At 35.1% G+C, this 144,179-nt stretch overlaps 1 protein-coding gene across 2 annotated transcripts; it reads right to left on the reverse strand.

Annotated features, from left to right (window-relative positions):
• Positions 1-27,379: 27,379 nt before the first annotated feature.
• LOC143223582 (uncharacterized) lies at positions 27,380-88,998 on the reverse strand. Of its 2 annotated transcripts, XM_076451710.1 has the most exons (6): positions 88,825-88,998; positions 79,507-79,729; positions 72,608-72,799; positions 60,893-61,819; positions 49,185-49,240; positions 27,380-32,624 (listed from the first exon to the last, which is right to left on the reverse strand). In XM_076451710.1, exons 3-5 carry the CDS (start codon positions 72,784-72,786, stop codon positions 49,225-49,227), a joined length of 1,122 nt encoding a protein of 373 aa, XP_076307825.1. In that variant the 5' UTR covers positions 72,787-72,799; positions 79,507-79,729; positions 88,825-88,998; the 3' UTR covers positions 27,380-32,624; positions 49,185-49,224. The 2 variants fall into 2 exon arrangements, with proteins under 2 accessions (XP_076307825.1, XP_076307824.1); XM_076451709.1 differs by lacking the exon at positions 79,507-79,729.
• Positions 88,999-144,179: the final 55,181 nt, after the last annotated feature.

Genomic DNA, 144,179 nt, shown 5'->3' on the forward strand with positions numbered 1-144,179 from the left:
ATTATAACGCCCCCACGGCTGGGAGCGCGAGCATGTTTGGCGCGACCGGGATGCGAACCCGCGACCCTCAGATTACGAGTCGCACGCCTTGACGCGCTTAGCCATGCCGGACCAGGTAAGATTAGAAAGAGTCAATTGTATCTTTTTAATGTGAGACTATTGCTTTCCGAAAATACTCGCTTCTTCTCTGGTTGCTCGTGTATTTGAATCAGGGTAAGTCAATATTCTGTTTCCCGAATCATCTGTGTTCATTGGATTTATTTTAATAGCTTAGAACCACTAATGAAGTGGACTTGTTAGTAACAACCTAGTCAAAGTTATACTTTGTCAAACTGGATTTAACGGGTTTGTGAACACCTGAAAAACAAACAGTATTTTAGCCTCGTTTGTATGACCTAACAACGTCCATGCACTATTCACATTTTGTAACATTAAGCTTGCGAATGCCTAACAATGCTGACGGCAAGTCTTTTATGTGTGAAATGATTTCGTATTTCCGGTATTGCAATGCTTTTGTACTTTTAGCGGTGGCCTACGTGTTTCCGGTATTGCGCTCGAGTATGTGTGGGTGCGTGTGTTTGAAATTAGTATGCTTTTCCGGCGTTGCAAATGTTTCATGTTTATAATGCGTTACGTAGTACGGCGTTGAAATATGCGTTTTTTAGGTTTCTAATATGTAACTATAGGGAGCAAAAAACAACAGATGTCACAGATCAGTGTTAGAGGATTTTTCCTTTAGCTCTGGATACCAGGGCATATGACAAGAAATCCTGGTATCTGTGTTTCGGACATGTTGCATCCGTCGACGGATTTGTTTGTTTGTTTTAACTATTTTGCAGAGCTAACTGTCCCTAATTTAGCAGTGTAAGATTAGAGGGAAGGCAGCTAGTCATCACTACCCACCGCCAACTCTTGGATTACTTTTTTACCAACGAATAATGGGATTGACCGTCGCATTATAACGCCACCATGGCTGAAAGGGCGAACATGTTTTGTGTGACGGGGAATCGAACCCGCGACCCTCAGATTACGAGTCGAACGCCTCAACCCACCTGGCCATGCCGGGCCTTTTGAGATAAATTATTTTATTCTGAGTTTGAAGTTAGGTTTACTGCTTGTAAATTTATGTGAGTCTTAACAACTTTTCAGAGCATGTAGAATAAAAAATACAGTTAATAGTGATAAATGATTTTATTTGTTTGAAGTTAAGCACAATGCTAGATTATTACCGATTTATTTTATGCCCACGTCGGTATCGAAACCCAGTCTTTGGCGTTGTAATTCAGCACATTACCGCTATGCTACTGTGGGGCATTCTGAGTTTGAAGCCAAGCTTGATGTGTTCTTCTTAACGACTTTCAAATATTGGGTAATGAGTAATTGCTGTAAAGATCTGAATGAATCGGAAATGGTTTAATCTTCTGGAAATCGTAAAACATAGGCTTTTAGCAAGGGTGTTCAATATGATGACAAAGCTTCAAAACAGCGCACTTATCGGAGTAGTCGTCTCATCAAACCCCGTTAATAAAGAGTAGTTTACGTAATGATAAAAAGTATTTGTATTTTTGAATTTCGCGCAAAGCTACTCGAGGGCTATCTGCGATAGCCGTCCCTAATTTAGCGGTGTAAGACTAGAGGGAAGGCAGCTAGTCATCATCACCCAACGCCGACTCTTGGGCTACTCTTTTACCAACGAATAGTTGGTAAATGGACGGCAGTACATTTTCTCATCTGCTTAAATCTCTAAAGACATTCGAGCAGAAATTGCAAGATTTAATTCTCGAATATGAGGTAAAGAGTGAACAACTGAGAGGATGCGAGACATATAAGGTTTAAAAAAGCAGAATATGTGACGGGACATACAGTCATGTGAAAAAGTTAGGACACCCTATGAAAGCCTGTGTATATTTGTAACATTTTTGGATATATAGATATTTAATCTCAATTTTAACAATACTGAGAGATCATAGGAATATAACTAAACAATTAAAACTGAAGAAAAGACTTTTCAAGATCTTCTGTAAATGTCATTCTACAAAAATGCATATTCGAACTGAGGAAAAAGTTAGGACACCCTACCCCCTAATGCTAGTGTTACCCCCTTTGGCTGAAATAACTGGAGTGAGACGCTTCTTGTAGCCATCTACCATTCTCTGACATCGGTCTGAAGAAAGTTTGCCCCACTCCTCAATGCAGAATTCTGTCAGCTGTGAGATGTTTCAGGGGTTTCTTGCATGTACAGCCCGTTTCAACTCACCCCACAGCATCTCAATTGGATTAAGATCTGGGCTTTGACTCAGCCATTACAGGACTCTCCAGTTCTTAGTTTTCAGCCAGTCCTTGGTGGATTTACTGGTATGTTTTGGGTCATTGTCATGTTGCAGGGTCCAGTTCCGCTTCAGCTTTAATTTTCTTACAGATGATTTCACATGATCCTCAAGCACCCCCTGATACACAGCAGAATTCATGGTGGATTCTCTGATTGTGAGCTGTCCAGGTCCTGCTGCAGCAAAGCATCCCCAAACCATGACACTTCCACCTCCATGCTTCACAGTTGGTATGAGGTTCTTTTCCTGGAATGCTGTATTTGGTTTACGCCAAACATGTCCTCTGTTCTGGCGTCCAAATAATTCAACTTTGGACTCATCTGTCCAAAGAACATTATTCCAGAAGTCCTGGTCTTTGTCTACATTCTCTCTGACAAACTTCAGTCTGGCCTTGATGTTTCTCTTAGAGAGCAAATGTTTCCTCCTTGCACACCTCCCATACAAGTTAAACTTGTGCAGTCTCTTTCTGATTGTAGAGGCATGCACTTTCACATCAACAGTAGCCAGAGCCTGCTGTAGGTCCCATGATGACATGTTAGGGCATTTGGAGACATCTTTTAGCATCTTGCGGTCTGTTCTCGGGGTGAACTTGCTTGGACGACCAGACCTGGGCATGTTGGCAGTTGTTTTGAAAGCCCTCCACTTGTTGACTATTTTCCGGACAGTGGAATGGCTGATTTCAAACTCTTTTGAGATCTTTTTAAATCCCTTACCAGACTCATAAGCTGCTACAATTTTCTTTCTGAAGGCCTCAGACAGCTCTTTTGCTCTCACCATGGTGCTCACTCTCAATTCAAAAGTCAGGAGCACACCAAACTAAATATCTGAGGTTTAAATAGGGCAAGCCTCATTCACAATGCTGAGTAACGATCTTCTAATCACGTGCACTTGGTGTGATACACCTGTGTGTGAGTTGAGACATTTTATGTGGGTATAAATGTGGGGGTGTCCTAATTTTTCCTCAGTTCGAATATGCATTTTTGTAGCATGACATTTACAGAAGATTTTGAAAAGTCTTTTCTTCAGTTTTAATTGTTTAGTTATATTCCTATAATCTCTCAATATTGTTAAAATTGAGATTAAATATCTATATATCCAAAAATGTTACAAATATACACAGGCTTTCATAGAGTGTCCTAACATTTTCACATGACTGTAGGAGATGCTGAGAACAGTGATTTTTTACTCTTTACTCAATATAAAATTCAAAACCTCAGCAAAACCTGAGTTGTGCATATCCTAGGGACTTCAAGAGTTACACAGAAGAATAGATTGTTCAAGCTTCTGCCCTCTGCAAGGGAAGGTTCTTAGAAAATCTCTCAGAAGACAAGAAACAAAGTATGCTAAGAATAATATGTGACCAATCCATGAAATCATCTTTCTCAAACGTCTTGATAATCTTAAGGATATGCCTGAGCCTCATGTGAAAAAACTCCTCTACAGAAAGACCATTCTTTGTACTAAAAAAGGACAAAGAACAAAGTTCCATCAGCAATGTGCCAAGACAGCTTAAATGTACTGGCACTTTTTTACATAGACAATGCCTTGTTAGAGCCGCTTGACACCAAAAAGATCATAAATGTCTTTACTACAGAAAGAGCCATGAAATGCAGATGACATGATCTGATACCAATGCTGGGAATACTCTGTGAGTTCCTGTGTGATCTATGTGTGTGTGTGTGTGAGTTAATCTGTTTGTGTGTGTGTGTGAGTTAATCTGTTTGTGTGCGTGTACATGAATTGAATTGTTTAGTTTATGTGCATGTGATTTCTATCTGTTTATGTAGTTTGTGGTCGAAATGCTAAATTTGTCTGTGTTAAAATTCCACTTTTCTTATTTGAAAAACATCTAATATGTTTAATTAATTTGTATACAAGTCTTACAAACGTATAGGGATTGTTTTCCCATTGTCTTCAAAAGTCAAACATCTGCAGATTTAGTTAGGTTTTTGTTGTTGCTTTGTCTTTAGTCACCATCATCACAAGCACGATAGAAAAATTTAGTCCCAGACCCGTCTAAACCCTTACTTCTGTCCCTGTTTCTCATAATAAGCTCTCCTGCTATACAGTTCTGGCAAGTAAACATTTCATGATATAATTTCCTCGGGCCCAGAAAAGGCCAGGTGGTTAATGCGCCCGACTCGTAATTTGAGGATCGCGAGTTTGAATCCCCGTCAAACCAAACATGTTCGCTCTTTCAGCGATGTGGAGGGTTGTAATGTGACGGTCAATCCCGCTAGTCGTTGGTAAAAGAGTAGCCCAAGAGTTGGCGGTGGGTGGTGATGGCTAGCTGCCTTCCCTCTAGTCTTACATTTTTAAATTAGGGACGGCTAGCGCAGATAACCCTTGTGTAGCTTTGTGTTTCATCGTGATAATTTATCCTGCTACACAGCTTTTGGCAATAAAATGTTTTACAACAAGAGTTACTCATGATTATTATCCTATCATAAAACTGCTTTCAAGAAAATATTTTACAACAAGAGTTACTCACGATTATTATCCTATCATAAACTGCTTTCAAGAAAATGTTTTACAACAAGAGTTACTCTTGATTATTATCGTATCATAAAACTGCTTTCAAGAAAATGTTTTACAACAAGAGTTACTCTTGATTATTATCCTATCATAAAACTGCTTTCAAGAAAATGTTTTACAACAAGAGTTACTCATGATTATTATCGTATCATAAAACTGCTTTCAAGAAAATGTTTTACAACAAGAGTTACTTATGATTATTATCGTATCATAAACTGCTTTCAAGAAAATGTTTTACAACAAGAGTTACTCATGATTATTATCCTATCATAAAACTGCTTTTAAGAAAATGTTTTACAACAAGAGTTACTCATGATTATTATCGTATCATAAAACTGCTTTCAAGAAAATGTTTTACAACAAGAGTTACTCATGATTATTATCCTATCATAAAACTTCTTACAATAAAATGTTTTACAATAAGAATCGCCAATCGACTTCCGTGTTAAGATAAATATTCCTAAAAGAAACCTACCAAGTTACGGACGTGAATAAAGACGCATACTTTTAATTCTATATTTGGAAACATTGGTATTAGGGACTTCTGGGTTCAACGTTTACCACCCATATTCGGAATATAACGAACCGTTCGTTGTTTTACAGAAAACAAAGGGCAGCTGTCAGTATTAAAATAAAGCGCTTCCTTGTAAACTATAGTTTGTGTCCAGTTTTACGTGATGGGTGTTGTGATTAAAACATTGCAACACCACTTCTGTGTCTTCTTTTTATTTTATCTAAATTACGATTTCTTTAGTTGTTAAGCACAAAGCTACCAGTTGACAATTCGTGTTCTGATCACCAGGGGTATCGAGCCTTATATCCTGCTATAGCCTGCAGACTTACTGCTGAACTATAGGGACATTATATTAAAAAACTGTTTCTTTGTTTAATGAAGTCGTTGCTATAAGTAGTTATTCAAAGAGTATTTTGTGAGTCGAAGTTCAATTTTCATTTAAATATTAATACCACAGAAGTACCGACATAAATGATTTAATTATACAACGTATGAATTAATTATACTATATTGCAATAATGTTTGCATTGATTATCATAATAGAACTAAAAATATATTACCATTTTCCGCCCACTTCCTTATTTAGACTCGAAACATGCTGCATTACAGATACTTTAGTTTATTCAAAGTATCAATGGTTTCGCTTCACTTGAACTTCAGGCAGAGTAGACTTAGCAGGTTTGAGAGTCATTAATGACCCGTAACTGTTTGTTGAAATAAAATACTTGACTTCTGTTCAGAGACTTCATGAAAGAAGCGGGCCCGGCATGGCCAAGTCTGTTAAGGCGTGCGACTCGTAATCTGAGGGTCTCATCTCCGTCGCGCCAAACATGCTCGCCCTTTCAGCCGTGGGAGCGATATAATGTTACGGTCAATCTCACTATTTGTTGGTAAAAGAGTAGCCCAAGAGTTGGCGGTGGGTGGTAATGACTAGCTGCCTTCCCTCTAGTCTTACACTGCTAAATTAGGGACGGCTAGCACAGATAGCCCTCGAGTAGCTTTGTGCGAATTTCAAAAAACAAAACAAACAGTAAAGAAGCCAAAAGTCGTCTTTTCTTTAGACAGAAAGTTGCAGTCCATTAATGTTCTCAAATTTACTGATTATGGTTTTTATTTACCTTCTTTTTCTACGCGAATTTCCCCGAAGATCAAATAAAATTGTGTAATAAACTAATCCAGTAAAGAAACAGTTGGTAATAAGCAGAATTGAATACATTTTGTAGTAACTGAAGCTGACAAAAAAAATATTACTTTATTTTATTATGTATTTAGCCACTGGAAATATATAAAATATTTTTCAAAAGTTGTCTGTTTTCCTGTAATGATAATGATACATCTTATTCATGCCAGTGAAATAATGTTGACGTCTTTTACTCAGGGCCAGGCATGATCAAGTGTGTTGAGGCGTTCAACTCGCGTTTCGCGGGTTCGAAGTGCGGTTGCACCAAACATGTTTTGTAATGAACTACTTGTCTTATGAAGTCTTACCAGGAAAAGGCTTCATAATTCCGTTATATTGTAACATAATGCTTTGTGACTTTAAACACACTTGAGTTGTTTTTTTTCTTCAGACTTATCGTCTGTGAATGGAGCAAGGGCTTGTATTATGGCTTTGTATCTCATTCTAAGGCTCGCATTGCCTATGAATGAATGCTCCATCTTTTGTTTGATAACTTCTTCATCATTTTGAACTCTGGTTTTTCAAATACATCCAAGCGTTTCCACAAACTAGAAGATGAGAAAGACGCATAAAACCTGTAAACAAAGGCAAAGAATAAACAAGCTTTAGTACGGCAGTCCACAGTGCTATCACTATGGTTTATATGTCAAGATATTTACTGTTCATATTGAATGGATTATTGTAATACTACCCATGGCAATCTTGAATTCTTATATTATTCTTTTCAAGGAAATTGCTAAGAACTCTAGCATCTAGAAGGTATACAGAGGTTGTTGTCAGTTGATTCGTGTGGGAGTTGTAGGGAGTAGAATCATTCTACTGAATTAAATTCTGAATTCTACTAAATTAAATTACTACTTTCTTTTATTTTTTTAATTTTAGTCTTTTCCATATCCCGTTGTGTTTGTGCATTGTTATAATAAGTAATAAAAAGATGAACACTTAATGAATGATATATGTATGTGTACGTGTAAGCGCACTCGTGTGTGTGTGTGTTTGAGTGTGAGAGAGAGACGAGCTATCCAATAGTTTCGTAACAAACGATCGCATATCATTTTTTCTACTTGACTCAAATATTACATATTCTATATTTGGATGATTTGTATTCTTTAATTAATTAAATTATTCCAATTAATGATGCTTGTGAAATTTTCTATAAAATTTTTACAGCTCCTAAGTGAGCCAATGTAGGTTCACAAGTAATTATGAATAATTTTAGGGAAAATAATTTGTAAATTACCTTAAATAAATACAAACAATAGACATAGTACAATATTGACCAACACGTTTGCATACAGCTCTATATGGATGTTACTGTCTGTATGCATGGTGTAGGTATTGAGTACATGCCCGAACAGTAACATAAGGGGTAGTATATGATGGGACAAATATGAATAAGTTGTTATTATTGTCTGAATAAGTCGTTTTGATCATTTGTTCGTCAAAACACACATGCACACCTCTTTTATATAAAAGGGCGTAATTTTGGTACGATATTATCCAAAACAGACGAACACTTTGTTCAGACAATTTTTCTGTGTTTGATGTAGACATGCCTCGTCACGTACCAGAAGTTATAGGGTGTCAAATTTTTCGAGTCCAGAAATGATGTGAAGCAAACAGGCATTGAAATAAGAAAAAGGTACCTCCAGTGTACTGTATTTGTACTTGCAACTCAAAGACATGTGCCCAGCAACGGTCAGTTGGAAAGTCTACGAGTCAACCTGAAGATGACATAAGAAGGTCGAATCGTTGTTCTCTATTTTATTTCAACTAATGACGCCAGTGTCTAGCCAACGACAGAAGTACTTTATATTATTAAATAATGTCCCCAAAGGTTGTGGTCAATGACCTTTATGGCTAGGTAATGTCATTAATGCCAAAGAATAGCGAGGAATAACAAAACCAACCAGATCTCGATCACTACTTGTAACGACTAGTTCGAATAGTTGATAGTTGTTATGCGCTTCCTACTAACTCATTCTCTGGTAACACTAAGTCTAAATGAGTAGTAATAGCAACACAAAGCAGACAGTGAAAATACTGTTGATACATAATTGGTGATAAACGTACTTCAAGTAAAATCACTATTACCACTTAAGCTTAATATGTTAAAACGCCGAATACTGGAACCTGAAAAACCCTAACACTGATTTTATCAAGAACGTAAAATTAAAACTCTACGAAACTCATTCATCGCTGTAACGTGGTAGGAACTCTATCAGGCATCCTTTATCTCGCAGCTGGGAGAAAAGTTTTGCTGTGGTATCACATAAATAAATGTTTCTTTAAATGACTAATAAGATGTCAAATTGCAATCTAGTTTTCTCACATAACAGTACATGTCTTAAAAACAATATCTGAAGGAGTACGACTACCTGTTACACCAATTATTACACTAAAAAAAGATGCAACTATGCCATACTATATATAGTACGTTTACCATCAATGTGTAGTTCAAAAAAGAAACAAAAATGGAAGTCCATATAATCACAATACAGAGTTTCTCGAATTGTCTCTCTGGTAGTATTTGAATGAATGCCTTAATAATAGGATAATTAAAAATAGGATTTTCCTCACATTAAAACGACTTCCTATATTTACTCCCACCAGCTTCTTTATCAGCAGACAACAAGTTACATCATGTGGCTCACTAATAAGAACTCATAAATCCACGATCCAAGTCAGTTGTGGATCTTTTGACGTATTTCATATTTACCAGCAAACACGTTCTATACAAGCAGGGAAGGTATTATACACCAAGTTACTCCATTCTCCGAAACTCTCTGTCCTCAAGGAATCCTTTGTAGTCCAAAATATTTCTTATATGTTTCAAAGAAGCTAAAACTGTCTGAGTCCAAGAAAGCATTGAGTAAATAAAACTTCCTATGTTCACCGGTAAAATCAAACCAAGGATTTAAGCAATTTAGGCTCAGGTGTATATCACCCACCCAATGAGGGAATACCACAAGTAAATATTTAACATAAAATATTATTTAGCCAAATCAAATTCTCACAAAGCTCCGACTGTACTACTAGACTTAACGTTATCTTGAAGCCCTACTGATAACAATAATAACAACCCCTCCCAATAAAACAAAAACGAACAATATATGAATCAACGAGATGCTGAACTGAATCTGGTATTCTCCTTGTATGTAACTTTCTCCTTTTAGCTTTTTCTCAGAGATTAAACCTTTTTACATTCTCACACTCCCAAGAGGCACAGCTAGAAAGCGAGTTTCGATATTCATGGTGGGCAGAACAAAACATGACACCGTGTGTAGGTTTGTGCTTAACTTCAAACAACAAGAATACAGATATTTTTGTTACTCACTATGGGATAATAGGAGCTGTTTAAGAATGAACCTGCGAGTGTTCAAAGTGTTTTATTACGCAGTAGAAGGTTGATCAGAACGAACAGGCCTAGCGTGGCCAAGTGGTTAGAACACTTAATCTATAAGGTTCATGAGTTCGAACCAAGTCATCGAACATATGGGGACGTTAGAATGTGAGGTTAATTCCATTATTCGTTGGTAAAAGAATAGCCTACGAGTTAACAGTGGGTGGTGGCAACTTGCTGTTTTTCCTTTAGTCTATCACTTTCAAAGTAGGGGTGGCTAGTGCTGATAGCCCTCGAGAAACTTTGCGCGAAATTAAAAAAAAACAAAACAAAAGACAGAATAAACATGTTTATACGCTGCCTTACAAGATCGAAACATACTCTTTTCTTTTCTTTTTTTACGCTGAGCCAGAAACATTCCTGAGAAGTTTCCTAAGGGAAGAAATATATGCTGAATTAAGCATGGTATGAGCACTTCTGAACGTTCAATGAGTGAGAAAAAGTTTGTCCCATATAAGCAGAAAGCTGCATTGTATTACATACAAATATTTGCAAAAAAGTGCTTAATTCTTGGCAACTCTCTGCAAATCTTACATCTTGAACCTATTTTAGATTGATAGGTATTTATTTAATATAAAGGCTACAACAGTATTATTAATTTCTAAGACTACCTCGGGTGATTCATGAATAGCTACTTGAGTGATATAATCAACTACGTTACTATCACTTCTACAACTCCACCTAAAATAATTACCTCTATAGCGTTTAAACTGTTATATTCCAAGATTATAAAAGGAGACGATACATTTAATATTCTATTTAAATATTATAGTCAAGGTTCATGCCAATAACTGTTATTCTTCTGTTTTCTGGTGTTTTTTTATTTATCATTCTTTTCTTATTTTCACCATGGATGTGGAATCTCATGTCCACCATTGTAACCTTTGTCATTTGGTCCACACCTTTCGCCATTGATTCTCGCCAGTTACAAGTGTTTCACTTTACACTAACTTCCACCATTAATTCTTTGTTTGTACCCCTTAGTTGTTAATTTTTGGCATTGTTTGCGTGTTTTCTACTTTTCTTCACACCATTTTCCACCATTGTTATTATTATTTTGTTTTCAAGCTCCTCCAGTTTTAATCTCACTCCAAACATGCTCGACCTTTCAGCCGAGAGCAAGTTATAATGTGTCAGTCAATTCCACTCTTCGTTGATAAAAGAGTAGCCTAAGAGTTGGTGGTTGGTGATGATGACTAGCTGCATTCCCTCTAGCTTTTCACTTTAAATTAGGGACAGCTAGCACAGATAGTCCTCACGTAGTTTTGCGCCAAACTCGAAACAAATATACAAACAAACAGTTAATCTTACCATAGAAGTTAATTACCCCAGCTCAACGGGAAAGATATTGTTTTCACTCCTATGTGTTTGTATGGACAGTATAACCAGAAGATATTTCATATAATTTCATTGAATTTGGTACAAAAGCTAAGTGTTCTACCAAAGGGTCAATTGATTAACTTTTCGTGAATGTTGAAGGTCACCCACACCCGTATAATGTTATTATATTGGAATTTTATGAAATGATTCAAAATCGGGAACAAACGGACATAGGAAGAAGGTCTTGGCATCTAGACATATAATTTTGAGCGTGAGGAACTGTTTGGGATAACTGTGTACGTTGGTTTGGTTACTGCAGAAGTCATAACATTGCAAGGTGGAGATCGCACTTTCTAAGTGTCTTTCTAATTAATTCCATACTTTCCTTTGTAAGATATTTTAGTGTTTAAACTCTTTCATGAAATTTATATTCCCCTAGTGGGCTGACAACACTAGAAACCAGGTTTCGATACCCGTGGTGGGCAGATCACGTATAGCCCATGATATAGCTTTGTGCTTGATTTTGAAACAACAGGCCCGGCATGGCCAAGCGTGTTAAGGCGTGCGACTCCTAATCCGAGGATCGCGGGTTCGCATCCCCATCGTGCCAAACATGCTCGCCCTTTCAGCCGTGGGGGCGTTATAATGTGACAGTCAATCCCACTATTCGTTGGTAAAAGAGTAGCCCAAGAGTTGGCGGTGGGTGGTGATGACTAGCTGCCTTCCCTTTAGTCTTACACTGCAAAATTAGGGACGGCTAGCACAGATAGCCCTCGAGTAGCTCTGCGCGAAATTCAAAAACAAACAATCAAAACAACAACAGGTTTACATTTTACATCATTATTACCGTGGCTTACGATTTTTTTTTAATGAATTGTCAATAATAATATTCATAGTTGTTACTATGTGTTATTTCTGTGCGGTATAATTTTATCGCTATTATTTGTGTTTTGTTATTTTCTCAGAACCAGTTTCAACAAATTTTAACGAGATAAACTTCCTACAGTTCTACCCCGACCTTTTTTACTGTTATTAGTTTTGGTTTCTACCACTAGTACTGTTGAATCCAGACTATTATAAGCCTATTAACGCAGCTTGCATTTCATTCAGTTGTAACTTCCAGTTCTAATTTTGTTAGTGCGTTTTCTTATTTCGATTAAATCTTCACTAATTGGTTATTTTAACATGGCACGAGCAGAATGCTGTGTCGAACAACCCTTCTTCCTTATAATAGCTTGGATTCAGCACGACGCAGACTCCACAAGGTGGTGTTTTTTTGTATCTTGTTTTTCCACAGACAGTTTTCAAAAGTTGGTTCCCAGATATTAGCAGAAAACTGCAGGGATCAATGCAGTGTTCAAGTTCATTCCAGAAATACTCCATCGGACTGAGATATTCTCTTTATGTCAGCCAAGAATAGTAAAGGGAAGCAGGTGGCAGGCACTTTAAACCTATTTTTGCTAGTAAGAGCTTGATGTATTCTTGTGTTATTATTCTGAAAGAGTTCTCTTTCATCAATATAGAAATACAGTTTAATAGCGTGTGCGCGATGTTTAATAACTTATGTTTACTTTTTATTTATTGTCATTTTTTTTTTGAAGAACCATAGCGCACACAAGAAGGGCCAACTATCTTGTTTGACGTTCCCTGCATAGTTTTACTGACAGTGGATCTTACACATCTCTGTAGTTATGATTAAGGGCTAGAATATATTCTCATGAGTACCACTTTCGAATATTGTTGATGAACTACGATAACAAATAATTTAATAAATGGTGCCTTTTCAAGACAGGGCATCTATTATCATGCTTCTTTAAAAGTCCAAGATATCTTTGCTTTTACCTCCTGGCTTGCTGTATTCATAGTGCTTAAGTACATGTAAAATAACAGGAAGGATCTTCGAAGGTGAATGCTTTAAGAGAAGGATGAGGTCATAACAGTGTTTCAAATGTGCTTCAGATATAATTATGATCTTAACCGCTGTTTATATTTCAGGATACATCTCAACGCACAGCACCTTAATTTTAAGTTGTATGCTGAATTTGAGAATAATTTCAAACTGTAATTTTATTACGTTCATTCATCATCATCTACCACTCGATTCCGTCAAGGAACATAGGACCGCACTCACTTGCGGTTTCATGAACACGTATTTAAGTGAGTAGGTTGTTAGTCCACTGCACCGAGCCATCCCTAATTTAGCAGTGTAAGACTAGAGGGAAGGCAGCTAGTCATCACCACCCACCGCCAACTAGGCCATCCCAGGCCCTTTTATTACGTTACAATTCAACAAAATGTTTCGGCTTGTGCTGTTTTCATAAACAGAAAGGTACAGATATTTATTATAGTTATAAAAGTTTCATGCCACAATCTTTTAAATAAATCCTTGTTAAGGTTGTAATACTCGAGCATCTAAAACTTACAGCAACTCAACTCACTTTAGATTTCAGTTATCAAATAATATTCAGGTTCTTGAAAAGAAGCCCCCCCCCAATGATTGGTGGCTCAGCTGTAAGTTCGAAGACTTATTACACTAAGAAATTTGGTTTCCATAGTTGTAGTTACACAGCGCAGATAACACATTGGGCTACAACAACAGAAGGAATAAAAAAAGTTTTACTGTTAAGTTTAATATTAAGTATTAAGTAAACTGAGTAATAATAATAACATTTGTCTTATTTACACAGCAGATAAACGCCCAATAACTGTTACACTCTTTTTATCTCTGCCCACTAGTGGCACAATGGTATGTCTGCGGACTTACAACTCTAGAAACTGGGTTTTGATACCCTTCTCTGGCAGAGCACAGATAGTCCCTTGTGTAGCTTTGTGTTTAATTACAACTATTCAGTCAAACTATATTATTGAGGTAGTAGATTCATGTCATAAAATTCAAACATTTGAAATTATTTAACAAGGCTTATCCTGAAGTCCTAAGGTCTGTGTATAGAAGGCCCTTTTGATAAAGAAACATTTCCACATTCAAGGACAAAATCAATAAAATAGAGCAATCCCTTGTGGTTTGTAAACGTAACTGTCCTCTCTCCTTGAAAGGCTACACTGGGTCCACCACCAGATGTCTCCGGCAAAGGATTGTGGGACATCATAATCCCATCTATAGCAATTCAGATATTTTATAGTCTGCCATGGAATGTGCCCCAACTATTAAATTTGAACACTTTGACCTTTCATTCAAGGCACCAGATGAAAGATTATTAAAGTTGAAAAGGTCTTGGGTCATTAAAAGCTTCCAACCGGAAACCAACGTCATGGGGAACTCATTTATCAGTCTAATGTTGTTGGTTGTTTTTTATTTTTGAATACAGGTTTTTCAAATGATCTCAAGTTGCATGTGATTAAAACTCACAGGAACATTTAATTTGAGATTATGTTTCAAACGTTCAGCTACTTATACTTCATAATAGTTTGTAATTCTATAAAATTATCATTTCATTTGAATTTGCGATATCTTAAAACTGCAAAACAAAAATGTGAAATCGCAACTGTGCATGTATCTTCGCATGGATCCCGAAAACCTGTTTGCCAAATTTGGGGGAAAATCTATCAATAGAGGGTGAAGTATTGGTAAAAGAACGAACAAAACGCATATAAAAACCTCAAATTTCAAAACTTTACTCTCGCACGAATTTGTTCAACCTCCATACCAAATTTGGTGCTTCCAGTCTGCGGACTTACAATGCCAGAAACCGGGTTTCGATACCCGTGGTGGACAGAACACAGATAACCTATTATGTAGATTTGTGTTTAACTTTAAACAAAAAAAAAACAATTTTGGTATAGATGTGCTAACAGAGAACGAAGAAATCTTAAAACTCGAAAACGCCAATAAAAAAACTCAAAATGCAAAATTCCAAACTTGTACGCACCCCCCCCCACCGCATACACCTAGGCCCGGCATGGCCAGGTGGGTTAAGGTGTTTGACTGGTAATCCGAGGGTTGCGGGTTCGAATTCCCATCGCGTCAAACATGCTTGCTCTTTCAGCCGTGGGAACGTTATAATGTGACAGTCAATCCCACTATTCGTTGGTAAAAAAGTAGCCCAAGAGTTGGTGGTGGGTAGTTTCTGTTTTAGTTTCTGTTTTGTTTGTTTGTTTTTGAATTTTGCGCAAAGCTGTCTGTGCTAACCGTCCCTAACTCAGCAATGTAAGGCTAGAAGGAAGGCACCTAGTCATCACTACTCACTGCCAACTCTTGGGCTACTCTTTTATCAATGAATAGTAGGATTGACCATCACATTATAACACCCTCACGGCTGAAAGGGCGGGCATGTTTGATGTGAGGTGGGATTCAAACACGCGACCCTCGGATTACGAGTCGAGTGTTTAACCACCTGGCCATGCAGGGCTTTTCTGTTTTGGAACCTTTTTTTATTAGTATGTTTTTATACATGTTTAAAATCAAACGTGTACAATGAAAAAGGAATCACATGTAATTGACATTAGTTTAACCAAAGTAGGCCTGACGAAAGTTAAATTAGTTAAAGAAAACGCTGTGGAACGATAAAATCAATAAGAGCAGTGGCTCGTCACGTGGATCGTTCATTCGTTCTTCTTTATTATTATTTAATACTGTTCTACATGGCAATAGCAAAACTGGTTGTGAGTATTGTAATAAACTATGGGCTGTATTATTAAATGCATCATTGCGCATTGACTAGTGTTCACCTTCATTTGATTAACTAGCAGCAGATGTACGACCGTTGACACCCAATCGTTTTAATGTATTATATAATTTAAATGGAACCTCATAATCTACTACGTGCATACGGATATATAGTTGTGTGCAGGACATAGGTGTAATTTAATGTTTGCATGACAGACATGACGCATATACCACCGCGATTATTAACCTATTGTTGCAATTGTATTTATGTTGTGTATTATTTGTTTAAGTACAAATTCTCGCTCTTTCGGATACAATATTAATGACAAGGTCACAGTTATTTGTTTGTTGTTTCACCGCTGCGCGATCGATTTCGGCTATGTTACACAACGTCTAAGCTGTCTTCCACAATAGAAATATTTAATCCATAACTTAAAATATATTATCAAGCTCAGATTCGAGCATCTGAGTAGTAGCCATAGTAATGGGTGATGGTAAGTGTCAAATTGTAGCCAATACTGCGTGATTGTGAATTTTATAGATACTGCAACAAGAGTAGCCATCCTTGAAGATGACCATAAGGAGTGGCAATAATTATGGAAACAGGAGATGAAGCAAGTAATAGCGATTCTAGGCTAAAGTAAAGTGGAAATTATGTAGCTTACTTATTTGTTTAGAAAATGTTTAGTCTATAATAAAGTATGCATCAGCGGTGGCCCACCAGAGTTTATGATCGTCAGTGTAAAAGCGTTAAGACCACAACTCTATCAGAAATGGAAGGGAGGGTGAGTTATATTAATATAATCAATTTATAATAGTTAACTTATAAGTTTTCGATCTTGTAGAATGTGCAGAATGTCACTAAGAGGAAATATGGTTCAACTGTAGTAAAACTGTGATCGGCCTTACTATGGCCAGTGGAGAGGAAGAAGAGGGGAAGTATAACAATTATCATAAACATTAAAGATGATTATTTATATATACATGTCATTAAATATATATATATGTATATATATATATATATACTTTCCAACATGAACTACATGTTCATGGATTTATAAAACTCATGCAGTTAGAAAATCCAGTACATTTCAGTAGTTCGTCCAATCCGGTATTTACAGACTCTCCATATAACTACAGGATATAAATATTGTAGTTATATATAACATATGGTATGTTGATCACCATACGTCATAGTGATCATACATATAGTATCACTATTAATTATAACATTGTAACAATGATATCAGGACCAATAGCCATCCAGTCAGCATGAAGCCAATACAAACGTTGTTATTGTTTCCTTCCCCAGAGAGCATCATACACTACTACGTATTTTACTGAACTAAACTTTCAAATAGGACAGTATTGCTATTACGCAAATATATGTCCATGATGAGCATTTAAAAAACACACACACTAAAGAAACAGGATTCGTAAAAGTTGTTAATTATAATCCAGACAATGTTTCAGGCAAACATTTCAATAACAATGACCATAACTTGAACCACTTTAGAATACTGGCCTTCCGCCATTCACCGACAGCCAAGAATGACAAACAACAATATGAAAATTAATTCATCTATTGGCTTGGTACCATTCACTTGAGAGGAATAAATGAAAGATTATCTTTTTTACAACTTTGTTACTGCGTGTGTGTGTGTGCGCGCGCACTCATATAAAGCTACTTACACATGGGCTCACGTGTAAAACGTTTTCCTCGCGCATATAAATACATTCATATACAGTACAATACTCCGTGAAGACGAGTAAAACCCACTCGTAGAGAAAATATATACGTAAAAACGGCTGGTATGGGTAGAGAAAGCACTATGTAGAGGGGCAAGTAACTCTTAGACCTTTATGAACCTGACGATGACCGAAACACTGTTCGCCCCTCTACATAGTGCTTTCTTTACCCATACCAGCCGTTTTTACGTATGTACAGTACAATACTGTTCAAAAATGTTAGAACAGAGTCAAAATTAGATTTCAGGTCACTTTTAAAGTACAATTGAAGGTAAGTCACAGGTGAAACCAACATTTTACTAATATTCATATTTATTACAACAGAAACGAAGTAGAAGCGTCTGAGTTCAGCAAAGAGTTAATATTGTGTGGATCTCTTTTGCTTTAATAACTGCAGACAGTTTTTTCAGGCATTTTTCTAACATATTTAATAAAAGTGTTCTTCGGAATGTTTCGCCAACTGTCTCTAATACACTCCCATAAAGTTTTACTGGAAGTAACTTTTGATTTGTAAAGTTTTTTTGATCTAGCATTTCGCAGATCTCCTGAAATGGGTTTAGATTGGGGTTTTATGGGGCCCATTGCATCATTTGAATGACTCCAGCAGGTTCTTTCTTAGCTAATTAATTTCTTCATAGGTTAGAAGAGCATTTGGGTTTATTATCGTCTTGTTAATAGAATCCTTTACCAATAATGCGCAAACCACTGTATGCATCAGTATTTTATGGTACTTGCACTGGTCCATTATTCATTCTAGTTTGCAAATATCTTCTGTTGCATCCACACAAAACCATAACACTGCCTCTCCTACGCTTCATAGTAGGTGCTATGCAATGAGGTAAGAATCTTTCGCCTTTCTTCCGCCGGATATACAACCTCTGCGTTGAACCAAATATCATCTGTCCATAACACCCTTTTACAATCACCAACAATTCAGGTTTTGTACTTTCAGCAAATTCCAATCTCTTAAGTATATTTGGACCTTAAAGTAAATGTTTTTAAATTGCTATACGACCAAATGTTCCATTCTCATTCAGTCTTGTTGGTACTGTAGATCTGGACACTTTACTGTCATTTGGTACCTGGTTGTTTATCTCATGCTTGAAGTCAGTGTCAGTCTTCCTTCTATACCGAAGGCTGTATAAACGAAGATACTTAACATCAGTATCATTGAATTTAGATTTTCTGTCTCTTCCTTCTTTCCTGTTCCAAATTTACATGTCTCGGTCTCACAATCTAGGGTGTACTTGACAGTGTTTGGAGCAATTTGTAAGTATGTACAACCCAAACCATGTAAAGTTTTAATGCGAACTCTCTGGTCCACTGACAATTCTGTAAGCTTTTCGAGCCGTGGCATGACAGCAAAACGTGATATATAATGTTAAACATTAATTTCATCAAGATTTATTTGTGGAGTGCTATTAAACCGATTTATTATTGCATATATCGGTACCGTATGTTAGGTTTTCTATATATAATTAAGACATTGCATAGGGCACCCTAACTTTGCTCAGTATCTTCATCCAAGCAGAACCCTTATGATGTGTCCTTGGTACAAGTATATGGGAATTCTAAAGAATGATAAGTATTCTTACCTGGCGCTTTCAATTGTGGACAGGGATCAGTGAAGCATTACCATAGTGTTAAAATTTACATTCTATAATGGAATGAAAGAATTAGCCCTATGAAATGAAAAGAATGAAAAAAATATTCTTTATTCCTAACACTTTTACACAATACTGTATATATCTTTCACCTTTATTTTTTATTTATATTACTATTTCTATTATTAGTCTATTTTTATTTTTTTGACCCTGAGCACTAGCTATTTTTCAAACTATCGGAACGTGGCAAGTTTCTCAGTTACCTCTTAATATGATTGATATTTTGTTAAATACGTTAAAATATAATTGAAGATTATTATTTTTTATTCTTATTTGTATTCTTATATTTCTTTATAATGAGATAAGTACAATGATTTTCCTTTTGTAAAAATATTGATTTTCCTGTGATTCACGTGCTAGTTTAAATCTGTTGCATTATGTTCATTTCGAAAGTTCTGTGTTTGATAATTCTTGTGGTATCCTTCTGTTCAATTAAAGTACAAAATTACCAGAGGAAGGGCGTCCCAGCATTAAAATGTATATTTAACGTTAGCCGTTTTACGTGGAATGTTTTCCACTTTTTTGTTTTCTAAGAAGAGTTAAGCCTACTTAGGGTTCGTTAACGCAATTTATGGTATGTTGTCGTCTGCAAACAACAAAACACAAGATTAAGTGGCAGGCACAGATTTAGCTTGAAGATTAAGATATATTATATACAGCCTATTAAGTTCTTAACAGGAATTAAAACCGGAAGTAATGTCTGAACAAAAAATAAATTAGGTCAGCAATAAATTAGATAAAAGCATGATCTGGTGATTTCTAAGAACTTTATTTTAATCATAAAAATTATAAAGTTATATTTTGTTTACCTATGTTAGATAATTTAGAATGATTACTTGGAATTACAATTTTAATCATTTTGAAAAGTTCAACATCAATTTTATTTTGTAAATAGGATTACTTGTTAATTGCAACATTTGTTATTAATTTAGGTTTTGAAAGGTATATATTTTTTTATTCATGGTATTTTTATGATGTCTTTACTCACTATGCGAAGCCTAGTTGTTTTTTGTTGTGTGTTTTTTTTTGCCCTTGTTTAGGGTTAATGATATGTGGTGTAATTCCCTGAAACCGGTATAACTAAGTTAGCAGTGATAAATCGAATGATGAATTGGGCCTTACATCTATTTTGTACAAATACATTTTTTTGTACATTATATAATACATTTTTTTCTCATTTTCTCAGTAGATGGCGATGTATTCAAACAGCTATTTCTTTATTGTATTGAGTAATTTAAATTGAGATGTTTTGCGGTTTAATAATATATTGTATTGAAACACATGAAGAAATGTCGTTATAATTTGAAATTTGTTCTTTGACATTTAAGACAAAACTATGTTAATTATAATTATAATTCACGATAGTTCTCCATAATTCGTACTGAATAAGTTCACCCTTTCAGCCGAGGATACTTCAAAGTATGACGGACAGTCTCACTATTCATTAGTAAAAGATAGCCCAGGGGTTGAGGGTGGGTGATGTAGAGCAGCTATCTTTTCTGTAATCTATCACTTCAAAATAGAGACCGCTAGCACAAGTATCTTTCGAGTACGTTTGTGCAGAAATTAAACCATAATTCATATTTTCATGCAAAAAAAATAACAACAGCGAAAAACAAAAACAAAAATCGGTTTTTACACTTTCGTTCAAAACCTGTTACTTAAGCAGGTACCATAATATTTGTAACTTTCCAGTCACATTTTTTAACTGCTATGAATCCCTTATTCCTTCTTAAACATCTCAATAATGAAAAGATTATTTATTAAGTGTCTTTCCCTCTTTAAGTTTCGTGGGCTTTTAATGCTAACAATTGGGTTTCAACTTACAACAAACAAACAATGTTTCTGTAAGTGTAATTCTAAAAGGCAAAACACTTCAAATATTTATTGTTACGTTCCAAGAAATTATTATAAGACATATGCATCTTTACATATATATTCTTAGAAGTCATGACAATGTTGTAAGATAATTATTGTTTCATTGCTGGTGTTTAAACAGCTTCAGTGTGTTTGTATGTGTGTTTTCTCACAGCAAAGCCTCATCAGGCTATCTGCTCAGTCCACCGAGGGGAATCGAACCCCTGATTTTAACATTGTAAATCTGAAGACTTACTGCTGTACCAGCGGAGGATAAACAGCTTCAAACGCAGTTTTGTTTGTTCGTTCGTAGTTAAGCACAAAGCTACGCGAAGGGCGATTTGTGCTCTGCCCACAACAGGTATCAAAACCAGGTTTCTAGCGATTTAAGTTCGCAGACATGCCGATTTGTCACTGGGAGACAAAACATTAGTTTTATTTGAAAACATTTTAAATTAATGATACTTTCTACTAAATAAGAATGAAGCTACAGTTATGTGGATAATATTATATAAATATATAAAGGAAAAGATGAGATGACTTTCTCTAGCTATTTTTCAAGCGCAATCACTTTACACTGACCTATAAGCCGTAATGCTCTGTACAGTGGCTCCATGTGGAGTTGGTTGAAACGAGTTGTAACAGTCGAACTTGAAATTTACCCTCGTGAAAGACTGCTGACCAGATAGTAATTATTAGTAATGAGGAAGCTAATAGGTATTTATTGACTTTTTTGTTTGTTTGAGCGCAAAGCGACGAAGTTAACTGTCTCCACAGTGTAGCCTTGGGAATCGAACCCCAATTTTTTATGTCTACTGCTGTTTATTTCCGATGATAGTCCGTTTTTGCGAATTATTAATTGGTATCAGTGACCTTATTGCTTGTCTGGGAGAAAGTATTTCATTTTGTCATGTAGGTAATTTAAATCGGGCGTCAGGGTGCTGAGTGCGAATGCATTAATTACGGGGTATGATATGTGTATTATATATATGTATGTATGTACATAATTAGTAAGCATGCATGTATATATCTAAGAATAGAATGAAACGCTAAGACTTCATTTATTCATTTGAATTCACGTGCTGCTGATGAGTTTAGGAAACGTATGCTAACAATTATTGAACCAATTGAAAGAGCAGTCAGTCTAATCAGGTCGTTGCCAGGGCAACGGTTGTTCCTGGCTGATCACATTTGCTCTGCATTCACGACGGGGCAAGTGAATAGATTGTTGTACTTCCTGTCTAGTTTTATTTGCACTAGCGGCCGCATTACAGGTCAAAAGCCGAACGTTAATTCAGTTGAACTAGGTAACTTTATAACATTCTCACATGGATCTAAACTATTTTAAAACCCAACTGTCTTGTCAAGTGTGAGCTCCAATACGAAACAAGACCTAAACCCATGATTTAAAATCGAAGAGTTACCAATCCTTGAATTTGAGAGTTGGAACATTTGTAACTGCTTTTCGCAAATAACACCCCTTACAACTCCCCAGATATATAAATTACTATTTAGGCTGCTTAGTCAGTATTTAATTCGAACTACAAATAAAATGTATTCTAGATAACTGACAATTTTATAAATTAATTATTTTTCGTATTCCGACTTTTCCAAATTTTGGTGTCACCTACTTCCTCGTTTAGACTGTACGTGTAGTACGAATAATAATATAGAAACGTATTGTACAAAGGGCAGTAATACACGATATGACATAATTCCTGCCAATCAATATTTCATGGAATAAGCGCAGCGAGAGAAATGTATCTTCGTGGGTTCACTCGTTCCGCTTTGTCACACACAGACTACATCCTGTACGCCACCTACAGGTCAATGAACCTACAGGCGAAGGAAGAAAGTAAGGAACGAAAGAGACTGTGGTAATTTAAACCACAGTGGAGTTTCCCTAATATTCAAAATGTGATTTTTAAATTACTTTAATAAAGTTAAAATAACGACACTTCATTTAGTTAATCTGGTTCACACTATAACAGTCGTTGTTTAAGAGAACTGGCGATATAGCGTCAAAACCGACCACTAACATACTTGTTGTATCCCAGCTGACCTGCTAGTCCTGGTATTAAGCGAAAGGCCCCTTCGGCATTGATTATGGTACATTTTTTATTTTTTTTGCATTGTAAATACTTAGAATTCATATATAGGTTTGGGCACTTTTTAACTTACTGTCACGAACCTAATAGGATATTACATTTTGTGCTTGTTCGTGCAAAATACACACGTGGTTGTGAGACTTGAAGTTCCATTCCGTTAGTAGGGTTATCATCGTGTGTGCAAACTCAACATTTCTTATTACTCTTTAGTTAAACCCTTTTACAGAGAAATAAATCACGGTCGTGAACATAGCTTTTCTAGTTTAATAATATTATTTTTAAAGCTCTTAATAACAACTGTTGTAACTTAATTAACAATAAGATTATTTCCGAATTTCCTCACAGCGAGATCCGTCTAACAGGCCCTCATCTGGGTATTCTCTGTGGTTTACCGAAAACGTACAAGGCAGATAAACTCATAAGACATGTTGTGTCCACCACCGGTACTTTTAATTACAAATGAAATAACTACTTGAACTATTCATTAAATAATTGTGCTTTTTCCGGATATACAGTTTTTTTTTTTTCATTTTAGTTTTTCCAAACAAACGAAGAACACCAGATTTTACAAATAATATTTTTATGACAAACTTTGGTGTTCAATCCTCATTTACAAATATTTCTTTGGAAGAAACTAGCGACAAATCTTTTACATTAAAATCACATTCTTATCCGATGTGTTTCAAAGGACATCTGATAGACGTTGGTAGAAAGGATCCCCACTTTATTTTTAATAAGGAAACTTACTATCAGCTAGTGAGCGTGGTCAAGGGATATTGCCTTGTCCCAACACTATGGCCCGGCATGGCCAGCTGGTTAAGGCATTCGACTCGTAAGTTGAGGGTCGTAGGTTTGAATCCCTGTCGCACCAAACATGCTCACCATTTCAGTCGTGGGGGCGTTATAATGTAATAGTCAATTACACTTTTCGTTGGTAATAGAGTAGCCCAAGAGTTGGCGGTGGGTGGTGATGACTAGTTGGCTTCCCTCTAGTCTTACACTGCAAAATTAGGGACGGCTAGCGCAGATAGCCCTCGTGTAGCTTTGCGTGAAATTCCAAACAAACCGAACCTAACACTACCAGACCCTTTCCTTTCTTACCATGGAAAACAATGGTTAAACGACTGGGCATATAAAATGAAACCTTTATAGTACGTGAGGTATGTTGATAACACTTTTGTGTTATTTCACAATAAGACTAACACTCGATATTACTTCAGGCGTTTTTGTCAATTGCTTTTATAAACAGACTTATGCAGATTTTTGTTGTAGCTATGAAAGTTTTATACCAGGATTCTCTAAACATTATGTTTTCAAGAATTTAACTATTCGAGCACGAAACGTTTCCCTATTCAAGGGCAAAATCAGTAAAGTACAGCAATTCCTTGTGGTTAATAAATGTAATTGTTTTCTCTCTTTGAAAGGTTTCACTAGGTCCACTTCCAGATGTCTCTAGCAAAGGATTGTGGGACATCATACTTCCATTTATAACAGTTTACATGTTTTACAGCTTGCCATGGAATGTGGCCGAACTATTAAATTTGAACATTGACCTTTAAAACCTTCCAACCGGAATTCAACATCATGGGAAATTATTTTAACCCATTAATAGAATTCAGTTACATCGACTTTCATAAGCAGAGATGTCGATAAAAATTATAGTCTGTATAACATTCTGTTTCGCACAACTTGTTGTCCATATATTAAAAGTGATACTGAGAGTATTGAAATTGAATATCAAAACCATTCTTTATTTCTGGATTGTAATGTAATTATTTTTAGGATGCAACATTAAAGTTCCTGTTGACTGGTTAAATATAAAACTTCATTTATTTGCATATTTGTACACTAGAGGACTTCAGCTTTCCGTTCTCCAACTGTGGAACTTTTTTCACAGCAGTCAGTTTAGGTAGCAGTATTACACCGCCCTTATTTCCGAACCACGAACCTCAGGGAGTCGAACTACTAGCAGTAACTACTTTTCCTTTTTACTTTATGAGTAAATCTAATTTAATGAATAATAAATGTATTTTTTTCATTGTGAGATACAACTTTACTTTATATATATGTATATAATTTATTCCCAATATAACATATAAGCTACAATTATTATATATAATTGTAACTTTATGCTTGTCAGTCACAGTTAGAAATATTTGTGCTGACGAAGCTACGACTTGTTTACGAATCTCACGTGATAAGCCTGACCGCATTGCCTTAAGTTATACATCACGCGCTTAAAAGTGAAATACAACAAATTTTGTAGTTTTTTTTTAACTTCATCTATTCCGGAGATGTGAAGTTCCACAAAACAGATCTGTGTTGTCAACGAACCAATGTACCTTCATTGAACCATTGTTGTACCTTCAAAACGAATTCAAAAGTTAATGATATTTGACGAAATTAAAATTTTCAATTTTGTAAACAACGTTTAAAAAATAACCGTAAAGTAACTAAACTTGTATAGCTCGCAGTTAATTTACATGTTTTTTTTTTTAGCTTTACTTCGACCTCGTGAATTGTTTTGTCAGGATCTAGAACTGTATACCGTTTTTTAAAAAATAAAATACATTTTATAATTTTAAGAAATAATCTTTTGGGAACGTTAGAAAAATCCTTTAAGTATTTCTGCCTTGTAAAGTATCTGCCCACCGCGAGGATTTAATCCTGAATTTTAACGCTATAAAGTGAACATTCAAGAGGTATTAGGTTTGTTTGTTTTTTTGAATTTCGCGCAAAGTTACACGAGAGCTATTTGCGCTAGCCGTCCCTAATTTAGCAGTGTAAGACTAGATGGAAGGCGGCTAGTCATCACCACCCACCGCCTACACTTGGGCTACTCTTTTATCAACGAATAATGGGATTGACTTTAACATTATAACGACTCACAGCTGTATGTTTAGTGCGACGGGGATTTGAACCCATGACCCTTAGATTACGAGTCGAACGCCTTAACCACCTTGCCATGCCGAGCCTAGGTATTAGGAAAGGAACTCAATTTGAAATTACATTTTAGCCCGAATATTAATTAAATTTTAAAAGTTTTTCTCTGTTTTTAGAAAACAAATTAAGCACAACATTTTCATTTAGAGGTTAGAATTTAACATTTATATTACAAAAGGGGTTTGATCCCTCGCGGTGTGCAGAGAGCAGATACCCATTGTGTAACTATCACCCACCCCAAACAAAAACTATAAAACTGGTACCACACAATAATATAATTGTACGTGTGGAATTAAAAAGTGATTTGCAAGCAGTCCGTTAGAAAATTAAAATTTCTACTTAATATAGATAAGCAGTAATGAAATATAGAGAAATGTAATTACGTGTAACATTTGAAGAAACATTTGACACACAAAACGTAAGGTTACCTTTTGATTATGCCAATAAGGTAGGCTATTTTAAAGAGTTCGACTGGTTAAGCAGAAAAGAACATTTTAAATGAGAAAAAATGCAGTGTAGAAATAACACTAAAACACATGTTCGACATTTTTGTTCTTAGGTAGTTAACTGATTCTTCCTGAACAACTAAATCATCTGATTGAAAAGTGCCAGATCGTATGTGTTCAAAAATATTATCAAGCTTTGTTACGTATTTAAAGTTAGTATTCACTGAACGAAAGTTTATTTAGTAATTATCCCTCCTAAAAAAAAAACAATAAAAAAACACCAGCTGTCACAGTCTTTGATGAACGTGCATTCTACGTGCTTCTCGAATTTATCAAAATAGTATCTTAAGATGCTCAATAGATGACGCTAGTAGAAACCGAAAGTTACGCAGTACATTAATTGTTATATTTTAACAGAAAACAGATTTTCCACCAGATGCACATACATGGTTCGTCTACTTTCCATTGCTGATTTAATTAACAGCTCTTGCTCGACATAAGAAGCTCTAATTTGTCAAACTTTAGCTGAACAATTTCCTAAGTACTTTATAACTAGTCAGTAAATAATTGGTTCAAAAATTGTTTGCGTAAGTTAACATATATCACGAAAAACATAAAGTAGTGCGTGTGAATAAAAAAGAAGAGAGATAAAAGATACAGCTGACGTAAATGATTTATTTACATCACTTTTAACATATAGATTCATGTAATTTCCACTTCTTGTAATAAACGTATACAATAGGAAGATAAGCAGCTAGTGTCGAATAAAGTTGGTGATCATTATCCAATGCACATACAGAGTAGGTTCATAAGACTAGATTTCTAATATAAAAATATTGATTTATCAAAGCTAAACACTATGCAGGGTTATTATAATAGTAATATGTTTTATATTCATCGAGAGGATAACTGATTTACGTCTTCATATCTTCTTAAGCTCAGGTTACAACCTAAAACGTTTAGTAGCCAAACACAGTACTCAAATAGAAGCGGGAAAAACGTTTATGTGAGGTCACGGTCTGTTTTCGTGCCTTAATTTCAGAAATATTTTTTGTTTTGAGTATGAAAAACAACACCAAGTAAAACGTATGTTTTATCTAAACGTTCTGATGAAAACAGATTAAATTTAAAATATATATTCAAAACTTTTCGGAAACTGTATCTCCGAACAGCTGGCATGGGTATTAACACTTTTGTTGATAAGGAGAGAACAACTTTTCGACTTTCCTTGGTCATCTCCAATTCTTACTCTGGTTTCTCGTCATCAAGAATTTTCGGGAATTGCATATAACTGGAGCATCTCCTCTGATGTTAGATCACTACTTAAACTGGCCCGGCATGGCCAAGCGTGTTAAGGCGTGCGACTCGTAATCTGAGGGTCGCGGGTTCGCATCCCGGTCGCGCCAAACATGCTTGTCCTTTCAGCCGTGGGGGCGTTATAATCCCACTATTCGTTGGTAAAAGAGTAGCCCAAGAGTTGGCGGTGGGTGGTGATGACTAGCTGCCTTCCCTCTTGTCTCACACTGCTAAATTAGGGACGGCTAGCACAGATAGCCCTCGAGTAGCTTTGTGCGAAATTCAAAAACAAACAAACAAAACATTACTTAACCTAGTTTCAAAGACTGGAAACTCAACATTCTTCTTTTGGATATCAGATTATTTTCGGACGTACTATTTTGGGAAAGTTCTTTGATTATGTCTTCTATATTTTGCAAACTACCCTTATCTGAGTCGTAATTACCACCAGTCTTTCTCTCTTTTCACTCATCGTAATTCAGTTTTGGCTCATTTGTTGCCATATAATGGTATTTGTGAACTTTGTATATATATGTACAGTTTTTGGTATATTACATAAGAATGTTTATTGTTCGCTCCACCTTGTATTATTTTAGCACTTTTATGTAACTATGCTCAAATACCTAGGTCTATCTGTTTTGTTATTTCACTCAGATATGTGGGTAGAACAGACATTAGTTATTTATAGATGTTCAAACTTAGCTGTTGGAAAATAGAAGATTCTGCTCCTAAAAGTTTCCGAACTCATTTAGAGAGAGAATCTAAGGAGCATGCGAAACAGTAAGTAGTAGCCGAATGCGATGTTGGATTTTTTATTTGATGTTTGGCACACCATAGATTGATAAATTCTGTTCTTGGTAGACGGTACTACTCACTACAAGAAAGTCTGGACACACAAGTTCTTATCGCGCCACTATTCACTAAGGGATGTTCACATGATATACACATAAAACTAATGTTAGATACGCAAAGTCCTGTATTGGTTCCTTTACTGTGTAACACGAAGTTCTGAAACGGCAATTTATGGAATAATTAATTTATTTCTGTACAGCGTTTTGTCTCTAACAGAGAGACGTGATCGCGTATAACATTTAAGGTAACGAGTGCTGTAAATGTCTCAGTATTAGAGACGAAACGCTGTACAAAAATAACTCTATTATTCCACAAACTGCCGTTTCAGAACTTAGTGTTGTTGGTAAGTTAAGCTGGCATCTCTTACGATGAAAATGAATGCATAATTGATAGATGAAACCGCCGGGTCTCCCGCTGGGACAACGGTAAGTCTACGGATTTACAACGCTAAAATCAGGGATTCGATTCCCCTCGGTGGACACAGCAGATAGCCTGAAGTGGCTTTGCTATAAAACACACACACATGAAACCATCGGTATTTGGTGAAACTCTATTATTACAGAATTGAGGAAAAACAAAGGTATCACCGGCGAAACCACCGTTGTTAATAAATGTAGTTTATATGAAACATACAGTCGTCTTTGTTTCTTTTCTCAAGATTACTAAATCAAAGACATGCTTAAAACACAATAACAACTAGAGTATAATTCATAGGTACTAGCCGATTACCCATGGCGCCAATGCATTAGTTCCGCGTATGACATAATATCTGCAGCCTGAGAATGGAAAAAATAAAGTTCTCCCAGATAGGAAACTAGGGCGAAACTGGAATATCGTGACCCCTATTGCAAGTTTACATGAACACAGGATAAACATTTCGCAAAGTTGGGGTTATACATCGCGTAATACAAAAGTTTTTCCAGTATCATTCAAGCAAGAGTTCTATTAAAGTATGATGATACTGTGAATCAGTATCGAAATGGTATTATATTTTACCTTCAAAACTACTTCGCAGTGCTAAAGCATGTTGTGGATCGTTGTTAAATTTTACTAAAAGTGTTTGTGTTTGTGTGTCACATTAAAATGTTGCAGTGATAAAGCATGTTTAGGTCGTTGTTAACTCTTATTAAAAGTTTATTGCACGTCACATTAGAAGGTTGCAGTGCTAAAGCATGTTGTACGTTTTTGTTAACTTTTATTTAAAGGGTATTATTGTTCGTCATGTTAAAGGATTGCGACGCTAAAACGTGTTTAAAGTGACTGTTCACGTTTTGTTAAAAATGCATCGTATGCCGTTGTTCGTGTAAAAATACATGTGCGTTTTAATTTTTGAAAGCGTACTTCAATAATACATGCGTGTTTTTATTGTTTTTTTTTAATAATGTAATATTTTGTTATTATTTATCGTGGATGATTTTAACACAGTACTTTTGATTATTCCACAACTGATTTCAAAGGACAGATACATAAAAAGCGTTTACAAATCTGCCATTTCTTTTATTCGCCCAGTACTGAGATGCGGAGATCGATTCCCCGTGGTGGACAGAGAGCAGATAGTCCATTATGTAGCTTTGCGATACAAAATCAATATATGTGATTATTTTTTGCACTAAAGAAAGATTTTTGAATAGTCGTTTTTCATCTTCTTCTAGTTTGAAATCAGCAACGGACAAGTTGAGAGGATTGTATTAAGATCAGCATGTCTTACTACACATATTAGTCCTAAAGAATGTTCTTGTTTCATCAGTTTTAGTTCATTTGATCTCAGTTTCACACTTTATTACGTTTAAAATACAATCAACATTACTGTTAGTAGTATGATGCTATGGTGTAATTAGAAATGTCAAGTAATTATAAAAACTCCCCAGTGGCACAGCAGTATGTCTCCGGACTTGCCACGACAGAAACTGGTTTTCGATACTCGTGGTGGGCAGTGCACAGATAGCCCTTTGTGGAACTTTATGCTTAACAACAAAGAACCAAAGATTATTTTTTAAAAACAAACACACACAAACAAAAAGAGCCTTGCATTCACAGTTCTTTTATCTCAAACACTATACCTCCGGCATTAAATTTATACATTTTATGGTACAAAGGAAAATTTATCATGATAATACTCAGATTTCGTCTGTAATGAAAATGCGCGCGCACTTCATTTCACCGGATGAAAATATGCTTTAACAGGCATTTTGTACAACAAATATTAAACGCTTACCAAACTTTCGAAAAAGATCTTACGTTAAGTTGTAGAATAACACTACGTTTGTTTAGTGATAGTATTAAGTAAGGTAAAGTTTAGTCAATTAAAGCAAAAAATACATACAAGTTAGTTCATCTTTTTTATGCAATATAGGCCTTACTTAATAAAGGCTTAATTAACTTTAGGCCTAAAATTTCGGTGCCCGAGTTAAACTTATTTTTCAATACAACCTATATCTAAAGAAGTACTGTTGTAATAAAATTACTAATTTGACGACAGACGTTTTGTGAAACTCTGCCAGTCGAGAACAACAGTTTTTTATTCGAGACATCTTGGACATGACATACGTTTAAAAATCTGTCACAGTATATCCTTGATCTTCGCAATGACTTACCTACTGACACGCATTTTTGTTGAATAATTTATCGCGTAGTCTTCAAGGAGAATTAAAAGCGAGAGTAGACTGCATGAAAACTGATTTAGGAATACAGGATAATTTGCTTTGGGAACATCCCATATTTTTATACTGCATTTCGTCACGTGGGTAAAAGTTTTAAGATCAGTAAATAACACTGACAACCTTTTGACCTTTTACAACTTTTTTTTTTATGAGAACGATCCAGGGTACTCGGTAAAACCACATTTATATACTTTTATGTTTTGTAGAGCCAGACGTTAGCTACGAACGTCGTTTAGACTTATGATTCTTAGCGTTCCTCCAGCAAAGTTTTATATTCCTAGGAATATAACTTTTTAAGACGTAACGGTGTTTAAAAATGGGATTTCTTTATAATTACACTATATCTGTTATTTACTAACAGGTCTATATTTTACATCGAAAAAGTGCATTATGATCATAAGCCAAAAAGTAAAAAATGAATCGTTAACAATAACCTGATAAATCAGGAGTTATTATTAATAAAGAACTATCTAAATATATATTTTAAGATTGTAAGTTTTAATTGGAAAATTATAAAACTGTTTTTGGAATATAACACTATTATAATAGAATGTGACAATATTAATAATGTCATTTTAAACCCTATACTTATGATACTTTTTTGCAAAACAATGATCCTCTCTTGGTAACAGGCTAACAAAACAAAAAAACATACTTTTTAAAAAGGACGCATTCCGAAATATGTTGTAAATTCAAAAATATACACATATATAAATATCGTTAATCGTTATTTTGAGTAAAAACATACTTTTTAGACTTAATCCGAAGCAGAATCAAGACTGGTACAAGACTGTTTGTATTTGTATTGGGTTTCCGTAGTGCTTTATTCTCTAGTTGGTTTATTTTAGGGTCCCCAATTGACTTATCTTAAAGTAAGAATGAGTGGAAATGAAAATGGAGATAACAGTGCTGACGATAGAAAAGTGAATTATCCTGCTCTTTCATTGGACGATCACATTCTGGACGCATGCGTAAAATATACTGAATATAAGACGAAAGTGAAGCTTAAAATAAGCCAGAAGTAACAATTCTCCTAGTGGCCATATTTTGAAATTACATCGAGTGCAAAATAAAACTGAAACGTAAGTTGTGCCGGAATTGAAATTGATAAGGAATTTGTAGTTGATGAGCTGTGTCAGCTGGAATCTAAATAAAAATATAAAAGAAAACTTATTAGGCTTTGAAATACACTAAAACTCTTCTTAACTCCATTAATACCACATGAGATAGGTATATCAAATATATGAAATACGGTTTTGTAGTAGCGTCTATATTACACACAATGTGGAAATATTTGAAAAACAGTTTTGTTATAATATTAAATATTTTTCGCTTTAATAACTACAAACGCTCTAACCAAAATATCTTCTTCTTCTAAACAGGAAAATACAGCATCAATAAAGTATTAGGAAATGTTTAACACATAAAGAATTATTTTACCCAGCCTTAAGTTAAGCCTAGTTATTCGACACTTGATTTAAATTTAGAAGATGAAAAAAAAAAGAACATTTTTCCAGCTTTCCGAAAGTCTTTGATATTTTAAGTAAACAGTTCCTATTGGTAAATTTATGTTATTTACGTTGATAAAAAATAGTGTACTTAACACATATGTGAAGCTTTCTAATTAAGTACAATGTTTTAACTTCTGTATTGTATCGTAGTAACTTATAACAGAAAATTGATCAGGTACTTATTAAACCACAAGTTCACAGTAGGATGTACTAAACATTTAATTATTTGTTGAAAAACGGGAAGAATACCTACAAATTAACTTTAACCAATGTGATTATATGCGTTGTATAAGGTACTTGTGATTTTGTACTTTCATTAAACTAAATAAGAGGTCCTGGTTATAAGGTTTCTTCTGTTTGATTATATCAAATTTTCAATCTCAACTGGTTTCTAAGCCTCATATAAATGGAGGATATTATAAATATTCAGGACTCAAAAACAATCTAAGAGAAACTTGTAAGACTGACGTACGTCTACAATAAAATATATTTTATGTTTATAAAGTCTACTTGTAAATACAACTGCTATAGAAGTTTTATACTGTTTATGAAATTAGTCACGAATGTTCAAAGTCTTTATATAGTTCACTGTAGGCCTGTGGGTAATTTATGAAAATTGTTAAGTCTTTAGAGGCGAGTTTAATCTTCATAACTAAAGACAAAAATTAATATTTTGTTTAGAATACTCTTTTGTACCTTTTATGTGCCCTAGCGATGAAGTTTGTAAACTGAGTAAAGGCAAACTCAGTTTGAGAAGTGCTCTTGGATATTTTCTGTTCTCTTTTTTTTTTTTTTGTGAGGGGATGTTGAACAGCTAAGATCGTATTACGCTTTTGAAATTTTTTATTCTTTATCTTGGACGATTTGTTTTTCTTTATCATGACCCAAACTGGAGAACATGTTAATATTTACAGATATACGTCAAATGCTAAGAATCTTAAGATAAAAATAACAGATTTAAAATTGGGAACTTTTTAAGCGTCAAAGGTACTTATTCTTATGTTTCAGGTATTCTAATGTGTGTAGGAAAGAAGTCTTACAAAATCGAATTTGATATTTGATGGACACTGAAATCTAGGCAAGAAAAACGTTAATATTATCGTTATTACTGGATTCTAGTTGCTATGGAACGTTTTTCTATGAAACAGGTGAAGAAGTTCTCACAGTCGAGCAAGATGATATAAAAAACCTTCCAGTTGAAATGACAGATCGGGCTTAAACTGCCAGAAGAGAAAAACTTAGCATAGATACGTAGGTTGATTTCTGTTGAATATTTAACAGTTTTAAACGTCAATCGAGATTCTCCAGATATTTTAACTTATTTTTTCGGTTGGTGTGAAGTCGACTTTCATTGGAAACTGAGAAATCGGATAAAATAGGTCATTTTAAATATATCTTGAGGACCTTGTATTCGTTTCATTCATTTTGAGACGTGTCTTTTAATATCATATGATACTATACTGCATATTCTATTTTCACAGGCCCCGGCATGGTCAGGTGGTTAAGGCACTCGATTTGTAAACTAAGGGCCGCTAGTTCGAATCCCTGTCACACCAAACATGTTCGCCCTTTCAGCCGTGGGAGCGCTATAATGTTACGGTCAATCCCAGTATTCGTTGGACAGTAGCCCAAGAATTAATGGTGGGTGGTAATGATTAGCTGCCTTCCCTCTAGTCTTACACTGCTAAATTAGGGAAGGCTAGCGCAGATAGCCCTCGTGTATCTTTGCGCGAAATTAAAAGACTAAACAAACAATTCACGTGGAATTTCAGATATTAGATGTGTTAGAAAAACGTGTGAAAACCTTTAATAAGATAAGTTTTCTTTAATTGTTTCGAATAGCTGAAAATGACTAAAAGTGGAGAACAAAAGTAAACAGAACATCTAAGATACTTGTGTTCAATCCCTCTCTCTTTCGAAATGTTAAACACCTAATTTTGATTGTGCATAAAAAAATCTGGTCATTCTGTGATTTCCATTATAGGAACTACATAATTTAAGTCTTTGTGCGTGTGTGTGGATGCAGATGGCGGTACAACATTTGGTTCGCGTAAACGACCAACAAACTCTGAAAAAGGTCATCCGAAAATGGATAAAAGACAACACTAGAAACCGCAAAGACTCTACAAATATATGCTTAAAGATCATGTTAAATGAATGCAATATAGATGAAAGTGCATATAAGGCCTCAGATCACACTAAGGGACGAACAATGTGAAATGAGGACCTTAAGATATTGACTGGCCGAGGTATCACTAATGCCTAAATAAATCGTCCTGAAAATAAATATGGAAGCTGTACCACTATTAGTGAACCTACAACAAACGTAGCAAGGATTTTCGTGCATAACTCTAAATCTCTTCCGACGTAAGATTCAATCACATCTCGTCACTCAGTTCTATATATATTTAAATGTTAATATCCAAAGAAAGTTGTCATCAAATAATAATAATAGGGACATCAGCTTCCAAGTTTGATTGTGATTCTGTGGCAGCGTTCCTCCATTTTTTCGATATCAGGAACTGGGTTGCTGTCTCCCTAAACTGGCGCGAACCGCTAAAATACAAATACAACGAAAAACTATTATTATTCACACATGCACATTTTGTCTGCCTTTATTCCACGGAATCTCTGGACCGGTGGCTAAAAGCACTGTTCTCTGGGATAAAATAGAATGTCTGTGTGTGTGTTTTCTTATAGCAAAGCCACATCTGGCTGTCTGCTGAGTCCACCGAGGGGAATCGAACCCCTTACTTTAACGTTGTAAATCCGAAGACTTAACGTTGTACCAGTGGGGGACGATAGAATAGAAGGGTTGTAATACAAGAAAATATTCCAAGAGTTGAAAGGGTCACTTGTCACTGACGCACGAGGTAGGTCCTCACTGTACTTGAGAGTGCCACAAATTCACAGTTGATAGTCTTGTAAAATAAGAATAGAAAACCATGATCGATGTGATATTGAAATGCCAAAAATCTCCGTATCTATGGTGGGTGTGAGTCCTGAATCTTTCAAGTACCTAGCGATACCTCAACTAAAAACACCCATTTTTTACAACAAATGTAACGAAATGAAATTAGATAACTGTATTGTCAACGCAGCCTTGTGTGGTAAGTCTACAAATTTATATTACTGAGGTCAGGAGTTCGATTCCCGTAAGTAGAAACAGCAGATAGCCAAATGTGGCTTTATTGTAAATAAACACACACGCCCTTCTAAATAAAGTGGTAATATGATTTAAAGAACCAAGTAGACAAAAGTGATGAAACGGTACAATGGAAGTCCTATGTCTACGAATTCTAAAGAAGCCTCGGGAACAGCTGGTGGAAGCATCTGCTTTATGTGGTATAGATTTGAATGAAAAAAAAAAAAAAACAGACGTAAAGCGATTCATATGTTGCAGAAAGAGAGGTTATATGAATCTCAGAGCAGTAAGATAGATGATGTTGACATGTAAGACAATGAAGAATTTCGAAATATTTCAAAGCATTCTATCTATAAAACAAAAATAAGCTTTTAAAACCACTGTTATGTTCCAACTGTATTTATTTAACTCGTTTCCAGGACATAAAACACGTTAGAGAACAAAATATATGTCGCTCAATTATTAAAAGGAAAAATATGCATTTGGTGAACTTCAATGTATCTAAATAAAAAATAATCCAGTAATAAAATGAATAAGATAAACTAGGTGGCTATGTTCTAAAAATTAAAAGATAAAGATACATAATAGAACAATATATGCATATTTAAGTATCAGATACGAGCTTACATCTATAGACAAAACGAAATAAATGTATTACCATAATTAAGAATTTACTTAAATATATGATGTGAAATGAAAAAATGAAGTATGAATAAAAACAAAATATCGGGAAGTACTATATGTTTGAAATTGTATTTAGAATACTATAGAGATTAGTTTGTTACGCAGAGGTGAAAAAACAACAACAAACAAACTAGCATAAGAAATCTATAGTAAAAGGTAGACTAAAGTAAACTCATGTTTTAAATCGTGTCTTACTATGCATTCCTGTTTATAGTTTCTATACTGTTTTAGAAGAAATGCAACTTGCTATTAAAAACTTAAATGTATAAACAATGTCTATAGTTAGAAATGTGAAATAGATAAAATATCGATAGCTAGAAATGTAACAATAGTGTAAGTGTCGATAGTTAGAAATGTGACAATAGTGTAAGTGTCGATATTTAGAAATGTGACAATAATATTAATATCGATAGTTAGAAATGTAACAATAGTATAAATATCGAGAGCTAGAAATGTGAGAATAATATAAATATCAAGAGCTAGAAATGTGAGAATAATATAAATATCGATAACTAGAAATGTGACAATAATATAAATATCGAGAGCTAGAAATGTAACAATAGTGTAAGTGTCGATAGTTAGAAATGTGACAATAATATAAATATCGATAGCTAGAAATGTGACAATAATATAAATATCGAGAGCTAGAAATGTAACAATAGTGTAAATGTCGATAGTTAGAAATGTGACAATAATATAAATATCGATAGCTAGAAATGTGACAATAATATAAATATCGATAGTTAGAAATGTGACAATATTATAAATATCGATAGTTAGAAATGTAACAATAGTGTAAGTGTCGATAGTTAGAAATGTGACAATAATATAAATATCGATAGTTAGAAATGTAACAATAGTGTAAGTGTCGATAACTAGAAATGTGACAATAATATAAATATCGATAGTTAGAAATGTAACAATAGTGTAAGTGTCGATAGTTAGAAATGTGACAATAATATAAATATCGATAGTTAGAAATGTAACAATAGTGTAAGTGTCGATAGTTAGAAATGTGACTATATAAATATCGATAGTTAGAAATGTAACAATAGTGTAAGTGTCGATAGTTAGAAATGTGACAATAATATAAATATCGATAGTTAGAAATGTAACAATAATATAAAAATAGATAGCTAGAAATGTAACAATAGTTTAAGTGTCGATAGTTATAGATTTGACAATATTATAAATATCGATAGTTAGAAATGTAACAATAGTGTTAGTGTGGATAGTTAGAAATGTGACAATAATATAAACATCGATAGCTAGAAATAAGAAATAATATAAATATCGAAATGTAAGAATAGTATAAATGTCTATAGTTAGAAACTTAACAATGTAAAACGCTTCTCTTTGTCTAAATTGAGGCCTCTGGATAAACTAAACTTCATAAAGACCAGTTGTTAAGGGATTATTTTTACTAAATTTCAGAGGTCGGCCATATTAAATACAATATGTATTACCACATTGGTTGTCGAACGCCTTTTTTACACTGCAGCCTTTGGTCAAGTTTGATCCGATAAAAAGAAAACCCACAAGTTGTGGTAAATATTCCCTTTTCTTTAAAATTCGATCTTTGGTCAAATTAGGCCTAGTAGTGATCCAACTGGTTGAAATGTTTCATTTCTACACTAACCTCTGAAGGAGGTTAATAAAGGTCTGGAGATACAGCGATACGGTACGAGTGTCGTATCGTAAAGCAGTGACACGACTGTATCGATACATAATTCTATAAAATACGGTTTATGTACCTTCAAGCCGTCAGTAAACATTATAAGTGTTTTATACAGGAAAATAAGGATATTTGTTTTGGAATTTCGCACAAAGCTACTCGAGGGCTATCTGTGCTAGCCGTCCCTAATTTAGCAGTGTAAGACTAGAAGGAAGGCAGAGCTAATCATCACCACCCACCGCCAACTCTTGGGCTACTCTTTTACCAACGAATAGTGGGATTGACCGTACCATTATAACGCCCCCACGGCTGAAAGGGCGAGCATGTTTGGCGCGACGGGGATGCAAACCCGCGACCCTCAAATTACGAGTCGCACACCCTAACACGCTTGGCCGTGCCGGGCCTTCAGGATATCTAATAAAGTATTATTGCTAAAAGGTAATGATTTAAAATGAGTATTGAATAACACATGTTGTCTTCGTTTATTTTATTAAAAGCATTACATGTAAAGTAACACAACAAATGAGAAAATAGACACATGTTAACTTTATTTTTTATTTTACATCTCTTGTCAGCTGCCATTTAGTTTATCAAACCTGTAATTTGAAAATTCATTGTACAGTGTGAAGTACTTAAATAAGACAGTGTTAGTAATATAGATAATAAATTACAAATAAGACTGTCAAACTTTGTAGCAATTCGTTGGTAAAACATTTGTATCTAGATAGGTATCGTATCGACTAATATGATGAGATAGGCACCCCTGGTGAATAGTAAGTAATCCCTTATGAATTGAGTGATCGAAGCTTTTCATTTATATGACGAACAAATATTACACTAGAGAACTGTTAAGTGGTCTTCCTTTAATTGCTGGGAATTTCTCTTTGCGTACAAAAGAAAAAAAAAATCTGACCACTTATGCTAGCTTTACCTTCCCCCACGAGTGTTTCTGTGTTGGGCAAACAAATTCGCCTGTGAATTGGCAGGCAGCTTTCATCTAAGCTGCAATCGATTATGAAAGTCTTAACAGAAAGGTTAGCTTAGCTGGACTTAGTAAATATTTTCCTGTTGATGGCTTCTGATAAACGAGACAGTCACGTTCGTTACAAATAAGGATGAAAACGGTTCGATATGTATACTGTAAAATATTTACTCCAATACTATAACCACATTATGAATATTAAATATGTGAAGGTTAGGTCGAGCAAGAAAACAAACGTGATTAGTATGGAAACAAACGTGATTAATATGTAACAACAAATGTATTTGTAACTGACTGAAATATGAGTGGTGTTATCGTGTGTTATCAGACTGTTTCTATAAAAGAAAAACAGACATTGTGTGATGGATTCGGATTCTTGCCATAGGCTCTTACATTAAATATCCCTAATTTTGAGCTAGAAAGAAGGCGGCTAGTCAACAATGCCCGCCGCCAACTCGCATTTGATAGTCACTTTTATAATTCACACATCCATCGTGCGAAGGCCGCTTTTAAGGCATGAGGGCGCTACTTGCATTATCAGACACTTGTATTCGTAGTCCAGCATGATAGGGACTAGGTCTCGTACGTCCCTCACCCCTAAAAAAAAAATAAATTTTATTACGCAGTACGATTCTGTGCCTGTAGGTTTTTGAGAAAATTTATTCTACGTGACCTCAGTTTTGTCTGTATCTTCATCTCTATATTCGTTATATACCCACTAATTACATCTACTTATGTTTTTATAAGTTAGTTTCTTTAGAAGTTGAGCCACTATACCCTAATTTTATCATTGTTTTACTTGCAGAGTGCTAAGTGAAGAATCGCAGACGTAATAATCAGTACGACAACGACCACGTGATTTGAAGAGACAAATAACGAATTAACCCAGCATTTATATCTACAGCTTCATCGGCTGAACATAAAACATAAGCATTATTCCTGTCAGAGACCGATCGTGATTCAATGTTAGCGTGAAGGTTTGTTTGCTTGTTTGTTTTTGTAATTCGCGCAAAACTACACAAGGGCTATCTGTACTAGCCGTCCCTAATTTAGCAGTGTAAGACTAGAGGGAAGGCGCAGCTAGTCATCACCACCCACAGCCAACTCTTAGGCTACTCTTTTACCAACGAATAGTGGGATTGACCGTAACATTATAACGCCCCTACGGCTGGGAGGGCGAACATGTTTGGTGCGATGGGGATAAAATTAACTGTTGTTGTTGTTTTGAATTAAGCACAAAGCTACACGATGGGCTATCTGTGCCCTGCCCACTACGGGTATCAAAACCCGGTTTTTAGCGTTGTAAGTCCGCAGACATACCGCTGAGCCACTGGGGGAGAGTCTAAGGAAGAAGAGGTATCGACAGTAAGTTGTATATCCATAAATTTGTCTTTATGGTCAGAAGAAGAACTTTCTACTGCTTCAATACTTTCCTCTCTACAAATAGACGGATTGGGTGCTGCTATGTCTGACGAAACGATATTGTGTTGTTTATCAAAGTATAGGTTTCATTTTTGAGTCGAGATGATGCATTCAGTGTACTTTTGTAAAGTGTTTAGTAACAAGGGTTTCAGGACCAAATAAAGTAGTTAGAACAGATAAATAATGGTTTGATAACAGGTATATACTATCACTTACAAAGACATCCTTGGTTCGTGTTTTTAGGGCAAATTATGCAACCCGAGGGTTTGAGACTGTCAGGTTTAGATTCGTTTGATATTATGTTATAAATATTACTTTTTTCCGACGTCACAATAAAAGTTTTGACTTCAGTTTAACTTGTTTGTTTGGATTAATTTATTATTTCATCACAAAAAAATTCTTTGCTCTTCGTCTCAGTTTGCTTTGGTTGCGTTACTTTATGATTTAACAAAAAATAACTAATCTCCCCAAAAGCGATTCGACCGAACTTAAACCTCAAAAGGGACATATCCAAGTTATATGGATTCCCGAAGAAGCGACCAGTATTATTCGCTAAATTTGATGTAACATTTGTGAAGCTCCATATTAGGATATGAGAACGCTTAAAAGCTGTTTAAATCAAGCAGCAACTCGAGGAATAGGATACTATATTACTGAGGGAAATTTGGACATGAGCTCAAAATCCCTTGCAAACACTGAATATTTTGGACGAGAGGGATTTGGTAGGCATTTTGATGTTTTGTATATTGTCTGCATTTTGTGAAGGTAATTAATACAGTTAGGTCCAGAGTACGGATGTTTTTCGGTTCTAACTGCTCAACTTTGTATATCTGTAATTACATGTCTGCTATTTAATGAAATATTTCTAATGATACAGCAACTGGGTGTTTTTCAACAGTGTCACCCATTCAAGTACGAAAGGGATTTCGAAGTTCTTTACGAATTATTCTGTTTTTTTCATAACATTTTTAAAACTCTCAATTATTTTATTTATTCTAATTATTACAAACCCTCCTGAGTAAGTTTTTATGTTATTTATTCCAAATCTCATTATATATCTTTCTATTTAAACTATTTGCATTTCAAATTATGTTTTATGTAGTAATTTTATCCATTAATTCCACTATCCTAAAGCTCATTAAATATTTTTCAATAACACTTCTTCGGGTATATATATTATACACAACTATTTCACCATTATAAATTTCGTCAAATACTCTCGAATATTAAAGTTTTAAGTAAAATACCTTCATGACTTAAATATTTATCAAATAATTCTGTTTTATATTACTTTGGATTAGTTGGATAACTTTAAGTCCTCTTTGCATCCACTCGAATTAGTGATATACGTTGTGAAACATCAGTGATATTGTTTTATGATTTTTGTCTACGGCTCGGTATGGCCAAGTGGTTAGGTCGCTTGACTCCTACTCTGAGCTCACATCCCCATCACACCATACATGTTCGTCCTTTCAGCCATGGGAGAGTTATAAAATTACAATCTGTCACACTATTCATCGGTAAAAGAGTAGTCCACGAGTTGGCGATGGGAGATGATGACTAATTGTCTTAAGCTACAAAATTAAAGACGGCAAGAGCAAATATTCCTCGTGCTGCTTTGCGCGAGATTTAAAAAAATGCTTTCTCACAGTTTTGTTTTTTCTATTGTTTTGTACTTAAATGTTTTAGTTTTATGGCGTATACATTATTTTAACCTTTTAAAATTTGATTATTAATTATTTTTTCTTTTAAATAAAATCACAAAATATTTAACCAAGTGATTTAAAAAAACAACCAGAAAGGAATAAAAAATTAAGATAACCATACAATTTGATGCTGTACCCTGGTGTGAATACACTCAAATATCATTGTCAAACGTTCGTAGGTAAACACATCGATTAAGCCTAATAAAATACAAGATTTTCAACATCACAATTACAAACAATTTAATTGTTGAGCTCCACTTGTCTTTCTCTCACAGATGAATCCTAGTTTACTCTGCAACGTGAGAGTGTAAATAATGAGAGAACCGCTCACGAGAAGATACCAACAGCTTGGTTACGTGAAGTTAATGTTAGGAATAGCAGTGCCAACACTGTGTATAAAGAGGGCGTGAGAGTGTAAATAATGAGAGAACCGATCACGAGAAGATACCAACAGTTTGGTTACGTGAAGTTAATGTTAGGAATAGCAGTGCCAACACTGTGTATAAAGAGGGCGTGAGAGTGTAAATAATGAGAGAACCGATCACGAGAAGATACCAACAGCTTGGTTACGTGAAGTTAATGTTAGGAATAGCAGTGCCAACACTGTGTATAAAGAGGGCGTGAGAGTGTAAATAATGAGAGAACTGATCATGAGAAGATACCAACAACTTGGTTACGTGAAGTTAATGTTAGGAATAGCAGTGCCAACACTGTGTATAAAGAGGGCGTGAGAGTGTAAATAATGAGAGAACCCCTCATGAGAAGACACCAACAGTTTGGTTACGTGACAGTTAATGTTAGGAATAGCAGTGCCAACACTGTGTATAAAGAGGGCGTGAGAGTGTAAATAATGAGAGAACCGATCACGAGAAGATACCAACAACTTGGTTACGTGAAGTTAATGTTAGGAATAGCAGTGCCAACACTGTGTATAAAGAGGGCGTGAGTGTAAATAATGAGAGAACCGATCACGAGAAGATACCAACAACTTGGTTACGTGAAGTTAATGTTAGGAATAGCAGTGCCAACACTGTGTATAAAGAGGGCGTGAGAGTGTAAATAATGAGAGAACCGATCACGAGAAGATACCAACAACTTGGTTACGTGACAGTTAATGTTAGGTATAGCAGTGCCAACACTGTGTATAAAGAGGGCGTCAGAGTGTAAATAATGAGAGAACTGATCATGAGAAGACATCAACAGTTTGGTTACGTGAAGTTAATGTTAGGAATAGCAGCGCCAACACTGTGTATAAAGAGGGCGTGAGAGTGTAAATAATGAGAGAACTGATCATGAGAAGACATCAACAGTTTGGTTACGTGAAGTTAATGTTAGGAATAGCAGCGCCAACACTGTGTATAAAGAGGGCGTCAGAGTGTAAATAATGAGAGAACTGATCATGAGAAGACATCAACAGTTTGGTTACGTGAAGTTAATGTTAGGAATAGCAGCGCCAACACTGTGTATAAAGAGGGCGTGAGAGTGTAAATAATGAGAGAACTGATCATGAGAAGACATCAACAGTTTGGTTACGTGAAGTTAATGTTAGGAATAGCAGCGCCAACACTGTGTATAAAGAGGGCGTGAGAGTGTAAATAATGAGAGAACTGATCACGAGAAGATACCAACAACCTGGTTACGTGACAGTTAATGTTAGGTATAGCAGTGCCAACACTGTGTATAAAGAGGGCGTCAGAGTGTAAATAATGAGAGAACCGCTCATGAGAAGATACCAACAGCTTGGTTACGTGACAGTTAATGTTAGGAATAGCAGTGCCAACACTGTGTATAAAGAGGGCGTGAGAGTGTAAATAATGAGAGAACCGCTCACGAGAAGATACCAACAGCTTGGTTACGTGACAGTTAATGTTAGGTATAGCAGTGCCAACACTGTGTATAAAGAGGGCGTGAGAGTGTAAATAATGAGAGAACCGCTCACGAGAAGATACCAACAGCTTGGTTACGTGACAGTTAATGTTAGGAATAGCAGTGCCAACACTGTGTATAAAGAGGGCGTCAGAGTGTAAACAATGAGAGAACCGATCACGAGAAGATACCAACAGCTTGGTTACGTGAAGTTAATGTTAAGAATAGCAGCGCCAACACTGTGTATAAAGAGGGCGTCAGAGTGTAAACAATGAGAGAACCGATCACGAGAAGATACCAACAGCTTGGTTACGTGAAGTTAATGTTAGGAATAGCAGCGCCAACACTGTGTATAAAGACGGCGTGAGAGTGTAAATAATGAGAGAACCCCTCATGAGAAGACACCAACAGTTTGGTTACGTGACAGTTAATGTTAGAAATAGCAGTGCCAACACTGTGTATAAAGAGGGCGTCAGGGTGTAAATAATGAGAGAACTGCTCATAAGAAGACACCAACAGTTTGGTTACGTGACAGTTAATGGTAGGAATAGCAGTGCCAACACTGTGTATAAAGAGGGCGTCAGAGTGTAAACAATGAGAGAACCGATCACGAGAAGATACCAACAGTTTGGTTACGTGACAGTTAATGTTAGGAATAGCAGTGCCAACACTGTGTATAAAGAGGGCGTCAGAGTGTAAATGAGAGAACCGATAAGAGAACCGATCACGAGAAGATACCAGACCCCTCATGAGAAGATACCAACAGCTTGGCTACGTGAAGTTAATGTTAGGAATAGCAGCGCCAACACTGTGTATAAAGACGGCGTGAGAGTGTAAATAATGAGAGAACCGATCACGAGAAGATACCAACAGCTTGGTTACGTGACAGTTAATGTTAGGAATAGCAGCGCCAACACTGTGTATAAAGAGGGCGTCAGAGTGTAAATAATGAGAGAACCGCTCATGACCTATAGCTTATAAGTCGCAACAATAATTTCCAATACATCACTATACCAATCTCTCTCCCGAAATTGATTTTGTGTTAAAATAACAAGAAATGTCAATAGAACCTGATTTTCCCAACAAAGTTTTCGTGTGTTATAAGACATTTCAGTTCTCCGTGAAGTTCCTTTGTTTTCAGCTCCAATTTATGTTGGGCCCGGCATGGCCAGGTGGTTCAGACACTCGACTCCTAATCTGAGGGTCGCAGGTTTGAATCCCCGTCACACCAAACATGCTCGCCCTTTTAGCCGTGTGGGCGTTATAAAGTGACAGTCAAACATACTATTCTTTGGTAAAAGAGTAGCTCAAGAGTTGGCGGTGGGTGGTGATGACTAGCCGCCTTCCCTCTAGTCTTACACTACAAAATTATGGACGGCTAGCACAGATAGCCCTTTAATAGCTTTGCGCGAAATAAAAAGAACAAACAAACTAATCGATGTTCTTATTAGAGGATCCAGCCGAGGATTATTTTGGCGGTAAAAAATGAGCCAATATATTTCCTATGTTGAACCCTAAGCTCGTGTGGTTTACCACACGATTCAAATTAATATAAAATTGAAAAAGAACACATCTCAGCATTCAGAGGTTTTAATGCAGTGTTTAAAATGTAAAGTTATTTTCACTATACCTTCATTTTTCCTAAATCACGCCAGGATGAATTCGGCCTCCGTTTTTCTATATGTTATTGCATTCTGAGGTGAATTTTTTTCTGCCGTTGTATATTGTGTTACAATGTTTTAATATACAAGGTCCTTTTCTTGTATTGTAAAGTTTCACAGTCAATGATCCTTCAATCAAAACATTCTACAGAAAAATAGTTTGGTTGTGTTACAACAGTCTGGGCATTAGTGTATCGTGGTTTGAAATATACGAGAGTTTAAAGGAACTCCGATTCTTGTGTTAAATATTTGAAAGATAAACGACGTTCCACAAAAGGCAAACCTGTCGTAATCGCACATAATTAACAAGTTGTGGTGTTTATACTTTCCTAATTCACATGATTTCTTAAAGTAATTAAAATATTCTATGAATGACAATGTATTTTTCTCTGTGTTAGAAAGTTTATTACTAATTAAATCTATTTTTTGTTCTATACCACTCTTGAGCCAAACTGGTCTATGTTTATGTGTCCAGTATTTCAGGGTTAAATTGATGTACGTTTCTTTGTAACAAAATTCTAGCGTTAAATTGGTCAATGTTTCTGTGTTCCGATATTCTAGGGTCAAACAGGTCTATATTTGTCAATTACACATTACTGGACCAATCTGATTAATGTTTCATGTGATTTAATAATCTTCCAAAGTCAAATATATTTATATTTCTATCTTACAACATTTCCGAGTTAAATTGGTCTATTTCCCATGTTGCAATATTTCAGTTCATGGTTAAATTGGTCAATGTTTCTGTGTTTTAACATTCTAGAGTTAAACTGGTCTACGTTTCTGTGTTCCAACATTCCAAAGTTAGATTGGTCCATGTTTCTGTGTTCCAAAATTCCAAAGTTAGATTGGTCTATGTTCCTGTGTTTCAACATTCCAAAGTTAAGTTGGTCTATGTTTCTGTATTCAAACATTCCAAAGTTACATTGATCTATGTTTCTGTGTTTCAACATCCTAGGGTTAAATTGTTCTATGTTTCTGTATTCCAACATTTCAAAGTTAAGTTGGTCTATATTTCTGTATTCCAACATTCCAAAGTTAGGTTGCTATATGCTTCTGTATTCCAACACTCTAAAATTAGATTGTTCTATGTTCCTGTGTTGCAACATTCCAAAGTTAGATTGGTCCATGTTTCTGTGTTCCAAAATTCCAAAGTTAGATTGGTCTATGTTCCTGTGTTTCAACATTCCAAAGTTAAGTTGGTCAATGTTTCTGTGTTTTAACATTCTAGAGTTAAACTGGTCTACGTTTCTGTGTTCCAACATTCCAAAGTTAGATTGGTCCATGTTTCTGTGTTCCAAAATTCCAAAGTTAGATTGGTCTATGTTCCTGTGTTTCAACATTCCAAAGTTAAGTTGGTCTATGTTTCTGTATTCAAACATTCCAAAGTTACATTGATCTATGTTTCTGTGTTTCAACATCCTAGGGTTAAATTGTTCTATGTTTCTGTATTCCAACATTTCAAAGTTACATTGATCTATGTTTCTGTGTTTCAACATCCTAGGGTTAAATTGTTCTATGTTTCTGTATTCCAACATTTCAAAGTTACATTGATCTATGTTTCTGTGTTTCAACATCCTAGGGTTAAATTGTTCTATGTTTCTGTATTCCAACATTTCAAAGTTAAGTTGGTCTATATTTCTGTATTCCAACATTCCAAAGTTAGGTTGCTATATGCTTCTGTATTCCAACACTCTAAAATTAGATTGTTCTATGTTCCTGTGTTGCAACATTCCAAAGTTAGATTGGTGTATGTTTCTGTGTTCCAAAATTTCAGGGTTAAATTGTTCTGTGTTTTCACCATACGGCACTTCAAGGTCCTTCCATCTCAATGAACAACGTATTCCATTTATCGAAATTTCCTGAGTAAAGTTTAGCTTCAGTGCTATTATTTATTTGCTTGCATGATATCGTGTTCAGTGGCATCTTGTGTTGTGGGTTCTTCTATCATCTCTATCGTACCTCTACAATGACTGACAAAAAATATTAAACGATAAACGACGAATATGTTTTCAGGTACCAAAAGTATCCGTTTCATCATTAAATGGACGCACGAGTTGACAACCAGCCTACGCGTACTTGTAGGGTGTAAAAAAAATTTGATTGATACAACGTTGTTCTGATTAATAAAAAAACAAGTAGCTCAGTCTTTCACTGAACCTTTATCTGTTACCTGTTACAGGGATGGAGAGAAAAAGAAAACATTTAGGGTTCTTTTTTTACGTCCAAAGGGAAGCTATATTTTAACATTTTTATTTTCTGTAATTTGTAAAACAGGATACACTGTAACTCATCGTCAAAGTTGAGCCTAAAAGAACAAGCTGTTCAATAAGTGATCGAACTGATATTATCAGACAGATAAGATCTATCATCAGTGAAACTGTTCACGTGTATCATCACTGCCATGATTGATACACTCGATGGAAGTAAGTTCTTTCTTTTTAACGTTCACTGCTATATTTCAACTGATACAGTCAGTTTCGTATCGTTCCGTGTGGGAGTTTTAACAGTTCTCCCTTGCTTGCGTAATGCATGTAATTTATGAACTTTTACCAGTTTGGAGGAAAAAAAAAACTTTTTTTTTTTTTTTTTGTAACTGCTATTTCTTGAGCCAAAAATTCATGGGTAAAAATACAACATTTTCACGTGGATTTATTTTGCATTGAATATTTCATTATAAACAGTTAATAGTGACATAATATTCCACGCATACTTTTTTTTTAAATTATTGTAATATGCAAAAACATATACGTACTGTGTATACTTAACGCCGTGTTCCTGTGATCGTTAGGTTACGTTGGAAAATTAATTCGCTCCGAAGCAACATTTTCTTAAGGCAATTTAAACTTAACCCTATGTAGAAACGAAGTTATCTAACGTGGAGAAACTCGACAATTTAGTGGTGTCTTTCTGTCATGTGATTTATTACATATATTCAAGGTGATTATTAGAAGTATGTACAAGCAGATATATTGTAGCAATTCCCTTGTTATCCGTCTGAGAATAATAAATTATACCTTAGTCTAAATCACACACACATGCAGGAAGACCTACCTACATATAAAATGGTCTTGAAACGTTGACTCTCTCATAGTCATAAAGTTGTTTCCCTAAAAGAAAATAAGTACTGTTATTCATATGAATAAAACAAATGAACCAGGCGGCTTTAATAAATAAATGAAACTTTACTAATCAAGGGAAGTTTTAGATAAATGAAATCACAATATATATCTCTAAAATATATATTTATGAGCTCAATATTTCCCTTGTACAGTTTCGTCAGGAAATCTTCAGATCCTACAAGTTCACTAATTCAGTTGAGTCTAAACTTGAACAGTTATCAGTATATCGAACACTAATAGGTGTATTTAGAAAAATCAGATCATAGTAAAATAGTATGAAACGGTTTTCTTCTAGAAATGTTTCGTAATAAACTCAGTTTCCATTAAACAAAGATAAGAACAAGTGTTGAATAAAACTTTGCTGTTTGTTTTCAGTTTACGTTTTTCATTGTTTACAAGATATAATAGGAATCGAAGAAACCTTTGCCATGTAACCTTACTTAAATATGTTTATGTTCAATGACTGAAATCACTGTGATGTTACTCAACTGTTTGGAAACATATAAACACACAGTCAGTCACACTGTAAAAGTCTACGCGTGTTTGTTTTTTGGCTTTTTCGGTTCTACATCAGTTCCGGTATTATATATAAAGACATACAGTTGTTTTATCATTGTCCTACAGATGTACAGTAAGGTTTCCTAACCCCCTCCTCTTTAATAGAAAAGAATAACAGTTTGTTTGTTTTGGAGCAAATCCAATTTGAGTTATCTGTTGTGTCTATCGCGGGGAATCGAACCCGGATTTGAGCGTTGTAATTCCGTAAAATGATCGCCGTGTTACGGGAAGACGAGGACAATAGAATCTTAACACTTTATGATTGAAGCGAGAGTGCAGTGCAAACAATCTTAAGAATATCAGATAAGTATAGAAAAATTACTTTTCTTATAGATCTAAAGATGTAGTGTGTGATTGGACAATTCTGTAACTGAAGAGTTTAAAGTGTAAACATATTTATTTATTTTTATCCTTAAAACACGATGGAGCGAGTATTTCAATGATCCTATCTCACAGGAGTACAAAGTGGTTATATTGGTTCTTTTACGGGTATAACATTTCTCGTTTCGCAGGAGTAGCTTGAAAATGGATTCGTAGCTGTACTGATACGAGAAATTTATCTTTATGTTAAAAACAAAACAAAAAACACACACTCGGTTTCCTTGTGCTCTTTACTTGTTAATTTTACTTACTGATGGCGGATAGCTTATTCATGGAACATAGTCGCTACATGTGATTTAAGTGATTTTTAAAACAACTAACTGCAGCATTACAGACACTTGCTTCAAACTCGAAATTACGTTAACTGTTGCTGGAATGGAGGACTTTCAAATTTATATCCTCTGGACTACTGTATGTCTAGCAGCATTCTTTTACAACTGTTATTCCAGATTCATTAGCACATTTTTTTAAATGTACGAAAATGTATGTTATTTGTAGTAATCTATCTTAATCAACAACTTCAGTGAAGTAAATAAAACACAGTGCACAGTTACAGAACATGAACGGGTTAATTGAAATAGTGGGGTTTCCTTGACAGTATCAGCGGGTTACCTGAAACAGTGGGGTTTCCTTGACAATATCAGCGGGTTAACTGAAACAGTGGGGTTTCCTTGACAATATCAGCGGGTTAACTGAAACAGTGGGGTTTCCTTGACAGTATCAGCGGGTTAACTGAAACAGTGGGGTTTCCTTGACAATATCAGTGGGTTAACTGAAACAGTGGGGTTTCCTTAACAATATCAGTGGGTTAACTGAAATAGTAGGGTTTCCTTGACAATATCAGCGAGTTAACTGAAACAATGGAGCTCCCTTGACAACATCAGCGGGTTAATTGACACAGTGGAGTTTCCTTGACAATATCAGATGAGTAATTAAATGGGTTACCTTAACAATATCAGATGAGTAATTAAAGGGGTTTCCTTGGTAATATCAGATGAGTAACTAAAGGGGTTTCCTTGACAATATCAGATGAGTAATTAAAGGGGTTTCCTTGACAATATCATATGAGTTTTTAAAGGGGTTTAAAGGGGTTTCCTTGGTAATATCAGATGAGCAATTAAAGGGGTTTCCTTGACAATATCAGATGAGTAATTAAATGGGTTACCTTGATAAAATCAGCGGAGTAATAAAAACAGTATGAGGAGGTGAAACACAGTGGTTCCTTTAAGATTACCAGTAGAGTAACTAAAACATGGTAACTTCCTTGACAACATCGACAAAATATTTATAACACCACAGTTCACTTGAAAACATCAACGTAATTCTTAAAGTATGGTAACTGTGATTATGTCTGCTAGATGCTTTGTTGTTGTGTTTTATAAGTTTTTACTGCTTATAAGAAATTGTTTATTTTTGGAAATCAGTGTTTGATAATAGGAGAGCTGCAAGTTCCTACAACTAATATGGTAATTTAATTCGTAAATGTGTTATAGATCAGATCACTAATAACTTTCATTTCGATCCAGTGTTTTGTTTAGTTTATAACAGTCAAACATGCTCACCTTAACAGCCGTGGGGACGTTATAATGTGATGATCACTCCCACTATTCGTTGGAAAAAGAGTAGCTCAAGCGTTGGCGGGGGGTGGTGATGAGTAGTTGCCTTCCCTCTAGTTTTACGCTGTTAGATTATGGATGCCTAGCGCAGATAGTTGAAGAATATAATCCATTGTTATTCTAACGGAGCATTAATAACCTCGCTGACAAATTAATTATAAGAAAACATATTAAGTAATCTCTCCACTTCTTTCCGACGTTATATAAATATTAACTTGCTTGCGTTCATTCTCGAAGCACAAATAGGCCAAGTATAACAAGTTCTAGAGAAGTTTATTACAGCATATATTTTCATGTTATTTTAAATTCAATTTTAAAAACGATTTGTACGGTTTTAAAGTGGAGTGCGCCAGTGTAATTCAGTGTGAACGAACTTCTTCGTTTTCACTCTTACATTACTCTACAGAGTAAGTAAGATATAAAGAATTCTGATTCAAAAGTTAACGACAGAAAAGGTAAAACGAAAACAACACGTGGATCTTCGGTGCGGTTCAAGATTTTCGCAAATGGATGTTCCATTTTGAATATAAAGGGTTAAAAACTTATTTCAATAGAATTTCGGGTTAAATGAAAAGCAGCTTAGAAGGAGTTCTTACAAACGTACACCAAGATCTTTATTATTTAAATAAGGTCGAAAATGCGATGTATATGCAATTTCAAGGTAGAGATTTAGTGTTAAAGATTCACATTTTAGCACCATCTGGCACAAGTTCCACAAACTTCCCATAACTGTTCATCTCCTTCCCTTAGAGCAATTCGATTTACCCTACATAATGTGCGTAGACCATAAAGTGAATTTTTGTTTTGACTTATTTAAAGAAAACCGAAAAGATCATTCTTTTTCTTCGAAAATTAAGTTTCTTTTTTCTTTTTTTGGGTTTTGATAAAACGTACTCAATTGTGTCTTTACAATGTCTTTTATTGAATGTTGAAAGTGTTTCAGGAACTGCTGATCGTGTCTCACTGATACATAGAAGGACTATCTTAATTAGCATTCTTTTAACATTTCTTTAAGCCTCTAATAATTTCGATCGTTTTCAACGAAAGTTGTAAAGCAGATACGAAATTCTTTCATGATGTTGGAGTTTGTTAAAGAACTGGTAATCAAGTAAGCACAGAAGAGCTTAGTGTGTTGGAATGGGCTAAGAAATAAATGGCTGCCACATTTAGTCAATTACTTTCTGATGCTTACATATAACTGCTAAAGTTTAGTTACAGAGTTATTAGAACATCTGATTTCGCCATTATCACGTGCTTTACAGTTTCCATAGCTTCCAAGAAGACTGGAAAGTGTTACTAAAGTGGAGATCCGGGACGTAGTTATGGAGTTAGTGTTAAGTTTGTGAAGTTCTTGCAATGTCTTCAGTGCGATAAAAAGAGTTTTAAGAGCATTTGGGAGCAGGCTATCGGTAAGCACGTTAGTGCTGAGTATAAGGAACAAACAACAAGAAACAAACCATCTGGTGTAAGCAATGTTATCATTACCCTCTCAAGTTTGTTAGCTTTCTCACGGAAACCTCGTGTTTCTCTAAAACGCTTAAGTACAGGGTGAAGCAGGAATTACAAGCCAATAAAAGATGAACATTAAATGACTGTTACAAGTAGAATCAGGGCCGCATGACTTTAGTCAAGGAATGAAACATCAAAAACAAGTAATAAAAACACTTTGTGAAGATAAAATTATGCAAGGATAGCAGTGCGAAAAACGAATGTAAACTTTTCTTCTGTTATTTCTTTAATGTACATTTCTTAACATTAAGCTCCAATGAGTCAAGGTTATGACCAGTGATGATTAATAATCTATTGTAACTCATTGTATGATATGATATATGGGGCCATTCCAGAAGTGTAAATAGGAAACTGATATGATTTTAACATTTCTATATCATACTTAATGTTTGCAAATTTTTTATTACTTGTAGATACTTGAGTGATTTTTAACTTAGCTGAACGAATGTTTTGATCCCATACGTAAATAACTAATATGTATGATAATTATGGTTAACTGTATCTTATACGTTATAATTAGGTGACTTGTATCTAATATGCGCTATAATTACGGTTACCCGTATCTTATGTGTGTTATGATTGTGGTTAATTGTATGTCATATCTGTTGCAGTTGTGGTTATTTGTTTGTTTGAATTTCGGGCAAAGCTACACGAGGGCTATCTGCGCTAGCCGTACCTAATTTAACAGCGTAAGACTAGAGGGAAGGCAGCTAGTCATTACCACCCACCGCCAACTGTTGGGCTACTCTTTTACCAACGAATAGTGGGATTGATCGTCACATTATAACGTCCCCACGGCTGAAAGGGCGAGCATTTTTGGTGCGACCGGGATTCGAACCCGCGACCCTCAGATTACGAGTCAAAAACAAACAAACAACTGTCTGTTATATGTCTTACTTGATCTCGCATAATAAAATTCTGTATTCATTGTATAACAATATCTTTGTAATAAATAAATAAACATTTGTATTTATGAGACCTAGTAATAAGAGCTGTTTACTTATCACTAACATGCCACGTGACGTATCAACTAATATTCTCTAAACCAGGCTTCCGTATGACCTAAAATATTTAGCTGTCACAACTTCGACGAGCATTTACTATCAGTTACTAAGGATGAGCGATGGCAATCATCACAACCAAAAGCAGTACAGTTCAGGGTGATAGAAACAAACAAAACTATCTAACATTATAATATGAAATTGTGGTCGTAAAAGAGACAATAATTATTAGCAGTTTTAGGAAAACCTGACAAATCATTTTGTTCCACGTCCTTATTATGATTACATGTATATGTGTGTGTGTATCGTACATTACTAATGGCTACAATGCAAATGCATAATGTATTACATAAGTTATATACTGCCACGAACTGAACATTTTACTGACATTGAATATTATGGTGTATAACGTCTAAGACACTGATCAATATATCATCGGTCTTATTGTATGATATTCACCAAACTAAGATAAATGTTTCACGACACCTATCATCTAATTTTCAACAAATGTTTTCTGTATACCAGTACAAAGATAATTAAATAATACAGTAGTGTAGTCTTATGAATAATGAAGTATTTTCTATTACTTTTATAAAATCAAACTTTATCTTACAGGCGCTTTGAACAATGGCTTTTATGTTGCTTAGCAACAAAAATACAACCTGATATATTTGTTAGTCTATGTACTGAAAGTGTAAAAATGAAATGGACAGCCAGCGAAACTGGTAAAAAAAAATATTTATTTTGTTACAATACTAGCTGGAGTACCCGTCCATTGAACGGAAGATATATAGATTCATGATTAATGAAAGGTTATCTTAGGACATGAAAAGTGCTTCCATTATTTGTGATTGTTTTAACAAACGCAAAAACAAACACCATAAAGCCCGCAAAACATGTGAAACCGCAAATTTACATGTAGATATCTCCCCCTGATGGACTCAACAAACTTTCGTGCTAAATTTGACGGAGATCCATCAATATTGTACGAAGTAGTTGTAAAAAAAACCGCAAAAATGCTATAAAAACAACAAAATACTAAAGTGATTTTTTTTGTACCCCCATGTCGACCTAACGAACGTCCACACCAATTTTGGTGAAAATCCCTCCACACACCCTGTGAAGTAATTACGTAGACATACAACAGACAGTAATAAGATTTATATATATAGACATAAATTTGTTTATTTCTTAATTTTAGTGACTACACTTATTAAAAAAAGTTTGTCAGATATGCGATGCTAAAGCTTAGGATTAGTTGAACAGTAAATTTTAAAAATTATATGTTGGCCAATCATATACGTTTGTTGTTATTTAGCTTTCACTTGGCTATAGTTTACGTGATAACCAGCTTTGCCCGAACTGTCAAAAACTAATGGGTTTGGAATTTTGCAATAGTTATTAAATTACGCAACAGAAAATAGTTAACGTTAGATCGTAAAATAACATTTTCAGTTATTTATTCATAATATTAAATATCTTAAGGTTTAGTTCGAACTAAACTAGAGTGAAAAGAACTACACAAGTTGCACTAGGAATGTATCTTAGGCTTAACTAAAGGTAGGCCTAAGACAAGTAGAGATACATTTAGGTGTCTGCGATTGCAATTCTTTTGTATTATTTTGAAACCGATAGTTCTGACACATCAGCTTAACGTATGGAATTCGTTTGTTTCTTGTTAAATTAGTTAACTGTAAATACAAACGGTCATGATTTAGGCCTATAATCGTGTATTTAAACGAAGTAATGCAACAATGAAGTTTGATTGTATATGTTTAGTAGGTCTCAGCTGGTAAGGTATATTTGTGGATTAACTACTAAACAGATACAGCAACGACATAAATAATAGTATATTAGTGGTTTGCAAATATCTTTTTTTTTTTTCCATCGTGCCAGTGGATTTATATTTAATGATCGTATGTTGAACAAAACAATAAATACGTATTTCCATGGTTTTCAACACAAAAACGTTCATAACATGACTATAGCGTTTTGAATCCGTGTAACTTCTTCATATATAACCTAAATTAATTTAGATGTGTAAATAATGTTATGACATTTCGTCGACTTCATAATTAAGTATTATACAGCGTACCAACTTAACATATATATATACAAAAATAAACTTTTTGTAACCAATGTTTTCTATTCAATAATTTTTAATCAAACTAGAACAATAAATTGGACTTCGATTTTTTCCACTAAACAATTTTAAATTCGTTATTTAATTTCTGTAGTGCATATTGGTGTATAGAAAACATTTTAATACTGGACATAAATGACCTTATAACACCAAATTTTTATTTAATTAAACACTAAACGTTTCGCTATACAGATTCTTTAGGAGCGTCCCACTAAAACATAAACCGAAAGTGACAGTATGAAGCTTCAGATGTTTTAAATAAAAAAAAACTCCAGCCAAACCAAGGAATGCATTAGGCCAATTAATTTAGGTATTTTGTGGTGAAGGAATACAGACCCAAGACCCCATATATGTATTATAAACACTTTACTATTATAAGAAACTTAATACCCGGCATGGCCAGGTAACCAACCACCTTAAGGCATTCGACACGTAATCTGAGGGTCGCGGGATCGAAAACCCGTCACACCAAACATGCTGCCCTTTCCAGCCGTGGGGGCATTATAAGTATCGGTCAATTCCACTATTCCAAAACATCTTTCCACGGATGCAAGAATACTTTCACCTATCCTTGATGACGAGAAACCCACTTGAAATAAAAATGTATCTCAGAACAGCTGGTATGAGTATTAACACTTTTATTGATAAGGAGAGAACAACGTTTCGACCTTCCCAGGTCATCTTTCTTAACCTGGTCGAAACTTTGTTCTCTCCTTATCAATAAAATTATTAATGCCCATACCCGCCGTTCTGAGATACATACTTTCACTTACTTCCGTGGTATACCCAACATTTCTTTTTTGTAAATATAAAATAAATTGTGTTTAGCAAGGTGTCCTTAATATAAAAAAAAATAGTTACACGAAACTAGTTGTTATTTGTTTTTAAGCACAATGCTACACAAAGGTCTATCTGTGTTCTACCCACTACGGGTATCGAAACTCGGTATCTAGCAGTCTAAGTCCGTAGACATACCCGCTGTGTCACTAGGGGGCACGAAGCTGGATTCCATATCGACCGTACTAAATATCTGAATTTTTAAGTTCCTCCATTTTGTTTGGTGTCTGCAAGACATGCATGTTCATGAGTTGCACGTTGGCATGACATAAAGTGTTGTCAACAGGAGGTCTTATGGGATGGATCAGAAGTGATTTTTTTGTCTTTATTATTGGTCACGAAGTTTCAAGGTACTCCTTTTCAGAGTTTGAATAACTAAACGTTTAACATTTATTTTCTATGTTTATTTTACTGTCAAAGACTGAAGTAATAAAGCAACAAATTACCGCTTGTGTCATTGGTCTGTTTACGTGACACCATAATACGATACTCTCCAGAGCAACAAAGCACATACAAAGAAATAAGCCAACTTTACCCCTGCTCCGAGAACATGATGTAAAATAAATAAGCATAGGTATCCTACAGTGTTTATATCGAGAATTCCTTAGGGTAATAAGACTACACTTTGAATCCATGAAAACTTAAGGCACAGTATATGGTTTGAAGCTGATACAATAATCGTCGCAAGAGCTTCAGTATTGGTCATCCTTCTAGTGGAAACGTACAGGTGTACAAATATAATCGCCTGCTTTATTGAGTACCAATACAGAGAACAAGACTTAAGACACTACCCTTAATCTGTATTATCAAGGAGTCCATTATTGCAAGACATATTTTGGTTACAAATTGTACGAAGATTAAAAAGAGTGAAAAGCTCTGCCCTTAATGGCGTGTTGCATGTTCATTGACTGTAGTATATACAACTCCTTTCTTACAAATACAAAATTCACTTTCATATATCCATCGCGTATTATTTATTCTGAATCATGAGCTTGTGCACATGCTTGGTCATACATTACCGGTCCCCCGTTAGTACAGCGGTATGTCTCCGGATTTACAACGCTACAATCAAGGGTTCGATTCCCCTGGGTAGGCTTGGCAGATAGCCCGATGTGGCTTTGTTATAAGAAAACACACACACACACTATACATTATCCCTTTTCATAAATACAAAAATAATTTACTGAAATCAGATATTAATAAATATCTGTACCTGTAACCCTCTAACGATACCCCCCCCTTCCAGTACTCCCTCGGATAGAATGAAACGATGGTTACATTCTTGTTGTTGTTTACTGATCCAAGCTGTGCTGATGAGCTTTAAATAGGCAAAACTGCAGTTCACAGTAGAGGGTAAGCCAATGAAAGAACACATTAGGCCTTTACGTCACATTTTGGTTTTTCTAATTTCACCTTTGGTGATTGTTTTGTTTTGAATTTCGCGCAAAGCTACACAAGGGTTATCTGTGCTAGCCGTCCCTACTTTTGCAGTGTAAGACTAGAGGGAAGGCAACCTGTCATTACCGCCCACCGCCAACTCTTGGGCTACTCTTTTGCCAACGAATAGTGAGATTAACCGTCATACTATAACGCCCCCCACGGCTGAAAGGGCGAGCATGTTTGGTGTGACGGGGATTCGAACCCACGACCTTCAGATTTCCAGTCGAACACCCTAAGCATCTGGCCATGTCGGGCGATCTCTGATGAAGAATAAAAGAAATCTATAACATACACATACAATCATTAAATACTTGGTTCACTTTCACCAGTTGGAAACTGTTTCGGGTTTGTACCAATCTGATATAGTTTTATGGAATTATTGAGACTATTTTTCTTGGAGAATGCACTGGTCGAAATGTTGTGAAAGATACTACTAGACACAATAAAGACGATAATAATACCATTTGCAATTCTAACACCCCGTCCCAACAATTGCTCACAACTTGGTCCGTCGTATATTATCGAATAACAAATTCAACGAAACGTGCTAGCATTATTCAAAAAACTGAATTAACTTGAATGAAACGGGCTGAAAATCCCATATTCAATAATAATACCTTCCCAACTCCCAGAAACTATCAGACAGTTCTCTCTAAAATATAGAAGCATCTTACAATTGTACGTTATCAATATCTGCTTTAGAAAACGAAAAATAATTTGTACCCGACGAAAAAAAGAGAGAGAGAGAAAAGATTAATAGAAAGACAAACCCAAACAATAGTTGGCAAATGTTATTAACCTGTTTATACGCTTCGGATCAAAGCCCTTCCTAAACAGTGTTGTATAACAACGATTTGTAAATAGCATTGCTTAAAGAAGGAAGTCAAAATCAAAACAGAAATCATATACCAAAGATTCTGGGACTCCATATTCTTCACTGTATTACCTTGTGATTATACGGGTTTTATTTTCTAAAGTGATAAAATGGATAAAATCATATTTTCTAAAGTGATAAAACGGATAAAATCATATGTTCCTCGGCTCAAAAGAACAAACAAACAACCTTCTACCAATAGCAGGTTGTCTGGTATATCTACCACTGATTTGTTCCATCTTCTTTCTCAACCATTACAACCATCACTCACATAACCACATTTATATCCACCCAACATTCTTCCTATAAGTACAATTATAGTTTGCATATACCTGTATGTAAACCTAACAGTCCTTTCTGGTACGTACCCCGCTGGGACAGAAATAAGTCTTCGAATTTACAATGCTAAAATCAGGGGTTCGATTCCATTCAGTGGGCACAGCATATAGCCCGATGTGGCTTTACTATATAAGAAAACACACAAACACCCTTTCTGCTACAATAAAAGGTATTTAGATTTATCTGTTGTCTTTATATAGACATCTCTCCCTCCAGTTATAAAAATAACTTGTATATACTTGTCCACTGCCAAAAATTCTTCCCTGCAACGAAAACAAATTTATTTACATATCTTTAGCGTATTCAGATCTCCGCTTTCAATACCACGACTATTTGTATATGCTAATGGACAATTCAACAGTCATTCATACCAAATACATTATTTATTTACACAAATTAAATCTACCCAACTTCTTCCTCCACCATTACAAGAATAAAAGTCTTCTATCAGTTATCTTTCTCTTGGATAGAAAATAACAAGATTATTACCTTAAAATACAAATAAAAATTCCATATAATCATTTTCTATTTGATGTTACTCTTGGACAAATGAACTTACAAATCAACTCACTAACTACTGTTATACATTGTTCTCGTGTTACAGCCAACAGTATATATACATATACTAACTTGTGACAAGCTGAGAAACGTTATTTACCAACCTCAGCTACTAATACAACAACTTACGTGCACCCACGATCTACTCACAAACACTACTTACTTATAAAGCAACAACTTACGTGCACCCACGATCTACTCACAAACACTACTTACTTATAAAGCAACAACTTACACGTATCCGGGATCTACTCACAAACTCCAGATAATACTACTACAACTTAATGTACCTGCGATCCACTCACCAATCTTAGCTACTACAACAACTTAAATGTGCCATTGATCTACTCACAAACACTACATACTAATCAAGCAACAACTTACATGTACCCATGGTTCAGATGTAGGGATGTTGCTCGGTAGTGGGGAATACTATTTTCACTGACAAGGCAACACCGACAACACAGTAGATCTGATGCAGCTTGGCGCAATTCTCTGTTTAACATCAACAGCAAGGTTGGGTTTACAAACGCATGCACAAAAGCTACGTGTAAGCTGACTTGGTACGTTAAAGAGGCCGTGTCCATTCCTGGCTGGGCGAGTGTAATAGCGAAGAGAGGACCCCAGAAGATAACGTAAGCCACGAGGAGGACAACAAACATCTTCACACGATGGAGTCCTTCACGTTCCAGCCTATGTATATAGTTCTGTATGTGTTCGTGCTCTCCCGTCTCACGCTCTGACTGCACTGAGATCATAGTGGTCACCAGACTTGCTACTCTGATGGCCTCGAGATTTGACTTGGTTAAGTCCCGATGCATCTTCCGCAGGTGCACAGCGGTCAGTAAGATACATAGCATGTTGACAGACACCCATAGTACGTTCAGGACATAGTGGCGAACGGGTCCATACACCATGGGACAAACATCTCCTTGTCCTGACTCTCGGCCACCTGAAAGGGCGCCACTGAGGAATGTGGGGCCGAGGTTAATAGTGATACTGGCAAACCAGATGATGAAAAATCCAAAAGCTATACATTGGCGACTATCTAGAGGAATTCCACGAGATTCTACATTGTTTTGATTGTTCTCCAACAATGGTTGGCTTAGATCAGGAACCAAGGGTGCGTCATTGATGACAGAAGTTAAGAGGTTGACAGTAGATACAGTGACCAACAGTAAAAAGGCTGTCTCTAACACTGAACATTTAGCTAAACTTTGGCACATCATAACGCTGACAGCTAAAGGGACCAGGAGGCTTGCCCGGGCACAGTCTACCAGACCCTGGTGGAACAACAGCCCTTGGGACCATCTGGAAAGACAAGTGTAAATGTTTATACATTACTGTTCTATTTTACATTCAGCTTCAATAAATAATGTGGAAGCTTTTATACTACTGAATAATTATTTCAGTTATCAATGATTTATTTTTACCAAACGAAAATCGGGCGGAATTCTAAGTTTTGAATACAAACAATTATTTATACTGGTTTACCTGGAATTGTTTGTTTTAATTTCGCGCAAAGTTACACGAGGGTTAGCTGCGCTAGCCGTCCTTAATTTAGCAGTGTAAGACTAGAGGGAAGGCAGCTAGTCGTCACCACCCACCGTCAACTCTTGGGCTTCTCTTTTACCGACGAATAGTGGGAGTGACTGTCACATTATAACGCCCACACGGTTGAAATGGCGAGCATGTTTGGTGCGACGGGGATTCTAACCTACGACCTTCAGATTATTGGTAGAACATCCTAACCACCTGGCCATGCCGGACTTTTTACTTGGAGTAAATTTCAAAACTGTAGGGTATGAATTTGTTACGGATCTGTTTCTGCTTTGGTTCATTGGGCAAAAATATATTTAAACACTTTGAATAAAAAGACAATTAAAAGTAATATAACAATTTTACCCAACATTACGATATTCTTGATTGATCAGAAATTTACTAGTTGTGTCATTGTTAATTGTTAGTCAGGTAATTGTGGGTTTAGAACAAAAGTTAAAAAGTATAAAGAAACAGAAAACAAGTGAAACATTAATAACATTTCAGAACTATACACTTACATTCTTGAAAGGTATAATCAAGGTAGATTATAATATTTTTTTCCGAATCTGAGAGAAATAAAGAAGTTTAATGAAACATTGAAATGCTTGGGAATTGGGGCTTTATGAAAAATTCTATCTCAAAAAAAATTGATTTGTTTGTTTGAAGTTAAGCACAAAACTACACAATGGGCTCTCTGTGCTCTGCCCACCACGGGTAACGAAACCTGGCTTGTAGCATTGTAGATCCACTGGGGGGCAAAAGGAGTTGGACATTCTAATATAATTTCTCCGATTTAATTAAAATGTAACCTTGCACTAAAAATTTATAAGATGCGAACATTTAATTAATTATTTATTATAACATTTAGGCCCAGCATAGCCAGGTGGGTTAAGGTGTTCGGCTACCTGTTACATGCTCGCCCTTTCAGGCGTGAAAACATTATAATGTAACGACCAATCCCACTATTCGTTGGTAAAAGAGTAGCCCAAGAGTTGGCGGTGGGTGGTGATGACTAGCTGCCTTCCCTTTAGTCTTACACTTTTAAATTAGGGACGGCTAGCGCAGATAGCCCTCGAACAGCTTTGCGCGAATATCAAAACAAGCAAAAATTATAACATTAAATCTAAATAATTAAATAAAAAGATAATTAGTAAATACTTTGTTTCAGAATTCTTTCAAATATTTACATATTCGTACTTTTGTTTTATATAATATAATAAATAAAAATATATTTTTGTTCTCAACTATAACTTATGATTAACTAATGCAAATATTCTGATATAACATGAACAGACATTTCAATAACTACAAAAATATTCAAAGACAGACTTCGTGAAAAAGTTATACAAACCATATTTTATTCTTTGCACCAGTGCTGATCTTTTTCGCTATGTTTGTCCCCATATTTATTTTAATCATATATATTACTTTAATATTTCACGGTGTCACTTTTATTTTCTACAAAACGTAACAATGACAATTTAAGTCTACGTTATCGTTTTTTCAATATAAAAAGCTTCTTTTAAAACTCAGAAATTAAGTTTTAAAGTGATTGGATTCACCCTCCCAAAGGATACATCACGATTCGAATTCGGGCTAATTGCTTGTGTTACGTAATTAACGAAAAAGCTTTTAAAATGCATAGCGAGCGATACATTAATTAGAATAGTGCTTCCTCCTGTAGGAAACAGGATAAGGACACGGTGAAAATGAATTAATAGGATTAATGACAATTATATATGGAAAATGAATATTTTTATCAAAACTATTAATAAAATGATTAACTATTATTGAATTTATGGCTTACTTTTTATTGATTTAGATTACACTTAGTTGATCAAGTGATTAGCGTCTCGTCTGGGGTCCAAGGTTCGAGTCTCCACATACCTGTGAACACGCTCCACTCTTTCAGTAGTAACAGCGTTATCATTGTGACAGTTAATCCCACTATTTTCTAAAGAGTAGCCGTGCAGCGAGAACTGCTACTTGGCTGTCTTCCGTCTTGTCAGCTGTTTTTAATTATAATAATTTAATATGGTTGGTGTATCGTATAACGTACCGTTCAGATCGAAAATACCAAATGCATTAGCCAAGCTAATGTACAACGAAGTTCGAAATAAGCCCGCCATAGACAGATGATTAAGGCCATCGACTCGCAATTGGAGGGTCGCGGGTTCGAATCCCCGTCCCACTAAATATGTCAACACTTTCAGCCATGGTGGCGTTATAATGCCAAGGTCAATCCCACTATTCTTTGATTAAAGAGTCGCTCAAGAATTTGTGGCGAGTGGTGATTACTAGCTACCTTCCCTCTAGTCTTTCTCTGCTAAATTAGGGAGGTCTAGAGCAGATATCCTTCGTGTAACTTTGCGCGAAATTCAAAATAAGTTCGAAATAATATATTAATATAAACGTTGAGCCATCAGAGGATTTACAATTTATATGTTTTAATCACACCAGCTACAGCTAATTTATTATCCATCTCATATTTCCAAGTGGTAAAAAAAATGTTTTATATTTTCTTGTACAATACGTGTTATTTATTTTACCAAGAAATTTAGTAGCTTATTACCAATTAACCAATACGGGAGCAGATCTGGAATTTTCAAAAAGAGAGATGTATCCAAATAAGTAGATATTAGAGAGCGAGAGAGAGGGAGCTTATTCCCAATAAGAACACAAAACATTTTAAAATTTAAAATCTTTCTAAATCTACTTCTTGACCCTTTCCATTGATTTTTTGCTGGTCACTCTCACTGGCAAATTAGCAGTGAGAAATAAAATGGTCAATATTTTAAGAGTTGCTTGCTGATGGAATGGAGACAAAGATGAAATGTTCGGCAATCATACTGAGGAAAATACTTGTGGCGGGTCTTAAATAGGTCGTAATGTTTTTGAAGAGAAATTCTTTAAGGCCTATCTTCGACATTTTACAGAGGATCCACACTAGCATTCACCTTTCGATTCGGCACTACGACAATAACTGATCCCAGGAAACAATTAAATATATTTATAACACTTTCATCTCTATTCTTCTCGTTATCTATATTTAATTATTTATTTTTATTATATTTCTTGCATTTGGAAATGTTAGGAGTTTTTTGCCACCTTAAGATCTTTTCCCCTGGAACAGTTTCAGCTATAAAGTTAACTAGCTTGTTGGATTTTTATGTAATTGACTGCGTATGTTATGGGGAAATAATCGATATAAAACATTTTTTTTTTAATATTCGAAGAAATGTTTTTATTTTAAAGCGAAAATTTTCCACGGGCTCGGCAGTATGTCTGCGAACTTATAACACGAAAAACAGGGTTTCGATACTCGTGGTTGATACAGCACAAATAGTCCCTGTTGTAGCTTTGTGCTTAACACTAAACAAACTAAAGCGAAAAATACGAGACAAGTGGTGGAAAACAAGATAGAAGTACATAGTACACTCATATTTGTCTTTACTAGATGAAGTAATCTTCTTATCTTTTATTGAAACCTGTTTTTCTTATTCGGTCGTATAATTTCTGGGTTAAATCATTATAACTTCTAATTAAATCGTTTTGCAATTAATCTAGAATTTTGTAATCGTTCATAATTTGGCAGTAACATAAGGAAAACATGTTTGATGATAATTTCTTTAACATTTTCAAGGTTAAATATTCAAAGATATACTTCATTTAACAGGTAGGCTTATCCTCTTTAGGAGGTTTTTTATGTGTTTTTTGAAATTCGGGGAAACCTACACGAGGGCTATCTGCGCTAGCTGTCCCAAATTTAGCAAAGGGAAGGCAGCTAGTCATCAATACACACCGCCAGTTCTTGGGCTACTCTTTTACCAACGAATAGTGGGATTGACCTAACTTTATAACACCCCCGTGGTTGAAAGGGCGAACATGTTTGGTGTTGCGGGAACTTGAACCCGCGACCCTCGGATTGCCTTAACCCACCTGGCCATGCCGAGGCCACTTTAGCAGGAAGAAAGCATTATTTTTGTTTGTAATTAAATATAAAGCTACACAAAGGGCGATCTGTGCTCTGCCCATGAGGGCTATCGAAACCCGGTTTTAAACGTTGTAAGTCCCCAGACATATCGCTTGCCACTATTTAAAACGTATAACTCTAAACTTTATTAGTTTTAAATTAAAGAAACACACACGTGAGAAAATAAATATTTCTTTGTAAAATAATTTTCTTGTATTTTTAACCCTGAATCCACCTCTTAACCATGTTAAAATCCATAAAATACGATGTTAAGGTACACATCCCCTTATTTGTACTAATGTTTCATTTACGACTGTTTATTGTTTAGAGTAACATCTAAAGAATACAAAGGATGACGGAAAACTGAGTGTTGTTTTGTTTCTTTGAAACTAAGCTCAAAGATACACAATAGGCTACGTGTTCTGCTTGGTTTCTGTGTGTGTTTCTTATAGCAAGGCCACATCGGGCTGTCTGATGAATCCACCGAGGAGAATCGAACCCCTGATTTTAGTGTTGTTAGTCCGAAGACTTACCGCTGTCTAAGCGGTAGACTGCTGGGTTTCTAACGTTGTAAGTCCACAGATGTGATACTACCGTGCCACTGAGAAAACTGATTTTGGTGTATCGTCAAACTGATTGACGCGTTTACCAATTTTGATGAGATTCGATTCTATTTTCGGTGTAAATATGAGCAGAAACTTAGATATTTCAATGAAAACAATAATCAGAAGCATGGAAATAAGAAAAGAAAGAGATCGCCTTTGCAAAATGTTTCAGTAACGGGAAAAAATGAATGAGTTTCGAGACGAGCTTTATTAAAATTCGGATCAAGAGCTAACACCTTCAGCGAATTAGGCACTGCTTTAAGCACATCAGCGAGACCATATATACTATACTATAGCTGCATATTGGACACTTATTGCATCTTGACCACTAATTCGAGCACGTCAACTCGACCTTAAGTAACCCGGTAATATTCTAAGCACGCTAGGCTCTAATGCATCTTGACCATTGTTGGAAGCATCGCATCTCTACTTGAAACATACTGAGTTAAAGAAGATTGTACGTATCACAAATATTTACTACCATAGCGAAAACATGGTAGTAATAAATAAAATATTAGTAAAACTATAGTTCTCTTCAATTCTGTAATCATAAGGTTTTACCAAGCACTGACTGCTTCGACTATGAGTCTTGAGTACAATTCTAGAGGATGCAACGATTTTTCTTTTCAGTATTTAACAATAGCGAGTTTTACGAGTTTTGCTATTGATCGCAGTGTCTCTAATAGTTTTTATCGTCCATCATGTGTAGTACATATCTCTGTTGATTAATGGCGTCCAATTAACCACAAACAGAACTCGTCGTGTTTTCAGTGGGCGGTCTGCTGATGTAATTATCTTCCAAGGTGGATTACATTTCTCGACTTCAGTCATCTCAGAACTTTAGGTTGACTACCGACCATCTACAAACGAATAACATCCTACTCATTTCGTAAAGTCGATATCTGTACAACCACTGATCTGTGCTGATTCAGAAAGAAAGCTTTCAACTTGTGGGCGCGCGCGTGTATGGAACGTGAAGGAGATTATTACTCTTCAAACTCACTCTCTGGGGTTTATCCATAAAAATCTCGCTTTCATTAACCTGTCTTAATATTTTTAACACTGATCTCGTTCCACGTGTTGCGACTCAGTAATGTAAAAGACTACAACTCAACTTGCCCATCACTGAAAACCTTTCATATTCCTTTCTCCTGACGCTTATTTTTCACGAAAGAAATTAGAAAACCTTATTAAAAGTCGGCTCATGCTGCTGGCATTGTTTCCACATTTCATTTTAAATTAACACAAAGAAACACGCGCTTCTTGAAGTTGCAGTGTGCAGTGTGAACCAAAATGTCTAACTGCGCCATCTATCATTTTCTCTGTCATACATAAATAAACGTAACATTCAAGAAAGTTAGAAAAACACTCCATACTGACTTGTTATTTGATAGCTGATTCATATACAAACGTTGATACTGCTAGTATCTGCATCTGGAATCCGAATATTGCGACCTCTACCGCACAATCAAAGAAGCTTATCATCATTCAGAGCTAACATTCTGCTGGAATGTTCTCTGTTTCTTTGTAAACAACAATAGAAAAACCATTCCACATGACTGATTACATGTTAGGTCACTGTGAACATGAGGATTTATGTTTGTTCCTGTTCCAATAAATGTCAGATATCCGGAAGTAATTTCCTTGTTGTTGTTGTTTTCAATTGTATTTTCCAGTTGGTACGTAGCTGTCTGTTCATTAGAAAACAACAATGAAAATCCCTTTATTTCTAGCCAATTCACACAACTAGTTCCTACTCAAATATTACTCTCTGGATTTTGTGTTTGTTCATATTCCGACAAGCGTCAGATATCCAGAAGTGTTTTTAAATCGCAATTTCTGTTTGATTCATGTGTGTCTGTTTGCTATTTATCGTTATATATTTTGTGTTTATGAACCTTCGATTCATTAACACACATTTTATCTTTCCGTGCATTCGCCATTTTGTATTTACTTTCGCTTCTCCAGTAAATGAGTACCGTGTGCGGTACTAACTTCGCGTGCTATTATTTGCTATTTACCAGCCTTCTGTTTTATTCATAAGACTCTAAAAGAGAGGAGTTCTATGGGCGCCATGGACATTTCTTTAAAAAATTATTGTAATTTCGCTTCCTATAGAAAAATTTGATCTTCAAATGACCAACCTTGGAACGCGTTTCGTAAAATGCCACAAATTACATTAAACAGAGAACACTTTTTGGAAACATCTTATTTTTTTAACCCGCTTGCTAATTTCCCGCTGTCTTTCTATTTTCACCAGTAGAAGAAAGCGTTATTTTTACTAAATTTCTATCCATTTAGATATTTGATAAATATTTATGAGATATTCGTTGTTTAATGAACTTATTATGCAAATATGTTAATCAGAAACGAAACGTCTTGGTGCTTGGTTTTGACGAGATACATCTGAAAATAAAGAGTTGTATATGATTAAGGCTTATGTTTATTTTATATACATCATAACAAATTACTTTCAAAAATTAGTCCCAAACTACAAAAAGGAAAAAAATGTTTCACTTTTTGATCGAGGTAACTCACAGAAGTTTCATATCTCTTCCAAACAGATCAATTAAAATTAATAAAATTACTAAGTTATTAGTTTTAATTAAGATTTCATTTCAAACTTACATTCTTTGACAATTTACATGTCATTATATAAATGTATGTAAATGAATGTATTACTATTAAACTATAAACCCAAATTCTTGATCTAATTTCATGAACGTTACTTTTAAGTATGTTATTTCTTATATATAGTAATGGAAATAATTATGGTGACGTACAAGTGGTGAATTGATACACATACAGAAGGCATAAACAATAAAAATAATTAAGTGCTGAATGTATTAACAGCACAAACATTATTACAGAAAATACAAGGCAAAAAACATTAGTACGAGGCACTAGTATTTTTAGACCTGAGATTAACTTCATGCTCTTCAGTAAAGTCTAAAGGCTTATAATGCTAAAAATGGGGTTTCGATACCCGCAATAGACACAGCATATTGTTCATTGTATAGATTTGTACTTAACAATAAAACAAACAAATCTCTGTTGTAAGTTTTGTTTCCTGCAACCGTAAAGTTTATCAATGTACGATTGTGGAATATTGTTATATAGATGACCTGTATAAATCTCTACAATTCAAACAAGTGTGTTGTCGCCCTTTGACCTTCTGGGGATTTATATAAGTCCATACAGCTTTTTTAGTAATGTGCAGACTTGAACTTTGTGCAGGACAAACCAGAAAATTCTATCGGCCTCGTCAAAATGTCGTTTCACCCTAGGTACTGTGTGCTTGGGATCATTGTTATTCTGGAACATAAATCCTCGCCAGGTGAGTCGTGTTGCTGAGGAAGTGGCATGGTGGATCGAAATCTGCCTGCACTTATCAGCAGTCAGGTTGCCAACGATGCTTCACTCTAAACGTTGTACATTGATACTTTTCACTTCTTCACCGTCGAACATATTGTCGTTAGTTGTTACCAAAGACTTCGAAACCGGTTTTCACTGTAAAATGTTTATGGTTCTCTGTTAATTTCAGCCTCAGTTACTTCCTTTTCCTAACGAATTTCCGGCAGTCTATTAAGACTACTTTACGTTAATGTGTATCTTGTTGCTCTCTAGGTAACATTCACACCTGTATTCATTTAGAGCAAAAGAGCTGGAAAAATATTTACTAGACTGTCGTATGTGTAGTAAAGAACATACCCAGAAACACTTGTTTTCAATACCCTTTTGTTTTACCGTTTTCATAAGTGTACCAGATACTGTGCTCTATTCAAATTTCAGATTCCTGTTTAACATTTCTTTATTGAATGTAATTCGAGAAATCTCATGAACAAGGTCTTTTGAACACTTTTTATTTATTTCAGTTAATCAGATGTAATGATTTCTAGTATTAACTTCGGAAACATTTTGCTCCGAAACAGAATGACTTACATTTTATAATATCTAACTACTTGCTCAAAATTATTTATTTCGAAGAAAATGAATGTTTTACTTGCGTACAAACTTCTTGTATTCTAGTAACCTTTTCAGGATGCAAAATTTGTTAGAAGCTTAAAAACAATAGCGGCGACAACAGTGGATTCGTAGAACAGTTAAGCCTAAAATACACAGCTATAGTTTTGAGTTCATGTACATAAAAAAGCACAGTTAACGTTTCTTGCGTTTGTACCTTATATTATATAGTGCCTTCCTATGGCACGGCACTAAGTCTGACGGCTTACAACGCTAAAACCTGGGTCTCGATATCCGTGGTTGACACAGCACAGATAGCCCATTGTGTTTAACAACAAATAAACATACTTATTATAAATGTATAGAAGTTACTTGTAATACTTAGGCAGATGAATACTCTCGCTATTATCAGCGTTTTCGGGCGTAATCCAACAATAACTGACGCGTACATTCAGAAGGCTCACCGTTTTCTGATGACTGATGTTAAAAAAAAAAGATATGAAATGTCTATGTTTTCAGGTAATTAAATAAATACAATGACTTAAATAAGTCTCATGAGCAAACGCCATCTATTTTTTCAAAATCGAAGAAAGAATAGCTTATTAACAAGGTAAATTTGTAAAACATTCAGCTGCAACATTTACCAATAAAACACACTTCGTTATTCTTCTTGTGGGTCATTTCCTGAATAACAGACAAAATTTTATTTGTTTTTTTTAATTTCGCGGAAAGCTACACGAGGGATATCTGCGCTAGGCGTCCCTGATTTAGCAGTGTAAGACTAGAGGGAAAGCAGTTAGTCATTACTACCCATAACCAGCTCTTGTACTACTCTTTTACCAAAGAATAGCCGGATTGGCAGGCCACATTTTAACGCCCCCACGGCTGAAATGGCGAACATGTTTGCTGTAATGAGATTCGAACCTGCGAACTTCCTATTACGAGTCGATCGTCCTAACCACCTCGTCGTGGTGGCCCGACAAAATTTGGTAAACAGTTGTCGAATTCGTTACCAGGGAAGCCTTTTTTCCGACGTTGCTCAGAAAAGCAAGCAACGTTAGATTTTCAATCTAAGATTTTTTCTTTATATTTTTTTACTCGTGATTAAGTGGAGTCGGCTTTCTTGTAAGGAAAACATTTTTGTGTGCGTTTGGTGAAACAGAGGAAACCTTTCTAGACAAGCCCAAAAGATCAGATGTACAAAAGGAGATACACATTAGCTAACTTTGAACTGTACAAATAAGATAAACGGTAGAAAATAAAAGCTTTCTCTAAATCTGTTTTGTTTTCTGTTCGTGAGAAAGCCTTACTTAGTCATCAACCGATAACCTATAAAAGTCACATGTTCTGTTCCCTTCACACCACTTTATTCTCGCTACAAAAGTTATTCCGAAGGTATATCGCCGCTACTTTGTAATTTGAAAGTTCGTAGTATTATATACACACATCTTCTGTAATGTTTTTTAATGCGACTGTTAGCTCATTTAATATATTCATTATCATTTATAAGTTAGCGACCTGTCAAATTATATTGTTATTATGTGGACTTCCTGTAAATATTTTTATATGACTGTTAGTTCATTTAATATATTTATTATTATTGATAAATTAATGACCTGTAACATTATATTGTTATTACGTGGGCCTTCTAATAAATATATATTTTAAAATGAAATTTTAAATATTGTGAATGATTTACTAATATATGCTATTTAATTTTGTGCTAAAACTCCTCAGGTTGTTTGCTAGTTTTGAACTTTTGATCAGAGTGTTCCACCGTCCACTATCCACGCAAAGAGATTAACTGTCACTCTTATAATGCACTCACATCTTAAAGTCTGAAGAATAATTCGTGGCATCGGACTGATTGGAAACCGGTTATACCAAACAGTAAATCCATTAATGGTTCTATTTTTCTTCTGAATGATGCCGATATGTTAAAGGACTATTTTTAAGAACCGAGAAGCTACTTACAGAACAGGTAGGACTTATATAAACTCTTTAAAAGAAACTGACCTTCTTAGGGGTCGCTTAAACATTATTAGCATCATTAAGAAGGCGTTAGTCCCTACACCAAGCACGGCTATGATGAAAAGAGCTGTCGCCTCTGTGGTCTGAGCTGGATGACATGAACTCTGCTGACTAGTAGATGTGGCGTTACTGGTGGTACTGGTGCCGAATCTGACCACGTTCATTCTCACCAAAGAGCTGGAAGCCATACAATACAATAAAATTAGCGAGCTATAATACACACGAAACTAATGAAATATTACAAAACAATAATTTTATTTTACAACAATATCAGTGAGCTGAGACACACGGAACTAATGACATGTTACAGTACAATAATGATATTTTACAACAATATCAATAAGCTGAAACATACGAAACTAATGAAATATTACAATAATGATATTTTACAACAATATCAATAAGCTGAAACACACGAAACTAATGAAATATTACAATAATGATATTTTACAACAATATCAGTGAGCTGAGACACACGGAACTAATGACATGTTACAGTACAATGATATTTTACAACAATATCAATAAGCTGAAACATACGAAACTAATGAAATATTACAATAATGATATTTTACAACAATATCAATAAGCTGAAACACACGAAACTAATGAAATATTACAATAATGATATTTTACAACAATATCAGTGAGCTGAGACACACGAAACTAATGACATGTTACAGTACAATAATGATATTTTACAACAATATCAATAAGCTGAAACATACGAAACTAATGAAATATTACAATAATGATATTTTACAACAATATCAATAAGCTGAAACACACGAAACTAATGAAATATTACAATAATGATATTTTACAACAGTATCAATAAGCTGAGACACACGGAACTAATGAAATATCATGTTGCTGTTGTGTTCGAGCAATTGATTATATTGTACGTTTTTGTGATATATTTATATTTTAAAAATTATACAAGCTCACTGTCATACTATAATTGTCTTTTGTTACCCATTTTAAGATAAATCTAGATATCACACATTCGTGACATTGGATATTTCTATGTACTACATACTCATGTCACAGGATATTTCAGGTTACCACACATTATTATGATAAGATATGTACAATATATTTAGTATATACAAACTAAAAGCCTTCGTCTGTCACGATGATATCTCTACTATTACAACTTGCACGAAACGACGGCGCTTCCTGCAGCGACAGGCAAGATTGCGTTTTCAAAATTCTTCCAGACATTTATATGTATATAACGAAAGATGTGGTACTTTGAGCATATAATTAGATTGGTGGAAATCGTGACATGTAATGAAACTGGATGAAATTCCCAATTATGCTTGTCTGGTTATCAAGGAGAAACATTGAAGCTAAATCACCGAATTTCAACCATTCGAAATTCTCGGCTACAACTCTACAATAACCCGCAGCATATTTCAACTTTGAAAATTTTCAAATTAAGATTCGCTTCTTTCGCTCAACAAGTTAGCAAAACCAAAACCAGGAAGGCATTCCAAAGAGAAGACACCAAAATTCATAATAAAATTCACTGCCTTTGCTATAACAATTAATATTTTTTAGGGTCATACAGTTCACCAAGTAAAGAATATGCCTTTGAAAATGTTTTTATTACATGTTTTCCACCATCTGTCTATGTACATCCATTACACCATCTGTCTACATACATCCATTATACCATCTGTCTATATACATTCATTAAACCATCTGTCTACATACATCCATTAGGCCATCTGTCTATATACATCCATTAAGCTATGTATCTACATACATCCATTAGACCATGTATGTACATACACATCATACATCTAGATTACTACTGGAACAATTATCACCAGTACTGACATATACCATTAGAAGCCCTTGGGAGTAACGTGGAAGAGAGAAATTGGGGGTTATGATCTGCCCCCCCCCGTGTTCCTATGTGTTATCCATGCTACTTTGATCTTATACAAACTTGCCATGCACCATCACGAGGGTGTGATATAGGGGTCTGGATTCGGATCTTACCTTGTTATTTAGTTCCCTTTGATCTTATGTTTTCCAAGTGTATTGAGTGGGTACATGAACCAGTTGATAATGCATAGCGTTAAAATTATAAATAACGTAAGGTTAATAAAATTCTATCCTAATTCTGATGTGTTGTGGCAGGAGTACGTCGATGACTAATTACACTTTATCAGCTTTATCCAGTTGAAACCGTAACAGTTTGTGTGAAGTAATTTCTTAACACAAATTGTCACAGTCAATATGTATCGTGTCTAGGCAGACCTGAAGATCGTTTGTGTTGGACAAAAGTCTTATCAGTACGGGTTGAAACAGACATACCATGGTTAGTATATCGTTAAACTCTCTTTACTTGCTTTTAGAAATCCTTACTAGTAATTATATCATTGTAGGAAAAGCCAGTGTTTGTCCGAGAGTGAGTAAAACTTTCAGGTAGAAAAAAATGTACACTACTGGCCAAAATCTTAAGGCCATTGAACATTAAGAAAAGATATGCATTTTGCGTTGTTATACTCAACCACTTATTTGAGTAGAGCTTCGAAAGATGAAAATAAGAAAGGGGAAAATAAAAATAACAAACTTTTTTTAGCATTTAATGGGAAAATGTGAACACTATGAAATTACCCTAAATACTAGCTTGTCAAAAGTTTAAGTCCTAAACAAGGTATGAAATGCCCAACAAGAGGTCTCAGTAGTGAGTTGCATGGCCGTCATTGCGAATAACTGCAAACATTCGCTTTGACATGGTTGATATAAGCGTTTGCAGAAGGCTGGCTGGAATGTTATTCCAAGTTGTGAAGATGGCTTCACGATGATCATGCACTGTTTGGAACTGACGTCCATTTCTATACACTTTCCTTGCCATTCAACCCTAAATATTTTCAATGAGATTAAGTTCGGGCGAACACGCTGGATGGTCCAAAAGAATCACGTTATTCGCCATGCAGAAGTCCTTTGTCCTGTAGACATTGTGGGTTGCAGCATTGTCCTGCTCAAAGATCCATCATTTCCACACAAGCGAGGGCCTTCAGTCAATAAAACTGCTCTCCCCAACATGCCAATGTAGCCAGCTGCTGTTGACGCCTCTGTATGACCTGAAGTTCCACTGTTCCATGGAAGGAGAAAGCACCTCAGATCATGATGGAACCTCCTCCACTGTGTCGTGTAGAAAATGTCTCCGGTGGGATATCCTTATCGTGCCAGTAACGTTGGAAGCCATCTGGACCATCCAGGTTGAATTTTTTCTCATCAGAGAACAAAACCTTCGTCCACTTTTCTACGTCCCATGTTTGGTGCTTCTCAGCAAAGTTTAACCGAGCTGTTTCGTGGTATGGAAGGAGGTGTGGCCTTTGAAGACGTTTACGATTTTTAAAGCCTTTCTTTCGTAAATGTCGTCTTATTGTTCTTGAGCCGCATTCTGCGTCCGTAAGGGCCTTTAATTTGGTTCAACAATCGGCTGGTGTCTTGCCGGATAACCCGTCGAATCCTCCTGCTCAACGCCGGCGAAATTTTCTTCAGCCGACCACTTGAAATTCTCGTTCCGTATCCCTCAGGGTCTTTTAAGAAATTTGCAACAGCAGTTTTACTACACCCAATCTCACCAGCGTTTGACACGTTGAGAGAGACCTTGCTTTTGCAGCTCGACAATTCTGCCACGTTAAAACTCTGTCAACTTTTAACCTTTGCCATGCTTTTACCCAATGTAACACAGGAGATGTCAGTGGGAGATGTTGACAACGCCGATGTTTGAACACAAATGACTAAATTTCGTTACGTGTTTACCGATTAACGCTTCGTTTCAGTATGGTATTAAACTTTTGACCAGCTAGTATTTAGGCTAATTTCATAGTGTTCACATTTTCCCTATTAAATGCTAAAAAGGTTTTTATTTTTATTTTCACTTTTCTTATTTTTATCTTTCGAAGCTCTACTCAAATAACTGGTTGAGTCTAAAACGCAAAATGCATATTTTTTCTTTATGTTTATTGCCCTTAAGATTTTGGCCAGTAGTGTATATTACTGGAGAGTCTTATAATGTGGTGTGAAATGAACAGAAATAATAAACTTTTCAGATAAATTTTACACATTGTAAAAAAAGAAAAACAAGAAATAAATCAAAATATCTCCAACCGGGAACGCATGAGATTTACTGACCAATGTTTATGAATTAATCTTGTTTTCGAAAAACTTTAATTCTCAGACTTTTCAGCATATGAGAGGGAAGACCTGAAACAACCTCTTGTGTTGACGACATAATAATAAACCTATTGGACTAGAAAGTAGAGAATAATTAACAATTCTGTGCTGTTGAGCTAATCAGCCGAGCGTACTCAGGTGCGTTTATCGAATAACCTTAATAATTAGTTTGTGAGTGATCAAAGCGCATTTCCTAGTTTTGTTATTTGAAACTGTCATTCTCCAAACTGTTTACGTTCCAAGTTGCTAGAGATCTTCTGTCTTCGCACAGTACAACTGTTTTCCACTTGGCCGTTATAACATGTGTTCGCGCCGTCTTCATACAGATAATTAGATGACTGTTGGAACCTTTTTTGTACTATCGGGTAATCTAGAGCGACTTCCTTATATCACGACGAAAAGTTATATTAAAACGTCAAGAATTTAACTCTGTCCTATTATTTGTTTTTCGTCGAATATTTTGCGTTTAGAATACCGTGGACGATCTGCGTTAGTCGTTCCTAATTTGGAAGTGATAGATTATGACGTGGCAGCTAATCAACAGAGCCCACACACTGTCGACTCTTGCGCTGCTGTGATCAAACAGTAACATTATACGGCCGAAAAGAGCTAAAGTGACGCTTTAGGCACACTACTTACTTACGTTGGATTCCCGAACATGTGATATCAATGTTTATTATCCTTAACGCTCTGCCTCGGGATATAAATGCTATTTCAACGTATCCACAATTTTTGGGTCTCACCCATGACAGAAAATTAACCTGTCAAAAACATATATAAGAAAATTTCAAACAAAATCTGGGAAATAATAAATCAAATTAGAAGTCTGTTACGAAATAACACGGAAACCACACCAACTAACATATTAAAAATATGCTAACAACTTACATGACCTGTCACAGAATTCGTTTGTCCAACCTGAATCAATGTCACACCAAAGAATATTAAAATTAAACTGCAAAAGAAACAAAATACAATACTCACAAGCGCCTATAAAGTTCCCTCTCTGAACAAACTTTAAATACCAAAATAAATACGCAAACGACAACCATTCCATGACAGACTTATCAGCAGATCGTTCACGTAATTACGTATGCGTGTTTGTTTTTGAATTTTGCGCAAAATTACACAAGGGCTATCTGCGTTAGCCATCCCTAATTTAGCCGTGTAAGACTAGAGGAAATGGTAGCTGAGAATCATCACCCACCGCCAACTCTCAGGTTGCTCTTTTACCAACGAATAGTGAGCTTGATCGTTGCGTTATAACACCACTACGACTAAAAGGGCGAGCATGTTTGGTGTAACGGGGATTCTAACCTGCGACCCTCGGGTCACGAGTCGAGCGCCCTAACCGCCTGGCCATACCGGACTCCGTACTTTATGAGAAACCTAGATGAAAACGAATGTTACGTGTATGAGATCGCTTTATCATACATAATGAAAACAAGTACCTCTCACCCTTAAATATGTACTATAAGTTTAGTAATATGCCACCTATGCAACTCATAATTTTGTTCTACATTATATAGTGCTTTAAAAAAAATTGGCCCGCCGGGTTAAGGCGTTCGATTCGTAATCTGAGTGTCGCGGGTTCGGATCCCCGTCGAATACTTGTCCTTTCGGCCGTGGGGGCGTTATATAATGTCAAGGTCAATCCCACTATTCATTGGTAAAAGAGTAGCCCAAGAGTTGGCGGTGGGTGATGATGAATAGCTGCTGTCCTTGTAGTCTTACACTGCTAAGTTAGGGATGGACGGCTAGCGCAGATAACCCTCGTGTAGCTCTGTGCGAAATTCACAAACAAACAAAAAAGTATTTTAGTAAATACACTTAGAATAAGCCAACAACATGAAACACATTGGAATATATGGACTATCTATATCGCGAATATGTCCCAGTATAAACGATGGACGTTCGAACATAAATGAACATGACTCTGATAGAGGTTTTAAATTCATATCAGTGAATATTTGTGAAATCAATACCTCTTCTATGTTCCGTTCAACATTTAACACTTGCCCCAAACATAAAATATTAATAACTACAGAAGAAAATAGAAGAGGTGAAGATTGTACAAGACCTCCCCAGTTCCACCCAAAGACCTAAATACCAATAATTAGAATCACTGTCCTAAATGGCGAAACACTATGTGAAAGTAATTAGAAGCGAGACTTGGACCCAAGAATTGGCAATCCGGTTCATTAACCACAAGGCCACATCAAGGTCTAAGCGCATTGAAATGACAGTACACCTTGTTATTAGTCAAAATCACCGTGGTAACGGATGCTGCAGGATGGTTGCCTTCTTTGGTTAATAAATCAAAAATTATGGACGACTATATCTAACTTAACTATTTTTTCCTGCGCGAGCATGGAGTGCTGTTTAGCTTTAAAATTCCAATTCGGATGTTGTTTCTTTCCACCGCTTATCCTGTCTGAGAAATTCTAAAAAAACAAAAAAGTAATTTATGTTACTGATTTTCTCCCTTCAAATTGCGTAACCCTTACAGTAATTTCAACATTTAGGCAGTATTCTACTTTATTCTTTACTGGGTTAAAACATTTTCACTTTACAGTTGTATTACATCCTGCGCTTCGAAAATACACACTTGACATCTCCCTTTTATATTTGTTTTAAAGAAAAGAATTACTTAAAGTTAAATGAATCGGAAATTTATTTACTTGGTTTTATATTTCTGTAAAATTCGATAACTTCGAATAAGATGAATTTGCCAGTTTCAACGAGAAAATGTGGAAGCAATTTGCACGAGAAGTACACAGAAGTCAATAATTTACAGTTTGGAAAGAGCACAAAGCACCAGAAAAACAAATGTTGAGAGGGTGTTGAAGTTTTACTGTTTCTCCCTGGCTAACTCTCACTTCAGCAACGAAAGATTTGTTGTATCTAGAAAAGAAAAGAAAAGTTTTTATGTAGAATCTGCAGTTATTGTGTAGTTGTTTCTCGAAATGGAACCATTTTAAGAGAATATTTTTATGTACAATTTGCAACTAATGTGTAGTTGTTTCTCGAAATGGAACCATTTTAAGAGATTTTTTTGTGTAACATTTGCAGCTAATGAGCAGATGTTTCTCGAAATGGAACCATTTTAAGAGAATATTTTTATGTACAATTTGCAACTAATGTGTAGTTGTTTCTCAAAATGGAACCATTTTAAGAGAATATTTTTATGTAAAATTTGCAATTAATGTGTAGTTTTTTCTCAAAATGGAACCATTTTAAGAGAATATTTTTATGTAAAATTTGCAGCTAATGAGTAGTTGTTTCTCAAAATGGAACCATTTTAAGAGAATTTTTTATGTAGAATTATTCGTTGAAATGGAATTTTTAAGACTTTTTTCCGTGTCAATGATATTTCTTCCCCCATACTATTCAGAGGTTCTTCTTGGAGGATATTTTGTTAAAATCTTTTTGTAGAATATTTTCATATTCCTCACGGTTGTAATCAGTTATTTTAATGGTACGATAAAGTAAGTTCATAGAAAGGGTAATAGACTGTCATATAAAAGTAACAGTCAACCTGTATGTTTACGTTGCTTAAAAAACGTTACAAGGCACTTGGACAACGTGACGTCATAAGTTACCAGAATGTAGATACTACAATGGAAAAGTTAATATATTTGGAGTGGCGTAAAGACAGTGAGCTATAAGTTTAAAATTAACAACAATGCCAAGGCAGCTCGTTTGAAATTAGATTTATTGTTGTATTTCTAAAATAAATGGCTAATTCAACATGTAAAAATCTGCAAAAAGAAGTGTACTGAAACCACGTTAATCGTTAATTACAATGGTTGACTTCATCAGTAGCTGTATTATTTTTCCCAGCATGCTTTACTGTATCAGTGACCAAAATAACGACGAAAAATAAAAGAATAATTGTCCAAAGTAACTTCTTTTAAAGTGTTTTGTTATAGCAAAGCCACATCGGGCTATTTGCTAAGCCTACCGAGGGAAATCGAACCCCTAATTTTAGCGTTGTAAATCCCCAGACTTACTGCTGTACCAGAAGGGGAATTTTCTTTAAAGTATCCCAAAACAATCTCGGGCAAATTTAGCTTTTAAACAGCATTCTAAATGAGCCTGGTGTAAATATTTACAATGGTTTCTCAAGATACCCATAGTAACAGTTTAATGGCATGTTCTACAAATATTCTTAATATAAAATATACATATACCGTATAACCACAATGTTAAAATAGTTTTATCAGACGTGATGAAAAGACTGACTGTTAGAAACTGAACACTTATGGCGTTGAGGATCGCGTTTAGTTTATTCACAGAAGGATTTAATAACGGATTTTAAACAGAAACACCTCATATTTAGAAGTTTCCTTCCCGTCTATTCATGTCTTAAATGTCAGGTGTTTCGTTGCATCTATACGTATTCAATGTCATTGGTAAGCATCTGGTTCTAAGATCTGTAATACTGGTTGTTCTCTTTCAACCAATTACTGTAGTTTATGTTGATTTCCGTGACGAATCATCTTCCTGAACATTAATTGACCTGTGGGGCGTTTTGAAATTATATTGTTTTTACATTTTAATAGAAAAGCTAGTATCCTTGTTACGTGGATGAAAATTGCTTTTCTAATGAGATGGAAAGCAATGTATAAATTGAAAAAAAAAGAAAGGGAAACATCCATAGAGAAAAGGAACAAAAAACATCTCACACATTATTAAATATCCTCACGCGAAGAAAAATAGTAACTTGTACAGATAAGCTAATATTACGTAAATGTACGTGAAAAGTGATTTTGTTTGTTTGAATTTCGCGCAAAACTACACGAGGGCTATCTGCGTAAGCCGTCCCTAATTTAGCAGTGTAAGACTATAGGGAAGGCAACTAGTCATCACCACCCACAGATTTAAATTTCGCGCAAAGCTACACGAGGGTTATCTGCGTTAGCCGTCTAGAGGGAAGGTAGCTAGCTAGTCATCACCAACCACCGCCAACTCTCGGGCTACTGTTTTACTAACGAATAGTGAGATTAGCCGTAACATTATAACGTTCCAACGGCGAGTATGTTTGGTGTAACGGGGATTCGAATCCGTGACCCTTAGATTATGAGTCTAGTGCCTTAACCACCTGTCCATGCCGGGCCCGTGATTTTGTTTTTACACTGAAATACAAAATACGTTGTATTAGTATACACAAATATTTTGTTAGTGTTCAAAATCATGAAGTTGTATGATATTTGTGGTGTTTCGAGTTTGTGTTTTTAATCGAAAAATTAACATATATTTATGTAGGATTTGAAAATTATGCGGAACAGGCGATAATAAATTATTCGACTGAATTATTCAGTAGAGAAGTTGTTGAGAATACGGAATATATAAGGTTAACTGTAGTTAGTAAAGGACAACTCTGAGCAATACACACTTTATAACCACATATTTTGGTGTGGTTGTCGTTCAGATAACAGCCTCACAAAGGACTATCTATTCTCTGCATCGAAACACGGTTTTTAGCGTTGAAAGACTGCAAAACTACTGCTTACCCACTAGGACACGGGAGAACTACGAAAAGTTTAGTCGTGTTCTTTCGATTTCCCACTTTCCATGGTCACTGATGTGTGGTAGAATTTCTTGTTCTTTACTTGTTCTTCATGGTAATTTGTAGAAAGTAACAAGGAATACGAAATATACATAATTGTGATTTATGACTTTCGAAACTTTCAAGTTTTTTTTTATTATATACTTTAATTTCATTTTAAACTAGCATGACACACTGAGAAAACCAAGGTCGTGTTAACATGTCCACATTTCACTGATATCTAGTTCTATGATTTGAAATTATTGTTATTATAACTCACCAAAAAGGTGATTTTATATCGTTGGGCTTTCATATGGAATTTTGGAGTAGCCTAAATCTCAAAACGTGGTCGAACTTCGTGAGATATTAATGGATTTACGGCCGATAATACCGTTCACTTCGACGTAACTCAATTAATTAAAAATGAATTATATTATTTATATGTAAGAATGTATGTAAAGTATTTTAAATTAACTATGGGAATTACCTATTTTTTATTTTGTTTTTGGTTTATATAGGAAACTTGCTGTTACTGAAAGATTACATTAACAATTCAGGGGCCCAGCATGGGCAGGGGGTTAGGGCGCTCGACTTGTAATCTGAGAGTTGCAGGTTCGAATCCTCGTCCCACCAAACATGCTCTCACTTTCAAGCCGTGAGGGCGTTATTATGTTACGATTAATCCCACTATTCGTTGGTAAAAGAGTAGCCCGAGATTTAGCGGTGGGTGGTGATGACTAGCTTGCTACCTTCCCTCTGAATGCCTAACGCAGATAACCCTCGTGTAGCTTTGCGCGAAATTTAAAACAAACTAAAAAACAAAACCAATTCAGGTTTAAAGTAATACAACTTAGCACGCTTTAGTAAAGGCATCACTTTGTATCTAAAATATTATAAACTATTGTTCTAGTTTCTTATTTTAACTTGATATACTCTTGAAGGATAAAAGTGTGAAATGGAAACATGTTCTTAATGTATTTTAATCATTGCCAGAGAACTTAACATTTTTCAATACTTCCAATTACAACTTTAAATAGCCTCCTGGTGGTTCATCGGTAAATCTGAGGACTTATGACGCTAAAATTCGGGACACCATACCTGTGGAGAAGCTTTACGCTTAACAACAAAGAACTTCGAATACCAAAAAAAAAAAAAAGTGTTTTTCTTTAAGTAAAAAGATGCAAAATGAACTGGAATAATTGTATGGATCGAATCTCAAATGTTTGCGTTATAAACCGTTAAGCTCTGCTGAGCCGTAGTACATGGAATAATGTTCATGGTAAGAAAAGACGTATTATGTTTGAACCTCAGTAGAGGTAAATGTTTGTGAACATTATAAGATATTTACACGTTTACAGAAGGATTATGAGAGGCGAAAAAACGTGGATTGACGATCATTGAATTTAACACATTCATTTTTTGTTGTTGTTATGCTTGTTTCTTTGTACTTTCTTCAAGACAAGAATTTGAAATTATACCCTAAACACCAAAAGGAAACTATTCAGCAGCAGATGGTTTATCTCAGACGACAAATCTTTAGGAAAATGTTTCGTTTGTTATGAACTCTGCGCATAGTTACACGAGGGCTATTTGCGCTAGCTGTCCCTAGTGAAAGACTAGAAGGAAGGCAGCTAGTCATCAACACCCATCGCCAACTCTTGGGCTACTCTTTTACCAACGAATGATGGAAGGTGTTTCAATGGTTGGAAGGACGAGCATTTTTGGTGAAACGGGGATTCGAAACCGCAACCCACAGAGTGCGAATTGAGGATCCTTTACCGCCCAGTCACGCCAGTTCTTAAAAAAAACTATACAATGAAGTATTTAGCCGTATTTTGGAACACATTTTTTAAAATGCCATCTACAAAAATTTAATGATTTGTTTTCAGTTTGTTTTTCTGCGCAAAACTACAAAATGTGCTATTTATGCTCTTCTCACAGCAGATATCGAAACTCGATTTACAGAAAAACAATACCTACCCTAAAATTTAATCACAAGTCATCTGTAAAGATACTGCAAGATGTTCTCAAGTGCTGTGTTGTTACGATCAAAATACAGGAAATTTCATGGTATGTTGGTACAGCGGTGCTAATCTGAGATTTTTTCTTCATGTTTTTGAAACTTGTTTTGTAACAAATCGAGTCAGAATCAGTACAGATTTTGTTTTCACGTGTTTTTTTTCCGTTTGGACATGATACAGTTCACGTTTTTGTTTTGTTTTTTGTACTTATTCGACGATATTTTTAAACATTTCCAAATGTCACTCTGCATTATCTACAAAATATGGAGCGAACACACTTGTGTCGGTTTCAAAACACACAGCAACCCGTAATTAATACTATTTTAACTAGCATGTCATAGATAAATGTTGGTTACTCCAGGTGGCGTAGTTAATCAAAGGGTACGTGACTGTACTTATACAGAAGATTGTATTCCTCCTGGTGGTTTAGTATTTAGCCTTAGTAAACTTTTCTACGAAAACCTCACTCGCGTGTGCATGTGAAAACAAAGTTAATTAACAATCTATGTTTGCGCTTCGCATGGCAGTAATATTTATTTGCCTTCTGCATACACTGGTCGATAACACTTTCGTCCATGAAAGTATCGCAACATATAAGAATCACACAGTCTGCACATCTATTTAGTGTTCGCTTTTTTTTTTCAGGAGCGCGTGCTGATTAGAACGTCATTATTGTCTGTCAGCGAGATCCAATAGGCGGTCCTCAGTTACGTATCTTATCATTCTCCTCAGTCTGGTTACAGCACCCGAATCTCACTCCCGGAAGCGAATTATAAGATCAAAACACATTCAGAATAACCTTCTGATTGTCGTCGGTAGTATCAAAGTGACAGTTTGAACGTATTTGACCATCAGGGCTGACTGAACAGCAAAGTATTATAAAATCATTTTCCGTCTCGCGCACTATTCCAACCGTAAATTATTGGATTCATATAAAGCCGTTGGAGAAATGCTACAAGCAAGACTACAATAAGCATCGATCCTTATAGTGACAGGTAGAAATAAGCAAGGTGTCAGAAAAGAAAGGTGTCTGGAAACATATTTTTCTCGAAGTAAAAGTTAGTTTAAAACAATATAAATAAGAGAGAGAATATTTTACTGAAAAACGCACGCAAAAAGCACTTTTACAGTCTGAGAAAAACAAATCATTATATAAACATAGGAATGTGTCATATCATATTAAAGAATATATATATAAATATATACACACACGTCAATGTGTTGTATGTTGCCGAAAAAGTAAGTGAGGACATAAAGACGCCTGTGAATGATATAAATAAGTATTTAAACTTAACGATGTATGATATGTGACTTTAAAAATAAAGGATATAAGCATACTAATTAATGATATAATGATATATGACTTTAAAAATAAAAAATATAAGCATACTAATTAATGATATAATGATATATGACTATGAAAATAGAGGATATAAACATACCAATGAATAATATATGACCATAAAAATAAGTGATATAATTATACTACTGAATCGTATGGCAATGCCATAAGTAACATAAACATAAAAAAGGCCCCCTCAGTGGCTCAGCGCATGTCTGTGGACTTATAACGCTAAAAACCGGGTTTCGATACCCGTGGTGGGCAGAGCACAGATAGCCCATTGTGTAGCTTTGTGATTAATTCAGAACAACAACATAAAAAACATATACAAAGTATACATATAAATACATATAATACCAGATAGTCAATGTAATTTTTACAAAGCGTAATTTGGTCATAGTAATGTACCTATGAACAATATAATGAATATTAGAGCAAACAAAGAAATCAAGCAAAATCAACAGGCATGGTCTAGTAGTTAACATTCTCAAACTGTAAATCCAAAGATTCGCTGTACAGTTCACAGAAACACGCTGTGCACTTTGGGAATGTGTGTGCGCTATAATAGTAAGGGCAACATCCCACAACTCAGTGAGACAAAAGTAGTCCAAAGATGACAATGAATGTTAGGCAGTAGCCATCTTTCACTCTGGCCTATCAGTTATTAGTTTCACTCCAGCCTATCAGTTATAACGTTCACTCTAGCCAATCAGTTATAGCTTTCACACTTCTATCAGTTATAACTTTTGCTCTAGCTTATCAGTTATAGCTATCCCCGTCACATCAAACATGCTCGCCCTTTCAGGCGTGGGGGTGTTATAATGTGACGGTCAATCCCACTATCCGTTGGTATAAGAGTAGCCCAACAGCTGGCGGTGGATGGTGATGACTATCTGCCTTCCCTCTATTCTTACACTGCTAAATTAGGGATGGCTAGCGCAGATAGCTCCCGTGTAGCTTTGCGCGAAATTAAAAACCAGACAGTTATAGTTTTCACTCTAGCCTATCAGTTATATTTAAGGACGCCTACGCACAAAGTTGTGTTTGTCTAGCGTTGCGTTAATGTTCTAAATATGTTCAGTTTGTTTGTTTTGTTTGTTTTTTTGGAATTTCGCACAAAGCTACTCGAGGGCTATCTGTGATAGCCGTCCCTAATTTAGCAGTGTAAGACTAGAGGGAAGGCAACTAGTCATCACCACCCACCGCCAACTCTTGGGCTACTCTTTTACCAACGAATAGTGGGATTGATCGTCACATCATAACGCCCCCACGGCTGAAAGGGCGAGCATGTTTGGCGCGACTGGGATGCGAACCCGCGACCCTCGGATTACGAGTCGCACGCCTTAACACGCTTGGCCATGCCGGGCCAAATATGTTCAGAAAAACATTGGTTATATTGTTACGATAACAGATGGTATGTTTATAATACTGGCCGCATGAAAATAGTAAGAAATAATTAACATTCAATGGTTTACAAAGTGTAAACGAACCTATTTAATCTGATCATTTCATTACATCTAGAGAATTTAATGAAGTCAGTACTTCATATAAAACGTACCACAAGTTAATCCTTGTATTAGGCGGGTCTTCGAAGGATTATATTTTGTAATTCACTGCTCAATTTTATTTTGTTTTTAGGTTAAACTTCGCTAAGTCTTTCATAATAACTTGTCCTTTATAAGGTTTCATTCGTCACCTACCAGTGAATTTTTACTCTATCAGTAGAGAGACAAAAAAACTAAAATATATTAGTCGTTGAATTATATTATCCAATTATATTTACGTCACAGGTAATAGAGATGAATCCTTAGAGATTTTACTCGATCAGAATCTCAACCCTGACCAATTAAAAACAACTTTCCACTAAGCCTTTTAGGAGGTTCTTGCCATATAGGTCACAAAAGGACTTTACTCACTCAGAAAACTGCCTTAAACAGTTAAAAAAAACAAAATTAAAAAACTAAAGAAAAAATCACGTACAAATATATGTTGTGTTTGTTTTGTTTTTTTAATTTCGCACAAAGCTACTCGAGGGCTATCTATGCTAGCCGTCCGTAATTTACCAGTATAAGACTAGAGGGAAGACAGCTAGTCATCACCACCCACCGCCAACTCTTGGGCTTCTCTTTTACCAACGAATAGTGGGGATTAACCGGGACATTATAATGCCCCCCACGGCTAAAAGGGCGAATATGTTTGATGCGACGGGAATTCGAACCCGCGAGCCTCAGATTACGAGTCGAACGCCTCAACCCACCCGGCCATGGTGGGCGGATATGTTGTGTATCTTTATATTATTTTTTTAGCAAAATTCTGGTTTCACTGATTTTAGTGGATTAAAGGTTTTTCATTTCTGGTTTCCCCAGTTATAAAATTTACAGCTTAAATTATTCATTTGATGAGCATGTGAATCATAATTAAAAGAAACGATCTTTACTAGGGAAACTTAATCCTTAAAAATAAAACGTTTCCTATCAGTACCTATCAGCACATAATATCTCCTCAGATGTTAAACTTTAGGCGTCAGTATTGTTTGTTTTGAATTTCATGCAAAGTTACACGAGTGCTATCTGCGCTAGCCGTCCCTAATTTAGCTGTGTAAGACTACATGGAAGGCAGCTAATCATCACCACCCACCTCTAATTCTTGGGCTACTCTTTTACCAACGAATAGTGGGATTAACCGTCACATTATAACCCCCACGGCTGAAAGAGCGAACATGTTTGATCAGTAAAGGCTAAAGCAATACACTACTAGATAAACTGTTTTGACTGAAAATATGAAATCGAAACAGTTATATTTCCGTAGTTATAATTTCTGTACACTTATCGATTAATTTAGGCTAGCACTGTTTAATATTTATTATCTACTTCATTAATTTACTTTTAAGTTTTCTACACACAAGGCATTAAATACTTTATTTACTTAATATATTCAAAATCACAATTTGTTTTAAGTTTTAAAAGACATTTTCAGCAACAAGTTATTAACGACGGTTATTAACAAAGATGCAGTAACAACATTTGTTAACTTCTGTTTTTAACTATAGAGGTATTATGTGCCAGATAATTAGAAGTTAACTTACCACAGGGTTTGTTTTACTCTTCCAAAGAAGTTAGTTTGTTAAGCGTACCCATCTCTTTACGTCTTCCCATTTGGAACGTATTCATGACAGTATTTCAGGTTCATCTCAGCTTTGCGTAAAGCTCAGCACGTGCTGCTTCACGGGCGGGGCTTGTAAGTACTGCTGGGTTTTATCGTTATTTAACTCTGTCTGCTCTCGTGTTATCGACGCTCGCGACCGCGCGCTAAGGTAATTTTCGGTGGCGCCTGCTCAGTTGTAGATTTTTCTTGAAGCTATGGAAATTACATCGGAAAGGGAAGATACCAGTTGCCAAAACAATTTCCTACCTGGTAGTCGGGGATTGATAATTATCCCTTTAAGGTGTAAAGGACAGCAACACAACAACACCCTGTTAACACCTTAACCTTGGATACTGTAATAAGCCTACCTATCTTACAGAGCAAATACGGTACTGAAATACCGTATAAATCAAAAAATTCTTAGTCATCCAAATGCAGTTGTAAATTACATTATTCGTTACAAGAGAAAAAAAAAATTCTCTTTGGGAAAACAAACGAGCGAGAGCTCTGTATCATACAGTTTCCTAGATCCTCTACTAACTGCAGCCTCCTTCCAATATTGTGTACCGGGTTTCTTGGAAAATAAGCTACTTTTCATCAAGATACACTACGACAGAACTTAATTTATAAAATCACCAGTCATTACATTTTAAAAGAAATAAAATAACAAGAACAGCTGTACATTCTTTACAAGCTAAATGCTAGATTTTATGACCAACTTTACTGTTAGGCAAAAACCAAGGGCAGAAACTTTTTAAAACAAATTTTTATTTATTTATAGTTTCAATTATTTTCATCTTGTGTTCTAACAATGTTTGTAAATTTAAGAGTTTATAAGAAAACGAATATTTTCAGCGTATTTTTGTTAACAAAAATATATTCTGACATTATTTAGAATTCATTTCAATCTGATCAGTATTTGAAAAGAATTTTGAGTAAAGGGTTTGACCAGGATTATGGCTATAGAGTTTTATTAGAGCTGCGAATAAAATGTTTCATCAGGATTGTAGCTATAGTATTTTATCAGTGTTTTGTCAGGGCTGCGAGAAGAATGTTTTATAAAAGTTGTGATTATTGTTTTTCACCAAGGTTATAAATATAGCGTCTCAGCAGGAGCCTGAGCAAACAGTGTTTCATCAGAGCTGTAAGTATAGTGTTTCATTAGGGTTGTGACTGTCATGTTCCATCCGAGTTGTGAGTATAGGGTTTCATCATAGTTCTGAGTACAATGTTTCATCAGAGCTATAAGTATAGTGTTTCATTAGGGTTATGATTGTGGTGTTCCATCCGAGTTGTGACAATAGGGTTTCATCATAGTTCTGAGTACAATGTTTCATCAGAGCTATAAGTATAGTGTTTCATTAGGGTTATGATTGTGGTGTTCCATCCGAGTTGTGACTATAGGGTTTCATCATAGTTCTGAGTACAATGTTTCATCAGAGCTATAAGTATAGTGTTTCATTAGGGTTATGATTGTGGTGTTCCATCCGAGTTGTGACTATAGGGTTTCATCATAGTTCTGAGTACAATGTTTCATCAGAGCTATAAGTATAGTGTTTCATTAGGGTTATGATTGTGGTGTTCCATCCGAGTTGTGACTATAGGGTTTCATCATAGTTCTGAGTACAATGTTTCATCAGAGCTATAAGTATAGTGTTTCATTAGGGTTATGATTGTGGTGTTCCATCCGAGTTGTGACTATAGGGTTTCATCATAGTTCTGAGTACAATGTTTCATCAGGGGTATAAGTATAGTGTTTCATTAGGGTTATGATTGTGGTGTTCCATCCAAGTTGTGACTATAGGGTTTCATCATAGTTCTGAGTTCAATGTTTCATCAGGGCTGTAAGTATAGAGTTTCATTAGAGTTGTGAGTATGAAGTCTTGGTGATAGTAGCTGTGCTACCGAAACCAGTTAAGTTAGGTAACATATGAAATTTTGTTTCATCACATCCAAAACGTCCATTCTTTTTCTTTTCAATTTATGCCTAGATAAAGGTCATCATAAGGTAATGCTGAAAATATGAATCCTACCAAAACTGAAATTGTAGAGTGATTTATACCGGAGAAGTATAATTTATAGGTTAATGTCCTGTTTGATGTCAAATCACATTAAGACCGGAAATAATTGTTCATTCTTTATATGCCTCTACCAAGGAGGCTATTTGTTCAGTACCAGAGCTATTCGGGTCGGCATTGTTCAAATAATTGTTATAACGATTAAATAATGTTAAAGCTTTTAGAACAATGGAATTACATCATGTACTCTCAATGTTTTGCAAGTATTTTGAGCTTGTAGGTAGCTTTAAAATATAAGCTGTGTTTTATTAAATCTAAAACATTTTATCTGAATGTAAGAATGTAGCTTGATTTGTTTTTTATTTCCGCAAAGGTACACGAGGGCTATCTGTGTTAGCCATCCCTAATTTAGCAGCGTATGACTACAGGGAAGGCAGCTAGTAATCATAGTTCTCACCGCCAACTCTTGGGCTACTCGTTTACCGACGAATAGTGGGATTGACCGTCACATAAAACGCCCCCACGGCTGAAATGGAGAGCGTGTTTGGTGCGACGGGGATCGAACCGCGTCCCTCAGATTACGAGTCGAGCGCCCTAACCACATGACATTGTCGGGCTACCTGTACTTAACCAGAACAATCATGAGACACTTTCATAAGTATGCAAAGTAAAAAAAAGACTGAATCAATTTCGATAAAATGACGAAAAATAATACATCTTTTAAACTAGGCTTATTTCTGTTAGGTTTAGAAACCTTTCTTCGTAAGTATAACGTTGAACATGGATTATATTTTAAACAATTGTTTATTTAAAAGTACAAATCTGGAAAATTCGTCGAGTATTTAATCATGGCGAAGATTAGAAGAATTCGGAGAATTTTTTTTTCATTGAATGTATTTTTTTCTTCTTTTTCCCGTTTCGAAATTAAATAAACATCAACCAAGTGGGTGTTCAATAACGTGTGTGTGTGTTTTTCGTATAGCAAAGCCACAAAGGGCTATCTGCTCAGCCCAACGAGGGGAATCGAACCCCTGATTTTAGCGTTGTAAATCCGGAGACATACCGCTGTACCAGCGGGGGGCTAAAGGTGATCTCTGCTCTGCCCACCACGGGTATCGAAACTCGGATTTGAGCGTTGTAACTCCGCAGACATACCGCTGAGCCACTGAGGGGCGTTCAATAACGTACCTGGAAATATAAATGGCGGCATCTGAGCAGCGGAGAACCATTTTTTTTTTCTTGTGAACGGAGATGCAAAATAAGACAGTTGTTAATCTATATCCAAAGTCTCTTCTTTAATCATAGCTGTCTCAACGGAAAATATTAAGTGTTTCCGAAGCCTTATTAGTAACATTTGATGCTTATATAGACAAGATAGTTGATTACATGCCTCAAAAAGAACCTACATTAACATGACTCTTCTACTCGCAGGTGAAGAGAAACAAGTTTTCATTTTATACTATTACAGATATTTACAGAAAGGGGTACATTATAAGCGACTCAATTATTCCAATAGAAAATTTCGTGTCATTTCTGTAATCCAATCGTTACGCGTTTCACTATTTTATGTTTGACCAGTACAGTTTATATGCATAATTGAGTCTAAAGATAGTATTAATTTAATCTACTAACATCGACGTCTCTTCGTGAACTTGTTATACGAATGTAAAACAATTAAGTTAATTGAGCTAAGATTCAGGATGATCTATTTTTGACTGGAAGACATGTTATATTTTCAAGTGAATTCTGGTTGATTAATTCAGAATTATATCCTTGAAGACATATTTGTATGTATATATATATATACATATATGAATAACATGTGGCATAATTTATTATTCATTCTAAAAGAAACATATGAGCTTTTTTTTTTCAAATAGGTAAGATCTTATTAACTCATGAACCCGTAGTGATAAAGGTCGCTTTTCTTGAAAATAGCCCCTAGTGGCTCAGCGGTATGACTGCGGACTTACAACGCTAAAAACCGGGTTTCGATACCCGTGGTGGGCAGAGCACAGATAGCCCATTGTATAGCTTTGTGCTTAATTCAAAACAAACAAACAAAATTCTTGAAAATAAGGCATTGCACATTAGTCGGTTCATAAAAACAATTATTAAAAAGGTTGCACTCGTCTCTTTAAAATGAAGAATCAATTACACGACATATTTCTCAGATACATACGTATATATATATATATATATATATCCAAGGAAAACTTCTAATTAACCGGATAGAAGTCACTTGAAAATAAAAACACTTACAAGCCAACCAAAACTAGTTATCACTACACTACAAGTCACGTACAGTCACTTATAGTTATTTTTAGATCTTACAACTCAGGTATGGTTGTTCATACTTATTTTTTCATATTATGAGTTACATGTAATCAAATATAACAAACTATTTTAATATATTACAAGTAACATACGCTGTACCGTTCGTTAAGATTTTGTCTTCATGACTACAATGCACTGGTCATAATAATTCAGATAGTACCTGTGGTTTCACATTACTGACTAAACTCTGGTGTCGACCTTGACTCGTAATGTTTTTCTGATAATGCCAATGTCTTTACAATAACCAAACCGATACAATGAGTTTAACTACTATAGGCTGGTCAGGATCAACTGTACATCAGTTATAATTTTACAACTGTAGTTAAATTATCGAAATATTATATCTTTATGTCTGTCATATGGTGTGGTTTTATGGTAGCAATCACAGACGTGATGTTCTAAAAGGTACACTGACACTGTATTTGTGGTAGTAATTGGGTATGTTTTCTTATAGCAAAGCCACAGCGAGTTATCTGCTGAGTCCACCGAGGGGAATCGAACCCCTGATTTTAGCGCTGTAAATCGGTAGACTTACTGCTGTAACAGCGGGGACATATAGTAGGAATCACCTATTCTATGTACTGAAACCTTACTCACCAGGTTCACTTTAACATACTACACTGCTTTATTATAGGTATCATACGTTTTGTGTTCCCAAACCTTACTCGTCAAGTTCACGTTAACATAGCATATGGCTTCATGGTAGGTATCATACGTTTTGTGTTCTGAAACCTTACCCGTCAAGTTCATTTTGATTTTTGGGGTATTTTATCATTAGATCGTAATGGCTAAATTCGGATATCTTTTACATGTAATACATCCTATGGATCAAAGCAATAGGAATCTTGAATATAAATTAAAACTATTATATTGTTTAAACAAATTACACAGTGTAAAATGTGGGTACTGCACAGTTTAATTGTTGTAATATAGGGCTACAAGTTCTGTAGTTTTTATTATGCAAATTATTCAAATTCCTATCAATCTATCTACCTGATTATTTCACTATATGAATAAGTTTGTTCACATATATAAAAACGTTGTTGAGAGCCACTGTTAAGTGAAGCCAATAATCTGAGAAGCAGAAATATGAAGCAAATCTCTACCTTGTGTGTACGCTTAGACAAAATAAGTAGTTGTTGAGGATTGAACTTACAGCTGAGATAAATCGCTGATCTATAGAATACACAACTTTATACGGTAATATGAGCAAACTTTACGACAAGAGCTAGACGTTTAAAAGTTTGAAGTTTTATTAACATATTAGCAAAAGTAAACAACATTGTGGTCGGTAGTGATGACTCACTGGTTACTTCTTTTCTTTTCTTTATAATATAGAAGCTACTCGCTCTCTGGAACATGGCTCCTCAGTGATACCGGATGTGACGTCTGAACGTTTTCTGTCCAATGTGTACGGAACGCATCTGCAACTTTTTGGTATTTTTTATAACATTCTACCATTAATATTAATGAATTCTTTATTGACCAAAGTTCCTAGAATAAGATATGAAATATTTTGTTTTTAATCACGTTTTTTGCTTTGCTCTTAATTAATGTAACATACATGAAAATATAATTATATGTCGTGTCTGTACTGGTCGCCATTGAAGTTCTATATACGAGATATCTTCTGCATTATATTGCTTGGACTCAACGGGTACTATAGCACGAGTCAACCACCCCCTGCGCCGCAACTTTACCTGTCAAACACATTGTAGTGTTTTGTTTTGTTTTCATGTAGAAACTATATACAAGATGTGTAAACATTTATGTTAATTTAGAATATTTCGAACAAACCCAAGCCATAACGAAACCGAACGACTGTCATAACACCAATAAAGTACTTGCTACTCCTTTGATAGATTGTTTATGCAGAATATTCATGATTAATACGTTTCGGAAGAGTTTCGAAACGTCGTCCTCTACACTTGTGTCTCCATAACAAGTGGTTGCCGTACGTCCATTCTGCAAAGTTTCATCATTTGCTACTTCTCATTTACGATGGGTGAGTCCCAAGAAAACTATTAACTATTATTATCCTCCATTATATGTGAGTTCCCCGAAACATATAAAACACGTGCCATCATTCTTTGTTTGATAGGAGAATTCACGAAGAAGTAAAATATTTTTACAAGTGTTAGTTAATGATACTTAGCACGTTTCCTAAATAACTTGTTACCTATTGGTTGTGATAAGTGAGCATTCAAAATGCATTGTTGAAATGAGTGTATATTCAGTATGATTAGTGAATTGTCCTTATAACACTTTCTACCCTTCGGAATTGATGGTTAAATTCTCAAAAGGTGTTTATAAAACACTTTTCGCTTCTCGTTCGAGGCCCGGCATGGCCAGGTGGATTGAAACGTTCTACTCGTAATCTGAGGGTTGCGGGTTCGAATCCCCGTCGCACCAAACATGCTCGCCCTTTCAGCCGTGGGAGCGTTATAATTTTACGGTCAATCGTGGATAAAAGAATTGCCCAAGAGTTGGCGGTGGGTGGTGATGACTTGCTGCCTTCCCTTTAGTCTTACGCTACTAAATTAGGGACGGCTAGCGCAGATAGCCATCGTGTAGCTTTGCGCGAAATTAAAAAAAACAAACAAACTTCTCGTTTGTTGGTGGTTAAGTTTAAACCCTCGCTACTCCTCAACTGCTGATGGACTGGTCTTAATACCTACTGTTCAAACAACCTGTTCTTCTTTAGTGTTAAACGATACCTTCCTGGAAGTATTCTCTGAGCTTTAAAGCCTGTGTTTTTTAAGCAAACATCACATAAATCTACGTTATGTCCGCTGCGATATAATAAACTTTCAAACTTACCGCTGAGGTTGCGGGAGACATTAATTGTTAAAAAATGAACTGTTAAAAACAAAACTTATTGCTTGTGTTTTAGTTTCTAATAACCCTCTGAACGCTCTTATCACGTATGATTAGCCGTTAAAATAACACAATATCTGGAGTCGTGATGTCGCTGACTGATAACCTGCGTAACAAAAAACAGCATTTGATCAATAAAATATCAAAAATATATGTTTACTGGTATGTTGAAGTCACAAAATACGTATCTTTAGTACTATATTGAAGTCACAAAATACGTATCTTTAGTAGCATATTGAACTCACAAAATACGAATCTTTAGTACTATATTGAAGTCACAAAATACGTATCTTTAGTAGCATATTGAAGTCACAAAATACGTATCTTTAGCAGCATATTGAACTCACAAAATACGTATCTTTAGTACTATATTGAAGTCACAAAATACGTATCTTTAATAGTATGTTGAAGTCACAAAATACGTATTTTTAGTACTAAATTAAAGTCACAAAATACGTATCTTTAATAGTATACTGAACTCACAAAATACGTATCTTTATTGTTATGTTGAAGCCACAAACTACGTATCTTTAGTACTATATCGAAGTCACAAAATACGTATCTTTAGTAGTATGTTAAAGTCACAAAATACGTCTCTTTATTGGTATTCTGAAGTCACAAAATACGTATCTTTAGTACTATACTGAAGTCACAAAATACGTATCTTTAGTAGTATGTTGAAGTCACAAAATACGTATCTTTGGTACTATATTGAAGTCACAAAATACGTATCTTTGTAGTATGTTGAAGTCACAAAATACGCATCTTTAGTAGTATGTTGAAGTCACAAAATACGTGTCTTTAGTACTATATCGAAGTCACAAAATACGTATCTTTAGTAGTATGTTAAAGTCACAAAATACGTATCTTTATTGGTATGCTGAAGTCACAAAATACGTATCTTTAGTAGTATATTGAAGTCACAAAATACGTATCTTTATTGCTATGTTGAAGCCACAAATTACGTATCTTTAGTACTATATTGAAGTCACAAAATACGTATCTTTAGTAGTATGTTGAACTCACAAAATACGCATCTTTAGTAGTATGTTGAAGTCACAAAATACGTGTCTTTAGTAGTATGTTGAAGTCACAAAATACGCATCTTTAGTAGTATGTTGAAGTCACAAAATACGTATCTTTAGTACTATATCGAAGTCACAAAATACGTATCTTTAGTAGTATGTTAAAGTCACAAAATACGTATCTTTATTGGTATGTTGAAGTCACAAAATACGTATCTTTAGTAGTATATTGAAGTCACAAAATACGTATCTTTATTGCTATGTTGAAGCCACAAATTACGTATCTTTAGTACTATATTGAAGTCACAAAATACGTATCTTTAGTAGTATGTTGAACTCACAAAATACGCATCTTTAGTAGTATGTTGAAGTCACAAAATACGTGTCTTTAGTACTATATTGAAGTCACAAAATACGTATCTTTAGTAGTATATTGAACTCACAAAATACGAATCTTTAGTACTATATTGAAGTCACAAAATACGTATCTTTAGTAGCATATTGAAGTCACAAAATACGTATCTTTAGCAGCATATTGAACTCACAAAATACGTATCTTTAGTACTATATTGAAGTCACAAAATACGTATCTTTAATAGTATGTTGAAGTCACAAAATACGTATCTTTAGTACTAAATTAAAGTCACAAAATACGTATCTTTAATAGTATATTGAAGTCACAAAATACGTATTTTTAGTACTAAATTAAAGTCACAAAATACGTATCTTTAGTAGTATATTGAACTCACAAAATACGTATCTTTATTGTTATGTTGAAGCCACAAACTACGTATCTTTAGTACTATATCGAAGTCACAAAATACGTATCTTTAGTAGTATGTTAAAGTCACAAAATACGTATCTTTATTGGTATGCTGAAGTCACAAAATACGTATCTTTAGTACTATATTGAAGTCACAAAATACGTATCTTTAGTAGTATGTTGAAGTCACAAAATACGTATCTTTGGTACTATATTGAAGTCACAAAATACGTATCTTTGTAGTATGTTGAAGTCACAAAATACGCATCTTTAGTAGTATGTTGAAGTCACAAAATACGTGTCTTTAGTACTATATCGAAGTCACAAAATACGTATCTTTAGTAGTATGTTAAAGTCACAAAATACGTATCTTAATTGGTATGCTGAAGTCACAAAATACGTATCTTTAGTAGTATATTGAAGTCACAAAATACGTATCTTTAGTAGTATGTTGAACTCACAAAATACGCATCTTTAGTAGTATGTTGAAGTCACAAAATACGTGTCTTTAGTACTATATTGAAGTCACAAAATACGTATCTTTAGTAGTATACTGAAGTCACAAACTACGTATCTTTAGTAGTATATTGAGTCACAAAATACGTATCTTTATTGCTTGTTGAAGTCACAAAATACGTATATTTAGTACTATACTGAAGTCACAAAATACGTATCATTAGTGGTATATTGAAGCCACATATACATATGTTTAATGGTATGTTTAAGTCACAAAATACATAACTCTACTGGTATCGTTCTTCTTTTTTTTTTAAATCCTTATTTTGTGAGCTTGTTCCAACCCTCTACTAGAAAAGATTTATTGCCTGGATGTCACATCCAATTTTACGTCTGTAAAAAATAAAGAAAAACAACAACATCAACAAATTTGTGGTCAGCTCATGAGTGATGTCGTGGAAAACGGCAGCAAAGTTAAGGTCAGCGCTTTCTTTTCGTCTTCTAATAACTAGGGTTATGAATAGAAAATAAATCGTAATTCACATTTTTATAATGCTGATATACTGAAATATGAGAAGGTTACAATATCTAACTGTTCAATATTCTATCTTCATTAGTTTTGTTTGTTTTGAATTTCGCGCAAAGCTAACGAGAGCTATCTACGCTAGCCGTCCCTAATTTAGCAGCGTAAGACTAGAGGGAAGGCAGGTAGTCATCACCACCCACCGCCAACTCTTGGGCTAAATTTTTTATCAACGAATAGTTGGATTGGACGTCATATTATAACGCCCCCACGGCTGAAAGAGCGAGCAATGTTTGGTGTGACGTGGATTCGAACTCGCGACCCTCAGATAACGAGTCGAGTGTCTTAACCACCTGACCATGCTGGACCATCTACATTCATAACTGACGAAAAGAATTCAAATTTGAAGGAAAAATGTTAAAGTTTTTACTATTTAACTGTCACTATCAGTAAATAGTGTTAAATTAATGGCTGAGTCTCAGTGACAGCTCTGGGTGATAAATTCGTACCAACATAAGTCTAAATTTACAGGAAGCTGTGTTAATCGTGTGTTACTGAGTAACTCACTTGTAAGTGTTATAAACCTTCTGTTATTGTGTACATTAATCAAATTTCGCTGTAGTTTTGTTATGAGACTATAAACGTTGTTTGCTGTTATGTATGTCAAATATATTAACTTCACTAAGTGGGTTAAAGACTTGTACTTATATTTTGTTTATTTGTCCATAATACAAGGTAAGATAACAAAAGTACCTCACTGAGCGAAAAATATTTTATGAGATATGAGGAAGTGTTAGATGTGATGAACCTCATAATAGTTGTGGGCGGAAATTTTTATTTGTGTATATCACAGTCGTGGAGATTCGAAGCTTAAAGTGTGAACTACAGCACAACTGTTGTGGCTTAAAGATGTGATGGTTTCACAGCAGTTGAGAGGTCTAAGTTTCAGATGTGATGTACCTCATAACAGTTGTGGGTTCGAAGTTTGTAAGATCTAAATTCATAACACCGACAATATGCACTCTCAAGAGTTTCGTATGGTTCTGTATGCCAGTTTCGACAGGTTCTGAAATGAGCTACATTTCTCTATGATCAACCTTTATACTTTAACATCCATTAAAATAACCAGTTCTCTCTTCCACTTTACCGAACGTCCATACTAGAACGATTTCCGGCAGCTTTTGTTCAGGAATCAATTCGCTCGTCTTCTACACGTTATATTTTCTATTTGTCGAATATAATCATTGTTGACGTTACCCCATTGGCTTGAGATGCAACTCATGAAATATCCGATACTGTCGTCCTGCTTTAGTGTTATCACACTTCCACATTCATCATATCAGTATGATATAGGGAGTTACATCATCCACGCAAACGTGTTTGTTGAAATTACATAATTTTGCGACCTTATTTGTGTTAAAATCAATAGCATTCTTCTTTTTCCCTTAAAGAATAGTTAAATGTGTTAATATTATAAACAGCATTCTGAGTTTTTTACTGTTGGGTGGTCAGACAGGTGATTCAATATTGCAGAAAGAAAGAGCACTAACACAACTTTCTTTCACTACAGTTCGTATAAAACTACTGTCATGATCTGATGCTAGCTATAGTTTTACTACAGTTCGTATAAAACTACTGTCATGATCTGATGCTAGCTATAGTTTTACTACAGTTCGTATAAAACTATTGTCATGATCTGATGCTGGCTATAGTTTCACTACAGTTCGTATAAAACTACTGTCATGATCTGATGCTAGCTATAGTTTCACTACAGTTCGTATAAAACTACTGTCATGATCTGATGCTAGCTATAGTTTCACTACAGTTCGTATAAAACTATTGTCATGATCTGATGCTAGCTATAGTTTCACTACAGTTCGTATAAAACTACTGTCATGATCTGATGCTGGCTATAGTTTCACTACAGTTCGTATAAAACTACTGTCATGATCTGATGCTGGCTATAGTTTTACTACAGTTCGTATATAACTACTGTCATGATCTGATGCTAGCTATAGTTTCACTACAGTTCGTATATAACTACTGTCATGATCTGATGCTGGCTATAGTTTCACTACAGTTCGTATATAACTACTGTCATGATCTGATGCTGGCTATAGTTTCACTACAGTTCGTATAAAACTACTGTCATGATCTGATGCTGGCTATAGTTTTACTACAGTTCGTATAAAACTACTGTCATGATCTGATGCTAGCTATAGTTTTACTACAGTTCGTATAAAACTACTGTCATGATCTGATGCTGGCTATAGTTTCACTACAGTTCGTATAAAACTACTGTCATGATCTGATGCTGGCTATAGTTTCACTACAGTTCGTATAAAACTACTGTCATGATCTGATGCTGGCTATAGTTTTACTACAGTTCGTATATAACTACTGTCATGATCTGATGCTAGCTATAGTTTCACTACAGTTCGTATATAACTACTGTCATGATCTGATGCTGGCTATAGTTTCACTACAGTTTGTATATAACTACTGTCATGATCTGATGCTGGCTATAGTTTCACTACAGTTCGTATAAAACTACTGTCATGATCTGATGCTGGCTATAGTTTCACTACAGTTCGTATAAAACTACTGTCATGATCTGATGCTGGCTATAGTTTTACTACAGTTCGTATATAACTACTGTCATGATCTGATGCTAGCTATAGTTTCACTACAGTTCGTATATAACTACTGTCATGATCTGATGCTGGCTATAGTTTCACTACAGTTCGTATATAACTACTGTCATGATCTGATGCTGGCTATAGTTTTACTACAGTTCGTATAAAACTACTGTCATGATCTGATGCTGGCTATAGTTTTACTACAGTTCGTATAAAACTATTGTCATGATCTGATGCTGGCTATAGTTTCACTACAGTTCGTATATAACTACTGTCATGATCTGATGCTAGCTATAGTTTTACTACAGTTCGTATATAACTACTGTCATGATCTGATGCTAGCTATAGTTTTACTACAGTTCGTATATAACTATTGTCATGATCTGATGCTGGCTATAGTTTCACTACAGTTCGTATATAACTATTGTCATGATCTGATGCTGGCTATAGTTTCACTACAGTTCGTATATAACTATTGTCATGATCTGATGCTAGCTATAGTTTTACTACAGTTCGTATATAACTATTGTCATGATCTGATGCTAGCTATAGTTTTACTACAGTTCGTATATAACTATTGTCATGATCTGATGCTAGCTATAGTTTTACTACAGTTCGTATAAAACTACTGTCATGATCTGATGCTAGCTATAGTTTTACTACAGTTCGTATATAACTATTGTCATGATCTGATGCTGGCTATAGTTTTACTACAGTTCGTATATAACTATTGTCATGATCTGATGCTGGCTATAGTTTCACTACAGTTCGTATATAACTACTGTCATGATCTGATGCTGGCTATAGTTTTACTACAGTTCGTATATAACTATTGTCATGATCTGATGCTAGCTATAGTTTTACTACAGTTCGTATATAACTACTGTCATGATCTGATGCTAGCTATAGTTTTACTACAGTTCGTATATAACTATTGTCATGATCTGATGCTGGCTATAGTTTCACTACAGTTCGTATATAACTATTGTCATGATCTGATGCTGGCTATAGTTTCACTACAGTTCGTATATAACTATTGTCATGATCTGATGCTAGCTATAGTTTTACTACAGTTCGTATATAACTATTGTCATGATCTGATGCTAGCTATAGTTTTACTACAGTTCGTATATAACTATTGTCATGATCTGATGCTAGCTATAGTTTTACTACAGTTCGTATAAAACTACTGTCATGATCTGATGCTAGCTATAGTTTTACTACAGTTCGTATATAACTATTGTCATGATCTGATGCTGGCTATAGTTTTACTACAGTTCGTATATAACTATTGTCATGATCTGATGCTAGCTATAGTTTCACTACAGTTCGTATATAACTACTGTCATGATCTGATGCTGGCTATAGTTTTACTACAGTTCGTATATAACTACTGTCATGATCTGATGCTGGCTATAGTTTTACTACAGTTCGTATATAACTACTGTCATGATCTGATGCTAGCTATAGTTTTACTACAGTTCGTATATAACTACTGTCATGATCTGATGCTGGCTATAGTTTTACTACAGTTCGTATATAACTACTGTCATGATCTGATGCTAGCTATAGTTTTACTACAGTTCGTATATAACTACTGTCATGATCTGATGCTGGCTATAGTTTTACTACAGTTCGTATATAACTACTGTCATGATCTGATGCTGGCTATAGTTTTACTACAGTTCGTATAAAACTACTGTCATGATCTGATGCTGGCTATAGTTTTACTACAGTTCGTATAAAACTACTGTCATGATCTGATGCTGGCTATAGTTTTACTACAGTTCGTATAAAACTACTGTCATGATCTGATGCTAGCTATAGTTTTACTACAGTTCGTATATAAACTACTGTCATGATCTGATGCTAGCTATAGTTTTACTACAGTTCGTATAAAACTACTGTCATGATCTGATGCTGGCTATAGTTTTACTACAGTTCGTATAAAACTACTGTCATGATCTGATGCTGGCTATAGTTTTACTACAGTTCGTATAAAACTACTGTCATGATCTGATGCTGGCTATAGTTTTACTACAGTTCGTATAAAACTACTGTCATGATCTGATGCTGGCTATAGTTTTACTACAGTTCGTATAAAACTACTGTCATGATCTGATGCTGGCTATAGTTTTACTACAGTTCGTATAAAACTACTGTCATGATCTGATGCTGGCTATAGTTTTACTACAGTTCGTATATAACTACTGTCATGATCTGATGCTGGCTATAGTTTTACTACAGTTCGTATAAAACTACTGTCATGATCTGATGCTGGCTATAGTTTTACTACAGTTCGTATAAAACTACTGTCATGATCTGATGCTAGCTATAGTTTTACTACAGTTCGTATATAACTACTGTCATGATCTGATGCTAGCTATAGTTTTACTACAGTTCGTATAAAACTACTGTCATGATCTGATGCTAGCTATAGTTTTACTACAGTTCGTATAAAACTACTGTCATGATCTGATGCTAGCTATAGTTTTACTACAGTTCGTATAAAACTACTGTCATGATCTGATGCTGGCTATAGTTTTACTACAGTTCGTATATAACTATTGTCATGATCTGATGCTAGCTATAGTTTCACTACAGTTCGTATAAAACTACTGTCATGATCTGATGCTAGCTATAGTTTCACTACAGTTTGTATAAAAGTACTGTCGTGATCTGATGCTAGCTGTAGTTTCACTACAGTTCGTATATAACTATTGTCATGATCTGATGCTAGCTATAGTTTCACTACAGTTCGTATATAACTACTGTCATGATCTGATGCTAGCTATAGTTTTACTACAGTTCGTATACTACAGTAACTATTGTCATGATCTGATGCTAGCTATAGTTTTACTACAGTTCGTATATAACTATTGTCATGATCTGATGCTAGCTATAGTTTTACTACAGTTCGTATAAAACTACTGTCATGATCTGATGCTAGCTATAGTTTTACTACAGTTCGTATATAACTACTGTCATGATCTGATGCTAGCTATAGTTTTACTACAGTTCGTATATAACTACTGTCATGATCTGATGCTAGCTATAGTTTTACTACAGTTCGTATATAACTATTGTCATGATCTGATGCTAGCTATAGTTTTACTACAGTTCGTATATAACTATTGTCATGATCTGATGCTAGCTATAGTTTTACTACAGTTCGTATATAACTATTGTCATGATCTGATGCTAGCTATAGTTTTACTACAGTTCGTATAAAACTACTGTCATGATCTGATGCTAGCTATAGTTTTACTACAGTTCGTATATAACTACTGTCATGATCTGATGCTAGCTATAGTTTTACTACAGTTCGTATAAAACTACTGTCATGATCTGATGCTAGCTATAGTTTTACTACAGTTCGTATATAACTACTGTCATGATCTGATGCTAGCTATAGTTTTACTACAGTTCGTATATAACTACTGTCATGATCTGATGCTAGCTATAGTTTTACTACAGTTCGTATATAACTACTGTCATGATCTGATGCTAGCTATAGTTTTACTACAGTTCGTATAAAACTACTGTCATGATCTGATGCTAGCTATAGTTTTACTACAGTTCGTATATAACTACTGTCATGATCTGATGCTAGCTATAGTTTTACTACAGTTCGTATAAAACTATTGTCATGATCTGATGCTAGCTATAGTTTTACTACAGTTCGTATATAACTATTGTCATGATCTGATGCTAGCTATAGTTTTACTACAGTTCGTATATAACTATTGTCATGATCTGATGCTAGCTATAGTTTCACTACAGTTCGTATAAAACTACTGTCATGATCTGATGCTGGCTATAGTTTCACTACAGTTCGTATATAACTATTGTCATGATCTGATGCTAGCTATAGTTTCACTACAGTTCGTATAAAACTATTGTCATGATCTGATGCTAGCTATAGTTTTACTACAGTTCGTATATAACTATTGTCATGATCTGATGCTGGCTATAGTTTCACTACAGTTCGTATATAACTATTGTCATGATCTGATGCTAGCTATAGTTTCACTACAGTTCGTATATAACTATTGTCATGATCTGATGCTGGCTATAGTTTTACTACAGTTCGTATATAACTATTGTCGTGATCTGATGCTAGCTATAGTTTCACTACAGTTCGTATAAAACTACTGTCATGATCTGATGCTAGCTATAGTTTCACTACAGTTCGTATAAAACTACTGTCATGATCTGATGCTAGCTATAGTTTCACTACAGTTCGTATATAACTATCGTAATTATCCGATCCCAGATATACTTTCAGTAAAGTTTAAACAAAACTACTGACATGATATGATATTAGGTGGCCCGGCATGGCCAGATGATTAAGGCATTCGACTCGTAATCTGAGGATCGTAGGTTCGAATCCCTGTCACACCAAATATGTTCGCTCTTTCAGCCGTGGAAGCATTATAATCTGACAGTCAATCCCACTATTCATTGGTAAAAGAGTAGCCCAAATGTTGGCGGTGGGTGGTGATGACTAGCTGCCTTCCCTCTAGCCTTACAGTGCAAAATTATGGATGGCTAGCGCAATAGCCTTCATGTAGCTTTGCGCAAAATTAAAACATTACATTACTGGTGCTAGCTATACTTTGACTACAGTTCGTATAAAACTACTGTAACGATCTGATGCTGGCTATATTTTCGCTACAGTTTGTATAACACTAATATCTTGACTTGATACTGTCTCTGATGTATTTGTATTCGGACCACGTATTAATTTTCATTTCACATAATTGGAGTTGATAGTTGAGAATGACTACGGTTCATCTTTTCTACTTCGTTGTCTCCAGCAGCTCAGCGGTAAATGAATAGGCTTGTGATCAACATCGTATCAAACTTATCTCATTTTAAATCTCCCATGATATTAAAAACCTATGACAAACATAAAGTTAGAAGAAGAAATTCTTTATATTATTTGTAACGAAATGAGAAGTTCTTATTGCCACGTGTTTTTGTCCCACTCGTCCAAGTATAGAAAGGCGTTGTAACAAGTTTCCAAATCTCATATACAACGTGTATATTTCGTACAGTTCCTACATTTTTCGTTTTTTATACTTTTGTAATGTGTCAATAGTATACAGTTTGTTTAAGGTTTTCGTGAACAAACTTACGCAAAGTTAAATGAAATAAATGCAAGATCTTTTCAATGACTTTCTGGGTTGAAGAGTATTCAATTGAACGTTGACATTAATAGTTTATCTTTTCTTGCTAATACGTTTCACCACGTTCTTAATAATCGCTTTAGAAATTGGCGTGCTTGGGGTTTCAATTTCTCCGCTATTTCGCTATACGGATATTCTCCATTAGAAAATGCTGTGAAATGTTTATACAGTCATAAAGTTTATCCTTATCAGTATTGCGTCGTCGCATGAGTATACGTTTGTTGTGAATGAAATACAAGGAGACGTTGAACCTCGGTAGACTCTGCAGATAGCCCGATGTGGCGTTGCTATAAGAAAACACAAACACACACACACGCTAAGCCTGCTGTCTGTGGCACCACGATTCGCTTCTGCAACGCCACGATACAGAATTATGATATTTCTAAATATGTGACGTAAAGAAAGTGTTTGTTAAGGTGAACAGACTCTTGAAACTAGAAACACAACTCGCATGTGGTCTGACTTTTATCAGGTTTCTTCAGCCTGTGCTAACAATATTACCTCCAAGTATTCAGCATGATATTATAGGTTAATAACAACACACAGCATGTTCATTTTTGACAAAGATCTAGAAACTTTCTCTGTGTCTTTGGACAAAGCAAACGAACTTGGCAGGGGTTCAAGACGAGACTTCTCACCCCAACAGGGGTGACCAGGGGTTCAGTTCCTCTTCGAGAGAAAGATTGTGACCATCAACGTTGTTCTCACCCCAACAGGATTGACCAGGAACGTTGTGGTTCCTCTTCGTCCCCTCACGTGAAAGATTATTTAACTGTGCTTGGAATTTTACCGGTATTTAATTTTTACTTGTTTAAGGTGATGAAGTGTGACGAGACATTATAAAATTAACGGGTGAGAAAGGAGGGAGTGAAACAAAGGCGGCACAGGAGAAGTGAGCCAGGCCAGAGCCCGACAGGCAGATATCAAAGTGAAACGACCCGATTCAGGGCTGGGTCATAGTGTTGCCTTAGCTGGGATCTAAAGATCCAATGTCCGAGATTTGGATGTGGGGGGGGGAGGAACGGGAGTGCCCCGAGAAAACCCACTTTCACAGAACAGGACAAGAAACATTCCTTTATAATTTTGGACAGAACTCTAGAAGAGTTCTGTAGAATATAACACTTAATAAGGTGTTATGACTCTACTGCACTATAAACTTAATAATGTGAACAAAATTTCCTAATTATTTCGGACTACTTCATTTTTTGTATACATATCCTGTAACGTTACCTCTTTCACTTTAAATGACATTAAGATGTCGGTAATCAGTCACTGCCTTTTGTTCTGGCTTTGTTTTATTTTCTGTTAAAGTTCCCTAGGAAATAATTATTTCGCGTAAGATAAAACCTGGTTAGTTGAAGGGTATTGAGTACTAACTTGATAATTTCGTTGAAAATTAACATAAAAATAACTTATGGAAGCTGCTTTGCATAAATGAGCTTGTATGTTTTCATAGTCTTATTGTTTCCATGTGTTCTGTGTTTTATATAAACCATACTTGTATAAGTGTTCTCATCGTCTTAGTTTTTCCATGTGTGTTGTGTTCTATGTAAATCAACTTATACAGTTTTGCTCAACCGAAAATCACTTTATTCTATGTAGACATTTTATAATATGATGAACATTTTTAAACCTTTTCAGTCTTTAGTATATTGTTGAACATTACAAGGTGTGATAATTGTGAAAGACAATAGTGTTGCAGGACAGCTCTTAATGTTTGTCACAAAACAAAATGACACATTAAAGTATAGTGTCAAGACCCCATTTTCGAAAGGTTTTGGAATGTTTTAACCATTGCTATATGATACAAATATGTAATATGTGAAAGACAGACAATGGAAAATTTACCTTAACCTTAAATTCGTCCTACGTATCAGCCAATGAAGCAACAACTTGTTCATATGAACCAATCACTTTTTTACACGTTATAAATCACATTATCCAACGAAAATGAGCCATTGTTGTAGTCATAAAACCAATTAATTTTAACTCATTGTTTACTGAATGGTATGTAAAGCACATATTAAAGTAATGCCAGTGTGACGTCATACAATAATACGAACGTCATAAAATTTACTTCACTATCTCGAAGCTGAAAACGAACAGTAATTAACTTAAACATATTGCCTACCGTTAATACCATCCTGTGATTGTTAATGTAATTTATATAACATATTCACTCTCATAGAGACCCATTTATCATTGTTATAATCGCGTTTAGCTTTAGGACTAGCTGAAATATCATAAGCCGGGAAAAATATTATAGAGTATTACTGGATTATTTATAGCCCAAAATATTAGTAACAGTAAAGTGCCCAGTTGATAGTCCAGTGAAGTTTAATTAATTATAAGTTTCGAGTCCACTAAAATGATTGTATGATATATAATACTTTACTCGTTTTCGATTGTTTAAACTTGAAGTACCAGTCTAGCAAACTATAGTGCACAAGACTTATTTCCAATAAATTAATATATCTTATAAATTTTACTTCCACGCTTTGTTCATTAATATGTATTCTGTTCTCATTAAAGTTATTTTTGTTCTATGCTGTTAACTTGCTAATGGACAGCTGGTTTAAAGAATTTACTTAATAATTTCTACCATACTGTATGTTTTACTGCCTGCGATTATAATACTTCGTTTTGTACAAATTAGGAAACCATTAAAACTTACTAATTTTCGGTGCTTCTGATTTGGTATCTAACTTATAAACATTACGCCTAACCCGGTCCAGAAAAAAAATATTATTTAGTTTAGACTGTAGACACACTTAGTAAAAACACGTACATTTCTTTTCGAAGTGTAAGTTTAAAAAAAAACTGAAATAAAAAATATTGTCTTTACGAAACGTTATCCGTACATCATGCGAGTGAATGCTGAACATAGAGTAATTTTTCACGTATATAGTAAAGAGGAATGAATTATAAAAAAAATGTTTTTACCATATTTGCAAAGGAGCAAAGATATGCAGTAATATATACCATATATACAGTAATATCATACAATTCATAGGTTGCGTTTGTTGTTTTTAATTTAGCGCAAAACTACACGAGGGCTATTTGCACTAGGCATCCCTAGCTTATCAGGGTTAAACCTGTTGGGCTACTTACTCTTTTACCAACGAATAGTGGGATTGACCATCACTTATAACGCCCCCACAGCTGAAAAGGCGAGCATGTTTGAAGTGACGGGGAAATCAAATTCGCGACCCTCAGATTGTGGGTCAAGCGTCCTGACCATGCTGGGCTTTAGCTTATTGGAATAAATATATACAGTTATAAATAACTTACAGGAGTGAATATATACAGTTATATACAACTTATACAAGTAAATATATGGAGTCCTATCATATAAATGATAAGAATTTCAGTACTTGTGCATGAGTGATCTGCTTTCAATAGTACTTCAATTATTCTTGAGAAACGTTCCCTGACTTATTATAACAAATGTTTAACCGTTAGAGTAGTTATGTCCGTGACATACATTTTAACAACAACCTGTCGAATTATACAAATGTTAACGAGTTAACATAACGCAGTGAATGCTTTTTTGTTTATTGCAATTACTATCACCATGAAGGACACCTACCAGCCTTAAACACAGAAATAGCACAGCTGTTTCAGCTACCAGTTAAGATGTCAGTTTGGAAAGACAGGAACGGCGGCGTGTTGATAAATCATTCCTTAACGTTAGAGCAAGGAGTGAACTCTATGTTTCGAGATGTTCATTCGTGAACGTAACAGCAAGGAGTGAACTCTATGTTTCGAGATGTTCATTCGTGAACGTAACAGCAAGGAGTGAACTCTATGTTTCGAGATGTTCATTCCTGAACGTTACAGCAAGGAGTGAACTCTATGTTTCGAGATGTTCATTCTGAACGTGCAAGGAGTGAACTCTATGTTTCGAGATGTTCATTCCTGAACGTTACAGCAAGTAGTGAACTCTATGTTTCGAGATGTTCTTCCTGAACGTGTTCTATGTTTCGAGATGTTCATTCCTGAACGTTACAGCTTTCGAGATGTTCATTCCTGAACGTTAGAGCGAGGAGTGAACTCTATGTTTCGAGATGTTCATTCCTGAACGTTAGAGCAAGGAGTGAACTCTATGTCTGGAGATGTTCATTTCTGAACGTTACTGCAAGGAGTGAACTCTATGTTTCGAGATGTTCATTCCTGAACGTTACCGCAAGTAGTGAACTCTATGTTTCGAGATGTTCATTCCTGAACGTTAGAGCAAGGAGTGAACTCTATGTCTGGAGATGTTCATTTCTGAACGTTACAGCAAGGAGTGAACTCTATGTTTCGAGATGTTCATTCCTGAACGTTACAGCAAGGAGTGAACTCTATGTTTCGAGATGTTCATTCCTGAACGTTACAGCAAGGAGTGAACTCTATGTTTCGAGATGTTCATTCCTGAACGTTAGAGCAAGGAGTGAACTCTATGTTTCGAGATGTTCATTCCTGAACGTTAGAGCAAGGAGTGAACTCTATGTCTGGAGATGTTCATTTCTGAACGTTACTGCAAGGAGTGAACTCTATGTTTCGAGATGTTCATTCCTGAACGTTACAGCAAGGAGTGAACTCTATGTTTCGAGATGTTCTCTTTCTGTGATTTGTTTCATTCCTGAAGTTATTTACTGAAGTGAAAGTAAAATTCCTGAAGTTATTTACTGAAGTGAAAGTAAAAAAAAAAAATCGCCAAGAGATAACTTTCGTGAATGTTCTTAAAAAAACACGTCACGAATGTTTTAGAAGGAAAAGTTAAACCAAATTGCGATACAAATTCTAGTGTAGGTTGATCACGTGACTTCTGGATTCTCGGAGAAATGACTTTTTTCTCTGCCCGTAATGGCCAGCTAGGTTAAGGCGTTCGACTCGTAATCTGAGGGTCGGGGGTTCGAATGCCCGTCGCACCACATATACTCGTCCTTTCAGCCGTGGGGGTGTTATAATGTGACGGTCAATCCCACTATTCGTTGGTAAAAGAGAAGCCCAAGAGTTGGCGGTGGGTGGTGATGACTAGCTGCCTTCCCTCTAGTCTTACACTGCTAAATTAGGGACGGCTAGTGCTGATAGCCCTCGAGTAGCTTTGCGCGAAATTCAAAAGCAAACAAACAAACTTTTTTCTCGTATATTCGTTAGAAAATTATAGGATTCTTAAACTGTAAGAAAACCAGATCAAAAAATACAAAGTTCTTATTTATACGACAACTTTTGATATCTGATTAATAAACCAAAGAAGAAAGATGTAGATCTTTCGTGTTTTTATATTTGTTTTACTATTAATTCTCTAGAATGTTAGAGAACATATTCGATCGGAATGCAGAGGACGTTCCATACATTTCGAGACTAGATATATATTTTTTTTCCACTTCGATAACGACTCGTCATCCAAGGAGCTTCGCCCGCCTTACCAAAGTCAATAAAACTTTGTAAAGAAGCTCTCTTAATTAATACCACAAGCAAAGCCGCGCTCAGCTCAGGACAGTTATTGATCTGAGTCTAGCTTCCAGATGGTGTTACCGGGTTCTCTACCTGCTCTCAAATTGACGCTCTTCCCACTTCCAAAATCTTTGTAGTTCGTCGTCATGGTTACCACATGAGCGCGAGCTCCTTTGTTCTGTCATGTACAGATACACTTGATTTTTATTTTGCACTTTCTTCCATACATCGGAGTGATTATATATAAATATATATATATATTGAAAATAAAGTGGTAAAACTATGTAATCAGGTTTAAGTGAGTGCTTGGTCGTAATTTAAAATCAGTTTTCACTGTAAATCCAACATGTATAAAGTCACTTTGTTTGGTTTGACGATTCTTACGCTATCACAGAACTTAACATTACTGGTCTACTCTAAGTTATTTAGAATCAAAATGTTACTAGTTTAAGAACAAATTGTATACCATTCCATTAGATATTGTTGTTCGGAAATTTTGAGCAATGTTACATTAGGGTTACCTGCGCGTAGCTGTCCTTAATTTTGAAGTGATAGGCAAAATAGTTTGTTTTGCTTACAATTTCGCGCAAAGCTACACGAGGGCTATCTGTGCTAGCTGTCCCTAATTTAGCAGTGAAAGACTAGAGGGAAGGCAACTAGTCGTAACAATCAACCGCCAATTCGTGGATTACTCTTTTACCAACTAATAGTGGGAGTGACCGTTATATTGTAACGTCTCCACGGTCTGGTGCGACGGAGATTCAAAACTGTGACCCTCAGATTGCGAGTCGAGAGTCCTAACTCCCTGGCCTAAACGAAAAGGAAGTCGGTCATCTGGTCAACTTCGCCCACCGTCAAGTTTTAGCCTACTCTTTTCTGACTGAATTGCAGGATTTTGCCGTCACTCTTATAATACATCCACTGCCAAAAATGAGGAGCACATTTATGCTGTGTCAGACTCGAACCGTGAATCCTGGTATTCATAGTCCAGACATATTCAAAGGAAAACGAATCAGTGGTTTCTAACAAGAACACATGTTCCGCTGAACGACACGACACCGCAAAGATTGTTCTTTGAAGTTAAGCACAGAGCTGCACAATGGACTATCTGTACTCTTTCCATCATAGGTATCGAGACCTAATTTCTAGCGTTGTAAATCTGCACACATATGGCAAAGTAAAGAACTTCATTGTATTCATTAAAATTATCGTTTAACAACGGTTGTGTAATATAAAGTAAATATAATTGAGTAAAGAATGCTCTTACAATAAATAAAACCTTCGTTTAATAAATGCTTGAATAAATTGTAAACGTAAAACGCTGACACTGTTTATGTATGTAATAACTTCCGGTCAAGTTATGCACTTTGAGTGAAGCTAAAAGTTGAGCTGGCTAACAATAAAGCTAATTAAATATATTTTTATTACGTTTCTACTTATAAAGAGTGTGATACATTGTTTCACCAGTCAAGTGCCTTCCATGTTGGTGACATTTTCGGCCATAAATCCAATAATATATCACGAAATTCGATGTGCGCAAATGTTACGTCTTTTGGAATAATTGAAGATAGCTGAAGTACGGGCACGTGCGAATGGCTACTGCTATAATGAAAACAACAAACCCTTAATGTTGTGCCTAATTAGATGAAGACTGCATTGAGTTAAAGGTCAAAGTCACAATTATTACAGTAAAAACAACAGTAGCCTAATATTATGCTCGATCAAATTATTTAGAATGATTAAATGTTATGATCACAGCAACTACAATAAATACGTTGTCAGGCTAGTCAGACAAGATTATTCAGAGCATCTGTGTTAATGTTCAGGAACATATTGTTCTTGGTAAACCACGTCACGTTTCTGAAGCTCTTGTGAAACAGCGAGATGAGATGGTAAAGTAAGGTGTAAGCAAACGTGTAAGCGATGATTGGTACTAGTATTAAACTGTCATGTTGTTGATTGAACATGAACAGAAAGTGTTAACACTGTGTAGTGAGTACAACTGGTAACGAACAAGGTGAGAAAATTATCATAATATTCTGAGATTGATATGACTGATTATGACTAGTTTGAGTACAATACTATATCACCATGTCGTGAAATGAAATAATAATATGAAATGTACAAATAATGTACAAGAGTTGTATAAAAGCTAATTATGTATTATGTAAGCTTCAATGTTTAGAGTACATTAGTTTATCTTGAAGTTTTGTTAATAGGTGCTACAGTATTCTTGTAAAGTCTATAATTTTACACAAATAAGCAGCAAATATATTGGATTTAAAAAAAAAACGTTAAACAAAAATTACTTGAATTATAATCAAAATTCTTTTAGCTCGTGAACTCTGTTTGTTTTTTATTCGGTTATAATTTATGTGATGGTTTGGTAAACTAATAAGCTTGAATCTGATGGTGTCAACAGATATTTAATAAATATATGTTTGAATCACTATAAAATGACATAACTTTGGCCTTTACGTATTATTTATCATGACGTATTATTTACGTATTATTACGAACTATAGACATTTTACCCAAAATGTATGTTTGTGTTTCGCTTTTTTTTTTTTTTTTCAAATTCTAGACCTTTCGAGGTACTATTCTAAAGTTTCTAGACTAGACTGGTTGTTTGGCCACATGATGTTTATCAACGCCATCTACGTTTTGTTGGAAGATTTTTTTTAATTTTTTTTAACTTGTTCATTTCTCAAAATACATTTATAAGTCAAATAGCATCAACATTTATTTTGCATGTTTGGTGAATTTCACACGAAGCTAACAGAGGGCTCTGTGCGCTAGCCGTTCCTAATTTTGAAGTGATAAACTAAATGGAAGGCAAATAGACATTACCACTCACCGCCAACCCTCGGGCTACTCTTTACCAACTAACAGGGAATTAACTGATCAACACATTACAACGTCTCCATGGCTGAAAGGGCGAAAACGTTAAGGAGGTTTTTTCGAACCTGGGACCCACAGGTTGTAAGTGGAGTGCCGTAATCACCAGATAATTCAATAACAAACGAGAGTTGTAAACCGCATCGTTCAGGTACAATAAAAATGTTGGTGTTTTTCCCAACATTTCACATCATGGTACTGCAAAATAGAAGACTTTAATTATAACTAGTCACACATGGAAGAGCAAAGAACGCTATTTTCGAATAATATTAGATGTTTCAAAATCCATTGAAGAAACCTTCACACGGAATAAACTAATAACGTTTGAAAACAAACAGAGATACTGAAAATACAGGCAATACACTTTTCTTATTTCACATTGATGATTGAACTAAATAGAAAACGTACTTCCTTATCACTCAAGTGTCTCTCTCTAACGCTGTACGAAATATTACCAGAGTAGGAATATAATTCCTTGTTTAGAAAATTGAATTTAGAATATACTTTACACAGGAACTGCATTTTTTTCTTAAAAACGTTTTTAATTTTGTTAGTCAGTGGGAAGACTGCGTTTGGATGGAAGGTTATTTTTAACTCCAATGAAGTTATTGTCTTATCAATTTGGGAAGAAAAATCTCTAAGCAATACTTCCATTTTTAATTTTTTTTTAAATTTCTCGAATGATTGAATCTTGCGAGAAACAGAACGTTTATTACATCATCAATTTCATAAACCAATATTATAAAATATAGGTAATTATTTTTGCCATTTCTTTTGATGACACCACAATGAAGTGATAGGAATTTTGCTTTGCTTACTTTGTCGTTAATATGAATTCCAATTATTTATCACATTTCTTCTACTTTCTTATTTATCTGGGCTCTTTTATTTGCACCTCAGTACATTATTATTTCTTTCTCTTACTTTCAATGCATCTATTTTTCATTATTTTTTTGCCCCCCGCTAGTACATCGATGTGTCTCCAGATTTACAATGCTGAAATCAGGGGTTCGATTACCATCGGTGGGCTCAGCAGATAGCCCGATGTGGCTTTGCTATAATAAAACATAAACACGTCTTTGTAAAATAAGAGATATATATTTTGGCCTGGCATGACCAAGCGTGTTAAGGTGTGCAAGTCGTAATCTGAGGGTCGCGGGTTCGCATCCCCGTCGCGCCAAACATGCTCACCCTTTCAGCCGTGGGCGCGTTATAATATAACGCTCAATTCCACTATTAGTTTGTAAAAGAGTAACGCAAGAGTTGGCGATGGGTGGTGATGACTAGTTGCTTTCCTCTAGTCTTACACTACAAAATTAGGGACGGCTAGCACAGATAGCCCTCGTGTAGCTTTGCGTAAAATTCAAAACAAACAAACAAAAAATAAGTACAGTCTTAAAGATTCAGAGTTATATGCACTGTATCATACGCATATCGTTAAAGAATTAAAGTTGTATAGATATATACATGCATACACATGGAGTTACGAAATAAAAGATATATATGTTACAACATAAATAGAGTTGCAGATTTAAAGTTACATATAACAACATACATACTGATTTAAAGTTTCATATAACAACATACATACTGATTATATATCCTTGCAGACGTGTATAGTTACATAATTAAAGAGAGAGGGAGTTATAGAATCAAGGTTATATCTATTATAGTACATGCAAGTGCAGCAAAGTTTTCTTGTAAATAATAGCATTTTTCTGATGCTTTGGTTTTCTTTGTGGTGTCGTTACCTGTCTGGTTTTATCTGTTCTATAGAAATATAGAACGTCTGTGACGTTTCCGACCTAAACCCTTAAAGAGTATGCACAGGACTACAGTTTATAGCAGAATTATGTTTGAGAGCACGGATTTTAGAATTGTAAGTCCATAGACTTACAGTTGTCCCACGAGAAAACCCGTATGTTTTAGTAATTTAATTTCGGATAAAATTACAATGTGTTACACTACTGCGTAAAAGTGTTAGCACAAGAGAATGTTTTGTCATTCTTTCCACTTTATGGAGCTAATTATTCTCTAACATTACATGATGTATATTTCAACACTAGTGATGTTTCACTGATACATGTTAACAGTTGAATGAACCAGGATGAGAATACTTAATATTCTTTAGAATTATCATATACTTGTAACAAGGGTACGTTAGAAGTGTTCTGCTTGAATGAGCATACTCTTCAAATTTAGGGTCTTAAGTAAGTGTTATGGTACCCTATGAATGCGCCGTCTTGATTATGTAGAAAGAAGCTCGCATATCGCACCGATATATGCTAGAGGAAATCAATTTTATAGCACTCCAAAAATAAACCTTGATAAAAAATAGTGTTTAATATTAAATATTCAGTTTTGTTGTCGTGAAGAGAATTGTCAGTAGAGCAGAGTTCATGTAAAAGATTTACATTACGCTAGTTGGACTCTCTTTTGAACTACTGCTCATGCAATATTAAGTAAACCCAAGATAGTGAGGCTGAGACAGGTAAATTTGAAAACAGGAAAGGAAGAGACAGAACACCTAATCTTAACGATACTGATGTTAAGTACCATCGTTTATGCAGCCTTCGGTCCAGAAGGAATACTGACACTGATCTCAAGCATGAAATAAACAACCATGTACCGATCGATAGAAAAGTGTCCAGAACTACAGTATCAAGAAAACTTAATGAAAATGGAATACATGGTTGTTTAACGGTTAAAAAAAAACAACTTTAATTCAATCTCCAAATATTCTCAAGAGACTGAAATTTTCTAAAAGTAGAAAACCAGAGTTGTTGGTGATTGTAAATGGGTGTTATGGACACATGATATTTGGTTCAAAGCACAGCTTGTACGTTTGGAGGAAGAAAGCTGAAATATACTTATCTCAGTGCATAGCACCTACCACGAAGCATAGCGGGAGGCAGTGTGATGGTTTTGTGTGTTTTATTGTGGAGGCAACAGGAAATATTTGCAAACTAAATGGAATAATGGACCAGTGCAAGTACCATAATATACTGATCCATATAGTGGTTTGTGTATTATTGGCAAAAGATTCTACTACCAAGAGGATAATGACCCTAAACACTCATACAGCCTATGCAGAATTACTTAACTAAGAAAGAAGCTGCTGAAGTCATTCAAATGATCCAATGGCCCCCACAGAGCCCCGATCTCAACTCAATTGAACAAATCTGGAATTTGATAGATCATAAACTTGACATATCAGTAGCGTCTATCAAAGAAACTTTGTGGGAGTGTGTTAGAAACGTTTGGAGTATATATTCCAAAGGACACTTTGATTAAATATATTACAACAATGTCTGAAAGACTGTCTGCTTTTATTTAAAAAAAAAGTGAGGTACATCATACTAATGTTCTCAATCATAAAAGGCCCGGCAAAGCCAGATGGTTGGGCACTCGACTTGTAATCTGAGGATCGCGGGTTTGAATTCCAGTCGCACCAAACATGCTCGCTCTTTCAACAGTAGGGGCGTTATAATGTGCTGGTCAATTCCACTATTCGTTGTTAAAAGAGAAGCCCAAGAGTTGACGGTGGGTGGTGACGACTAGCTGCCTTTCCTTCAAACTTACACTGCTAACGTAGATAGCCTTCGTGTAGCTTTGCGCGAAATAGGAAAACAAACAAACAATTTAAAAATTAAATAATTCATTATCCAAGACAGTTCATATATGTGTGTTTTCTTATAGTAAAGCCACATCGGGCTATCTGCTGTGTCCACCGAGGGGAATCGAACTCCTGATTTTAGCGTTATACATTCAAAGACTTCCCGCAGTCCCAGCAAGGTACCTGTTTCTATGTTTCGACCGTCATATATATATATATTCATTTCGACCAGCTCGGGGTCAAGGCGTCAACCTCTCGCAGATGTTGCTATTAAGTACAAAGGGTTATAGGTGCTCTGCCTGCCATCAGTAGGGGTGTTAATCCTAAGTAGAGAGAATGGAACTGTGTATAAAGGTTTACTTATCATACTTTACCGTTAATATAAAGAAATACTGTTTTTTTACAGTTAGATTAATATTTTAAGTTGTTTTACGTTGAATTCATGAACATAGTATTCTGAAAATGGTTCTGTACGTTAAATGTTCTGAAATATGGTTCTCTACATTAATTAAACTTTCGGATAATTTCAGTAAAGTTAAAACATGTAGTTATTTTTATAGTATTTTAATGTTCTTAATCATATTTTTAAAATACAGTTTTTAACATTAAAAAATAACCCGTAATTACATGCATTTTTACAGGATATTTTATATTATACGGTACCGTTGGTCATGTTTTATTGGTATGAAAGTTTGTTTGTTTGTTCTGTTGCGCTTCGTGTATTTACATGACGACTGTCTGAGTTAGCCATTCCTGATTTTGCACTGTAAGACTAGAGGGAAGGCAGCTAGTCATCACCACCCACCGCCAACTCTTGGGCTACTCTTATAACAACGAATAGTGGGATTGACCGTCACATTATAACGCCCCTACTGTTGAAAGAGCGAGCATGTTTGGTGCGACTGGAATTCAAACCAGCGACCCTCAGATTACAAGTCGAACGCCTTAACCCACCTAGCCATGCCGGGCCATTCTTGTTAGAGATAATAGCAATATTTGACTGCCACTCTTGTAACGCAGTCATGGTCAGTAAATAAGGATCGATATTTCTTTTAGTAGTAACGGGACATGAACCAGGGAACATCAACTATACATTTTCAGAATGACCACTGAGTGAGTACATGTAATGAAATAAATGAATTTTGTTTATTCTAAATGTTAATATTTTTAAAAAAAGATATATATTTGTTTGTTTGTAATTAATCACAAAGCTACAGAATAGGGTATCTGTGCTTTGCCCACCACGAGTATCGAACCCCGGTTTCTAACATTGTAAGTCTGCAGATATGTCGCTGTGCTGCTGGAGGGCAACATTTTTGTAGATCTTAAATTTTAAAAATGCTGTAGATGTATCAATTTGCAGTTAACGTTAGTTACATTTTTACACCAGATTATTGTCTTTAAAAGTGTAACGTTTTTCTTACAATAATTGGTTAATTGTTGTGTGTTCGAGTATAAAGATTTAGAATGAGAGTTCTGCTCTGTTTGTATCACTAACAACGATTTTTAGCGTCTTAAGCCCTGAAATGTACCGATGACTTCCTGAGTGACTCCTACAGTAAAACCTATTTATATTTGTCACAATAAAACTTACATGGCATTCTGCACAATAATCTATTGCAACAGTGTGTCATCTGCAGGTATCTAACCTAACTTCTTAGTGTTATGAGCCCTTAACCATATCACCGAGCCATCGGGTGTTTCTATAATAAAAATATAACGTCGCCACAATAAAACTTACCGGGGTATGCATATTACCCATTATAACATCAGAGGTAATTTGAACTGTTACGTGGTATGCATGTTACCGTACCAGTCGCGAGACTGCAAAAGAAGTCTCCCACGCGCAAAACGTTATTGAACCTTTTATGTTTATTTTCCAATAACTGTGGTTACGATTCTAACTGATCCGGGTCTCCCTTTGGTCCGGACCTCCTTGTCATTTCGGGAACATAATTACGCCACTATAATAAACGGTAGTAAAATTATATTAAAATTAAGAGTACTTAGAGCAAATCATTACACTTATCGAATGTCATATGTGTTTTTTTTTTACACACTACAGTATACTGTATCTGTTACGTACCAAAGTGTGCCATAAATGTTTGGTGTATGCATGAGTTTCCTATGTCTGCTACATGCCGTTCTGTGCTATACATCTGTTAGATGCCGCGATGTGCTACATATATATATATTACACACATCACCGTGTGATATACCTACTGATTAGGACATTGTAATACATAATACATATCACAATATTTTATATTTCTATTGTATACCATCACACTGCAGTATATCTATTACCTGCTACAAGATAATAAATGTTACACACCACTGCGTAATGTATTTGCCACAGATATCCAATACACATCGCACTGTAATATGATTTACATATAACAGCAAAGTACAGTATTGGAAATAATTATGAAATTGGCGAAAGGGTAAAAAAGAAAAAAACAAGTACAAAAAGCAAATGCTTCCCCTTTATCGTGTGGAAATGAACGAACTGCACCAAAGTACAATAACAAGTTGATTATTTATGTTCTGCTTGATTGTTATCCAACTATTCAAAACTTAAAAGCCTTTAAACACAGGCAGCCATACTATTCCCAGTAGTAGTAGTACTGGTGCGATCCAGTCATGGCTTCTAGGAATAAAACGTTGTATAACAAAAATGCTACTCTGTTTCATTTGTAGCTTTATGTGAAAATGTTAATAAGGTGTAAAATTTGAACTATCTAAATAATTAGATGTAGTATCAAAAAGTGATACTAAAAATCTCGTGCGTATTTTTTTTGCGTAATAGATGATTATCGAGTACAGATCTTACAAACGACCTTGTTCTAAAAATGCACCAACAGTTAGTCATCAGAATGGGCATGTGACTCTTCCAACATTATTGATGAGTAGAGGTAGCCAAATCAAAGAAAGTTGAAACAGGTATTGAACCACAAATTGTGGAAAAAGGCTGCTAACTTGTATTCTTTACAGGCAAGTTCAAGTTCGAAATGTTCAGTAGCAATCATTGACAATTAGTACGACAGTGGAGAAGAGAACAGTATAATGATAAATGTACAACATCCAGATTGAAGTTTGAAATTAAGCACAAAGCTAGCTACTCAGTGGGCTACCTGTGCTCTGCCCACCGAAACTCGGTTTGGAGGTTGTAAGTCCGCAGTCATACCACTGTGCCACTGGTAGGAGGAGGCAGAGTGAAGCATGGTGGACGTTTAGCACCTCAGTCAACAGTATCTGTCATATACCTAAAATTGATGGCATTCGTTGCATTCGATGAATAAAGACAAACTCATCAATCATGGCGTTTCCTTAGAACAATTAATTATGTAGCACAGCAATTATCTCAAGCCTACAGTAGATGTGATGAAACAGTATCTTGACATTAAAGAGGCTGACAGAGTACTCACAATCAAGATTTAACCTACACACACTCTCATTGTAAATGCTGTTGAGAATGAATGGACATACCTAAAAATTGAAAACGCGACCACACAGTTGACTGAATCGTGAATATTCCATAATCAAACATTGATAAACTGTATAATCAAGTTGTAAACCAAGACTAGTGGAGTAGAAATATCTAGTCAAATAAAGTTTGGTTACAATTTACTAAAGGCTTAACTTGGTACCAATTGTACAACATCTCAACAACGTTTTGTCTTCATCAGGGATACAGTTTTTCTTTGTTACTCCTTCCTAGAATGTTTTTAGTATCAATGTTGGTTCCCGATTATCAGATTTAAAAAAACAACTAAAGAAAAGCCCAAAAGCTCTAAAACTAAAAAAGTATTAAAATCATGCCTAAAAACTAAATTATTTAAACCAACTTTTGGAAGAAGTGGTATAATAAGTGCTTATTGACATATATACCTATCTGTCCTAGATGTCTAAAATAGAAATAATTGTTTGGCATTATTTCATGACGTTCTCTCACTATTTTTCTACTATATCCTCATTGCTCCATTCTATTATAATACTATCTATCATCAACAGTAATATCCGATTTTGTCTATCTTTTCTACCTAGTACAGCGGTAAGTCTACGGATTTACAACGCTAAAATCAGGGGATCGATTCCCCTTGGTGGACTCAGCAGATAGCCTGATATGGCTTTGCTATAAGAAAACAAACACACTCTACCAATTCATTCTACTATGTTACTATGTGTCTAAACACCAACTTTTCCCTCTTCGTATGTCTCTAACAGCTGTTATTTACTCCAGCATTCAGTCCGTTCTATAATCTGTTCCACACACATTTCTGTTTAATTAGAAAAAAAATATTAATGATTATTATTTTGAAATCTTTTCAGTCAACAGCTGATATCTTCATTAGAACAGTATCACAGTAAGTGTTTCGTAATTAAATACCTCACAGGCATTATATGTAACCAGTTCTTCGATATAACTTGCAAAGTTATTTATTTTGATAAACTACACTGCAGATATCTGTCGTTAAATGTGTATTAATATTTAAATTAAACACTAAAAAAAATTAATTCGTTGTTGCAGGAAACAAACGCTTCCTCACTAGGAAATTAGATGGAATAAATTAATTTTGGTGAGTGAAAGAGAACTTGGCTGTACCTCGTTCTAGTTATGCTATAAACTGGTGGACCATGTGCTAAAAATATCTTTGTTTTACTTCCACGTGTATTGTTCAATACCTAGAAGTAACGCATTGGGTTAGAAGCTGGTAGATAATAGTGGGACAATTATTAATGATGCAAATAGCCCAAAGCTTGAGTACAATTGAAAAATTCAAAAAATAATTAAACTCGTCACGAAAAAAAAATAAAATGGCCAAAACTTCCGTTGGACGATATACATCAAGAATACTGTTTGACCGCAATGTTGATTGGTTTATTTTCTGTAGGCACAACAGTTTTAACAAATGTTATATTCTCTTTCATACAACCTAGTCTTCCACTATCTAGCTATCAACAGTATCCTCTCCTTCGTTAATTTCTCTGCTATATATTAATAACTATATTTTTAACGACTCTGGAATTTACGTCTCTTCATTATTTCTGTAATTATTATTTCTACCTACTGCACTCAATCATGTGATATCTCTTACAGAAAACATTGTGATATAACTGCTACAAATCAGAACATGTTCTTTATATTTCCTTTCTATATACAGTAGTTGGAATAAAAGTATTTTCAAAATTATTAATTGCTTGTTTATTTGTTTAGACTTTTGGATGCAAAGTTTACATAAAGGCTCTCAGTACACAGCCCTATTCCTAACATTAAACTGATATGCTAGTTAACAACAACGCAACGTAAATCAGAAACCTTCGAATTCGCAGTTCAGACAAAATGACCAATAAACTTCCGACCCGCTTCTTTATATTTTTAAGACGAAGGTGGTTTTTCTTTCTATTTTACAACAATGTATATGATATTATATTTTATAATGTTGGTGACTTGATTTCTATGTACAGCCATATTAATCAGTATTAAACTTTAAATGGTCAAACCTTTACTGTCCAGTTGAAACAACCTAACCAGTTAATTTTCAAAACGTTGTCGACTGTCTGCGATAACAACGATTTTAACCACTGTTGTATTTCCAAAACGTCTACAACTGTCTTTCCATCCACGACGTTTTTCACCACGTGTATTTCCAGTCTTTACCGAAACATAACTTTTATTCGCTAGTTTAATCGATATTAGCTCTGATATTGTTTTACATTGTAATTCACGTCATTATAAATAACACTTCACTCAAGTATTTTTGACCAAACCACAAAAACCGCCCCAATTTTAAAATTTGTGGTGAATCGAGCGAATTTAAATCATTTAAAGTTTAATTTTATGAGAACTTATTTTATAGTTTGGCCCCCAGGGATAGGGACAGCGGTAAATCTTCGGATTTACAATGCTAAAAATCAGGGGTTCAACTCCCCTCGGTGGACACAGCACACAGCCAGATATGTCTTTGCTATAAGAAAACATGCACACACACATTTTCTAGTTTATTTTAGTATTCTATGATATTGATAAAAGTTTATTAAAGGTAATCAAACCTAACAACATGAGTATTATACGCAATATGTTTATTTTTAGTGTAAGTTTACTAACACAGTCCGACTTCTTTTTTTCTGTTCATTTGTAAGATCCTTGTTTGTTTTGAATTTCGCGCAAAGCTATACGAGGGCTATCTTCGCTAGCCATCGCTACCTTAGTATAGAGGGAAGGTAGTCAGACATCAACATCCACTGGCAACTCTTGAGCTACTCTTTTACTAACGAATAATGAAATCGACCGTAATATTATGACGCTCCCACGGCTGAAATGACAAGCATGTTTGATAGGACGGGTATTCAAACCCGCGACACTGAGATTGCGAGCTGAGTGTGCTAACCACTTGGTCGTGACGGGCTGTCAGGTCTTTGGTGAGTCAATAACAAACACACTCCCCCAACTCTTGGTTTGTGGTATTCCGTCTGACTTTGTTGGGAAATCGCTAGGGTCAACTTTTTATATCTATTGTGAAGGAAGCTAGTTGTTGTTATTATTATTCTCTTGTGTCATTACAAGACCTCATTTTACCGTTTCGTTTTGTTAATCGTTTCTGCTTGTATGTTTCACTTACAAAAGTTTTGTTGAGTTTTTCATGTCCCTTTCTACGATATGCCTTCGTTATTTCAGTGGTAATGAGCATAGTGTAAGTAATTGAACTGTGTGTGTGCGTGTTTTCTTATAGCAAAGCCATATCGGGCTATCTCCTGTGTCCACCGAAAGGAATCGAACCGCTGATTTTAGCGTTGTAAAACCGTAGACACTTGAATTGTATATAGTAAACGTATGATATCCCATGAGCTTATTAACTTTCATAAACGGAGCTATGTTTGGAAACAATAAAAAATTTGTTTGTTTTACATGACTCGAGATTTGTAGTGGAATAAACTAAGCTTTAATTTTCAACAGCACATTATTTTCTAACAAAAATTAAACTCAAGCATGTAGATACATTTTAATAAACAAAGAAACATAGAAAGAACGCTGCTGTTCTTCTAATTCACCGACAAAACTTGCTTCATTATGAAATATTCTAATACATTTGGTTCAGTTTCCTATCTAAAACTTAAACCTACGAGTTCTCCAAATTCGTATTATTAAATTTTAACCACACTTGTAAATAAAGTTCGCGTTCGACTGTCTCGTATCATTCGACACTAGATGGCAGCATGGTGTAACTCTACAATATAGTTTCATTGTCTAGTTTAAATGAAATAATAAATAATCCGGGTAAGATACGCATTAGAACAGTGAATTAGTACTTCAGGTGCATTGACGTTTGTATAAAACTATCTTTAAATTAACTTAACTGGTCGGAGAAAATAATATTTTAGCATGTGGCGTGGCTGTTTTTTACATGCTCTGCTTTCCTGAGCAGCTATTTTGTGTTCAATCTGCCCAAGGTAGCAGAATCAATACTATAATAAATTTGCATACAATTTTCTCCAAGAACCACAAATTAAAACAAGAACGTATGAATAAATTAAGTTTCTTGGATTTATAACTTCTAATAAAGTTTCTTTTTTGTAAGGACTGTTTACAAAAATATGAAATATTCATCACTGACTCATGTAATCTCACCTTGCGTGTGTGTGTGTGCGCAACGTATTAGTGAAAAACTTGGCAACTTGAAACAAAAACATTACATATTTGATTGTGAAAGAATACAACGATTTAAAACGTGTTATCAGAAACTGAAAAAAGTTACAGCACGTGTGCACTGTTTCAAACATTTTCTAAGTACAAGTTTTTGTAACAACACTTTTTAATAAGTTCTTTAGCAACTTTCACCCTTTCCACCTACCATACAAGAGTTTGGAACATTATCAATTTTTATAAGATTTGATGATCTCACATTTAAGTAGTAATAATGTATCTCATTGAAACATTTATTTTTATTTCTATATACCTCTCATTTTTCTTAAATTTCATTGTGATATATATGATATCAATATACTACGAGGCAATTATTCAATACTCAGAAAATTTCTGTTTATTCAAAAATCTACGAAGGATCAGTGGAATGGCCGAAAGCTAGAGTTTGTTTGTCGATGAGAACAAAGTTATACAAACAGCTGTATCTGTGTTCTGTCCACCATGGATATCCAAACACGGTTTCTAGCGTTGTAAGTCCGTAAATACACTGCTGTGCCACTTGAGGGGGACAAAGTTAGAGAAAAATCCATATACGGAAGAGTAGAGATTAAGAAATTTGAAACTATGTTTCATAGAACTTAAGTAATTATTATCTGTACTACTGTCTATGCTTTCAAAATGTTATAATTTAATGATTTTTTGCTGATGTTTTTTTTGTTAATTAGTAATTTTGGAATTTTAGTTCTTTTATGTTTGTCTTTTGTAAAAATCGCAACCACGTTTACTAAAAAAAAATAATAAACAAAACATTCAATTTGAAGCGTTTTCTTTGGGTGTGTTTGTCCTCACTGTGAAGACGTTTGGATCTATTACACAAGGACTTACTTTCCAAAGTCTTTGCCTTCTTGGAGAGTATGGGGAAATGGGGCTTTCTTAGTTTCTAATAAAAATAAAACCAACAAACCTGAGATAACATCGAGTCCTGCCAGAACCCGGCATGGCCAGGTGGTTAAGGCACTCAACTCGTAATCCGAGGGTCGCGAGTTCCAATCCCCGCCATACCAAACATTCTCGCACTTTCAGTCGTGGAGGCGTTATAATATGACGGTCAATCCCACTATTCGTTGGTAAAAGAGTAGCCCAAGAGTTGGTGGTGGGTGGTGATGACTAGCTGCCTTCCCTCTAGTCTTACACTGCTAAATTAGGGACGGCTAGCACAGATAGCCATCGTGCAGCTTTGCGCGGAATTCAAAGCAAACAAACAAGTAGTCCTCCCAGAACAGCAAGAGGCATTCCAGGGTTTGTAACATTACCCTTAAAGGGTGGTAAATGAATATATGTTTGTAGATCAGAAGGTATATCCTTTTATTTGGTAACTCTTTTTATTAATTTAATCTTTGTTTGAAATTTCTTGCAGTAAATAGAAATGAAATCAAAAGACATGAAAAAATTCTTCCTAAAACACTCAAAGGGACAGTAAAATCAGTTACTGTAAACGTAAATAAATTACTTTACATATATATACATACCCTTAATCAACAGGACAATACGTTCGAGTATGCAATAATTGCTTTTATTAATAACTCATGTTTAAATTGTTTTTAATTGGATATACATATAAATATATTCAAGATAGAAACACCACTTTGCACTTACCACTTCCAAAACGAATGGGGTAATCATAGAGCCCATACTTCCACATGTGGAACCAGAGGCGACACCAACGTTTCGGACCACAGTGGGGATTAAAACTTCAACAGCAAATACGTGTATGATAACAGACGTTATATAAAACTTTCCTAACATTGCTAATGTTATTCTTACCTTCGAAAGCCCTTTAACAAAACGTAGTTCTTTGAGTGTCAAGTCGCAACAAATTAATTTTCAATAATCCTTTCTGTCAGTCGTTATGTTTTGGTTTATATCTCTAAAGATATAACTGTTTCACGTGCTATACATTTTACTACTTACACGTGAATATGCTGTCTTTATGTATCTTAATTTTGTTTGTTTATTGAATTTCGCGCAAAGCTTCATGAGGGCTGTCTACGCTAGCCGTCCCTAATTTAGCACTGTAAGACTAGAGGGAAGGCAGCTAGTCATCACCACCAACCGCCAACTCTTGGGTTACTCTTTTACCAACGAATAGTGGGATTGACTATAACATATAACATCCCCACGGCTGAAAGGGCGATTATATTTGGTATGGTCGGGATTCGAACCTGCATCTCTCGGATTACGAGTTGAGTGCTTTAACCACCTGGCCATGTCGGACCTTATATATCTTAATTAAACTAATTTAGTCCACTGATCTTTTTTACCATTTTACCGGATATATTTCATACACAAATTTTATATTAACTTATAATTAACATTTATAATTATATAATATTTTATATATATTTTTGTTACCTTCAGGAACACGTGGGGTCAGCAGCCATCCTAATCCACCCAGCAACATGGCCAACCCTAGTGTTTTTTGCGACTTGAATACATGAAAATAAATATAGTTTCAAGGCAGGATAGGAATTCTAAGGCTCCAGAAATCAGAAAATTCAAGATGGGATCTCCTCCGAGGTTGTTCATATTGAGAGATAAAACATAATATACAAACACACTGACAACCTGAAATATAAACTATCGTATTATAGAACGGAACCGATATCATAAAATCTTAATTCTATTAATCGATGTTATTGGTTTCACCTTGTAAGAAAACCTAGACTCTTTTGTCTCGTACTTACAGTATTATATGAAGGCACCTCTGTCTCACAGTTATAAGATACTTCTCGCTACTTATGCCTCGCAGTTTCGTTAGGATTTGCATGAATGTATACGGTTAACAATGGCGTAATATAGGTAAGTTTAGGCATAATGGAGTTTAAACATATAACACGGCACACAAAAAAACGCTATAACCTTGCACTTCTCGTATAATCGCCATGGTGAAGTAATACGTGATGACGAGAAACCCATTTGAAGTAAACATGTAACTCATGACGGTTGTTAACCTGAAAATGACCTAAGAAGGTCGAAACGTTGTTTTCTGCTTGATTAATAAAAGTGTTAATATCCATACCAGCCGTCCTGAGATATATTTTTACTTCAAGTGTTTCTCGTCATCACGAATGGCCTTCTTTAGGGTCTTCTGTATTTCAGTTTTAATATACTTTTAAGCTCTTCCGTCTAGCAGTTACAATATCTTTCTAAGCACTTTTCTCCTGTAGTTATAATACCCTTCTAGGCACTACTGTCTCACAATTATGAAATTATTTTAAGCTCTTTTGTCTCCCAGTTATAATACACTTTTAGGTACTTCTGTCTCCCAGTTATAGTATTCTATGAAGGTTTTTCTGTCCGACTTATTCGATATTATATGTTGACAATTCTACTTCACTGATATTTTGTGTACACCCTCTATTCTGTAATTTTCTTGGATGGTTGTTTTGCATATTTCGGTAACGTATCACAAATTAAAGGTTCTCTTGTTATGTAAGCATATGCAGTAAATGAAATAAAAGTATATAACATGTGACGGGCTCAATATCACACGAGTTACATAATTTTCGCTTTAGGTATTTAAATTCCATGTAAATAAATGTATACTTGATCACAGAAATAACCACGTTTGCTTCGAAAATAAACGAAATTTAAAGTTTTGTTTGTTTAGATGTTCTGAAAACCACAAAAATCATTGTCTTATATTATAATAAGTTTGTTTGTTTCATTTTTAATTTCGTACAAAACTACAAGCGTGCGTGAATAGCTTTTTAAACTTCATCAAACTGCGCAAAAATCGATGTAAAAGTGGGAAAGTAGGATGACGTCACTATATGCATAAGGGAGGGGTGTGTGTAGACAGTACTATACATTACAGAGGGAAAGGTTTTCGGGGAATACATCTGTCATCGCTAAATCCCTGTCTCAGAAAGTAATGTTTATAAGTTAAGGTTTTGTTTGTGAATTTCTTCATTTATCTTATAGACATTTAAAGTATCGATACTGTCATCCTGTTGAGTTTTAATACCTGTCCCTCCTATTCGGGTTTTCAAAGTGTCACCAGATTTGATGTCTCCTGCTAGACAAGTCGACCAGTTTGTCAGTTCTGATCAGACCAATTGACTCAAAGTGTGTGTGTGTTTTTTTACTCGAGGTGGTCGGTGGACATTACGTATTATAATTGAGATGCTTCAAACGGCTATAAGGTTCGTTCAGAACTCTAAGTACCTAACCTCTTAAACGAGTAATCTATGGAGGTCACTAAACTGTTTTAATTACTTCAGGTACTCTGCACTTCCTTTTAACTTTTATACACTTTGTCTTTTCAAATACAGAATACCACAACCACAAATACATTTCGAACGCGAAACACAAGTTCCCCCTAGTGTTGATATCTAAAACCACGTTATTCTTACTTAGACTTTTTTTGTTGGTAATACAACAACAAGACAAGTAGAAGGTCACACGATTTATTTAATCAGTAATATTATATTCTATACCTCAGTAGTACACTGGATGGGTAACTTTATCCGTAACACATAATAATTAAATAAATTGATATGATCTAAGTTGAAGTCACAGAGCTTACAGCTAAAGCCAGGAACAACTACACAAAATATATTTTTCGTTTCTTGGGAAACTTAAAACCTTAAACAATATTTCCAGAAACATAGCAGTATTTTGTGAGATTATAATGTATCGGCTTAATGTTTTGTTTTTCAAAGGACAGCTCAAGGGACTGGAATATGGATCTACATACAGAGAACACATTCTGTTGTAAAGCCTCATGCAGTCCCCAGAGCAGAGAAAAACCTCAGAAATATGAAAATCATATAGTTCGTAGAGAAAGTGACGGCTACAAACCAAAACAACGTCAATTGCGAGACACACTGGAATAACTGGATGAAAACCTATCCTAAGTAGAGACAATAATAATGATAAGGTTGGTATCGGCTAACGTGATATATAATTGAAGCCAGACTGTGTAGAAAATAGATTTCAAGAAGAAGCACTTATACAACAAAGGCTACTAGATGGTAGTAAAAACGTAGAATTTTGAACCACAGAATGAATACTGTTTGTTCTAGTTATGAACGTTAACCCTTATTCTTAACTATGAGATCATCGGTCTCTCTAATCACTGAAACTACGTTTGTTTGGTTTTAACCACAGAAATAATATATTGTGCTTAACCACATAAACAACACCTTCTTTCTAGCTGCAGAAGTATTGTTTTTAGCCATAGAACAAGAGCATTGTTTTTCGAGCTGCATAAATTGATTATCTCTAATCATAGAATCAATACGTTATTTCTAAGTACAGGGAAACGTGTATTTTCTAATTAAAGAAATATCGATTTTTATAACCACAGAAAATATATTTCCTTCTAATCCTTTCTGAACAGAAAATAAATATATTTTTTGTAATTACAGACAGAAGTATTCCTTCAAATGATAAAAATAATTATCCCGCTATCCACAGAAATAATAATAATTTTAACCACAGTAACTATTGTCCTTCTTATTACATAAACAATCGTTTTGTTTTTCTAGTTACTGAAACAATGATTTTATAATCACGTGAGTGATTTCCTCTTTAATAAAATCTTGTAGTATTATCAGAATAAAATTAGTCAAAATACAACTCTACGGATGTATCTGTGCGTACATCTGAAATATTCAAAAGGTAGAAACAACAGTAAAGCGCCAGACATATCTCTAAAAACAAAATGTATCTCGTTGGCTGTTGTTAAACTTACCTATCAGACAGAGATCCAAACACAAACGCTGTCACTATGAACCCTGCCACACAGATGGACTGACTAAGCGAAGGGTCCGACATGGCCAAGCGTGTTAAGGCGTTCGACTCGTAATCCGAGGGTCGCGGGTTCGAATCCCGGTTACACCAAACATGCTCGTCCTTTCAGCCGTGGGGGCGTTATAATGTGACAGTCAATCCCACTATTCGTTAGTAAAAGAGTAGCCCAAGAGTTAGCGGTGGGTGGTGATGACTGGCTGCCTTCCTTCTAGTCTTACACTGCTAAATTAAGGACGCCTAGCGCAGATAGCCCTCGAGTAGCTTTGCGCGAAATTCAAAACAAACAAAGACTAAGCGAAATTAGCCATTCTTTGGAGCAAACTAGGTCCCACTGGGAGAATACATGAAAAAAAACACCAAAAAACTGTTACCACGAAGTCAAATTAAGTTACAGTGGAATAAAGACAAAACATATCGCGCGCTAAATTACATTTTACAGTCATAAATAAAAGGAACGGAATTTTTAAAAATTGAATGAATGATAAGGAAAGACTTATAAAAGAATGAAAAAAAAAACGGGTTACATATAGTGAATAATATATTGTAACAGAAAATTTCTGAATTCACAAACAAAGAATATGAAAAATACATCTTCTCTAAGCATTCAATTATACTTTTTACGTCATATTAGATTTTATACTTTCACACAAGTCATACGAAATTTCAACAATGAAGGATGCGTACACATAAAGAATAATTCATGTTTGTTTGTTTGTTTTTGAATTTTGCGCAAAGTTACACGAGGGTTATCTACGCTAGCAGTCTCTAATTTAACAGTGTAAGGCTAGAGGGAAGGCAGCTAGTCATTACTGTCAATGTTGGGCTTCACTTTTACTAAAGAATAGTGGGATTGACCGTCATATTATAACGGCATCATGGCTGAAATGGCAAGCATGTTTGTTGTGATGGGGATTCGAACCCGCGACCATCAAATTACGAGTCGAGTGCCTTAACCATCTAACCATGCTGTGCCTGTAATTGGGATTTTCCAAAAATGGTGACAAAGTCTGGTTTCAAGAAAGGTAATCTGGCTTTCAGTAAACCGCATACTGTTCCTTATCTTGTTTTGGAATTTCTATTTTCTGTAAGCTCAATTTTTGTTCATTTTCTTATCATTTCAATACATTTTTCAATGATCAATATAGTTATTCTACCTGAAGAATGACTGAATAATCACATCTGGCATGGTCCTACTCCCAAGAGGAACAGAGGACTGTTGAATTATGATGTGGAGGTTCCAGGTACCCGATGCTGGACAGGTTGTACATCTTACACTTGCTGAGAGTCAACCTATCATCTTGTTCAATCAAATGAATGGCATAGTTACTCCACTGAGCAGCTGTCAAGTTCTTATAGGCCTTTAGTGGACTGCACCAGTGGTCAATATTAGGAGCAATAGGGCTAACGACCATAGAATTCCAGGAATTAGGGAAGATGGTAAATAAAGATGAAATTAAGACTTTCCTTTGCTACAGGCCATAAGATCCAATAATGTCTGATATATGAGTCCCTTTCTGTTGACAGTCAATCTGTATAGTACTGTTCCTAATAAAGTACAGTCATCATATACCTTGGTGATAAATCCTGTTACACAGCTATCCCGTTTAATATTTGAATATATGAGTATAAAGATTAATGAGACAAGTTATTCCGAAGAAGCGATTTGATGGTTTTATTTTTATGGTCTATACTGTATGTTTTATAATACAGTTAGGACTACATTCGTTTCAACAGATATCCCGATACTTACTGATATAACAGCCATATCACACTAAAGTGAACCACAGTACACAACTCCAAAAAGAAAATTAAATATGAGAATAGCATATTACTATAGATTAAAAACTGGCTAGTATGAATAAGACATTGTATCCGTGATCAACCAATTTACTCTGATTTGGAAATTTAATTCTTTCTCGCTTTACTCGAGATGTTGAGAGGTATTAAACTGGATAATCATAACATATTCACAAAATAAATATTTCGACATATTTAACGATTCCTGATTGCTTTTCCTGCCATCTTGTGTTAGAATTTTTATTTACTAACATACTATAGAGTACGTTAATCGAACAATTTCTCATCTAAAGTTTTATCGAAAATTATTAAAACTCACAAAACCACGCTGTAAACCATCAAATAACATCAAACTTTATATAAAAAAACGCAGCAAACCAATATCAAAATTCTTCGAAAATCAGACTATAACCATTAAATGGTATCAAAACCTGCCAAAACTGTGCCTCAAATGACCACAGAATATCAAAACCTGCTAAAGTCATGCCGTAAACCACCATAGTTTTATTATTATAATTTTGTTATAGACATTGTTTTATAATGTTACTTTAATACGTGTACTTAGGACTCATCTCCTAAACTGGACGACCTTGAGAGATGTTATTGGGATAACAGTAAAAATATTGTTAACTGCAGTATCATTTTATTGGTCAAAATACGTTCTAATATCTTTTAAGTAGTTCCTAGTAAAATAATTATATTCAATTAAGTACACTTGTTACCAGGTTGATTTTTAGTTTTGTTATACTTTGGTAGCTTATTCTGATCAGATGTTTGTATTATTAAATCATTGAAGCTCGCCAAAATTAGGCTGTAAACTACCCAGTGATGTTACAACCTACCAAAATCACAATGTAGCCAGCGTAAGAACGTTTAACCTTACTAATGTAATGCCTTAACTCACAAGAACGCATCAAAACTTGTTAAGGTAACGCCTTAAAACGCCAGAGGACATCAAACCCTGATATTACATAAACCTCCACAGCATATAAAGCCTTATTAAAGTTATGCCGTGAACCATCAAAATACATCAACATCTGGTAATGTCATTCCTAAAATCCCCAAATGGCATCAAAGCCTGCTGACGTCAGTCTTCAAATCACCAAATGGCATCAAAACGTGTTAACGTCATTCCTTAAATCACCAAATGACATCAAAGCCTGCTTTCGTCATTGCTCAGTTAAATCACCAGATGACATCAAAATCTGCTAAAGTCATTCTTTAAATGACCAAATGATATCACAATGTGTTAACGTCATTCCTTAAAAGGAATCAAATTCCGATTACCACTAATTTGTATGTAACTTATCATATTTGAGGCAATCTAAGAATGTACGAATCAATCATTTTTAAGATAAGAAGTAATCGTTAGGTATTCAAATCACGTGTTGATAATCAGTATGTGTGTAAAATGAGAAGAATAAAAACACACACGTGAGGGAATAACAATGGATAAATGCAGTGTCGCTGTTTTGACACAAGACCGCTTGATTCAAAGTGACAAGTATATTAACATAAGGTAACAAACAGGCAACACTGAACAGGTTATTTCAAAACTTTAGACTACAATTTGCAAAAGAAATAAAACTAAAAACTCTTAGACAAAGTACCTCTCAGTTAAGTACAAATTTGCATCATACATAAAACATCTATTTAATTGGCCATCTTGATCAGGATCTGGGGGGATCGGGTGCTATGCGGACCTCTCGTTGTTGTAAATCATTTACGTCTGCACACACGGTTAAGTCGAAACTATGTTAACCTTCACATATATGAGGGTTCTGTATTTATGTAATATTACTATAAGAATTACATTACCCATATCTGAGTCATATCGATTTATATTCAACGTTGAGCATTTGCTCAAGCAGACGCTTGAAATATAGACGGTCTTCATTACACAAGTAGTTCCATTCATTACAATGCGTGTTCATTCATTAGTATACTTAGTATGTATTTAACATTAACACCTTAATAATACAGAGCGAATACATCACATAAATGGTATGATTAAGTAAAATCAGTATTAAGTGGTTGATAGCTACACTTGTAATACACATTTAAAGGGGAGAAGAGCTTGGTTTATTTCCAACATGCATGATATAGTAATCTTGAGTTGGAATACTTTGTAGTTGTTTTGAATTAAGTACAAAGTTACACAATGGGCTAGCTGTGCTCTGCCCACCACGGGTATCGAAACCCGGTTTTTAGCGTTGTAAGTCCGCAAATATACCGCTGAGCCACTGGGGGGCTGGAATAATTATGTAGAAAAACTGAAATTGTTTTGAATAGAACTTCATATGCTGTAGTGAGGACTGAGTTCTGTATAGTTTATAATTTCTGTTGGTTTTACGTTAGTTCAAGCGGAGAGGCTTAGTTTGTTTGTTTGTTTTTGAATTTCGCACGAAGTTACTCGAGGGCTATCTGTGCTAGCCGTCCCTAATTTAGCAGTGTAAGACCACACACCACCAACTCTTGGGCTACTCTTTTCCCAACGAATAGTGGGATTGAGCGTAACATTATAACGCCCCCACGGCTGAAAGGGCGAGCATGTTTGGCGCGACGGGGATGCGAACCCGCGACCCTCAGATAACGAGTCGTACGCCTTAACACGCTTGGCAATGCCGAGCCCAGCGGAGAGACATCTTCTACAACTAATTATATGCATTTGTTGTAGATTTTTAATGTTTTTTGGTAATGTACCAATGTTATTTCCACATAAATTCCTGACGTAGTTCACTCGCTTCCAGATTTTGTTTGTGAGTTCATTTACACTTGTTTCCCAAGTGAGTTTCGAGTCATAAGTAAAGTCTAAATGTTTTTGTTTTTTTTATAATATATCATTCCGGAGCTTGGTTCCTCCTTGGTAAGTATCAAGTTTAGTTTTACCAGCTTTATCAAATTTTCAGAACACAAGTAAGTGCTTGCGTTTTTGGTACCTTAATTTGTATTATTTTCGTTTCCTACTATTCAGCTGTATCATTAATCCTAGGTTGTAAATTTGTAGGTTGGAATTTTGAACTCGCGACCCGCAGATTGTGAGTCGGGTGTTCTCGCTATTATGCCTTGTAAGACCTACCCAGTGTTTTAAAATAAGTAAAATAATATTGAAAAAATTAGTAACTAGTATTTCTCATATTTTTATATAGTCCACCACTTTCTCAATATTTCATTCTGTTTCTATAAGGGTTTTTATGCCCTCTTAATAGAAGTACACACCTTACATTTTCCTTTTGTTTTAGGCTTCTGACTACATGTGGGTAAGACTTTTGACGTTTTTGTTTCAGCAATATTTCAATTTATTTTTTAGAAATGGTACGAAATGTCGACGGAAACATGTGAATTACGTACTAAATAATAAAGTGAGAAAAACTGAAAGAGCTCTGACTATTTCAATTGTAGTAAATTAATTTGTTTTAATAACTAATGCGAAGGAATACGATTGATTCCGTTTTCTCTGCATAATAGACAGGTAACATATGCCAACGTAATTCCAATTACAACTGTGATTACATGTAATACTACTTAGCTTATAGTATTTAAATTCTCGAAATGAGGACATAAGACGACATTATAAAACCATTTACATCCTAAAGACACTACAACAAAAATTACAATCATTTTCCAAACATGCAGAACGTAATTACCGATATTAACCAACAAGCGTTCGGAATTTGAGATTTAGTGTAAAGCTTTTCAGGCTTAGCGAAGCGGATGACAGTTACTTAGACCAGAAATGTTGTTCTGAGATATTCTTGCAGGCTGAGTTACGTAATGAGAACTAATATCATTAATTAAGCTAAAACCTTACCTTTTCTATGATTCCATTTCTCCCTCGTTTTGTGGTATATTGGTTGTAACGTTTAAAACTATTGCCCAAGGCTAGCGATATCTTTTGAAGATATGAGTAACACAGTTAGGCTACATTCTTAAAATCTACTGTAGAATGGTTTTAAAAAGGCACCACAGCTTCCACCTTATTAAAGATATGTCTAAGAAAATAAATGATCTAAATATATTTGCTAACACAATGAATTTGTTAAACATCTGTCAATAGTAAGTTGTGAATTTCTTATGTGTCTTTTTTTTTTACTTTTATACAGATACGTAATTAAAACAAAAAGACTAAAATAGGTTTAGATAAAATTATTTTTAAAAACATTAATAAAGTAGGAAAGTATTAAATGAAACTTTTACCTATTTTCTTTGAATCTCAAAAAACGTCGCTGGGTCTGAAAGTGTTTTCAATTTAATCTTTTAACTGTGTTGATCTTATGATAGATTGTAATATTTTCATGTACCTTTCCTAAAACATCACGGTTTAAAACAAAGCAAGAAGATTATGTCTTACCTGACAAGGTTCAGTTGAGCACCTGTGAAATTTTTCCCGTAGAGGAACATTAATTAGATAAGGTTAATACAGACATTATTGTATTACAGGTTATTTGGTACGCTATTATTTGCTCACTTTTCTTTTTGTATAAGATAACATTATGTAACACAAACATTATTCCTGGTTAGTATGTGTTATTTCTTACTTGCTTATGTTGTAAAATTACAGAAAATGGCCATTATTCCCTTCAAACTTTGCTTTTGTGACCTGGATAATGAAATTTAGAAATTAACTTATTTTCTAGGTAAAAACGGGCAAATTTGCACATTTTCATTTACGTAAGGTAAATAAAACAACATATGAATCTAAATTCACATGTATTTATACTGAAGTTATACAAAAATGAACAAAAATGTTTAGAAGTGAATAGTTTTTGGAGATTTGCGGCTGTAATGTAAAGAGCTTTCACGTATCGGCCCCCAAATGTAGTCTCCCGTCATGTTTTCGTTATATGCTTTTTGGTAGCGACGTTCAAAGTCCAGTATATCTTGGCGGAAGCGCTCGCCTTGCTCCTTTGAGTATACTCTCATGTTATCCTTGAATTTATCAAGATGAGCATCAAAAATATGGACTTTCAGGGATATCCTGCAGCCCATTTTCCCATAGTTCTTCACCAGAGCCTTAACAAGTTCCACATAATTTTCGGCCCTGTGATTGCCTAAGAAGCTCGAACCACTGCGACAAAGCTACCCCAAGTTTTTTCCCTTCCTACTGAGCTTCTTGGGGAATTCTGTGCACTCCATGATCCTCTTTACTTGTGGTCCAACAAAGACACCAGCTTCGACCTTTGCCTCAGACAGTTTAGGGAAGAAGTCTCGAAGGTATTTGAAGGCTGCACACTCCTTATCAAGAGCTGTGACAAATTGTTTGTAAGACCCAATTTTATGTGCAATGGTGGGAACAACACCTTCTGGAGATCCACTAGTGGGTCACACTTGACATTATGCCTCCCCACAGAGAACTCGGTCCCTTGTGGCCATTGCTTCCTGTTGTAGTGCGCTGTCATGTCCCTGCTGTCCCAAAGGCAAAGATAACAGGGAAACCTGGTACCCTTGGGGACCCATCAGAAATGCCACCATTTTGAAGTCTCTGATAACCTCCCAGCCATACTCATCATACTTCAAGGCTTCTCGCAAGGTCTTGACGCTGTTGTATTCCTGTTTGAGGTGCAGCGAAAGAAATTTAAATTTTAAAAGGTATAAAATTTGTATAATATAAAAACTTACTATTCAAGCAAGCAAAAATTATCCGTCTTACCTTCTAGAGTTTTTTTTTGCAGTGCTCGCAGGTAAAATGAGGTGCTCAGGGTTTGTCTTGATTCCCAACGGGTATGCCGAAATATGCCTTGTAGGCTTCACACGTTTCAGCAGATGCTATCACAGAGTACTCTTTCGATCTTGTCTTGATAAATTGGCGACATGCATAGCAGAATGTGTCTGGATAATGCTTGCAGCTTCTTGATGCCATCTCTGATAAAATCAGATAGGTCTATGTGCTCACTTAGGCAGCTAGAACTGAACTGAAGTAAGTAGTGAGCCCCTGTATATATATTACTCTGGAAAGTTCTAGAAAATTCTAAAAGGTTCTTGCAAATTCTCGTAAGTTCTTCAACATTCTAGAAAGTTCTTTAAAATTGTTGTAAGTTAGAGAAATTCTCTGTCAGCTACTCAGCACTGAATCTACCTGGAATGTTCTGGAAAATGAGTAAATTTTCATTACCCAGATCACAAAAGCAAAGTTTGAAGAGAAAAATAGGTCTTTTCCATTTACTTTAGGCATAAGCAATTGGGAAATAACACTTTCTGCCCAGAAACAAGAAAAGTAAAAATTTTGTTAGATAGTGTAATACAACGCCTACGTTTGGGCGTGAAATATACTTTCAAAACTTATATATGAGCTATTTGATAAATAAACTCGAAGCACTGACCTAACTACCAAAGTTCCCAAAAGTTCAAAGCTAAACTTTTAGAGCAAAAGATAAAAAATTAAATGTTTGCTCATCGCTGTCATCAATCAAGGTTTCATCTCGCCAAATGTTTTATAAACATAAAAGAAACTGTATTTACATAAAATTTCAGCACAAGTGAAAATGTTCCTTTACTCTGCGAAGAAGAAATAATTTCTGTTAGATGTTTGTCAACGTCACTCCAACACTGATAACAAGCCACAAAATGATATAGTGTTGCTAGCTCAATTTTATAAGTGCACACTGAAACACTTTATACGTAGACAAAAAACCGTTTCTTAGAGATGCAAGACACCAACGTCTAGTACACATACATAATATACACTCACTTCATAACGACAGCGAAAGACACAGACGCTTTAATAAAGTTTAAATAATAACGTTCTTCTTTAGATTTTCAGAAAAAAATTGAACCATTTAAATAGAACAAAACAAATCATTTAGATAACTCAAATAAAACAACGCACATCAATTAATTTTCTTATAGCAAAACCATAACCAGGACATATGAAACTACAAACCATTATATTGGGTATAACAGCACGTACGCTTCAAATTATTCGAAATCTTAGATTTTCTACCAATTTAGTTTTAAATAAAAAAGAGATAAAGTTGATCTGCATACAAAAACTTTGAACTTATCTTCAACGTAAATTATATTTACATCTCACACTCTTGCGTTTTATATCTAGTAGGTTTTCAGAAAATAAAGATTTCCCACAAAATTACAAAAACCTACACAAAAAACAACAGGATTGGTATATGATTTTATATGTTTATTCACGGTTACAAATGTTTTACTCAGCAAATGTTAATGCAAATGTTACTTTTCGTTAGATCGTTCTCTAAGCACAATATGGCATGGCATGGCATGGCAAGGTGGGAAGGGCGTTCAACTCGAAATTTGTGGTTTGCAGGTTCGAGTCCCCACCCCACCAAACATTCTCGCCGTTTCAGCCGTGGGGACATTCTAAAGTGAAGATCAATCACACTATTTGTTGGTAAAAGAATAGCTCAAGAGTTGGCGGTGGATGTTGATAACTAGCTGCATTCCTTCTAGTCTTACGGCCCGGCGTGGCCAGGTGGTTAAGGCACTCGACTCGCAATCTGTGGATCGCGGGTTCGAATCGCTGTCTCATCAAACATGCTTACCTTTTCAGCCGTGGGGGCGTTATAATTTGACGATCAATCTCACTATTCGTTGGTAAAAGAGTAGCCCAAGAGTTGGCGGTAGGTGGTGATGACTAGCTGCTTTACCCCTAGTCTTACACTGTTAAATTTGGGACGGATAGTGCAGATAGTCCTCGTGTAGCTTTGAGCGAAATTTAAAACAAACAAAAGTTTAAGCACAAAGCTATACACTGGTCTATTGGTGCTCTGGCTGTCGTGAATACGGAAATTCGATGTTTAGAGTTGTAACGGCGCAGACGTAACACTATGCCACCTGGAAGCACTTTACGTAAGAAATGGATTGTTTATTTAAAAGATTTATAATTTTTAAATAAATGTTAATTGACATGTATTTATTTTTATCATTATATTACGGATTTGAAGTAATGCCGAAGATAATTATATTTTTCATAATACATTACTATTAAGCTTATTATATTTTTTATTCGGCTTCTTAGAGTGTTCAAAAAAGAATATTCGCTGCGTTTAGAATTGGGTTTTATCGCAAAACAGATGTTGTTTTGAATTTCATAAATAGCGTTCCAACTACTGACTTGTTTGTTACGGCCTAGCCGATTTGATGAGCACTGTATTGAGCGAAACGCGCCGTCAATAATGGATATAGTGGGCACTGTATGATTGAGATATTTGTAATAGTATTACACACTCTTCTTTTTCTCGAACCTGAGGCATTGAATAAAAAGATAATATTAAAAATACGATAAACCTAATAGTAGTGTCTTATGGCAAATTTAATTAATTATAATCGCGCTTCAGCAGCGGGGGAAAAAAAGGCGTTCACATCACAACAAATCTCATGTTACCTTTTTACGGAGCAATTTTTTCGTTATAAAAGTATAAAATGGTTTTCTTAGTGAAAAGAAATAAACATGAATTTCTAAATAATGATTAAAATTCCAAATGCAAAATGTTTTACTATTACCTCTAAATTTAGGATTTAACTGCGTTTGTCATCAACAGGTAGAGCATAAAAATTAGTTTGCTATATCTTTTGTAATAAATAAAAATATACACGATGGGCTATCTTTGCACTATCCACCACATTTCTAGCATTGTAACATACTGTTGTGCCACTAGGGGGCGTTTCATATGCAGAAAAACCCACAGAAGGAAAATGAAGGCTCTCAAACTTCTGGCTTTATATTAGATATTTTTCAGTTATTGTGTGTTTGTAGAAATTGTTATATTATAATAATGTTCTATATGCCAGGTGATTAAGGCACTCGACTCCTAATTCCAGGTCGCGGGTTCGAATCCACGTCACACCAAACAGGCTCGCCCTTTCAGCCTTGGGGGCATTATAATGTGACGTTCAATCCGACTATTCCATGGTAAAAGAGTAGACGGTGGGTGGTGATGACTAGCCGCATTCCCTCTAGTCTTACACTGCTAAGTTAGGGATGGGCTAGCGCAGATAGCCTTTGTGTAGCTTTGCGCAAAATTTAAAACAAATCAAACCTTCATAATAGAATAATTAGGTGTAAGTCATGTATGACTTCTGACTTAAAGAAGTCCCTCGCTAGTACAGCGGTATGTCTTTGGATTTACAACGCTAAAATCAGCAGTTCGATTCCCTGCGGTGGGCTCGGCAGATAGCTCGATGTGGCTGTGTTATAAGAAAAATACACACAAAATACATATAAATTAAAGAATCTCATAATTTAGAAATTATTCTAAATTTATTCATAATAGTAAAAATGCTAAGATTAATAATACAACTATAATTGTAATAAAAATCGATAAGCTGATTGTTTATGGATCTTACGTTTTCCTTTTGTTTTATCCAATTTATTCCTGAAGAAGAAAGGCTTAACTCTCATTACTCATAACTCACTTTTCTTTACTATTAGTTAACATACATCACAGCTACCAATTAAATACTGGTATTTTGAATAATAAAAGAATGCCATAATTTGGTTCAGAAATTAAAGCAAACAAAATTTCGAGAACTTATTGGAAGCAGATAATAATAGCCGGATACTTATTGTTTACGATGCTTACGGTTATAATAACTGTACTTAATGATTCTGTAAATATCCAGAAATCCATCAATATAATTGGGAAACCTAAACAAATAGAACAGATCAAAACACTCATTATCACAATATTGATTTTAGAGTTTTCATGAAAATAATTGTTTTGATCTACCTGTTTTTCAATTATCAGATATAATGATTTCAGTATGGAATATAATCAGTTGAATAGACAATATTTAAACGATGATATTAGCGGGTTTTAATGTCAATTGCTGATTTAAGAAATTATACTAGTAGGCCTTGATTTCCTTTGCTGGTATAGGAGTGATATTAGTAAGTTTTGATGTTATTTGAAGATTTAACGAGTGGCTTATCATGTTTTGATGTAATTTGGTGATTTAAGGAGTGAGTAAACCAGTTGTGATACCATTTAGCGATTTCAGAAGTGATGTTATCGGGTTTTGATGTCATTTGGTAATTTAAGGCTGATATTGATAGGTTTTAATGCCATTCGGTGGTATAAGGAATGACGTTATCAAATTTTGATGTCATTTGGTGATTTAAGGAATGACCTTTTTAGGTTGTATTTTCATTTGGTGATTTAACCCTATCGCAACCGGTCACGGGTCAAAAGCTATAGAATATTATCGCATTTGTTGACTTGCATTCAAAATTTTGTTGAACTATTATTTAATGAGTTTATGCCAATAATTTTGGTATTAACT

The sequence above is a fragment of the Tachypleus tridentatus genome, chromosome 8 (assembly GCF_004210375.1).
Source record: "Tachypleus tridentatus isolate NWPU-2018 chromosome 8, ASM421037v1, whole genome shotgun sequence".
NCBI classification, from domain to species: domain Eukaryota; kingdom Metazoa; phylum Arthropoda; class Merostomata; order Xiphosura; family Limulidae; genus Tachypleus; species Tachypleus tridentatus.

Excerpts from the sequence above, each read along its gene's own strand:
- LOC143223582 (XM_076451709.1), bottom strand. The coding sequence starts at position 72,786 with ATGAACGTGGTCAGATTCGGCACCAGTACCACCAGTAACGCCACATCT. Across the intron at positions 61,820-72,607 it reads TTTAAGCGACCCCTAAGAAG|ATGGTCCCAAGGGCTGTTGT; the intron begins GTCAGTTTCTTT and ends TTGTCTTTCCAG.